The sequence below is a fragment of the Onychostruthus taczanowskii genome, unplaced genomic scaffold (assembly GCF_017590055.1).
Source record: "Onychostruthus taczanowskii isolate IOZ18803 unplaced genomic scaffold, ASM1759005v1 scaffold31, whole genome shotgun sequence".
Classification (NCBI taxonomy): domain Eukaryota; kingdom Metazoa; phylum Chordata; class Aves; order Passeriformes; family Passeridae; genus Onychostruthus; species Onychostruthus taczanowskii.
The window spans coordinates 1,263,107-1,370,651 of NW_024500461.1; the positions used below are offsets into that span (position 1 = coordinate 1,263,107).

The window sequence follows — 107,545 nt, forward strand, 5'->3', positions numbered from 1 at the left end:
ACCTGGAATCACTCCTGTCACCTCATGGGCAACGTGGGAAAGTTCACACTGACAGGCTAAGCCGAGGGGCACTATCTGTGGGTGCCTCATCATCGCAGCGCAGCTCTGCCTTGGCAACCTTCCCCATGTGTGAAGAGGGGCAGCGAGCTTGGCTCCTAACCTTGGGCTGGCCCGGGTGGCTTGGGTCACAGGAATGGCATGCTGCAAGGAGAAGGTGGCGGGGGGGGGTGTGGAAATAGCAGGGGCTTCTACTGAAAATATTAACCCGTCTATTCTGAAAGTGATGGCTGCCTTTGAAATCTCTCCTTATACATGTAACCTAGCCCCGGGCAGGGAGCGAGCGCCGGAGGTGTGAGGGGTGGGCTGGGGAAGGGCTCCCTGCGCGGCCCCGAGCCTTTGTCCTGCAGCCGGGCCCCCGAGGGCTGGGCAGCGGGGCCGGGGCCGCCCGCCGCGCCGGGACACTGCTCCCGAGCCGCGCCCCGAGCTCACGGCTCTTCGGGGGACGGTGCAAAGTTGGGCGTTTTCCGCTTGTTTTTGGGATTTTTGGGTTTGTTTTGGTTTAGTTTTTGCTTGTTTGTTTAATGTTTTTTTTTTCTAATTTGTCTCCCACCTCTCGTGTCCCCCCTCCCCCATCTAAACAGGAGATGTTCTCAGGACAGCACCCGGGAGACTGACTGGAATCAGTTTTGGAGGGTGATACACCGCGACAGCTAAAAGTTGGATAGGGTTTCAGCAGCTCCTATATAAAGCAGGGGGGACTTATGTCACTGCACTAATTAAATTCCATCTGGGTTGTTCCTCGGGGTGTTTTTGAGATTGCCACCCAACTCAAGCAGGCAGAGAGGCCCAGGGACAGCATGATGGACCTTTTTGAAACTGGCTCCTATTTCTTTTATTTGGACGGGGAGAATGGAGCCCTGCAGCAGCTGGAGATGGCTGAGGGATCCCCGCTGTACCCAGGCAGCGATGGCACCTTGTCTCCATGTCAGGACCAAATGCAGCCAGAGGCCGGCAGTGACAGCAGCGGAGAGGAGCATGTGCTGGCACCCCCGGGACTACAACCCCCTCACTTCCCCGGCCAGTGTTTGATCTGGGCTTGTAAAACTTGCAAGAGAAAGTCGGCCCCCACGGACAGACGGAAAGCAGCCACCCTGCGGGAGAGGAGAAGGCTGAAGAAGATCAACGAAGCCTTCGAGGCTCTGAAAAGGCGGACTGTGGCGAACCCCAACCAGAGGCTGCCCAAGGTGGAGATACTGAGGAGCGCCATCAGCTACATCGAGAGGCTGCAGGACCTCTTGCACAGGCTGGATCAGCAGGAGAAAATGCAGGAGATCGGGGGGGACCCCTTCAGCTTCAGCCCCAAGCAGGGAAATGTAAGCACTGCCGCTTGGCCCCTCCGCCGCCACGGCAGCGCCGCCGCGCCCGTCCCCTCCCTCCTCCTCCTCCTCCTGTTCGGCAGGGCCGCTGCGGGGGCCGGGAGGGCTGGGGGCGCGGAGGGCGCCCCTCGGGGAGCCTGCCAGCCCTCGGGCCTCCGGAGCTCCGCCGGCCCGGGGAGCGGCGCAGCCCCACTAACACCCGTCCTCTCCCCGTGTCTCCCCGCTCCCGCCTGTGTGCCGCAGATCCCCAGTTCGGATTTCCTGAGCACCTGCAGCTCCGACTGGCAAAGCGTTTCTGACCATTCCCGAGCCCTAGGAGTCAGCCCCAAAGAAGGTAACTCGCCCCGCGGGCCCCGCTCGCCGCCCTGACGGCCCTGCTCGCCCTTCGCCCCTTCCCGAGCCCCCTTCCCGAGCCCTCTTCCCTAGCCCCCTTCCCTCGTCCCGCCGGCCGCGGTCCCAGCGGCCCGGCCCTCACTCTCCCTCCTTTGCCCGGGCCCTCCGGCAGCCGGGAGCCCCCGGAAGAGGAGCAGTCTGCTCTTTAATGCCTCTTCTCTCGTTGAGCAGGAGTCTCCGCTGTCGAGTCGTCGGCCTCCAGCAGCCTCCGCTGCCTCTCTTCCATAGTGGACAGTATTTCTTCCGACGATCCCAAGCTGCCCAGCGCGGACGAAGCGGTGGAGAAATAAACCCGTTTTTGTGGTAGTATATTTAACGGAGATGAAGCCTCCACTCTCTCTCCTCTAAACTAAGTAACGAAGCCAATTCACACAGTAGAAAGCCCAAGTAGGGCCCTTTTTAAGATCGAATCAAGGTACACCTACCCCAAAGAAAATGGCTCCCACTGACTCGAGACAGACTTCTCCCTTACCATTTTTTTCCCCCGAGTTTTGTTTTCTTTAAATTGTGTTTCATAAACCACCCTCTTTAGACTTCTCCCTTGCCATTTTTTCCCCAGAGTTTTGTTTTCTTTAAATTGTGTTTCATAAACCACCCTCTCTTTTTTAAAATTTTTTTTTAAATTTTAAGATACTTACCTGTGTACCGGTGATCTGCTTTGTCTGAGACTCACCGGAAAGTTCATTCCTGTCTGAGTGAAGCTCTTGGTTGCATTGCGTGTGAGTCATATTTAACGAGTCCCCGCCTCATTTCGTTCCTGTAAATAATTTCAGTACTGTCTTTTCTTTTGTAAACATAGCATATATATATTTAAATGATGGAATGTGATATTGTATATAAGAACAGATGGATTTCTTGGATTGTAAAATAAAGCTCTTTGTGTTACAGTGTTTTCCTCCCATCCTCTTAATTTCATAAAATAACCCGATCCCGGAGTTCAAACCTGCCACTGACTTCAGTGAATGAAGGCCTGAAGAGTCAGACCCATGTGGCAGAAGCACGACCCGTGTGACTGGAGGCAGGACACGGGACAGATTTTTCTTTCATTTACTCCTCCAAGGTGTCCCCTTTAGGGCCGCAGCTGCTGTGTGAATCACCCGTGTCTCCGTGGGCTCTCGGGGAAGCCGGGCGGGCACGGCTGGGTGTGCAGACAGGACCCGCCGCCTCTCCGGCCGCCCGCAGCGCTCCGGGGCCCCCTTCCTCTCCGTGCTTGCGGAACGCACTTCCCCCTGGAAAGCGATATTGCTCCCCTAAAATGTCCAACAGTGCCGCTCGAGTACCTTGCCAGGCAAAGATGCTTCGCTGGCCTTGCCCTGCACGTGAAAAGTGAGGTTTGAAAAGAGGCATGAAAGAGGATAACCCCGCCCGTCGTCCTCCCCACACATCCCCCCGACCTCCTGCCCCGGTCTCTGAGCTGGGAGAGGCTCAGTGCGTCTCACCTTCTCCTCCCGGCACCGAGGACTTGAACGCAGGGTTTGTCTGCGGCAAAATTGACGGGCCTGCTGCACTAATGGGACAGCAACTGGCTGTGAAAGGAGCCCGCTCCCTCTGGGGCTGGAGGGAGCTGTAGTTTCTTCCCAGGAAAGGTAACTCCCCTTGACTTCCTTGAGCCTGATGGAGAGGGGAACGGGGTCCTTCAGGGAGGAAAGAGTTAAGCTGCCGAAAGAAGTGTTTGGCAGTGGGGGGGTAAGAGCATATGAAGCCTTTCACTCAGTGATGTAAAAAAACACAGCCTCTCTGAGGATGGTGAAACGGAGTTGCTCACAGTAAGAGCGTTACGGTTTGTAATAGATTGTACCCCCGGGAAGGGGCGACCACCAGGATCAGCGCATTCTGCCCCTGGCACACACACAGGGCTCGCCGGACAAGCCTGCACAAGTAAACAGAGGACACTTCAACTCTACCCGCGTGCCGTCTCCTCGCCAACTTTAGCCCTTGATTTATTCTTTGTTTCTGTTTTTTGAAAGGTCACAGTCGCGTTTCGGGAAGGTCTCCCCTTCCTGGCGATCTGGGGCACGGGTACACCCGTCTGAAGTGGAAGCTCTGGGTAGAGCCTGCCCAGAGAGCTGGCTCTCCAATCGGCCATGCCTTCCTACCACCCACCCTCTCTGCGCCGCCGTGGCCAGCCGGGTTTTTAAACCGGTCATGTACTACCTCTAAGTGCTCTCTAACGAGATACTCCCTTGCAAGGACTAATTGCGGCGGGACAGTGTGGTGGGCACAGTGATGCAACAGTTTCCCCATCTTTTTTCCTCCTTTCAAATTAAATTCCGTTTCCTCAGGGAACCCTCGGACGCTTCAGAAAGCGGCGAGTCGGGGAGCGCGGGGCCCTGCGTGCCACCTCTGCGACCTGGCACAGGACAGGAGACGGTGCAGCTCGCTTCTATGGCGAAGGCACTTGCCCAGTAAGAGAGTATTTGAGATCAGGCTAGCAGCTCGTCGACTTGCTCCTCATTTGTTTCAAACCTCGCTGAGTCCTCGGGAAGAGCTACACTCAGTTCACACGGCGATCCGAGCCCCGCGGGACCGCTGCCCGCACCAGGCAGCAGCCGTGCTGAGCCGCCCCTCAAAGCCACAGTGTCGCGCCCGCACCGGGGCAGCCGACTGTCAGGTTTGCCCGCAGCAGGGCAATCACCCCAACAAGCCGCCCTGCAGCACCCCCACGGCACCGTCTCCTCCAGCAGCAGGGTAACTTGAGCGGTTGTTTGGAGTAAGTTTGCCTAAAGGAGAGTTTTTTCATTAAATAAAGAAAATACCTCCCGAAGAGACTCTCCGTGACCCCCGTGGCTGCAGCCGATGTGTCGGGCTTCCCAGTGAAGGTCGTCAGTGTGTTTGCAATTAAAATGTTTGTGTTAGATATTAATAACGATAATCTTTACTTAAGTCCCCAGCCAAAGCAAACAGGGCCCTGGAATCACAAAATCAAAGGGCAATAACTGGGTAAAGACAAGAGGTTTGTGATTTAATGAAGTCTTTTTCCGGAGGGACCACGCACAAAGTCATCGAAGTTTTTGCGCAAATGCAAGTGCCCCTGCCGCTCCCTCCTCCCCTCTGCGGGCTGGAAATCCCATGCTCGACGCAGTCTCTCGCCTCTCCCTCCTCCGCTCCCCTGGGAACCAACCACCTGCCCGCTCCCTCAGTAGCGGAGGGACGCGGGGCTCCGCCGGCCCGCGGTGCGGGGTGCCCGGCCCGGAGTGGCACAGCTCCGCCGCCCGCCCGAGATGCCTGCGGGGCCGGGAACGATGGGAGGAAGGCGGGGGAAGGGGGGAGTGGGGTGCCTGTCTGCAGTGCTGCCGAGTTGACACCGCTTTCCTCTGAAGTGACGCGACCGAGGGTTTAAAGCCTTGGTTTTAGTTTGAGATTTTGGTTTTGTATTTTTGTTGGGGTTTTTTTCCCTTTTGTTTTGTTGGGGTTTTTTGATTGGTTGGTTTTGGCTTTTATATTGTGCATCTTTATTTTTCTCGGTGAAACCGTCCCCAGTCCAGGGAGGGAAGCGGGCAGCCAGCAGCAGGCTTAGTTCATTCTCTGATCTCGGTGTCAAGGCGGTAAAGAGGCGACACAGCAACTATTTCCACGGGAAAATTCCTGCGTGGACCACTGCTACTTCGTGGACCCCGCACGACTTTTCCACAGTTTCCGTCTTTCTGTGGAGAATGAGCTAGGGATGGGTGTAGGGGGCAGGGAGGGAGGAGGCTGAATAATTGAGCCATGTGCTCGCTAGGACGCCCGTCAGATAGCAGGAACTAGCAACTTTTCCCAGTCTCAAGGCTGCTAAAACCCCCTCGTGTCCCTTTGATCTCTCCTGGGAGTCCCGGGGAGCCATCAGAGGCCAATGCCTTCTTCAGCTGTCCTCTATACAATTCCCTCTGGCAGGTACTAATGTGTTTACTTAGGTGCGCACGGTTCCCAGCGCTGGGGGGAACCAAACGTTTCTCACACGGCTGGAAGCACCCGGCCCCACCAGCCCGACTGGGAAGTAATTTTGTTGTCGGGGCATCACGGAGGAGCACTCGCTGCCGCTGCCAGCCCGCGGCCGGCGGGAGCCGGGCGGAGCGGAGCAGCATCACCAAGTTGCGTGTGCGCTCCGGGGAGCCGGCCGGGCACAGCGCAAAGGCGCTCCGGATGGCCGGGGCTGGGGGTGCGCTCGGGGAGACCGCAAACACCTCTCACCCCCTCAGTCCGGTGATTTATGGTTTCGGTAGGATTTTCTTCTCTTAAAGGCGTGGGACTTGGGAAAAGATGGCATGCTCTGCAGAAGGTGCCCACATTGGATGGAATCCCTCCAGAAATAGGTGCGGCACGGCGATTCCTGAGGAGTGGGGAGGGCTGGGGTGAGGAACACCATTTAAAGGGATCCTGACACTTTCACCACTTTCTCTCTACCAGTCCACAGGAGCAGTGTCTGATGCTAAGGCTGTTCCCGCTTTCCAGACTTGAGCCTCCTGAAATGCAGCACCATCCTCCCCCTCCCCCCACCCCGCCCTTCGCCAGCAGCCTCATTAGCCAGCGCTGTAGTTCGTGTTTTCTCCCCCCTCTCTTTAGTTCCACTCGCCTACTGCATTTTTGCAAATTTGTTTTGAGATCACTTTACCAGAGGAGCCGGGGACTCTTTAAGGGATAGTAATTACTGATTTTTTTTTCCTTCCTGAGTGACAGGCCCTTCCATTATTTCTTCCATTTCCCCAAAAATATTCAAGGAAAAAGGAATGATTTTTTTTTTTCCCAGCTCTTCAAATACTTTTGGGGAAAAGCACGTTTCTTAACAGCCCCAGCTCCTCTGAGTTAAGAGTCAAATCTGAGAGCTGAAGCTGTGCATGCCAGGAGAGCGGGATTGAGGGGCTTGGCGTTGTGCACCAGGAGATCTACAGTGCATGCTTGGAGGGAACCCAAGCATGCACCAATCCAGAAAGGTGATCGTAACTGCAACCGGCACTTTAAAGATCAAGTTTATTTGTGCACGAATCATAAATATGTAAACAGGTCTATTTTAGCAGCACAAACGCAGTAAATGAAATTGTGTGTGTGTGTGTTTGTGTATGCCTGTGTGTGTGCACGCCACAGCCCAGTGAAGAGTTCAAGTTACTGCTGAGCAGAATCCCTCCTGACTGATGCTGTCTTAGGAAAACAGTGGGGAACTGTCCTGTTTCAGATGTGGCCCAACAAAACAGCAACCTGCACCTCAGAGCACCAGAAGCCTGAAATTTTGAGCTTTCCCACTCTGTAACTTTACTCCGTTATCAACTCCCTGCTTTTCATACAGTATTCATTTCAAAGGGGCTCCCCGTGTTTATGGCCCCAAATAAACCAAAGCAGTGCAGATGTAGCCTTCCCCAGCTTTTAGATGATTTTGCAGCCTTTCATAGGAAGAAGGGTGTGTGCATGGTTGCTTTTCAGGAAAAGTTTTAGCCTAAGAGTGGAAATCTGCCTTTGGGGGCTCGGGGGTGGTGGTAGCGGGGAAACAAGGATGGGTTCCCTCCAGCCCCAGCACAGGCCGAGCTGCTTGCCTTTCTCCGCCTTGCCCGTGCGGATCGGAGTACTTCCCGGCGGTGTGCGCTGCCACAGGGCATCTCTGCCGGGAGATACTTCCCTACCGGCCTTGCTCACTTGATCAGCGTCTCCTCCAGACAAGCGGCTCGCCGTGCCACCACATCAACCCTTCCTGAAGAGAGGCTAACTGAAGGCGCCTTTTTCCTGGACACAAAAACCGCCTCCGTAGAGTCTGAACCTCTGCTGGGTCATTTGCTCTGCGTTTGAGTTAGCCTAGGTCACATAATTTTATTCCCAGGTAGGGAAGGTTTCCTTTGCCTTCTCATAATATTTTCCTCAGCTACAAAAGCCACCTGGATGAAACCAAAGGATTCCTGCGCGTTAGCAAATGCCTGTTAAATGCCTTCATTACCACTCTAATGACCCTTGCACCGCTCCGCTCGGCTACTGCTGCGGCTGGGGCTCTGCAAGGCTTTTGTCCCCTTGTGTAAAGTTACTTAGGGATTGCGGGGTTAGAAATTTTACACTTCCAGGAGGGGTTTGTTGCGCTGGCAGCTGGGACGCATCTGTAACGGTACAAGTTTGCCTGAAAGCAGAAAATTAGCAAGCCCAAGGCACTGCTTGACTGTTGTGTCCCTAGCAGCTCCAGATCACAAGAGAAGGAGAAAGAATGAGAATGGGATTTGTCTCGGAGCAAACACATACACTTTTCTTTTGTGAGTACCTTTCCTTGTGATCCGATCCAGCAGCACTAAAATCTGGTTTCCCTCCTCCTCGTCTCTCCTGGCCACAAGTAGCTGTGCATTGCTGTCCGCCAATTTGTAAATTTGAGCGGTTGGTGGCACAACTTTAATTACTGGACAAAGCGCTCCTCGAGATAAATAAACACATCTTAGGTCTAAGAAGAAGGTTATAATTTTTCAGGTTAGACCTGGATCAGGGGATGTGGGAAATAAAGATGTGCGAGTAGACACTATAACTGTCCTTCCAGAGGAAACGTGTGATGGGAAACAGGAGACGTGAACACCGAGACGAGGAAGGGCTCTGTAGGAGCCACTGACAAGTGGTTCGTATGCGTCCACTGCCCCTCTTCCTCTTTCCATACCAAACTGCAAATTCACAGACTTGGTTGGAAATTCGGAGATGTCGCAATCAGTGCTTGGGAGGTCGTTCGTTAGAAAAGTGCCCATCTCTCGGCGCTCCAAAAGAGCGGTGCGGAGCAAATTGTCTCCTGGGGACTGGAAGGGGCTTGCCCAGACAGCTCCCGGCAGGGGCTGTGGTGGGATATGCTAATAAAGACTGGCCTCTGCGGACCAGCCTCCCTTTCCATGTATATATAAGGGCCCCCCGCATCAGCCGAAGGACACTTGGTCTCGGGTCCCTAATTACGGAGGAAATTGCCCCAGCGCACTGCGGAGCGCCTTGCCGAGGGCCGGTGGCCGCCGTTCCGTACTGACGCCTCCTCAGCAGGGATGGAGGTGATGGACAGCTGCAAGTTCTCCCCGTCCGAGCTCTTCTATGACAGCTCCTGCCTCTCCTCCCCGGAGGGCGAGTTCCCAGAGGATTTTGAGCCCAGGGATCTGCCACCTTTCAGCGCCCACGAGCCCCCCGAGCCTGCCTGCTCCGAGGAAGAGGAGCATGTCCGAGCTCCCACTGGCCACCACCAAGCTGGTCACTGCCTCATGTGGGCTTGCAAAGCCTGCAAAAGAAAATCCACCACAATGGACCGGCGGAAGGCAGCCACCATGAGGGAGAGGAGGAGGCTGAAGAAAGTGAACCAGGCTTTTGAGACTCTGAAGAGATGCACCACTGCCAACCCCAACCAAAGACTCCCCAAAGTAGAGATCCTGAGAAACGCCATCAGATACATCGAGAGCCTCCAGGAGCTCTTGCGGGAACAGGTAGAAAACTACTATCACCTGCCGGGACAGAGTTGCTCCGAACCGACCAGCCCCACTTCCAGCTGCTCCGATGGGATGGTAAGACAGAGGCAGGAGCCACAGGGCTGTGGGGACCCCAGGACGGCCCGCGGGCAGGTTACCCTCGGCCCAACGCCATGGGACTCGTGCCACGGGTGTGGGACGGGCCGAACGCATCCGGACATCAGGAAAAGGCGGGCGGTTCGCCCTAGAACAGGCCCCTTCCCAGGTTTTCCGCTGACCACGCGCGTGGGCTCTCCGGGGATGCATGGGGGGCGGCAGCGCTGCCCGAGGGCACCCTGCAGGCGCTCCGGCCCCCGGCGTCCTCTATGCTGTGCCCTTAGCGCGGCCTTAGAGGGGTAAGGCTGGGGGAGAGGGGTAAGGCGCTGCCCAGGGCCAGCCGCCTGGCTGGGGGCTGGGGGAGAGGGGGAAGGCTCTGCCCAGGGCCAGCAGCCTGGCTGGGGCCGGCTGCTTCCCTCCCTCCCCGCCGGCCTTTATGGCCCTTTCCCTGCTCGGGGAGCATCCCGCTGGCCCCTGGCCGGGGGCGGCAGGGCCGGCACTCGCCCCTCGCTATCTTGCAGCCCGACTGTGGCAGCCCCGTTTGGTCGGCGAGAGGCAGCAGCTTCGACGCCGTCTACTGCGCCGAGATGGCCCACGGTAAGCGCGACTCGACCCGGCGCGGCCGGCGGGCAGAGGCGGGCCCGGGCACCCCCGCTCTCTGAGGCACTGGGGGAAGGCAGCGCGGCGCCCCGCGGTAACGCGCTGCCCTGTCCCCGTCCCTCCCCTCGGCGCAGGGTACGCCGCCGATCAGAGCAGCGCCCTGTCCAGCCTGGACTGCCTCTCCAGCATCGTGGACCGTCTCTCCCCGGCCGAGGAACCAGGGCTGTCCCTGCGCCACGCCGACTCCCTCTCGCCCAGCGCCAGCATCGACTCGGGCCCGGAGACGCCCGGGACGCCGCTGCCCCGACGGACCTACCAGGCGCTATGAGAGGCCGGAGGGCCGGCACGCCGCGCCTCCCCCGCCCGGCCGCCTCCTGCAAACGCTTCTCGGGCGAGAGGGGCAGCCCCGGAGCCCCTTGGGCCGCCGCTTCCCTCTGGGGCCGCAGGCAAAGCGCCGCGCCGGCCCCTGGCCAGGGATTTCCCGCAGCCCGGCAGGGCGGGCAGACCCCGCGGCTCGGGACACAGGCGCTGCCCTGGAATCCCCGCTGCAAATAAAACGTGCTGTGAGAGAGCTGTCTGGCCGGCTGGTTCTTTAAGTGCATTCCCTGGCATGGGGGAGGGCAGCGAGACTCTGCTGCGGGGCGCCCGCCAGCATCCCTGTTGAGACCCACCCAACCCCGGGCGGCCCTGGGCTCCTGCCTGCGGGGCACCCCTGCCCGCCCCCATCACGGCGGTCCCCAGCCGCCATGTGGAGTGTCTCGCCGGGCTGGGGCCTGGGAGCTTGTCTCTCCTTCCACCAGTGCGTGAAAGTTGCCCCACTCATGGAGCAACAAAAACGTGGACCTTTAAATTCTCACACTGTATGTCCTGTTACGAGCAGAGTTTCCTTTATTTTCTGCAAAATTTTTCTATCCTTTCCTCCCTGCCTTCTCTTCCCGTCCACCCCTGCAAAGCTCAAGCTTCTTTCACTGGGTATGAAGAGGGACTGTGTATTCCAGAATTTGACCCTGAAATTGCGTGATGACTCTGCTCTTAAAACAACAGTATGATCTAGCTCTGATGCTGTGCTGAGGAATTTTACTTGTTGCTCTGGCAGAGACAAATTTAGAAAAGTTAGTAAGAACAAACCACATGTATCTCTTTCATAAGCCATGAGGTATATTTCACAATATTCAGAAAAAAATATAGATTTATTTGCCCCTAATTACTTTGGTCTTTTGGTCCAGGATGCAAGTTCATTACTCTACATCACTCTAGAAATAACCAGGTCAAATCTTCACGTGTTTTCAGATTTAACAGGTATTCCAGGCACTGAATTACGTCTATCTACTGTGAAAAATTTCCATTGTTTTGCACTCTTCTACATGTAATCCAAAACTTTCTTAGCCAACCCTCCTCACACCTCCCTCCCCCCCCAAAAAAAAGGAAAAAAAAAAGAGATGAGATGGAGAGGTGGGCTCTTTCAGTTCATCCAGAAATGTTTCATATGATAAATACCCTGAGTGCGAAGGGGTATATACACCTCACTATTGTGGGATAAGGATGGATTTGCCATTTGTGTTTGTGGTGCTAGCACTCGGCGGCCAAGGGGCCTGGCAGTGGTATTTCACCTCTGATAAATCTTTCACTTGAACCCAGCCCAGCTGAGTCATGTCACCAAAAGTTATCATCTGACTGGCCTTTGGCAGCATCTCTGAACCAAAGATAAAAGAAGCCTTTGCTTAGGGATGGCTCTGTCCCTGTAGCACACTGAGGGTCTCTGTCCCCCCACAAGGGGCCACAGAGAAAGTGAGGTGGCAGCTGCCTTCCTGAGCCTGCAGCAGGGCAGTAGCAGGTGTGTGTCTGACACAGGGCAAGGCCAGCCCGCCCTTTGTGCAAAGCCTCCTTCAAAATTACTTTCTGCCCTTGCCCATAGCCTTGAGGTAAGTGTTCTTTTCTTGCGGAGTATTTCAGGAGGGGCCTTGACCAGAATGGGCTTTCTGTGTATACAGATATGTCTGAACTAATCATGGAGTAGAAGTGGTTTTAAACCCCTGAGTTGCAGTCATGCAGAGGTACAAACAAGGTATTCTCACACTCATGTCATTGCAGATGCTTCAGCAGTATGCAAGTGCCTTAACACAGACGTAGTCTTGGTTCTGGGGATCACTTCCCAAGCCTTCTGTTCACAGGAATCCTTATGCAAGACCGTGAACATCACTGGTTTTATTTCCTGGCTTCTCACACTCTGCTGCAGTGTTGCAGTGTTTGCTCCTCTCAATCAAAATACCATCGCAAGGATACTTATTATGCTCAGGATTTAATAGAGTGCAGATGATTTTAAATGGTATTTTAAAGTGAGCTAAGCTAGAGAACTTTCAGCATTTCGTTCTGCGCAGTGCTGACCTTGGCAAGTGATCTCAGATGAAGTATGCAGAGTAACACTAGCAAATCACATGCTGGTAATGTACACCTCTCTTTGACTGGCAGACATTTTAGGAGTCGCAAAAAGGTCAATACTTCTGAGAAGTAGCTTTTCAGAGTGTGAGGAGAAGCATTCCGTCTGTGGGATGTTTGTCCGTAGGCTCCTATGTCCTACTACAGTAGTTTACAACCTCTAGGTTTTGCTGTACACGTTTGGGAAACGAAATCTTAATTCCAGGCCACATATGAAAAAAGCTCCCATGAGGTGAAAAGCACAATAGGAATGGAAGGAATGGAAGTGGATGTTGTAAGGAATGGAAGTGAGCGCCATGAAACTGCCTTTAGTCTGTGGATTGGGAAGAACAAAAAGGCTGTTGAGAAATTCACTGTTCTAGTCAGATTTTACATATTTCATAATAATATTAATAAGTGCAACTGAAAAGAAAGATTTGTATTCTATATGAAACGTTCATTTAAGGAAGGCTGTGCCCAGAAATAAATAAGAAAGTGATGATCTAGAAAATTTGAGCTCCACCTATCCCAACTCCTACTATGTGTAGATTGCTCAAGGTTCTGGGGCAGTGTGTAGTGGCCTCACAGGCAGGCGGGCAGGTGCAGGGATGCTTCACAATGTCAGAATAATGAATATAACACAGAAGGTGTGTTACAGCAAGTTTTCTGACTACCACTTGCTGCAAGAAAGGGTATAATTCTATAAAATTTTTAGAATACAAAAATGTTGTATTTTACCTCTGAAAACCATGCTTATTTTGCTTAAATTATGACCAGGGGAGGCAGCTGAGCTTTGGTTTTTCTTGTGTGTGAAGTCTCTTTATCTTTTGTTAATAAACCAAACAGAGATCTTTAGTGAAATACATATTTTAAATTCAGATCAAAAGAGACATTTGTACATTGCAAAACTAACATAGAAACCTGGAAAAGATCTCTTAAATATAACATCAAGACAAAAATCCTGCTTTCTTAATGTTCAGATTTCTTGAGTTGCTTGTGTGGGAAACCACTCCTTTTGCCTGTAGCAAAAGACCAAGCTCTTTCTTTCCTGTGGTAAGGCTTAAAAGTGATACATTTTAGTATCACTTTAGTATTACATTTAGTAATTAGTTCTTGGAGGATGAAGGGATCTTTATTTGTAGTGCTTGTCTAAATATACCTAGGAACACCTCAAATTCACAGCTACACTTCAGTGGAAATTCAGCATCTCTTCTTCCCAGTTCACCCTGCTTATCAGGAGCAGTCAGACTTCACCACAGCAGGTAGCTCACCTCTCCCCACCCTAAAACTTCTCCCTCACTCCCTTCTTCCCTCCTTTCCTCCTTCTTCTCCACCTTCTCCTCTGCAGAACCCTTGACTCGCTCATCACTTCTCCCTGCTCCTCTCAGCTGGGCCTTGGCGTGCTGGAGGACTCACAGCTGGCCAGCTGACTTCTGACCTTTGGCAGCTTCTGCATGGGGTATCAGCCTTACAGCTGGCCACAACTGCCCTCCTGGCAACTAAAAGCATAATGAGCTTGGCCAGCTGGAGAATGGGCTAGAATCCTACTGGCTGATTTGACCCTGTGTGAAGGATTGAGGGGTTCACCCCCAAATGTGGAGGGAGTGAGCAGTGCATTTGTCTATGTGCTGCTGCCCCAGGGCATTAGAGCCAGGCTCCTCCTACAGCCAATTGGATTATTGGCATGACTAAAAAAAGAGATAGCAGAGCTGCTTTTTCTCATGTTTTTTTTTTTTTTTTAGAGTTTGCTTTTGATTATCAGGCTTCATTAGTGGCTATTACCCTCACTGCATCTCATGGTGTTCACTCCACAGAGTCCAAGAGATACACCCATCTGCCAGACCAGGAGTGGGCTGAGGGAGTTATTCCCCTTCCCAAACACAGTGGGATATATTGTCTCTTTATTTAGCAGGTAGATAGATAGACTTTCTTATCTCCAGGAGGTTATGCATCTTGGGCACTTACAGATATCATGCAAAACATTGTACTGCTACTTTCTCAAAAGTCTCCTGCTTTCCACTCCCCTGACCAGCTGAAAGGCATCATTGATCCATGGAGTCTGTTTACTTCTTGAGCATTAGTAACCTTTATGAGCTGCCTGGCAATCTGCTGAAAAATGTTGCTGGCTATGACGCCAAAGGCACTGCTCATCTGTGCTTGAAAAAGGTGATACCATGATATATGAGGGTAAGCAGGTCCAGAGAGAGATCAGAAAGGTGTTTCAGTATCTGCATTAAATCAGGTGAATTTGGGTCTGATACTCTCTGAGAGGCCTTCAGACCTGGAGTAGCAGCAGAGAAAAAAAAAGTGCATTTTTTCTCATTATTTCTCTAATCTTCTGTGAATAAATGCTTTTGAATAAATGCTTTTGAACTGATACTATTTTCTGTTTTAAAAATCTATATAACATGACTTGAGAAAGTAACTTTAAAAGCATTAAAACTCCTTACAGCTGGCTGGAGTAGAGTGAGTCAGTCATCTGGAGGTGGCTGCCTCTGCTCTGGTCCTCACTGTCGTGGTTCTGTCTCCTTTGGATAGTATCAAGCTGATATTGGGAGCAGACACCACACTCTTCTCCTCTGGGTCTATGCCTATGAAGACCTGTCATTCTGAGCCTAGGACTCCTATATTTAATTAAAATTGTGTCTTGAGCAGCTGGGAGTCCTTCTGGCCTTTATTTCTCAGGTTGTATATAATGCTGTGAATTCCCAAATGGGAATAGTTTGGCTGTAAAACTTCAAATGGATGGGCATCATCCTCTTGGATGCCTGCAGTAGTGAAGACTTACGCAACACCCGAATAGTAAGATTTGAGCTCATAATCTCTGGGTAATTAAATGGGGATTTTTCTGGGCCTCATCCTGAGTTTAAGCATTCACCCTCCTCTTCCTTGCAAACTCTGTGCAACTGTTTTCCTGGTCACAGATAGTGTGTGACCTCCCGTGAGGAGTTTGTTCCTATTGTGCAACTGGCCAAGGAAGACACATCCCATGAAGGTGCTTCATGCAGTGGGAAAACAGGCACCCCACTAATCTGAAGCTGTTTGATTGCTGGAAATATGGGTGAAATAACACCCAGTGTGGGTGAAAGTGCCTGTCTCATATTGGGAATTCCCTTTGGAAGACACCTGGTGACAGAAAACATGGGGTTCCTGCTGAAGCCAGGAAGGTCAGCATGGAAAAGGAGGGCAGTGGTCACACGGCTGTATATGCAGCTACTCAATATGGAGTAAAGGGATGGTGAATCTAGGCTACTGGGAAAAAGTTTAATAACTCTAATATCCCTTATGCTGAGCATGAAGTAGAGGAGAAACCAAGTAAACAAGGGCTGAGGCAGCTGTATCCTACCAGTGCCTGAAACACACATTTCTCACAGGGTTTCATAAATTTTTCACATGTTTATTTCCTGGGTGAAATACAAAAATGACTGAACTTTGAAACATGAAACTTGTTATTTCTAAACTTCCTAGTAAATGGGATAGTGAAACTCTTTTTAGAAAAGTACTTATGAAATTGGACTTCTCAAGCAGAAGTGGTCTGCTCTGAGGAGCATCCTGACCATGTCTGCCTCCCACAACCCACATCCCCATCGCTCTCTTTTCTGTGGAAGATAAGGGCTATGAGAAAAAAAGAAAGATGTATTTTGGTGTATAGTCTTGCTTTAATACATTCTTTCAACAGTACCATTATTACTTACATTCCTTTTAATAAAGTGAATAGTCCTATTTTTTACTGCTTTTTTGTCCATTTTTTTCCATCTATATAGAGTTTTATTGTTGATAAGCAATGCGCTTGTTTGCATGAATAAGTTTGAGTCCCATTTGGGTTGAATATGTACAGAATCATCTCTTTATCTTCATGTAAACTCTCCTTTAATCAGAAATAATGTATTATAAGGTACAGCTAGACAGCTAGGTTTATTCTTCCTCCAACTCCACTGAAGCCCCTGGAGTTTCACCAGGAACAGATCTGGGCCAGAAGGCCTAGAGTATAGTTACAATATATTCGTTTTCTCATCCTTCAAAAATGGACTGTTTATGCGCCAAGCTGTAAAGTGATATTCGTGATGACTGAAGCCTGAGCAACATTAAAATATCCAGATCCTCTGCTCCAAATCCTCTGGTATCCGAAACTGTTCCTTTGCTTTCAAAAGGAGGGGTTTATTGCTGCTGAGGGTAAACAAGGGCAGGGGCACAGCTTTGGTGCTCAAGCTGAAATAAGGACTAGCCTAGCTGATATTGCAGCTTAACTGCAGCCAGCCTATGTCTCAGAAGCTGCCCCAGCCCCCAGGTGTGCCCAGGGCCCTCTGCACCAGCACAGCCTTCCTGCTCCTGTGGCAGAAGGTTTCTGTTGATCCCTTCAGCTCAGAAACCCTTGTGAGACTTGCTGCCCCATTCCCAGAGGAGCCCCCTTTTCAGAGGATTTTTTCTTTAAATGAAAAGTACTGTGGAAAATTGCTTTTTATTGCGATTATAATGGATACAGTGGTTCACATAACTTGCAGTGTGCTTGAGAGCCAGAGACCACACTCTGTTCACACACTGGCATATCAAGTCCAATCATGTTTTCTGTTTAACTTGGCCATGATATCTAGAAGTAGGAGCTTCAAATTGTGCTCACAATAACTGCAGTGTTGTTTTGATGGTCTTGAATGCCAATCAGCTCTTACTAAATAGGTAAGATAAGGTAGGTACCTCCTTACTTAGCACAGTAGTTATTGATAGATAGTAAGTGCAAGGAGCTCTTGAAGAACTCTTCCTCTGGAGCCTAATTATTTTTAAAAAAGCTTTGCCCAGCTGTTTAGTTAGAAAGAAATCTAGAGAGAAAACATTGCTGAACACATGATAAAACCCTCCACTTTTTAAAAACAAATTTCAGATCTGTTAAAAAAAAATCAGTATGTCTAAAATGTTACAGAAAGATGCAACAAAATTTATTTTCACATCCTTTTGAACCAGTAGAAATACCTGTGCGCAGACATACTTTATATATGCAGGTTTTAGCAAGTTCAAAGCCTAAAAAGGGAGCCTATCTGGGGGAAGGAAGAAAACCAATAGAGTAGTACTACCAGATTCTCTACTTAAAATGATATAGGAGTAGTTTTGGGGGAATTGGTCATGTGATGCTTGACTGAGTGTTCGGTCCCCATATAATTTCTTATATGTAATCCTGGTATGTTATATGTAGATGTCTGTAGTGTCTCAGGCAAAGCCTTTGCCCACAGCTTTACCGTCATACTGCTACAGGCGATTCTTTCAGAAAGCTCAGGGCCTTTAGAGATGTTAGAGGATCCTGGCAAGCAACAGTTCTGCAAGGGGGAGATTCTGCATCTTTTAGCTACCTGAATAGCTCTGTTTGATTCTAATCTTGGAGGTAACTTGGTTGAAAGTTGTGAGCAACACCTACAACTGTTCTTCCTCTAATTACTGGAAGAAATGTGCCTGGCAAATATTTGGTGGTTTATGAACAATTTTATGTTCCTGTTTCCTGTTTCCTTTTGAAAAGGAGAAAAGCAGTGTATAATCTAGTTGAAATTGTGGTTTATCTGAGAACTGCCTGTGCTGTAAGAATTAGAGCATTGCCCCAATATTAAACAATCCTCAAAATTTCCTGATGACATGCATGCTCAGGCAGGATTTGGCAAGTCAGAGCCAACATTGGTGCTGTTCAGCATGGCAGACACACAGACCTGGGCTCTAACTTAGAGCTGAAAGCAGGCAGAAGAGCTTCTGGATTAATTTTGATGCTGTAATTCTCCCACTGCAATTAAATGAAATGAAGCACCTGGTAAGAGAAGGGGAAAAAAGCCCTGAATCCATATTGAAAGCATATGCTGTGCATCTGAGCCAAATGTGACTTGAATAGCCGTAGCCTGAAAATTGGAATTTATAAGCATAACCCCAATCCAGCAGAACGTGTAACACACAAATACTTATAAAATTAAAAATAATTCAGCAGCACCCAAAGATAAGAACATCATAATATATATTCTTCTGTTCTTAATAGAAGTGCCTGCCTTCAAGTGACACCCTGCACTTCTGCGAGCTTTTACTCCCTCTGGCTTCTCCAGAGAAGGCTGCTGCAGCTGAGGCCCTTTTGGGTGCAGGAATTCAAAGCTGAAGAATCCTTTTTCCAGTGGGATTATTCTTTTTATAAAGCTCTGTGTGTGTGCTGGAAAAGTAATTTATTTTGTCACTAATGTGGGATAAAGCATCATTATGCTTCTCAGCTGTCACTGGGGAGTATTTGAAAGTGGTAAATCTATTTTGGGCCCAGTAGTAGCTCTAATCATTCCAGTCTGAATAAAAAAAGTAGGAAGTACAGAACACAGTCTGAACTCTGCTTCTCCATCCTCACCACCACCCCCACCTTCCCCCCCAAAAAAACCCAAATTCTGAAACTTAAGGGACAGAATTTCTGTAGAATGTAGGATTTTTTAAAAATAACATTTCTCTAAAAATGGCATTCTTCTTCTGTACTTCTGTTGAAGCACAGATTTTTAAATATGACTAAAAAAAATCAAGTATACTATTTAAAATATTGAAATATACAGGAGTTAGGCACTTTACAAAATCCTATGGCAGACGAAGGCTCAAATTCTCTGGGGGATTAGGTGTTTAAATATAGCTGAGAATCAGAGACTCAGGTCCACAAGCTGGGTTAGAGATGCCCAGTGCCAAGGGCCTTATCCTTGTAAAGCTGTACAGAACACTGGGAATATGGGAAATTCTCAACACATGGGGTGAGGCACCTGGGCCCCAGTGTAATGTGTGAAGCAGGGATCTGTCTAAATACCAAGAATTTGATGAAGAACATGTCTTACTTAAATGTCTTAATCTGGATTGGAATATAGTGTCTTTCCCCAGTCAAGATCAATCTGACCATCTTTCCTTCTGTCTGTCTGCCTTTTCACCCTGTGCCCAAGCCCTGTGTTTCATGGTCTAAGCAGGGAGAAGTACTTCATTTACAAAGTACGAGGGGGTGTGCAATTGTTCCACTTTTATTAACTGGGTTGTCACTTACAGCACTCACTGATGATGTGGGAAGATGAGTTCATGCCCTTTTCTGCCTATGTCAAAGGGACTGTTTTGATTAGGAGAGAAGAGGGTGTTTCAGGGCCTGGTGTCTCCAGTGCATATTTGAATTGCATTGCTACATGGACTAAACTAGATGGTCTTTCCTTCAGCTTGCATGATGACTTTGGCTTCTCAGACATTAAATTTGCCCCTAAATCATATTTCTGCTTCCTTTTTTCCCAGGTTTTGGGATGGATGAGTTGTGTGGCATATCATCCTCTCTTTCTAAAGGGCTCTGTGATCTTTTTGGTCATGTGTCTGGAAGCACAGTTACTACATGGATAAACTGTTGATGTTTCACATCCTGCAAGGACAGCACATTCAGTCCTGTGACAAGACCTCTCGTGTGTGCTCAGACATGATGGGAGCAGTCTTCTCATCCTCATTTTCATGTGCGTCCCTTGCAACATGTATTTGGATCATGAAGGAGGCATACTCCTTGTTAAGCACAAATAGGCAGGGTCAGGACCTATAGCCCATGCCTTTTCAAACTGAGTGGATATCCTGGAGCAAGAGCCTTGTAACCACTGGGCTGCTGAAGAAGGTGGATCTTTGTGGGCTGTGAACTGGAGACCCTGTGACAGGAAATTCCATCAGCTCTCCTGTGGTCTGGGTGGAGTGTGAGCAGTGGGAACAGTGAGGTCCTAATCCGCCACAACTGTTTGCTGAATGACTTTGGTATTTCTTTGGGTATTTCTAGACTTCTTTGCCTTCTAGAGGAGGTCTCCTTGCCAAACCTTATCCTCTTGGGACAAGCTGGATCTTTAGGACAATTGCAACAAGGTTTCTGATAAACATCAAGTATACCTACTGGAATAGCAATGTATAATAACTTATTCTCTGCCTTCATCAAATATTGGAGGAAGTTTCTTTCCAGTGGTCACCACACTTTGAATAGTTACGTCCAAGAAGGATGAACAGGTTTGCAATATTTGCAATATTACTTGTAGCAACTGAGAGCTACTTGAGTAGCTGAGAGTCACTTGAGTGACTGAGAGTCACTTGAGTGAAAAACAAAGAGAAACCTGTGCTACCTGCAGGTATTTGTAACCTCTGTTGTTGAATTGAATTCTGACTCTGTGGGGAAGAAGGTTAATGAATTGAGGATGAAATGGCAGTAACCTCAGGCACACATCTGGAGCATGTTGTTGTGTTATGTCTCTTATATTTCTGAGAAAATTCACTTCAAAGTGCAGCCTTGTGCTATCTTAAGGACTGGTGAGTGTCCTGGGATCTTGCAGCAGATAATAGAATGTGGGCATCTTTTTTCCAATGCTCAATTCCTGGCTTAAATACCCTCAAAACGAATGTGTGTGTCAACAGTAACTCATGAATAATGCTGAAGGATATAGCAATGTCCAGGCAGAATTTTTTTGTCCTTTTGCCACACCACAGCAAAAGCTGGTATAATGTAGCATGATTCCTTACGTGCTTGTGCTGTTCTGTGACCAGCATTTGTCAGTTGGTTGCTTTTTTTTTTTTTTTTTTTTTTTTTTTACCTCTGTTCCCTGAAATCCTGTGACTTAGAGTGACTTAAAGTGGTGGCAGACACCCATGTCAGATTCCTGTGATTTTGCACATTTAAGGATGCTAAAGCAGCAAGGTCCATCTCACAGTACCTAGGAAGCATCTAACTACTTATCCTGCTTGAACCTGCTTATCTCCCCTGAAAAGAAAAACTGATCAAAATGTGTACTCTGCCTGAATAAATCCATCTGCTATTACTATGCACAACAAAGAGCCAGGCTGCTCTTTATACCTCTCAGAAGCTGTTATGATGTGGAGCGGCATCAAAATGCACAAAACCATTTTCCATCTGGGTCCCTGGGGAAGTGTGGATGCTGTCCTTACGCATTTATACTGAGCCTTTTTTCTGCTGCTTCCCAAGCTTCTCAGTTATAAATAATGCTGATCCTGCTCCTCTACTCAGCCCTAGCAAGGCCACATCTGGAGTGCTGTGCCGAGTTCTGAGCTTCTCAGCACAAGAAAGTCATAGAGCTCCTGGAGCAGGTCAAGCAGAGGGCAACAAGGATGATTAAGGGACTGGAGCACCTCTCTTGTGATGATGGGCTGGGGGGGCTGGGCCTGTTCAGTTAAGTTGTTGATTCAGCATCGTCTGCCTGCTATGGATGTGCACAGACACCATTCTGTGTCTCACTTACTGCCTACCACTTCATACAGCCAGAGTTTTCTTGCCTTCTGTGCACTGATCTCTGGCAGTTACTGTCCTGTGGTAAAACTTTTTGTGTTCATCAGCTAAAATGTTGCAGTTTGCAGCATCTAAAATTTAGGCTTCTTAAGTAATACATTCTTGTAAGTTCCCTCTGTAGTGCATGAAGGAAAAGATGCATTTACCATTATTAATATGAGATGCAAGAGATATAACTACCCAATATATTTTCTTCAGTGACAAGTTGGGAATAGGAGACAAATAGACAAACCAAGAAGCCACAGTACTTTCAATGGGGAAAGTGAGACACTGGTTTTAGGCTGCTACACTGGCTGAAGGAAAAACCTGCTAAAGCTCAGGTGGGAATTAGGACTAGCAAGGGAGAAGGATGGAGGAGAATGATTAGAAAATTCTTCTTCTGTCTTCACTGGAAAAAAAAAAAAGGTATTATATTGTGTCAGTAACGATAACACAGATGAGGTGAATCACCTATTGGAGATAATTATTCCCTCAGCTAAAGAGAGATGGTAGCTGCAATTAATTGCACGTTCACTGACACTGGTCTCTGAAAATAATGTCAGGTGTTTTGTCTGACTTCTAAGTCACTTCTGCTGCTTCAACAGTGAGTTTCACAGTCAAAGAAACATGCCAAATCTTCATTTGATTTGACACTTGGAACTATTCTTTTTTTACCTCCTATTTTTTTTTCCACATTTGAAGATTGTCATTCTTTGACTCGGCTTACAGAGCAAATTTGCTTTAAGATTGCATTCATCTCCTCAGTAAGCGAGATCACCTGCGTAGCTGAGCTGAATAATTTAATAAAGGCAAGATGACTGCATCTAAAACATGCTTTGGTGGTGTACATGTTGTAATGCAGACAGCTGCTGAGGATTCATTAGTTCAGCAAAGACTCTGGTTCTGGAGACTTCTGGAGGCTCATTTGTATTGCAGTGAAATCATTTGCACTTTGTTGGAATCAATGACATTTCTCACATCCTTGCTCCATGCAGATCTAAATAATCATCCTACAATTAGCCAGGGATACAGGGAAGAAACCAGCCTCAGCCAGCCACACCAGCTTCAGTGGAAGACTTGTTTACAGCTGTCAGGAGATTATTATTTAAGCAATTGGCATGCATTTTGACAAAATATATTTTTGGCCTTACCTTGCCTTAAAGTGTAAATTTGGCAAACAGGTAGTCACACCAGACAATTCCAGGATGAGCATAGGTTTCCTGTTACCCTTCCTTGCTTAGGATTGTAATCTTTGTAAGAACCAGGGGGTTTCTAATGGAACTGGAGAACTTGGGCTGCTGTTAAGCACCATAGTCAGAGCATGAAAACTGAACAGGACATCTGGTCCTTAACAAACAGCGAAGGCTGTCAGAGCCTGGGTTTTAGCTCTGGAGCTGGCTGAAGGTAGGACTATTTTATCATTTTGACTTCTTTCCTCTATCCATTTAACTAAACAGTGGTGACAGTTTTCTGAGGACTCCTGTATTTGTCAAGCTGGTGCTTCTTGGGGTATTGCCTTCTCTCAGCCTTTCAGAGAGGAATCTGCCTGAGAATGTAAGATGTGGTATACAAAATGGAGCTCCTAGTTTGTTTTCCCTGCTGAAAAAAGAACTTTTAGATGTCTGCATACTTAAGCTAAATATCAAAGCCTTGATTAAAGTTGTGGTGGAGGAAGAGGAAGACATTACAGGAGTGTGTAGAAGGTGAGAAATAAAAATGCCTCTAGAGCTAATCCATAGATACACGTGGATCTAATGATTCAGGATTCTATTTGGGTGTCCCCTCTGAGGAAGGTAGTGCCAGGCAGTGGTACATACAGACTGTTACCATCTTTGAGACAATCACAGCTAAAATGGAAACCCAATTTGATGGCTATCTTTGGCAAGTCCCCTGCTAAAAGCAGAGCAGCTGCTGCAGTAGGAGATTCATGGCTTGCACTGATTTGTTACTGCACCTAGTTTACATGGCTCCCTCCAGCAAGGCATGGAGACCTGCTTCATCTATCATTTACTTCAATGTAGATGATACACTTGCCTAGCGTTTGGGACATTTTTTTCATCATCATCAGCAACAGCAGGTGAAATGTAATCAGACCCTGTGTGCAGTCCAATACCCTGTTAATATTTACATTAACCCTAGAATTATTACCCAGGTAAGAGTATTGCCTTTATTGCCATAATCTACTGCTTTAACAGAGGGAGTATTCACTCTTGTGGTGTTATTCTACATGTATATCGAGTTCAGTTCTGAACTGTCCACTCACTGTAAAATGCGTGGCAATGTACGGAAGGAGTACATCTGTGTGTGCAGCTTTTTAACGCCAGGAGGAAAGAAGCCCGCAGCAGTGACAGTGAATGGCAGCTCTGGGTGCCATGAGCATCGCTTTACACTAGGCGTCTCCCTTGGAGTATTTATACAGCCGAGCTCCGCCTGCCATGCCTCCTGAACGGAGGCAGCCGGAGCTGGGGACACATAGATTCGTACAACGGGGCTGTAAACCTGCTGTAGTGCCGTACACATAGTGGAGACAAATATTGCTCAAAAGACCCAGTCAGCACTTATACTTTAGTCTGAGTTAATTGATGCCTAAAGCCCCTTCACATGTCCAAGTCTTTGTCTTCCTTCAGGGGTATTACGACCCAATTGCGACCCAATTTCTTTCTGTCAACTCTACAGACAAAATAAGGACAACACGCACGAAATGGATGCTTGAAAGGTGGTGCTGGTGTAAGTTTTGCACTTGAAGCATGGTGTTAGGAATGAAATTAGTATTGTGTTACATGTTTGACCCCTGGGAGTTTAAGAAAGGCTCTTGCTTTCTCATTGCTTACTGGTAGAAACTTACCTTGAAATAGAATTTCAAAACAAATGAAACATTGGTTCCTGGATGTCTTATTATAACGCACTTTCAGACTGGATGGCTGAAGGCATTGACTCAGTGTTAGGATGCTGCTACCAGGAGTTGGTTCCACATTTTTACCAGTGAAATTCCAGACAAACATGGGTCTACATACCAGATGTGATGGATTTTCTTCACCGATAAACCTCACTTGTGTGTGCACAGTGACTCTGACCTACTGCATGTGTGTGAATTCATGGTGTAATGTCTCAAGCAGGTCTCAAATGTCCATTGGTTCCAGACAAGGAGCTGTTTTTTAAACCAGAGGAGGGTGTGTGGTTGTTCCACAGTCACTGTCATGGCATAGAGTGCTTTGTCAGCAGGGAACTAAATGAAAGTGAAAATTGTCACCTGCTGAAAAAGGGGTGACTCAGGAAAAAGGTGACTTTCTCGGCATGTCTATATTTTTTTCAAGGTGTATCTACCACTTTTCGTGTAAGACTGATTATGGTGGCCGTGAGAGGGCAGCTAATGGATGTGGAGTGTAAGTGAAGAGCAGAGCACTCCAGAAGGTGGACATGGCAAAGCCTAAATACCATACTTAGCTGAAGAGATTGTATATGATCAAAAAGTGCGAGGGAGTGAGGAGTGGCTCAGCCAACAGAAAACCCACATGGAAAGAAGGGTAGGGAAATACTGCAGTGGGAGAGTTGGAGTAACTTTGTGGTGACCTTTGGACTCTTATCAAACGGAATCTATGAAGACAAAAGGTGGAGTGATAGGAGAGAGATCAGTGAAATAAGTCTGAGTTGCTCTCATCTGAGTTGGGGCCACTTGCCCACCAAACTGTTCATGGCTACCTTAACATATCCATGCTGCTTTTTTTAAAGTATTTTGTGTTTTTCTTTCAAAAAACTGCTATAAGAGACATGGTTTATCCTTTCAATATAAAAAAGTAACTTGTTCAGATGAAAATAATATTCTACATTTCTGGAGAAGTCTTCGTGGATATGGGAAAAAAATTAATTATCTTCCCTTGTCTGTAGTGCACTGGCTACTCTGCACTTCAGAGGTTGTACTTTATGTTTCTTTAATTTCAACGGAAATGGTACGGAAGCATCTCCTGGGATCCAGTTTTTAATTGGGCCAGTTTACAAGATAATCCCAGGCTTCCAACTGGTTACAAGTGCAATTTATGTTGGTCTGTTTTGGGATGTCAAAAAAGGTTGGGCAAGATTTACAACTTCAAGCTTAAGATAGTTTTCCTTGAAATGAACATGAATTTGTGTGTCTATGTGTCTAACCCATTTTGAGAAAACATGCTTAGAGTTCTCTCAAGCGGAGAATTGCTGGTGGGGAGAAACTGTAACAGGACTAATGAAGAAAGTCTCTGTAGGACTGGGATATGTTTGGCTATCACCTTTTTGCAGCACAATCCAGCTTCACACATCTCAGAGAGAGGAAGGAAGAGAAGAGGGACTACTCTACCCTATCAGCTCTATGACTTTGACAAAAGGAATTGCAATTGCTGAATCATATGCTTTTCTTGTGGTCCATGAATTGACAAGAATATGTGAAAATAACTGTAAGAAAGTAAATAGAAAGCTGATCAGAGGTTAAACTCCTATGTGACTTTTTTTCCTCTTGGATCTTGGTTGTTCCTTTTAGACATATGCTTTTGTAATCTTTTTACTTAATCCTAGATAGCTGCAGGTTTTAGATTTCAGAAGTGGGCAAGTTTTGCTATGACTTTTGTTATCCCAAATCCCTACAATGGAAGTCTAATGGCTGTCATTTTTGTGCACCTCCGTTTGTAACCAGAAATCAAAAGCAATAGTTCATCTTTTTGGTTGCAGGCATTGTAAAATGCACACACGCTAGCCCAGTGCTGGGGTGGCAGTACAGACTTCTGCTATTAGCATTCACAGGCTGAAGCTTGTTGCAATCTGCTCCTGTATGCACCACAACCAAAGCATTTTGCTAGCAGTATCTGTGCTGAGCTCTTAAATTTCTTAGAATGGTTCAGAACATACATCTGTAGTGACAGGAACCTCCATACAAACCAGAACATGTGCAGAGCCTCTTGGTTGTCTGAGCTATGCATGTAGAGGCTTAAGATTAGGGAATTCAGACACTGGGAACTTTTTATTTATTATTTCAAAGCTGTGATAAGTGTAGCAGCAACACCCTCTCAAGAGCCACTATTTGTTCCAAGCTAGTAGTTTAAGTTGTTTAGTAATGGCTCTGCTTATGATCTTTTTAACAGAATGCCTTATTACAGTATGTCAGAGACAGGTGGAATGAATCACATTTAATGGATACCTCTAACTCTTGACTTTGGAAACAGTGTAAGCTCCACAGCTTGATTTTGGACAGCTGAAGGTAGAGACAATGAATTCAGCAAACATGTATCTAAATCTTTCTGCTCATTCAGACTGCATTCACTTCATGGACAAGCAGGGTTAACATGGGTCTGCTTGCAAGACTGTTTGAGCATATCCTTAATTCAACCTGATCTTCTCATGGCTAAGCACAATGAGCTGTATGTCTCATCAGATGTGTACTGCAGCAGGCAGCACATTCTTGCAAACTGGCCCAGAATACTCTCAGGTTTAGAAATCTGTTTTGTTTTATTGGATGCTGGATATGGAAATGGTCTCACTAATACTTATGGAGGGACAGTACTGCCTCTAGCTAATAATCCACTGCATACACATGGAATGGTCCTTAATGCTTCCAGACACTTTTCTGCACAGTTCTGAAATTCAAGCTGATGAGCTTTTTGCTTTATCAAAGACTATGGAATTCTTCAATGTCTTATAAAGTGCCAGTCACATGAAATGTCACAAACAGAAAACCTATGGCTAGCATAGCAGAGCCATCAAGTTCACTAAGTAAATACCACCAACCCTAAATCTCTATTATTATTAGATCCTGCATCTGGATCTTTGGTGTAAGTGAACATCATGCAAGAGTGTGTAAATGCTCCTTTGGCTACTGTAATAAAGAGACAAAAAAGGCACCTTGGATCTCCGACCTCAGCTTGCTGCCACTGCAGAGAAACATGAGGGAGCCCCAAAGGTAAATATAGGCAATAAAACTCACTAAGTTGACTGAAAGAATATCAGTTTAGTGTAGTGTAACAGCAAATGCCAGGAGACCAATCAGTTAAAAGGCAATGCACAAATACCTGCAGACCTGCATGTGGAAAGGGTTGTCTTCCCTGCACTTCTTCTGGATACTAATTCAGCTCATGTGCACATGTGGAAGTACCCTGTTAAATCAGGACTAAATACATTTAAATCACAAATGAAAATACTGGCTACAAACAAAACCATATCACAGGTTTAAGGACAGTGGTTATTTTGTGATTAAGTAGCTGTTTTATTGATCAGTAAGGGCCATGAAAAGCAACAGAAAGTTATTTCTTCCTGTTTCCACTTCAAAGTCATTGCAGGTTCTTACTGTTAAATGTTGGTGAAGACTAGAATGTTAATTTTAATGTGTATAAATAATTTATTGAATAATAATATATGAAAATGAATTTTATATGCTTCTCTATATGAATGACAGTCTATTATTGAAATTTATTAATCAGCACATTCCACTCAAATTTTTTGAGGAAAAGGAGGGAAGGAGGTTGAGAGGCAGTTTGGAAAAATGCAGTACAATGGGCTGACTAAATCTGAATACTTGGTCTCTGAAAATGCAGCTATCAGTGTAATCCAAATCATACTGATGAGATACATGACAATTATATGCAGTCATAATAACAACTTAAATACTTTCAATATTAATAGCAATGCCTGTTTGAGAACAGTTTTAAAATAGGTACGTACAATTTTATTAAGTATAAAAAAACACCGTGCAGAGCACAATACAATATATTTCATCTTCAGTTCTGGCAGTTCTCAAGCTCCACTCTCTTAATTGATATTGTCACCAATGATCACTGAATATAATTACTTCTCTGTATAAAATGAGGCTTCTCTAGATGAATTCATGCTGTTTGGTTTTAAACATACAGTAATTTCCTTTCAATGGCTACTTACACTGATCAAATGCTGTCAAGACTGTTGGCTAGCCTGCATTTGGTTTCTAACATATGCTATGATACTACCAGCTTACCCTGTTTTACTTTGTCTCTCTCTGGTTAAGAATAGACCCTCCAATATGTTAATTGTTTCTGACTTTGTTCCAAGTTCACAACCAGAACACAGTTTCTGACCATTTGTACATTCCATTCCTCACATTACCAAACTTTCACTGACATCAGCAGGAGTTTCCAACATGCAATGACTGTATGGTTTTCCCCTAATCTCCCCCAACTTTTTTCTAATGAAGCATAGAAGGCATGTAAAAATGATCATTTTTTTTTAGGATTTGAGGGTCTATTTTCTTATTTTCTTGAAAGCAGACATTTACAGCCTTCCAGCTTTGACTATCTTCTTTGGAAAAGCAGACATGTAAACTTAAGAACTTACAGATTTTGCTTGCACATTCCAATTCAGTTTAATTAAAAAAAAAAAGTCAGAACTGTAATTTCAAATTGATTTAAATGATAATGTGTGAGTCTTAAAAGAAACAACTTACACTTCCTCCTCTCTAAAATATATTAACATTAGACTGGAAAATAAATTAAACAATACAGAAGTGCAGAGATTATGCTATCACAGTAATATCTGCCAAACAAAGCTTGGTCTTTTGCTAACATTAGCTTACTACATTTGCAATACATGCCAAGCAAAGACCCTACTTCTCTAACAGGTACATTCAGACAATATATATTTTATTGAATAAATATATAATATATCCAGTTATAGATTTCTGAATAGTAACTATAATAGATACAAGCAATACCTACGTTTAAAAATACAGTTCTAGGCTTCCCTAACTTTACTACTAATAAAATTAAAGTTGACCTAAAACTTTCTCACTCTGTTGATGCATAATAAAATATATGGAAACACCAAGAGTAAAAAGCCAATTGCTTCTACAAATGGAATACTTTATAAATATAGTAATTGATATTTCCAGAGGGAAATCTGAAAATTATAAACAGGAAGTTAGGTTAAAACAGCTCTACCAGATATAGTACAAAGTGGTTATGAAGCGTGATGTACAAGTTTGATGTCTGTGGCAAAATTTTGACTGATGTTTTTCATTTTTGGAGATAACTGTAGAGAAAGATCCTGCTCTCAAAAGCAGCCAATCTTAACCTCCTAAAACAAAACTTTCAGTGTCTAGAGAAAGCCAACTAGAAATTTGTCAGAGTAAGGAGTGCAAGATGAGATCAAACAGAATTATTTGGAAGCCCTGGACTTTGCTGTTTCATAGGGTTTACCAATCATGCTGTTCTTGTTAGGAACAGTCACAGAAGTGAAAGGTATCTGTGACTGCTGTGTGCTGAAAAGCCTTATCATGATAGTGCCCTCCCTACAACTCACTTTAGTCTGGTACTGTACATTCTCCAGATGAATTCTGTTTCATGTTCCTGTAGTTGTTTTCTTTTGCTGGAATGCTAGAGCACAGCTCTGGTTGCCTGATTACTGAACTCTTGATTGAGGCTTCTTCTTTCTCGAGAACAACCTAGAATTAAAGAAACACATTGCTCAGAGAAAGCAGAAAGAACCGAAGAACTAAGCTGGTCGCTGTCTCTGCCTGCCACTTTTCCCTTTCAATTTAAAATCAGCAAAAAATCTTTACTTGTAAAGGAAATAAATTAGGCAACTGAAAACAATTAAAAACTTCACCTGTATGTCAATCTCCAGCAAAGGCCTTGGTTTACATAGAAACCCAAACTTACTTCATGAAATACTACTGTTTATACCCCTTGTCTGAGCTGAGGCCCTGAGGTGGGATTCAAAACCTCCTCTGTGCCCTTGTATGCCTCAACAAATCTGGAATACTGGTGGTCACAGGACAGGGTGTTTACAAGGTGGATGTATTCCTCTGAATACCAACAGAGGTCAGTGTCAACACTGATAAGGATGAAACCATCACTGGGAGCTTCAGATTTTGACCATCTGGGAACTTTCTGAGTCATTTATTGACTCTTTCAGTACATGTATACTGTTTTGAGAACAAACAGCTATCAGATGAGGGTTGGGATTTAAGTCACTGGGACATGCTTCCTACCTGATTTTATTTAGGCAAATGGAGCATATCTGTAAACGTATTCATAGCACAAACTCTCACTGATTTCAGAGAAACTGCACATACAGAGAACCTCTGAACCTCACACACCACTGGGAGACTTGGAAGGCCCTTGGAGGTTATTGTGATATTGAATGTCAGTTAAGAGTGAACGAAATACTTGGTACCAAACTATATCCAAAAGCAAGCATTTAGAGGTGCCCTGCAGAGTGACCAGAATGAAGTCTGGGTTCCCTGTTGCAAGGAAGAGGCTTGGAAGACTTTCTTCACCTATCACCAGCAAATCTTGAGGTTTCATTGTAAAGTGGTAACAGATTAGTTGAAAATGCTTTAAACTGTCTAAATCTGGTGTCATATTCTTATTTGTCATAAATGCTCTGGTTATTAATATAAAAAAAAACATTTCCATGACTTCTTTCACTTACAGATAAACCAGAAGTGCATAGTGGCTTTTGATCTCAGGGCTGTTAGTTGGAAACTGGCTCCAGAATTTGCTAGTGCCTTTAACCTGTTTTCTAAATGCATCTTTACTGGGAAAAACCATGTGGAAATGTACCAAAGAATAAGCTCTGCTCATCCTGACTGCAGTATATGCTGGCTGGGTCCCCAAGGGTACCTCCAGGACCCTGACTGCCCACCTTGGGGCTCCCTCCATCTTGTCCACAGCCCAGGGTTTCATGTCAGCCACTAGCGCTGTCATCTCCTGCCCCAGCAATGCCCCAGCAGAGCCAGTCTCCAGCTCCCCATAGTCCTGCCCTGCCCAGCCATGGAGTCCCACTAAACTGGGCCCACTGTGGGCTCATGTGCCAGCCTGTCTCTATCCCCAGGCAGGTGCCCAGGCCTGGGGCTGCCCTGCTCCTGTCTGGATCTGAGATGGGCTCCGGCAGCAGACGCTGCCATGACAGACCCCTGGCAGTGGCTGGCTCAGGTGGGGTGCTGCCAGTGGACTTTAGGGAAGAACAATGAATCCTCTCACCTACGACATATGGTTTTGCTGTGTAGTTTGCTGCTGTTGCTGCTGCTGAATGAGCAGTTGCTGCTGTTGCCGGCGCCGGGCTGTTCTCAGCTTTTCGAAGCGAGCCTCCATCTCCTCCAGCACCTTGGGAGTGTAGCGCACCACCAGCTTCACGCTGTCCTTGGCCGCCTTCAGCAGCTCCACCGCCTTCTCGTGGTGCTCTCCTTCCACACTCTGGGAGCAGGGAGAACAAATTTAATAGTGAAAATGGTACTTTGATCTAGAGCTGTGTCTTTTTCATGTGGGAAGTGTGTCAGAGTTTTTACGTAGTTTCCACACCTTATATTTTTGAAGGGATCACTAAAAAGAAAGCATTAAGTAAGACTTATGTACTGCTGGGCATGTATTAATTTTCAAGTCCTGATTTCTATGCTAATGTTGCTTGGAACAGTAAATTTCCAAAACAGGGAGGTGACTCAGATGTTAAATACAGTATTCAATTTCTACCATTAAGTGGACTGACTGGAGTCATATGCCTTTTAGGCATGTGCATTGTTACACACCTTAAGAAAAGGGAAAAATTTTCTAATGGTGCATGACTGTCCTCATGTTGTAGCACATATTCCAAAAAAACAAAAGTAAAAAAACTCAACAGCCTGAACCCCTTCACACGGGTTTTAGATTATCTAAAAATAAGTCTTTTTCTTCCCATTTAAAATAAATCAAAGCTTTACTACCTGCTGTGTTTTAAAACTCTTATGTACACCATGCTTTTGGAAATATAAGTCTTAAGAGAAAGTGTACAAAATTTGGCATTGTTTTATATTTCCTTTTTTGCTTGTAAATCATGGTCAGAATGGCATGGCATGGACATTCAGAGGAAATGAGAGGATATTCAGTAGTGTCATTTTAGTTTTGCTGTGCAACAGCATGAACTTAGAACAGTCTGTGAATAAACACTGTAACCTCCCAAGCCACATGCAGTAGAAACATTTGTTTGCTTTCAAAATGCTGGATGGTTCTTATTGACACCAATAAGAATTGTGATTGTTTGTAGGGGAATAATAAGGCAGTGTGTTTTAATATTTCATTCAATAACCTAGCATACTGCATTTAATTCATGATTGTTTGTTTTCCTCTCCTGGTTGTCCCCAGCCTTTTTCTTCCAGTTTAGATAGTATTTTCTAATTAGAAATGAAGGGTTTGACTTTGTTGCTATCCAGGTCAATGGAAAACTCCCATTGATCTGAATAGTAACGATGCAGAATTAAGCCTAATGCTCTGAGCTATAAGCAAAGAGGGGAAAAAACAATGGCAAACATAGCCCTGCTAAATACAAATCCTGCTCTCTGAACACACCTCACCCAGATGTTGATAACTACAGTTTTCAGCTCTTATTAATATGATGGTTAAACTTGCTATTAATGTCTTTATTGTTGCTTGCACTCCAGTTTTCAAGGAATTACAAAAACTCTACCTGCTTAACAACAGCTGCAGAAATGAAATAGCAGAGCCCCTTGGAGCAGGGAAAAGGAAAGGGCCAAGAGAGTTGTTTTGCTGTTGGAATTCTTCTGCCTCTGCAAACCTTTAAGGCTGTGCTGGCAAAGGACTCCTGCTGGTATTGGTCATTCCTATACAGGGTACTTTGCTGACTGCATTATGCTGGTGGGGACATTGCAAGGATCTGACACACTCATGTTACTTTAGAACAGCCCACCTAATGGGTAAAATTGTTTTTAAAAGTATATATTTACTTAACACATAATTTTTATTACATGTACTTTTATACACTTATTCTTTTTTTCCATTATTGCAATGGCAAATTGCATCAAACAGAAGGATGAAAAACATTACAGAGACAAAAACAGCTGAAAGAACTGCAGATATTGTGTGGGCAAATACCAAGCATTTCTCTATCCTGGTTCACAGAATTACCATAAATCTAGAAGAAAAAAATTCACTTTTCTTAAGACAATAAAGAAAATCTGTTAGCCCACAAGCTGGGAGACTGAGAAGAGTATTTCTATTAGGTATCCCTACACAAATACTCAGTTGACAAATTAGTCATTATAAATCTATTTTGCATTCTTTCTGTATCTGACTCACACAAGGTATCTGACAAATGCAGAATCTTTGCCAGATATCAACAGGCACCAGCAAGTGTTTTTGTCGAGCCATCTGTAGGGCTTGCTGCTTTCAATTTCCTTTATTTTTAGGGGGTGTGGGACAAAAGTATGTAACAAAATCCCCAGCATAATGAGAAAACACTGTTTTTTAACGTGCAGCAAAACAGCTCAAGGAACACTCTTCCCAGTCATGCTGGGAAAACAAATCTGGATTCTGAACACATAGCTCTAATTTTATATTGCTAATTATGAAGTTGGATAACCATCAGTGATTGAGCACAAACAAGTTACAGATATTTCATTTCATGTCCCACCACTGAACTGTCTGTTCTATTGTACATACTGTACATTTTTACTTTTCTCCAGCTAAATTAAGAGAACCACAGAGTGAATTAATCTCAGTAAACAATGCTAAATTTAGATTTTTTTTTGGTCCCGTCTCAATCTTGTTTGCAACAAATAATCACTTCTATAATTTTTGCCTTTTTACAAATTATATTGTGCGGGATTATTTAGCCCCAGACTGGTTTATGAACAGTTGCTCACTACTGTGAAGGTGGTGAGGAACAGGTTGCCAGAGAACTTGTATATGGCTGGTCCCTGGAAGTTCAAAGTCAGGTTGGACAGGGTTCTGAGCAAACTGCTCTAGTGGAAGGTGCTCCTACCCCTGGTAGTGGGCTTGGAACGAGACAATTTTTAAAGTCCCTTTCAACCCAAACCATGCTATGATTCTGTGACTACTTCAAGTATGCAACTTGAATTCAAAATTTGAATTCTGATGTTTACACTCTGAATACAAAAATATTTCTCTTGCATCTCTAAATCAACTTTCCTATGCGTCTACATGCAATTGGGAATTTTGTACTGTGTTTTTTGCTGCATTACCTAAATGGATATTCTAGAGCACACGCATCAAGTTTTTGGCTGCAGAATCATAAAACAGAGGTGACAAGAGAGTAAAATTCAATATATCTTGACATCTGAATGTTCACCACTTTCCTCTCTGGTCATTGTCTAGATACTGTTGACAGTAAAAGGATTTTTCAAGAACCATGCATCAATTAGTAAATTGAAACTATTTTCACCATTTTAATTGCTTGTTGAAAGAAACAACCACAAAATTCTCCGAATAACTTTAAATCAGTGTGAAGTTCAGGCAACCAACTTCCTTAAGTATTCCATGTAGTTCTTTTTCTTGGAGAGTAAATAATCTTTTCAGTGGTTTTTTCTTACCTTTCTTATTGCTATTTGGTACAAGCAAGTTTTCAGAACTAGTATTTCTCTTTTGAGACCATGATAATTTATAGAAGTGGTAAAAAGTCTGTCTGAAGTATTACCCTAATATTTTGTTACAAGAGAAAGGGAATAGCTAGTGTTGAGAGAAATAGATGAAAACATAGAAACATTTTTATTGTTTTCCGCCCTGCAACAAAGAAGAAATTTGAGTTTTAAAGTCTTAGATTTCTGACTGGACTCAGAAACTGCTCCTCTGTGCCTCTGATGCATTTAGATACAAGGTCAGATGGAGGTTTGCATAGAAAAAGACTACATGTTCACAAAGGGAAGGGTAAGGTTATGAGAATGTTTATCCTAATCTTTTCAATACTTTCATCTTGTTTTGTGTGCTCTTTTACAAAGGAATGTAAAGGCAGAATTTAACCTGTATCATGGAGTCAAACTCTTATGTGTCCTCTAGTCCAACAGCTCTTTTTTTTTTTACCTCCATATTGACATTCAAAGTGCAATTACTACAAAATACTCCACACTGATTTACATGAAAAATGACCATGAAAAAAATGTACCTTTTTACCAAGCATACATGCTCCCTGTATGGGAGCATTTGTACTGCTGATTTCTCTGACAATGATATCACAGCTGGATGAATATCACTAAAAGAAATCTAGAATGTACCCTCCACTGCAAATCAGCACCAAATGTGCTTACCAAATTTCTTTCAATTTTATGTGTTCAAAGCCTTTGAAAGTCACAAGACTACAGAAGTGCCACTGTGTCATCACTGTGCTTGGAAAGGGCTGTGTGCCTTGAGGGCTACAAAATGAAAGAATGACACTGTGTTATTAAGATTTTACTGCAAGAGGAATTTACAGAGTTATCAATTATCATTAAGGACATAGGTTCCTTGTAAATTAGGCAGGTGGTGTGGATTTGAAATGAAGCTCTTCAAGCACTCTCCATTACAACAGAAATTATAATGGCACAAAATTGTTGGTGGAGCTCTGCCTCACTGCACCACAAATGCACACTGAAGGTCTCTCACAGAACTAATTATTTTTGTTTCGTGTGGCTGCATTTTAAATCATGATGCTAGAACAGCTGTGAAACATGAAAATCCAGATGAATACAAAAGCTCTATAAAATTTCCACATACCACTCCATTAACTGAAAGCAGCTGGTCCCCACGTTTGAGCCCACCATGCCTTTCTGCCACTCCTCCAGGAATGATGCGAGAAATATAAATAGGTGAATTTTGTTCCTTTCCTCCCATGACATTAAAGCCCAGGCCTTCCTCAGTCTTTGGCAGCTCCACCACTCGCGGGTGTGAATGGCCTTCACTTGCAGCAAAAGCAGCAACTGTTGCCTGGAAGAAAAAAAATGATTGATTTGGCTATTTAAGGGTAACAGTGATACACACTTTGTTGTTCATTTGCAGGAAGAATTCCTTCCTGTGAAAACATTTCAGTATCTTAATCTGACATTTTCTGATTAAAATATTTTAAAAACTAAGTTCTATGCCAATGTTTTTGAAATAAAGGAATAAACAGAGGAACAAAGAGTTAGGTGACTTGTCAAGGATAATACAGAAAGTTATCAGCAGAGCCAGAAGCAGGCACCAGGAAGCCTTACTCTGTGGTGGTGCAGCCTTATGATCATTAGTGCATTTCTTCTTTGCCTTTTCACAGGGAGAAAATTTATTCCTGTGGGATAAGATAATGGGATCTCTAATGTTCCTAGTTGAAATTAAGTGCATGAAGTGAATTTTTGACTCTGCTTTGCTTTCAGAGTTATGGAATTATTTATTTTAAATCCTCAAATTATATTCTAAAATTAAAAGTTTAATTTATAATCTTTGTGAAGTCTTGCAAACTAAGTAACTTCCAAAGCAGGAATAGAAGGTTTTCTTATATAATTCCATCAAAACTTTTATGGAAAAATTAAATCTTAAGACAAAAACAGATACATAAATCAATTAGAAAAATCTAAACTGTTTAATTTATTCCAGGGGGGAAAAAAAAGAAGTAACATACTGTAAATCTTGCACCTTGGAAAATATTACATTTATACTTGATTTCTCATTACAAGCATTTTCTTACTTATTTGTCTTAATAAAGCATTACATAAACATTAAGAAAACATTTTATAGTTTTTAAAATGTGTTTGTACTTTAAACCTCTTGAACAATGTGGCATCACACTAATATTTTTGAGCATCCTATAATGCTTATGCTTAATTGAAGCTAGTGGATGATGAGACATAATGGATCATTCCCAATTACATGTTTTTGCACATGCAGAACTTGTCATCATGCATACATATTATGTTAGACATGAATGCACTAGGAGAATGAAATGCAGACAGCCCAGAAATAACCAGGAAATATTGCGATATTGAAACATTGCTCTGTAACCTGCTGTTCTATATGAGTAAGAAATGAGAATGGGAAACACTATTTGGACTTCTCCCCATTTACTAAATAACATAGCAACAATTTCTGTGTTTATGTGCAGTGGAAACAAATTAGGATTTCATATACACATTTCTCCATATAGAACGAAAGATCTTACAAATTTACATTGACCATTAACTTTCAATTAGAAGGTTAAAATAAGAAAAACGGCCTACAGAAAAGAAAGTCCTATTTAATATGGAAAATATGCTGCAATTTAGAGTATATTAGGTTATTTGCTGCTATTATACAGCTTACTTTCCTAAATTACTCTTAAATAATTTTGTAACACACTCCCAACCTTCCTCTTCTGATACAGCTTTAAATTAAAATCTCCGAACATAAATACTTAATGATAAGAGATCTTAGTTCCACTAGGACTTCAGGGAGTTTATCTTCATAGGAATGGGACCATAAAGAACTATCTCTAAAAAAGATTTATGGGTTTTGCAATATATTGTGCATAGAATCTGCTATACCACATAAAAGACAGTGTTTTGTGCAAAATGAAAATGGGAAAAAGAAAGCCATGGTGGACCCCCTTGTTTGGAAGCATCTATTTTTTGTGCATATTATGAAAATACAGAGCATATTTCATACTGGCACATAGAATGGGTTCTTTCATGGTTGTGTGAACTCCCTTATCATTTCAGCAGCAGCAGTAACATAGCTGTCATTGTCTTAGGATATAAGAAAGGCAGGTCCACATGGACAAAGAGACTATATTTTATTAAAATAGGCACTGTATCAGAAAAAAAAAAACAGGCTTACATTTAGCTGTGGAGTCAATAACATGTTGGTCAGGCCATTTCTGTCACCGTTCACCCTTACCATTTGCTCAGTACCTACAGTTCCCATTAGTTAAAAGGGGATTTTGATTGTTTAGTTTCTACCTCCCAAATAACTGTGTCCTCTCTGGATGAGATGTACGGGAAAACAGTCCATTAAAATATTGGTTGTTGCAGGCAGACTGCTACAGAAGAACCAGTAGATTTGCTTTTGCAAAGCAACTTTTCAAAAAGCATCATATTCCATAAAATCATTCTCTTTTCTTAAGCTACAGAAGCAGCATAAAGGTTGAAATTTTCCATTATGATTGTTACCTGGGAAGTAGCACTGGTTCTAGACTCTGGGCTGCCACTGATGTCTAAATTTTCTTACAGTGTACACACGAATACCTGAAACACACACGCGCACAGTCAATTACTAGATCACTTTGGTAACACATATTTCAACAGCTGCACGTATCCTACCTTTGCAGTGGCCCTGGCTCGGAATTCGGGGCAGCCATTAACAGTTATGGTTTCATGCATGTATTGATACACCTAAAATGTTCATGAAAACAAAATGAAATTAATTATAGGAGCAAAACAAGGACTTTATATTAACCCAGACAGGAAAGTCCCTTTCCCTCAAAGAACTAACTTTCATTAATGCTGTATTCATGCAATCACATAGTCAAGTGTCTGCTAAGCTTGAGCAGGCTGAGGTTAATAGAGAACATCAATCTGTTTCTCATGATAATATCCAAACTTTACATCTTCCAACACAACTCCCCTCCATTCTCTAGCAAGTAATTTCCTAAAACCAGCTAAATTCTATGTTTTCAAGAATTCGTGTTTCCAGGCAACTGACTTGAATGCAAATGATCTGAACTGACCTGAGTGGTGTCTCAGCCTCCAACAATGACTTCTTTGGTCTCTGAACTTTCTTATGAACTAAAAGACTTAGGAAACTGATGTTAAAAAATATGCAAGCTGCTCAGCATACAGAAGAAGAAAAATGCTGCTCAGCTGAAGAATGGAAGTAAAAATAGCTCTGGACAGAGGTGATAGTGCTACCTTCCATCAGCCATAACTTGGAATGTGAAAAGGGTTGACAGTCTGGTAAGTCAGGTCAGACATGGTCAATGAGTAAGATTATAATTTAAAAAGAAACTGTACATACACATAAATTACATAAAATCAACACTGCCAATATAGGTAATTTTCTGTCATTTTTTTTCTGGTATATGCTTTTGGCTCACTTTCCCAGGTCCTTAACTCTCCATTTTAAACCTCTCCAGTAAAGAGGAAGGAAAAGGCTTTGTCTTACATTGCCTTTGTTCTCTAGATTTGTCACACTGTCAGAGTAAAACTAACAACCAAAGCCTTGATACTACCCAGTTATTTTGAAAGCAAACTTAAAAAATAAAAATATTTATATATAACATACAGAAAGTTTTTGGAAGACAAAGGTGAATGCAAACAAACCAAACCTTTTCTTTAACTTTCTTATAAAACCAACAAACTTTAAAAAAAGTTGTTATATGCTACTGATTTACTGTGGGCATTTTCTTGACCTAATTAATCAGAAATTTTGTTGTTTCATATGCTCTATGTTTCAGGCTGCACTTCTCATTACTTTGCTAGTAAAGTATGTTAGTTTTTACAGCAATCTCCTTAGGTTCCTTGAGGAGTGCAGATTCAAATGTAGTTCAAAAATAAATTTATCTTTCACTCATTTGCTGATGCTTTAGCAGAAGTGCCAAAACTTTCCTCTTTGGTAATGTAAATGTTACTTTGGTGGAGAAGTACTTAACTGACCTACAAACTTTTCCCATGGATAGACAAAAATTCCCCATTCCTCTGTCCTGATGACTTGTTACTCAGTACCATAACGAAGCATCTCTCCCCACTGAGCCTGTTAATATGAAACTTAACACACTGACAAGCATATGCTGCAAACACCTAAACAGAATTAAGATTTGTGTCTCATTTCTGATTTCAGTGGACAGATACTGTTAATCAAGCATTCTTAAGTAGCAAAATGTCTGCGGATGACTTATCCCCAGACCTTTTTTCTTGGGGTATCATACATAAGGAAAAGGCGAGAAATGAAAGGAGATAAATGCAATACATTTCAGAGATCTAAAACATGACGAACACTTCCACAATACAGCAAAAGATTCTTTGTCTTGACTACTGTCAGCACATATGCCATTCTAGAACTGGATTCAAAAAAGCCTGGGCCGATGAAGAAAACTGAGACAAGGGGATCATGCTGAAAATCCTCCTGCTTTCTCCATTTGAAATGAAATCTTGCTTCCATTGGGAACATGGACACTGACCACAGCAGAAACCAGGATTTTGCCCTTATTTGTAAACATTTGGGAAAAGAAAGCTCTTTTATAGTCTCTAAAGGATTTCTGGTTTCTTATGTTTTAGTACTGGATGATACCATCATAAAAATGGGTCGAGCCTACATATTCAGCATTATTCTACACAGATCAGTTCAGTGTTTGTTGTGTTATGCTGTAGGACTTATTATTACATAACAAGAATTACTATATTATATAAGAAGAACAATTGTGTGTAATTGCAGTAATGAGTCATTACATACTTTTTTCTTCAAAACCCATCGTGTACTGAACCACTAATAATGCTGTATTTTCTTCAGGTTCCACTTCATCTTAGAACATGACAGCAGATTCTACATATTGTTTTTGTTTGCACAGCTTTAAATGCTACGGCTCGCTAAAATGTTTAAAGGCATATATTTGAATATTGAACTATTATGACATTAACTTGCTTCAAAAACAGGTCACAGTATTTCATATAAAGGAACAGTTACTAAAAAGTTCTTTAAAATATTCATGACTAAGCTCAGTAATCACAAAGGTGAGCTGATAATAACAACATTCATTTCATTGTTAGGTTTGAAGTCATATAACTTCCTGTTGACTGCATCCTACCAGTATCTAGCTGGTAGATCTTTAAAATCCAGTATTCTGGTAACTGTTTTGTATACTGATGAAAGAAAAGACTCACGAGCGTGTGATTAAACAGTACGATAAAAAATAATCCAGCACCTCAACAACTTCTGGAAAAATATGATCAATATTGTCATATAATCCTTGGGTAATCTGTAAATTCTCAATGCTAACAGATTTAAAATGTTGTTCTGCAAAGAGTGATCGTGGTATCCATACCACAGTTCTTACAGAAAAAGAGTCCGGCATGTCAGATCTCACTGTCTACAAGCAACAGATGCAACCAGTCTTGAATATTTGCTTGAGGCATTTGTAAATCTAATTATCCTATTTGACTGTTAAATAATCCTGAATGTAATTTGAGTTTAAGAATGATAAAACATATACACCCACATAACTTTCTTATTACTGAGTCAGTTTGACAACCAAACACAGACTAATCGTACCTGTTCCACCAAGCTCCTTAAACTCTTTGTAGGGTTCAGATTTAACCAGGGCTCATTCTTGCAGTGCACTGAAGTCCATAAACAAATGTTGCTTGTTTTCCTGTAGCCACACTAAGCCCTTTATTTATGCTGTTCTCAGCACCACCTTGGCCATGGTTTTAGCACAACAAATCCATTCTGCTCCCTCTTCTGTGTACACAGAACACATAAACTGAAAATCTCTTTGTTCTCAGACTAAGATGGTATTTAAATCCTCCTGGTATGAAATATAGCTTCTTGTTGAATCCAATGCACGTGACAAGTAACTGAAATGGATTTAAAAAATCTTTTCTTTCAATTCTTACTATCATCTGTACATCTGATTATATTTTTAACATATAAAAATTCTCCTGAATCCAATGATGTCATCCTTAAGATGCTTGTATAAGATCTGCTGTAGCTTTCTTTACTTAAAGAAAATACCAGTCAGTATAGAAAAAGACCAAGGCATAGATTTTAATTTAAAGCATTTGGAAATCTCCCCTGTAGGATATTTACTAAAGAAGTATTTTAAAACTGTGACCATTGTCAACTCCGATAGATTAATCATTTTGAAAGACATCATTGGATAGTATGATTGAGCTGCAGAAAAAAAATTAACATATCACAGAATCACGGACTGGTTGAGAATGGAAGTGACTCTAGAGGTCATCTCATTCAACTGCCTTGCTCAAGCAGGGCCACCTAGAGCCAGTTGCCCAGTACAGTAACTAGATGATTCCTATATATTACTAACTTGAAAAAGAGCATTTTTGTATGTACAGCTATATATTTTTTGAGTGTCTGCAAGACTACACGGGTGTTTAGTAGTATTATTTACTGACAGACTCCATAAAAGCCTGATGGTCTAGTGCCTAGGGAAAAGAGCTTCCACAATTAATTAGTAATATAAATTAAATTACAGATGAAATGTCAATGATTCAAGACACAAACCTGCAGCTGGAAGGTAAATGGTTTCAAATCATTTCTCCCCCCAGTGATTTCTACCAAAACTGTGAGTGTCTGTGTGCTGAATGTTCATTGGGTAAAGGCGTGCTGCAGGCAGGGGTTTGTTCGCACAGATCTCATTTGTGCTGTGGAGCAAGACGTACTCGGCTTTGTTTTCTCTTTCCTGTGGAGCACAGAATACAACGCTCCTACCAAGCAATACTCCTGAAAGCACGAATACAGACCTCAGACTTTTTTCAGCTTCTGCAGGTAGTCTCCTCAGACATAACCTGAAGTTATTCTCCCACAATACTCAAAGATTACAGAAAGAGTGCAGGAGGTAAATTACAGCAAGAAAATTTGAACTTGGAAGTGAATCCTCCTTGTACTCTGTCAGCTCTTGCAGGCAAAGAGAAATGCACATTTTATTACCTTTCCCAGCAGGAGCTGTAGTGAGTCAGATGCAGCAGGTATTATTGTTATGATGATGGGCCTCACCCCCACACATTCAGCTGGGAGGCAAAGCAGCTGGTTTAAGATTACTGGAGTGCAGGAAGGGGAACAGCCTTACAGGTACTTTAGGAGCTAGCTTCTTACCAAAAATGACTCCATATAGACTCATAACAAAGCAGCAGGTTATTTAGGGCTTGGCTATTTAAGTCAATGCAAAGCCATAGAAGGTCCAGGAAACACAGTGCACTTAGCTGCCTGTTTTGTAAGAGTGTCTAGAAGTAGTATTTCTGTTTACAACCTGAATGATGCAGCATCTTTTCTGATGACTTCTCTAAGACAGAATTTAATTAAACAATTTTATTCCATTAACTTCCATAAGAGGTATTTAGTGATTCATCCCCGGATGAAATATGTAATTCTAAGTACAACTGTACCTACAATAATGATGCTCAACTTTAGGACAAGCTGATCTGAACACCAGAAGGGCAGAGGTACGAGGCAGAAGTAATTTTACAGCAATGAACAGGTGCTCAGAAACCCCCCATAAACACAGACTACATTGCAATTCAGACCTGCGATGTAGCAAGCCCAGATACAGTTCTCTGAAATTTCTAAGTGGGGAAGTGACCTTTTTTGAAAATGTAAGGGGTTTCTTAGCAAGAGATCATACATGTAAGTAGTAATAATCAGCTATTTCCACAGTGCCTGCAGTATGATAACAATAAAAAGACATAAAATGCCTCCTTCAAGAAGTCACAACCTAAGTAAGTGACTTAGGTAAATCACAGGTAAGCAGGTAAAGGGGTGAAATGAAGAAAAAATCTGCAAAAAGACTGAAAAATTATGTTTAAAATATATATTGGCATCATCTGGGTTTAGCTCCTCTGCCGTATTTTTTGTGGCTTCAAGTGTAGAAAAGAATTGTATCCCTATTTTTGGAAGAAGACCTTCAAGGAAGGGAAGACAAGAGCCTGACAGACAGTACAGAGGGGAGAGTTAGCATGAGAATAACCACAGCAAGGAGGACATAATTGGTTTCACTGCACTTCTGTAGTCATGTCAGTGGAACAGTGTACATGTGTGCATCCTTGCAGAACTGATGCTAAGCTATAAAAGAGAGATGGTTACTTATTTACACCTCAGTACTATATATCTGCCGTCAACCAGCTGAATCCCTGTCTTCCTAATTGCCTTCTTATGTTGGAGTGGATGATAAATATATTTTTCCCTTCTAAGATGTCAAGCAAAAAGAAGCATCTCAGTCAGTTGTTTACCACAGAAGGGTAGAATATACTTTATTCAGCATAGTTGCTGGCCTCTCCTGTCCAGATTTGGAGCTCACACCCAGAACTTCAGTCTCCTTCCACTCTGAGACCCACATTTCATTTCACTTGACGCATGAACCAGTCCTTGGGGCAGGCCAGGAGACTGCCTAGTCTTGTGACTGGGAGAAGTTACAGAGCAAAGGTGCACTGGAGAGCTGCAGACCTCTCCATGGTGGTGCCTGTGAATCCCTTGTTTCTGAGAGCAAAGGCCACCTGCAGCACAAATTGGTAGTGTCTCTCCCACTCCACTGTCTTTCTTTTCTCTTTCACATTCTGTTTGGCATTTTTTCCTTACCCATAACCTCTTGCTTATATTTTCCATTCTTAATCCAACACACTTATGTCTGTGGAAAGGAATGCTTTGGTTTGTATGCCTGGACAGACTCCCCTAGAGCTGTGCTTCAGCACCCAATTCAGAACAAGCTTGTCCACATCAGTGAGCAAGGCTTAAATGCTACAAAGGTTAGAAGAGACTCTGGTGACCTCTTGTACAACACAAAGCATGGACTCTTACCTGGTAATATTTTACACCAATCACCACTTTTCCTTGAACTACAGACTTTCAGAGCTCAAGAGTTTTCAAAATCTCTGCCCCTTGTGGTAGGTTTTCTGAAATTTCAAACAGTATTTGCCTTTCTACAAAATTATTCACAAACAAATCTAATTATCCATCTAAAATGACAACTAAACAGATGATGACATAAAAAAAAAGAAAATGCCAAAAACAACTGAAAGTGTGTATATTAGCAGTAAGGAGGTATGCAGCTAACCCAACCACATTTCCTCTTTCATAATTCCTCTTTCGTAATGACTTTTTACATCTGAAATCTTACTCAAGCTCAAAACCAAAGCAGTGGAGCCATTCAGCCATAAACCTGTGGTAGCTCAATGAAAGTGGAAAATATCTAGTGACAGTGTGTTAAGTTTTGTATCTCTTGAATATCAGATGGAATTTCTGCTTTTGCGCCTGTGTTCTGCTTCTTAAAAAATCATCTCATGTGATAAGTATGCTTGGGAAAGCACATTTACATCTTTAAGAGCATGTTTTCTCCAGAACTATATATATACAGAGCTATAGCCACTTGCTAAGATACTGTACTAAACACTGTCATACACCATAGTCTAGAAGACAGTAGTTCCATTCACTAGTTGGAAGCAGGCTGATTTTCTCTGCTATCAATCTAGTTGACTCAAAAAATATTAACATTGTGTTAATAGCTACTTTGGTAGTTAATTTAAAAAAGTGGGGAAGAGATTATTCTGAATGACTAGAAAGAAAGAGAATTTGGTAACTGTATACATAGCAGTGCTTGTGAGGGACAGACCCCCACAAAAGCACTGGTGGTGGAAGAACGGCACGGAGGTGATATATACACACCACAATTTCAAGTCTACAATAAACTTAGTTTCTTCTTAAACAAGATTGTTTGAACAAATGAATCACAAAAGCCCATTTTGTTACAAGACTATGATGTTTAACTAATCCAAATAGAAGCAGAATTAGGCAATCTAACACCTAAGCTCACAGTGTATATTCTGTAAATAATCTTCAGTCTGCCCCTGAGTGCAAGCTGATGAAAGTTCTTTCATCAATGTCAACAGGACAAGTCAATAGTTACCTGTGAGTACAGAGAGGTTGAAATGGCTGAAAAGTTCCTTTGAGAGAAAGGCACGTGATAGGTTATTGTTCTTACTGGAAGCACCAACATGTCTGTATTATGTAAGTTGTTGCTTGCAGCTACTGAATTTCAACAACTGAATTTGAAAAAGCTGCTTTGTGACAACTAGTCTGTATTAATGAGCTATTTATATCAGACAGAATGTGGTCATTCAAGGTTGCTGGCATTCTGAATATTTTTACATGATAAGCTCTCATTAGCCTTCGAGCAGTTACATGTTTACATTGGAAAAACCACTGGTGTCTATTGTCAAAACCAAACTTTGCATCATTTTCACAATCGTTGCAGCAATCCCTTTCTATGAAGTAACATAGCATGGATATTGCCACATGATGCCATAGGGATGTTAACCCATTAAAAAGCACGAACCTGTAAGTGAAATTCAGTCTTGTTTAACAACTTGAGGAGATGAGATAGTTTTAATTTCAGACCACGTGTAAGAAATATTATGAATGTTTGCTTCAGCATTTTCATTGAGGATAATTTATATAAATGTTTCCTTCTTTAGGGGATGGGGGTTATGGAGGAAACTAGGTCAGTTCTACCAAAGCGAAAAAACTGATCTGAATACTGATGCATTATTAAGCTGTCCTTAGGCAGTAGGAAAAAACCAGCATGGGCCTGAGACATTGTTAAAAATAAATTAAGGATAATTGCTGCAAAGGTATAATATTTTAATTTAGGGTGAACTCCTTAATGAGTAATACTTCATGAGCTCAAGTTAAGTGGATTTTTTTCTTTTTTTTTTGTGTGGAAAATGGTGGTGTGCACTCTGCTCTGACAGTATCTGTGGCGGTGTCAGAAGGCTGACCCAAGTTTTGGTCCCTGAGCTCTTGCCATATGATGCTGTGTCTGTCCAAGAAACAACCCAACAGGGGTTACGGGCTGGGGCCAAAATCTCTTTCCTCCCTTATGTGTGAGCAGAAGTACGTAGCAGATGTACCCGAAAACGCATGCTGTCACATCCTCTACACATATTGGGTGAGTCAATTGAAACACGCCTGGTGTTGCTGTTAGGATACACAAGACCTCTGTGTGCCCCTCTTCCTTCCAATGTCAATTCTGTCTGGAGTCATTGCTGACACTCTGAAGTCAGTAGGAAATTGCTTAATACCCTTTTAGGAATAAGGAAAAATAGACTTTTATTTGCAAGTAAAAACTACTTATATGAGGAACAAGAAAAATATAATTGGATCATTTAGTTTATTTCCTATCTCTTGCACACTATATTCTATATTCTGCTCAAAGTCAATGGGAACTACGATCTGGCATATTTAAAATAGTGTTACAAGTGTTGCAGAAACTGTATCCTTTGCAATCACTAAACCTTAGCAAAATACAGTTCTAAAAGTCTCTTCGGCTGTTTCTACTGCAATATACTGGCATAAAAAGAAATACCAACGTGTGTGATTAGTCAATTCCCATAAGACCACTTGGATCTCACAGCCTACAATTTACACTCTCTTAGACCTCGCTGCCAGTTACTTTTGAGTTCAAAAACACACCACACATTAATAAACACTAATACCCTTGACTTCATCACTAAGTCTGTATATGCTGTTGAGGCTGACATATGCAACAGCCATATTCCAAACTTTAACAGATTTGTCAAAACCTTGCCAAAATGAGCACCTGGATGAAACATGACATCATCATGCAGGCTCATCTCAAATGTTCCTATCAAGCTGAGAAGGCAGGGGGAAGGAAGGAAACTACTGATGCTTCTTGTTTTAATGGACAACAAAAATATAGATAAGAGTTTTACAATTTTTCTTAAAAAAATGGTGATTGAGCAGCATTTCTCAGGAGTCTCATCAGTGACACCAGTTAAGTGGCAGCAGAGGGATACTGAGGCTCCACCAAGACAAAAAAATGGTGCAGTGGCTTCTCACAATCTTTCACTTATTAATATTACTCGGTAGTTAACCTTGCTGCTGATTCCTCTCAAGAGGAAGAAGCAGGCTTGAGATGAACTGCAACAGAGGCTATTCTGTTTATTCTGAAGAGTTTTATGTAATCAAATAGGATAATGCAACAACAAACTAAAATGATAATGTGAGCAAACAAAAAAGATGCTGAGATGCACCACACATGTTCCACTGGAGTCACCTTCCACAGCACACGCAGCTGCAGCTGTGTGTCAAAATGAGAACATCACCTGAGTACCACTCAGTTTTGGTAAATATGATACAGCCACCCAGATAAACTGTACAAGTCATGTGATTGTTTTGAATCTTGTAGGACTCTTGAAGCACTAAAGTATTTATTTATCTTGTAAAAGGCACAGTTACACAAGCAGAGCGTAAGTATAATTAGATATACAGCCACCAGCCAACTCTAAAAAATGATCTTTTATCAAAACCAGTAGGAGAAAGCATCCATTAAAGAACCATGATACAGTCTGGTCCCAGATTCTAGAGTACTCTGTGTGACAAATCTATGTATTTAGCTCTAGGCAGCTAAAAATCAGGTGACAACAGCAGCTGTTTTAAATCTCCTGCAGTGAAGTCATGAAAGTGGTGGGAACTTAGTAATTGCACAGAGACTAAATAATGCTTTCTCTCAAACAATGCCTGGGCAGCTTGGTAAATTCATATAATTGCCATTAATGAAGGCCATCTGCTGAGTTACAAGGTAATAATTTCCAGAAGTTCTCATTCATGCCATCCAGGGCTTGTGAGCAACAGAGTAATGCTTCAATCAGTTATAGTAAAGTGGCAAATGAAACTTGTTTTTCAAAATTGGAGTAATTTCTGACTACATCCACCCTAAAAAATAGCATATATTTTAACACAGTAGGGTAATTAAAAAAAAAAAAAAGTTCTGCTAACTTATGCTTTTCTGCTGAACTTCCTCAATGCCTAATCCAGCATGGTGGCAAGACAAAGAGCAGACAGCTCATCTTTAGAAATCTGATTTTTTTATTAGCTAATAAAAATACATTAAAAATCCTTCTTTCAACTCATCATTATGAGTACAGTACCTGCAACCAGGAGGCAGAAGGCAAAATTCATGAAACATGAATACATTACATCACTAGTGTGACATACCATCATATTTGAGTCAAGGCTAAGTAATGCCCTTCCCTCTCAGTGATGGAGGTACTAATTTAAATTTTATGTAGCTTTTCATTGCTGAGACAGTGGAAATGAGAAAGAGATGGAAAGGTACAGTAGAAAATTCTTGCAAATGCTACACAGCCCCAGAATTCAGGTAAATTGAACTGGTTTGGCTGACATTATAATCTACTCCAATATCTAAAAAAAAGATAAAATAACAAAATTTTACAAATAACATCCAGGAATGCAAATTTTATTGAAAAGTTACAAATAAATCAGTGCATAAGCATGCAAAAATCTGAATTAAATTGGTGAATTTGCACAATTCCATATTTGCTACAGCATGAGTCCTACTACTAAACAAATGGCGCAGTGATTCTGAATAAGCTATCAGGAACATTAGAACAAGTTATAACAAAGTATCAGATTAGCCTAAGGAGAACTCTGCTTCCCAGCCAGTCTAACGAGGCATCATGCTAATAAAACTGCAGTGTTTTTGTGACCTGAGGTAGAACACTGAGCTGATAAATCTCCGTCACTTTACTCCTATGCGTTGTCCTATTGCCCTTTTGTTTACTAATTGCCTTATTAGTAAGTCCAGCATATCACTTCTGCTCAATCTGACCAACAGTTCGGTTTGCACAGGCAAATGCAACAGCAGGGGCTCTTTAGATGCCAGGCTCCCTACTGAGCTTTAATCACAGTTCTGTGCTGTGAATTATAGCAAGATGTCTTCTCAATACATTTATTTTTCAAGCTTGCATCTTATAATTTAAAAACTTCAAACGCTGGGCTTGCCCTGTGGAGATGACAGACTGACCAGAACTGTATTTCTACTTCCATAACAAATATGCAGCTTCCAGCAAAAATAAAGCATTAAGACAGGGCAGAATTGGGACTCGGGGGCTTACCTTGGTGCCAACTGAGACAATTTGGCCTGCTGCACCTCTATTTTTATAAGGACTCATGAGGCAGAAAACAATGACATTCTGCTTCAGAGACTAGGTCTGGGATATGGAGTAACAGCATTATATTGCAAACTGAACAAATTTTAAGATTATTGAAACACAATGAAAACAGGTATTTAAATGACTCCTACATTAAAATCTTAAATTAATAATTGAATAAAAGACTAAATGAGGATTTTTGCCTGAGTCCAGCTAATACCCAGATTGTTATATTCAGTACAGCCCTGTAAAAATGGAGTACACCACCACACTAGGACATGTGAAGTGAATGAACATCTAAGGGCTCCAGCCAGCCTTCTGCTCTCACACATGGCATCACAGTATAGTGATAAGCACAGTACCACCAGATTCAGTTGTCACCACCCAGTGGCCTTCTTTTGGTCCCTTAATATTTGCAAAGCCATACATCAGGGTTAATAAAGGAAAGTGTGGGTGGGCAGCTCAAGGAAATGACCAGATAAAAAAACATTGCACATCAGCAGCACTGGGATTCTGGGCGTTCAGATCACTAAGGCATGGAAATGAAACTAGTAATTAAAGGAAATCATTCCATTAGGCTTATTAAAGTATCCTACCTAATATATAATGACACTACGATTTTAATACTATACAACATGAGTAAGAATCACTAAAGTAACTAGGAAGCATGAGGAGCTCATGAAAAATATGGGTCAGTGTTCTGCCATTGCCATTTTTATGCCTGTAAGTCAACAGGGGTCTTTAAATGTCCAGGATGCTCTGTTTACATTTTATAGCAAGCTTAAAAAAGTTTTAAACTACTGAGGTAGGAACTGAACTATTTTCAAAGACAACGTGCTTTCCCAATGACTAATTTCATACAAGATGGACAAGATTAGAGTACTTTGTGTTGATTGCACCTCTTTTGTCAGTGACTGAATGCTACAGAATTGCTTTTCTGTGATGACGTGATATTTTGGTGAGAGTCATAACAACATAAAATAATGGTTACTTTTGTGTGTCTGGTTGCCAGACCACATTTTTATCTGATTCATTTTGGCATCACCATAGGTATTTCCTAGTCAGATCTTATTTCAAACAACATCCACACAGAAAAACTTTAGATTTAACCTTGAAGAGAAAAATTGAGTAGCAGAGGCAAGCTGGGAGAAAAACTAAATACACCTGAATATTACATATTTAACACATAGAAATGGAAGTCAGGGAATCAACATGAAAGAAAACTTTGCTCACCAGGAGATGCAAGTATTTATTAAACTGTACTGTTATTCTCCTGGTTCTTGACCACCAATTATCAGATGTTAGCAGTAAATGAAATTCACATAAGCTGCTAAGGCATGTCACATTTTCTTGATGATGATCTAAGGTGTTTTGCTTAGCTTTTTATTCTATCATCTCTGCCCACAGATCTTTAGGGTTTCTTACCAGACCAGAAATTTACCTTATCTTACAGCTCTTACAACTTCCTTTTGCTGACTTATAACAATTAAAGTAACTTTATCAATTAGGCTGTCTAGTTTTATGTTGCATATGAATGTAACTTCTCGGTAGCTAAATTATGCATTCACTTTCAAAGCATTTCATTTATTCCAATAACCCCTTGGAAATCAGATGACAATAACATAGCAACAGCTTCAAATAAACAGCAAAAACATTTAGAAGGGTAAAGAACTTAATGGTATAATGGAAAATATTTGTGCAAGTTTTATCAGATGACAAAGCTATAGAAGCCTAATTAATCTTCATGTAGCTAGGGAGCTTTTAAAAGAAGTAAAAATTAATTTTTTTCCCAAACTGACTTTCGATGTGATCAGACTTTGGTTAACTTGTTTTCTGGTCTAGGGCTATTCAGGTGAAAAGGAAATACTGAGGCCATTATACACTTCAATTATTTCCATTATTTTCAGAGCTCATCCATATTCCTGCCTAGTGCCAGACAGAATATTTCAGTTGGTGGCACTTATATTTAGCTAAGTGAGAACCATTAATCACCATTTCCTAACATAGCATCCTTGAAAAATGCTAAAGTACTTCTATTTAAATTTCATTCACTTTTTAAAACAATTTATTTCCATGGAATATTAGTGTAGGGATTTGAAATTTGATTTACTAAATAAATTCCCATAAATACAATTAATTACAGCCATTAGATAGATTCCTACACATTAGATTGGAATGTACACCATCTATTATCATATCTCATACTTTTAAAGGCTAATGGGTCATGAAAGTAACCTCCTACTTCTGTAGTTAAAGAATTCCTACTTGTAGAATGGACAAGACACATTTAGTTAGTCTAGTGCATACTGCATTTCATCTTTGATCCTTTCACCTACCCTCAGCCCAATAAAAATAAGTCTCTGGGACTTATTTTAACAACCAAACTCACTGGACAGTTAAGTTTCCATAATTTCTTGGACTGGAAAATGAAATTTTTTATTTTACAAAGTTCCTCCATTATGGTGTTTATAGGACTACAAAAGTCAGCCTCAATCTCTTTTACTAGATTTTCTTATGAAAGAAAATAAGGCTCAGATCTTGCATTATAGAATGAACACAGCACACTGCAGATCTGACTATCTGCATATATATAAAAAGCAGCCTCTTTCAGAATTTGCATACTAACACAAAGCCTATCTCTTCATCCCATTTTGATTACTCCTACCTACAGCTCACACCCGGTCTGCTTCACTCCCACTTTTCTCATTATTTCCAACTGGCTGTCGTGCATTCTTCTGTAATGTCAACAACTTTTCTCCTCTAGTCTGTGTAGGCGCTAATAAAGAAAATTAAAATCTAGTCACCACACTCTCACATTCTGCTCTAAGGTAAGAAAAGATAAACAGTGGGAGAGAGCATTTGTAGAAAAATTTCTGTCTTGCCTTAGTTGTCTCAAACTCAAAGACACAGAAAAATCTGTGCCATTCAATAAATTCCAGTGTACATGAAGGACATACAAGAAGGGCATCCCTGATTAATGACACGACAGCTCAGATATCCTCCCAGTCCCTCTTGCAGTGCTTGGAGATGGCTAACAATGTAATGTGACCAAAATATTCCATGCTTTTATAATCTTTTTTTTATATAGAAGCAATTATTTTCTAAGTTTTTCAACAGTTCTTCAACTGGTAGGAAAAAAGAGAGTTACAGTCTAAATATCTGCCAAGGACTTAATGTAGCTGAAAAGAGCAACCACATGTAGAACAGCCTTAAGTACTCACAATATACATATGTCAATCCTCCCACTCTCCCTAAATGAAAAGATTTATTATTGGGCCTTTTATATGTGATTTTTTTTTTCTAAAAGAAGATTTACACATGTATCAGAGAATGGTACAAATTTTTGGGGTGTAGAAATTTTGTTCTCTGCTAGTGATATGTTAGAAAGACAGGTTATATATAAACTTAATAAGAAATACATTTTTTTGTTTATGAAGTTGGCAGAACTGTTTATTCATCATCACTCAATTCTTGTGTAACAACTAGCTCAGTCACATGCAGGTTGTCTTTACACCATACTCTGTAAAGTCCTTTTGTGCCACTGAGATGATTTTCTCAAGATCTACTTTCAGTTCATTGAACTGAGAAAACATTTTCCTATGCCAACTTCCTTGTTCTTAAATTTTGCTTCTGCTAAAACTGTTTTCTTGAGACTAATATAAATTTGTTTAAGATTTCACTGACGATGCTACAAAGACTCAAAGCTGCCTTTATCAACTGGAGTACCAGGCTCTGCTATCTAAAGAAAACCCCAAACAATCCCACAACTTTTCTATGTTCTGTAGTTACTTAAAGAAGCATTTAGTTTGCTAAAATGAAATGACTAGTCAGAATATCAGCTTTTGAGGGTACACAGTGCCATCAATTATTGTCCAGGAACACTGTTCCCTTTAAAAAAAGTCTTGAAAACTGCAATTTAATTAGGTGGAAGCCTCTCTCTGATTCTCACACTGAAGAATATATTCCATAAAACAAAGAGTGTGTTCCATTTTGCTTATTAAACTAATGTCTGCTCATCTCTTTTTTCCTTTCAGCCACTCAGCAGTCCACTCAATCAATCTGGTCCTGTTGCCTAGTTATCACGAGCATTGAGGGAACATGAGATTTCCCATTGATTTCATCAATGAAGGATTAGTTCCAGGCAGTAGACAGACAAACTGAAACAGACGTTCTTACAAGTTTTCTACTAAAAAGATGTTGCCTTCATCGTGGCATTTAGAGCTGCTTCTGTTCAGCAGGCTAAGAGTCTCCTTGGTTTAGTAGGTAAAATATCTGATACAATGTTGTATTAAACCACGTTTTCTTTCTAACAAACTTCCAACAGAAGTGTTTGTTGTTTAACTGCTTTAAAGATACTGCTTGTATGCATGTAGAACTCTGGTGCATCTTCTGTAGCTTGACTTGGAGAAAACAATTACTATTCCTCTACTGTTGGGCAGAGCTTAGGAAGGCCCTGACCACAGCTGGTAGTGGAATGGTCACAGTTCTTAGCAGTATGACAAGGATTTCTGACATGAGGAGCAAAGCCCACTGGGACCCAACCAATGACTTCCAAGGTAAGATTCCTGTCAGCTCAGTTAACTTCAGCCTTGCCCCTTTCAGCTGTCACTGCATTCTGATTTTATCAGCACCTCCCTATCACACGCCTGAGCTCAAAGGAGAGGCATTCAAGCTTGCACTGGCCCAAACTGGCATGGTCCCATATCCCAGCACAGTGCTGTATAGGCTACCACAGACCCTCAAACAACGTGAGCAGAATACTTAAGTATTCTGAATAGTATACTAATTCAGTATATGAAATTAATCACCCTTTCTCCTCAGCAAGGCTGATTGCCTCAGCCTGATGTCTTGCTGACACAACTGTTCTGTGTCTGCTTTTCAGTAACTTCGATGTTCTGCACAGTAGCAGGCAGCTACAGACACATCTCACATCCATCATCCTTTATACAACATAGCACTGAAAGGCAAATACGCTTTTCTTTACTGAGGAATGTTAGTCTGAGAAATAACTATAAATCTCAAATTCATACCTCTCTGATAGCTGTACAAAACTCACTCTGCAACACCTTCTTTAGAGACTGTAGCTTGTGTACTGGTACTTCTCCAGACTCCTGCAGTTTCTCCAGTAACTCAATTGCTCTTGCAACATCTGAGTAGGGAAAACAAAAGGGATATGGGTCAGTATAAATATTGACTTATAAATGAATAAAAAGGGCACACTAACTATCATTTTAAATTTAAAATCAGCTTTACCTACACAAACTGTATTAGTCTTGTGTCATACCAGACTTTGCTGGGCAACAACACTGCTGTTGAGGGATCCAAATCCCAAAGTACGGACAAACCATGCACGTCCACGTACAACAGACAAAGAGAGGTTCAGTCTTAGCAGGAAACAATCTTTGGAACAAAGGTACAAGTTCAGAGTGGCTAGTCTGTATTAGAACTAAAATATTTCTTACTTTCTGCACAAGAGAAAATGGCACAGGAAAAACACAGGGCTTGCTTTCAGAAAATCTGAAAAGTGTCTTTATGTAAGCACCCTCTGGATAACAATGCCCAAGAAAAAATATTTGATCTTTTCTTCTTATAAATCTAAATATCAACTAATAAAGTTTTCTGGAGGCAGATAAAGTCTGCTCTGGAAGAATGGGAAGTCTATCAGAGAAGAGTAAATGTAACGTTCTTCTCTAGGTCTCCAAAGACCTGATCTACTACACAAAACCCGTATGACCCATAGAAATACATGAAGAAATACATGAAACAGTATTTTTGGTGACCTGACTTCTCTTTAAGCACCTCTGTATTGTCAAGGGAAAGATCAAAGTGTCTCTGAAAAGCAGTCTAGAGGGTTTAAGCCATATTGAATGGTGAGTGGGATTCTGGTCCAGCTGAACAGCACCAGTACCTTCACTCAGATTTTTTCTCTTTAACACTAGTTCCTAATTTACACAGCTATTACCAAAATACATCAAAAAAAGCCCAGACCAACCCAAAAGATGCCGAACAATCCTTTATGGCTGGGGACACAGAGGCATAAGAAATAGTGGCTGGTGTTATGGAGAGTAGCCTAGTCAAGCAAGGAACATACTGTCTCGCATTAGGAGTGAACTGAGCAAAACACATCTTGGTGAGTCTTCTGGACTGACAGAGCTTTAGCAGAGGGGATTTTCTCCTCTGCCACTTCATGGCTGCCTTCCAGCTTTTCCTTTAAGTTTGCCAGTAGAGCTAAACCTGGCAATGCTGCCATCTTGACTATGTGGCCATTGTCACATCTTCTTGTGTCTTTTGCATAGGCATCAGAGCCACCACTGGCCAGTTACACCACTCTGCTAAACACAGGTCTGTATTCCCGTGAAGAAATGAACACATAGTATTTAGTGATAAAATCGTATTTGAGGCATTTTAATTCTGTGTTTTAAGTACAGAAAAAAACCCAACCAACCTACTTCTCCCTTCAACCACACAATTCCAGAATTACTACAATGTCTAGAAGGAACCTTATATAATTCTCCTTTCTGATGACAAAGATTGTACTGTTTGTGACTGGGAGATTATGCTAATTGAAACAGTTCTTACAATCCTTGGCTTGTAACTGAGCTATACTGACTAGATGTCTGATGCAACAAAGACTTGAGAAATCTTCTGGAAAGAGTAAAAATACATGACAGTGGATGAGATGCAATAGGAAAAATCATAATAATAAATTTGTGTTTCTAAGAAAAACCTTATTATCCACTGCTTCAATTTCTCTTTTCCACTGGAAAAGAGTAGAGAGCATCTCAAAAAATTTACAGTTTAATTAAAAGAGGCAGGCAGCTAGTCAGCATGGTAGCTGCTGCCTTAGTACATTAACAAACACCTAAATAATTCTTAAGGTTTTTTAGAGGTCTCTGCCAAAAGACAGTTCAAATCATAACAGGAAGCATGGCAGAAAGCACAGTATTTCTTTCAGGAGGATGATCACTTAGTGTGCTGTAGCTTGCATGGCAGAGCAGTCTTGGAGCTCATAAACTTTCAGATGAAACTAATCTGACCCTTTGCATTCAACAATTGCAACTAAGCTTTTGCTCCAAGCAGCGCTTCAGCTGCTACTGGGCACCCAGTCCATGTTACCAGATCACAGCTGTATCAAGCAAGGTACCGCTAAAACACTTCCTGAAGTAATGACCAGAAAGCTAAAAGGAGATCTGGGATAATAAGGACACATAAATCAAGAAAAAACTAGATTCTAGAGAGAAGAATATGACTGATAAGAGCTAATACATCAAAGAAGATGGTTTTAGATTTAAGTAGCAGTAAACACATTTGTAGCAAGAACCATTTCAACAGAGTGCAAGAAATGACAAACCATTAAGTACCATGGAATCACAGAATCATTTAGGCTGGAAACCTAATATGAAAACCTAACAAAATTTTTGATGTTCTCAGTAATAACAATGTTGTTACAATGATTTTTAACAAAGCTATTGAATGACTTGCCTTGGAATTTTTCTTCATCTACCACACAAGACCTGTAGCTAGTTAAGTACTAAGCCACACTCCCCAGTTATTACTACTAGTTGGAGTAAACTGATGTATCAGACAGCACAAACTAATTGTATGATTTATTCTGAAGAAGCTTCAACAGCTTACCATAATAGATCAGATAAAGCCTGTGTAATTCATGTTATACATGATAGCTATTGACATAACCTAAATCAAACTGGGGTTTTATCCAGTCCAGTTCAGGTAAGTTTTGAACTGTCTTTGCCTCTCACCAGGTATAGCTGTAAAAGACAATGCCAGAGATGGCAGATTGGTTGCTATTTTGCAGTTGTTTTGAAGTGTCATCACCACACCTGAAAGTTCTGGGAAACAGCCCACATTTCTACAGTTCTGAAATAAACTATATTAAATGAGAAATTTGTAATGATTGGAAGGAAACATAAAAAGCTTTAGGTACATTAATCAATCTAAGAGTTAAGTACAGGTCTAAACATTTCCCTAGGGCATAGATCAGACTCTAGAGGATAATGAATCACTTTTAAAGTGATGAGTGTTACAATATAAATGATAAATTCATCTTCTGATTGAATAGTCTAGCATGGGTGTTTACTATGTAGCCTCATAGGCAAAACTGGGCACTAAGTTGTCATTTGCCAATACTAGATTACTTAATGTTCTGACTCAGAAGTGACTGGAGGTAAATAAAAGCAGAATATTTCCAAAGCATTCTGATTTTTCGCACCTCTAAATTCATCCAGCACACTGAAATACATGAATGCTGATGCCCAAGTTCTTGCTTTGATTTATTATTCACCTATCCATTAACATAAGCAGTCTTCTTTCTCTTGTCAACAATAGGCTCATAGCTTGCTCAATTTGGCAATGACTTGTGGGATATTGCTCACAGAAGAGAGAACGGTATATAAATTACAGAAAGAAAATGAGGTATATATTCAGGGCCAAAGCTGTTGGTTATCAGCTGATGCTTTGTCAAGAAAAAAATATAACACTTTGCACAAAACAGAAGACTTTGAGCCAGCTAAAAATGTAAAAACGTGAGCGTATAAAATATGACCTCATGAAATAGGCTGTATTTCCTTCCATTAATAACTTTGAAGGGGAAACTTTAGGACAGGTTAAAAAGTGAAATTTAGCAATGCACAAGAGCATAAGTGATGCACAGGCTTCCTCCTGATGGTTCTCTCAAGGTGAGCTCCAGCTAAAACTGGAATAAGTGCTTGCTCAAAGAAGTGATATGACTGGCAATGAGTAACACTTTAAAGTTATGTTAAATAAAGCATATAGCAGGGAATCTGCCCCTGTTGAAGTCAGTTAGAGAGCACTGTCACATGTTTGACAAATACTGCTAGGATAATCTTCTTGTCTCAATCTTTTCTTATAAATCTAACTAATTTTGCTTGTAAATCTATAACCAATGATTTGTTCTTAAATACCATTTTCTTACATAGTTGTGAAAAGGGCAAATGGACGAAGAGAGTGTGTATGCACTTACATAGATATATGTCTAAAAATTATTGGAATTATGTTAAAACTAGTTAAGTTCTAGTTGAATGAAATATCCTTATTTCTTATCTCTGTTCTTTTCCTTTGTCCTCTCTTGAGCAAAGATACTTATTTTTGAAAAGGACTGTTTTGCGTACTCTCACACATTTTCCAAAACATGAACGCCATTATACTAACATGAAACTTGTGCAGATGTGGTTATTGTCATTTCCCCCATTCATATCTCACAAATTGGTAGGAATTGACTGATGATGCAGTAGAATTATTCCTTTGTATTCTATGATCTTAAAAGGAATATGCACTTACTTCGCCCACTTACTAAATCCAACTCTCAGCACACTTTAAATTTTTTTGTTTTCTCATACATATGCGCAATTCCTCTCTCTCCCATTCTGCTTAACATTCATTCCTCTTTTTTCTTCTCATCATCATGCTTGCCTACAGCCTTTCAGGAAATAATACTCTTTCAGTGTGGTGGGTCACGTTATCAGTGAAACACAGAGAAGGCAGGGGGCTGTGGGTGGATGGAATGTATTTTATCAAGTGCACTCATCAGAAGAAAAGCATGACTCTCAGAAAAAAAAAAAAAATCTTCATTTCAAGTGTTCTTTCTGAATTTTCATTTGAATGATGTTCCACTTGCACTGCTAGCAGGACACAAGCAGAAGATTACTATACTACTATACAAACCCTTGGAGAAACCACTAGAACCTGGAAGTAGCAGGATACCATACTGCAGTACAAGTGGAACATGGATCATGTATGTGTATATATATATACACACAGCTGAGTGCAATTGAAAAAAAGAGGTCAAGAGGTCATTTGACTTAGTTATCTCTTTGTTTTGTTATACATGGTTTACACTTGCTGGTTTTTGTTCACTTGAACTGTAGACTGATGTATTTTATTTGCTAGACATTTAAAAAGCAAATGCTTTTTCTAATACAGCTTTTACAACTTGAAAGCAAATTATGAATCCACAGAATGAATCCTGGCTGGTCTGAAGTTGGTGCTCTTTTACACTACCACTAAAATTGAGTAGACCAGGCTTCAGCATTTTCTGAAAGTTGTCAAGGCTGAGGTTTTACTCTGGTAGATTTTGTGCAGGGTTTATATTTGTTTCAGTTTAGTCAGGTTGAAAATTATTGAGAAAAATATAGCAAATTATTTTAGCATGCTAAATTGTGTCCCATTTAATACCTGAGTGATTCCTGGAAAATAAGGTATGTACATGTCTTATACTGAAAAATAATCTACCAAGATAAGTGTCTATCTAACCTTCCTTTTTTTGCTAGTCTATGAGAGAATTGGTCTGCAATCTTTAAAATAAATATATTATCCTCTGACTTAAGAGAATATTAGGCAGTTAAACAGCAGCTGCAATGCCATGTAATATCAATTTGGGTCAAAACAGTAATCATACAGAAACACAGCATTTCTTTACTCTGGTAAGTACTCTAGAATTAAGTTGTTGGGCCGTTCCCAAAGCCAAAATATGGTGACCACTTGTACTACCAAAGTATTAGAGAACATGTTTCTCATCTTCTTGAGGTCTTTCTATGCCTCATTCCTTTTAATTCTGGGGACTGTCACTGCATTAGTATGCTGGTTACTAGGAAAAGTAAATGTGCTGCATAAACGCCAGCCTTTGATTCCTCATCGAGGTAAAACATCACTGCAAATTGATAGCAAGGATACTCAGTAAGTCTGTAAAATATTCACTAGCTTCACCATGGCATTACAGAATAATAATCCTGGAAATTTGCAAGCTCTGTTCTGTTGTGCCTGAAGACCTTTAATCAGGCTGAAGGTGAATAATTTGCATAACATAAAAGGTCCTTATAATTGTCAGTAGTTTTTCATTCCTCTAATACTTGCATTCAGGTTCTGTTATTCCTTCAATCTCATGAGAATACATTCCAGAATTCTTAATGTTATTCTGTCAACTTTTTATCATAATTCCACAGGCCTACACAGAATGCTTTATTATATTTAGCAATCTTCTGCAAACACTATCAAGTGACAGCAGGTAATCAATGGCTGGAAAATCAAAAGTCAGTGGTGATTAGCAAAGTTCATTCATAATTCATAGCCAACAGTCCTAGTACATTGTATCAAAGTATTTATGTGACTTCATGGTTAAAGCACCAGCTTTGGAAAAATTTCAGTGTCTATCTCTGGAAAATGTTCTGTATTACTAGAGTTCTGCTATCAGCCACTGCTTTATACAACACAGCAAATCTTACACTTATGATACCAGACTGTCCAATATGCTTCCATTCACCTCTTTGGTACCTTGCTATCAGCACAGTGCTCTCCTAAATTCAGAGGTCCTTCCATTAACTTAATATATTTATGCAGTCTAATCTGTAGAGTTCGGAAATGTTGAGGGAAAGAGCAGCCTTTTTTCTCATTTAAATTGATATGTTTGTCTTGCTGCAAATTTCATGCTAATCAGTAAGCGTAAAGATGTACTTCACCATGGTAAATTACACCCGATGTACAGGGAGCAATGAGCTAAACTGTTAGAAAACAGCAATATCATTTAACACTTCATAGTATGCATTTGTAAGGTATATTCAAATTAATAAGAATAAGTAGGATCAAACAAGAATAATACTACCAATGCTTTCACACTCTGGTTTAGATGATATGGGTAGCAGTTACAGGTTTAGTGCATTGTTACTTTACAGTCCTGCAGTTAAACATTACTATGAATACATAAATAAAAATAACAAAGAACAACCATACAGAGCTCTCATGACTCATCTTCTGCTGCGGGTTTCAGTGCTGCACTTTTGACGTAGACATGGACAGCTCAGCGACTCACCCTCCACTGTTACAGTCAATGAGGAAGAACAGACACTATGAGGCTGCAATTCATCTGACCTACTTTACATGAAATGAATCATACTCTGGAGTGCCTTGTCCCTTTGTTGACTCAAAGGAAGACTAGATGATTACCTCAGATGTAAATGCCTGCATCCTACATATCAGACATCTACATCAGTATGATGAACCCACTCTTACTGTCCACATCATAGAGAAAGACTCATGCAAATTTATCTCCCTGTGGTCCAGGAGACATCATACCTCAGAAGAGTTACATTTGACAAGAGAAGTGTCATTACAAAGCAGGCCAATGTAGTTTTGATTTAAAGCTTTTTAAAATGCCTTAACTGATTATTTTATGGGTTTTTTTTTCCTTCTTAATGTATGAGAAAAAATCAGGAAGTCATGAGCTATGATTGAGTATATGTCTGTCTGTCTGTCTGTCTTTCTCATTATGCCTGATGTGAGATGACTGCCCTCAAAAACATTAATGGTATATCCCCATGAGTTTCTACATGCATTCCCCCAATGCTGGGGCATTGGTGCCTCACTATCATCATGTCACCATACCATCAATGTCATCATTTTCTCTGGCTACTCATCAGACCTTGTTTTAGTCTGTATGTCTGAGCTATGCTCAGATTCTGTTTGGCTCTAGCTTCTCAGGCATACCACAGGCATCCAGGCTCTCTGCTTCAGTCCATTTCTCAGACACACAGCCTCTGATGCAACTGTTGCACAACCCAGGGCAGTGTTATATACCACGAGTTTTCCCAGCAGCTTTGGCAGCAACACCTGAATAAGACAGGCTGGTCTGAGACATCTGAGATGTTTTGCAAAACAGCTTCTAGAAAGGACACAGTTTATTTGCAGGGAAAGCAGTACCATCTGTGATCACAGACAGCTTCAGATCACAAACTGGCCTGAGACTCCCCAATCCAGCATCCTCAACACCATGAAAGCTGTTCAGTGCTATCTTCAGATATTTCAGTCACTTTGGCTGGTTTGGGCAAACACTGACACGCTGACATTTCAGGCAAACTGCTCCTGAATACTCTGCTTAGCTCATTCAAATACAACATTCAAAAGGTTCCCTTAAATGAAAAAATATGCGCTCTGTGTTCTCTGAACCTTACAATGTCTACAACGTCTTAAGTAATCTTGCCCACTTCTTACTCTACTAATTTTTGACTAGTGACTTCTGTTCGTGTCCTCAGCTAGGGATTTTTGTAGCCTTAACCAAGCATGAAGGCCAATTGTGAGAACTGTATTTGCTTTACTTTGGTCAATATTCTTAGCATATTCATTACTGTACATAGATAGAACTAGTCCAATTTTTTCCTTGAAGCCTTCACATGACTAAGGTAAGTCACAGGAGCATCTTTGTCAGCAATTTCAGATTTGATTTGCTTGTGCATGTGTCAGATTGACCTGTAGAGTACCTAGAACTATTAAGAGGTGAACAGTTACTTAGAGACTCTAAGTGTCATGGTATGGTCACATTTTCAGTGCTGATTTTTAAAGAAATAATAGTGAATCATAGAACAGTAAAGCAAAAATTAACAGATAATCCAGGGTCATTTCAATAAGATGAGTTTCACTGCCTTAATTCATGGCCTGAAGAGCAATAATGCAATTAGAATTTTCAAAGATGAGCATTTAAAATGAACCTTAAAGCCTAATAACTATTAAACACTGATATAATTTTTCTTCTTCCAAATTATTAGCTTCATTGCAATTTCTAAAGCAATCAGGATGAGGAGGTGCATAAATATGAGTTTGAAAATTTTCACCAGAAGATTTTGCCATCTGTGAGAAAGATGAAATTACAGCTACAACAACCCTTTACATTTGACAACACCCACTGCTTTGTATAGAAGACATTGAACATAGCATCAGTGTAAAAACAAGATACCAAATTATCCTTTAAGAGAAAAGATCAAAACATAAAGCTGAATATGGAAAGAACAGAAGAGCATTGAAAACGATGGTATTTTCTAATGCAGTACTTATAACAAAATCTTGTGATTTTTTCCCCTAAATTACCTGCAGAGAAGAGGGAAAGGAAGATACGAGTACTTTTTTTAAAAGGTAAAATTTATTCCCTTCTTATGTAGTTTTGATTTCATAGTGTTTCACCATACCTGCTCTTTGTGATTAGAACTATGATTTATAGTTAGCCACTCACTAATGAATGGAACAGTCGAGACATGATTTTGATCCTTTCTTTTTGACTAGGTACAGTTGGCTACAAATATGTTACAAAAAGACAACAGTTTTTCTTAAAGTTTATTTTGTATTCAAGTAAGTATATATTATTTATATAAGGAATATACAAGCATTTGTTGTTTAACACCTGTTTCTTGCAGGAAACAGGGTATTCTGTAGTTTCCAACTTTGTGTTATTTAAATTCTCAATCCTTCTGTAAGCATTTATTTAAAAAATTGAGATCAGAGGTGTTTAAAGTAGTTATTTACCTACACAGGACATGTTACATTATGTTCTGTCCAACTTCTTGAAACTGTGAAATAACAAAAAAAAAAAATTCTTTGAAGGAAAGCTGTAACTTGCTGAGAAAGTCAGCATGGTGAATACACCCGGCCTTAATTCATTAAGTTCATACAAGCTGAACTATGTGAAAACAAAGAAACTGCCTGCTGCCTTTTGTAGCAACAAACATCAGGTAAAGTGATGCCTTGATAATTTCACCAGCCTCTCTTCTTCTTTTGATCACATCACTTGATCTTGTAGGATCAGTTCTGCATCAGCAGACACCGCTCACAATGCTGGCATGAAGCTCTTTTAAACATTAAAAAAAAGCACTCTGGACACTTGGCTGGAACAGCAAATGTAAACATTTTAGAGGTTCTGATCCCAGATTAGAAGAAAATAAAGGATTGATACATTAACATAACCTGAGGACTTGAACTTAATATTTACTTTTGTGTTTTAAACCTCAAGTATATAGAGGAAAAAAATTCAAATCAGTGAAGGAATTGGAAATTTGACTAAGCTAGAAGCAGAAAACAGAAATTATTACAATGAATAAGCTAGCCTGAACAAAGAAAAACAGAAGGAAAAAGCAACACACTTTCCTCTTAGCTAAAATCCATTCTCTTGGTCCCCCGCCTAAGCAAAATAAAGTATTTATACAAACTATGTGAGCATCACAAAACAAAACTATTGGCATATGGGCACCTCATGCCTTTCCCACATTGCTACTTCCAGTGTGTGCTTTTAGTCTGCATCACAGAGATTTCTGTTGGCAAGGAAGAAGACAGGAAGAGAGGAAAAAAAAGGACCCAACAGGTGTCTCACAAAGGGAGGTAGGGTTAACCTAGGGATGCTAATTCTCCTTCACAACAGGCACTGTGTTTGAGCCAAAGCAGAACTCTCACTTTTTCCCTGCTCGTATGTCATTACTAGTCTCCCGCTGCCTCCCCTCAGTTCTTCTCTCTCCAGCTAATCTTAGCCTTAAATCTCTTAATGTGATTACCAGAAAGATGAGAAAGATGGCTGTGGGCTACTGGCAAGTGTACACAGTGACAACACAAATTGTCACTTGAAGTCTAGAATCAGAATTTTATCTTCTGTTTTTCTACATGGTATGAGAGTCTAATGGGACAACAGTGAAAATAAATAATTTGTGCAAAACAATGGATGCAACACAATAATTACATACATGTCAAGCCTTTATTTGTAGGTTTAGGTAATGAGAAGAGAGTTAATATTCTGTCTTAAATTTTAGTGGATTTAATGATACTGCTTTTTGCAGATTGAATCTCTCTGGTACTTGGTTAACATCGTAGTCTTTTCTCAGGAAAGGAAAAAAAACCCTGTTCTTTCTAAGTGTGTAGGTGAAACCTGATAACAGCAAGAAAAAAAATTATATAAATAAAATCCTTTGTTAATAAATCTCTGCAAAACGAGGCAGTACAGATTCACTGCTGGCAGATTTCAACAACTAATCACTGTTAGCTTTCAACTTTGAAACAAATATGATCTTCGAAGAAAGCTGTGACTGTTGAATTCCTGCAATTTACGAACAAAACCTTGAAACAGAAAACCCATGTGAAACAGAGAGCTCACTGTCACCTTTGCAGTTCTGTTGCTTGCTGTCCTACATGTTGAATGATTCCAAGAATTGGAACATGAGTACTAGAACTCCTCTCAGGTTGCAGCTTGATTTTCCAAGGTATCTACTTAAGATATGAGGGGCACATGCTTTCACGTAATTCTACAGTAGGATGCAAAAGGCGTTATCTAGGAACTCCATAGCTATTACTATCACGTTACAAAGCTGTCAGACTACAGAGGAGATCAGACATACAACCACCTATTTTTCCAATGACTGCTTCATAGATTTGAAAGCCACCACGCCCTCTCAAGTTTCTCTGGTCTGTCTCTGTATAACAAAGAACAGCTACATTATCTTTTTGCTACTGTGCTTATTCAGTAAGTACTGTTTCACAAAAACACAGCTGCCAAGTCTGTTGATAAGTGAAGTGATGATGATATATCCATTTCTCAGGGCTAGGATTGCTGCTGATGGCCACAGTTATCCACCTAATCTGTTTCAAGTACATTCTTCCCCAATGCTTAACTGATTGTAGAGGAATTGATTCCTTAAGGTCTAGGAGATTTACTTTTTCAGAAGACATGCTTGAAATAGAAAATTAAAGAGTTAGTGGATGTGAAGGATTAGTGATTAAACAGGGGCCTTTATCGAAAAGAACTAGTAAAATGTAACTTCGGGTCAGGAGAAATAAATTAAGAGCCTATTTTCAGCAAAACTCTTTCTTCTACAATTATTCCCATTTACACAGAAACAAAATCAATGCTCTGATGCTCTGTGTATTCATGGATATTCCATGAATACACATGGATATTCCATTGTTCCATCTTTTAAAAAATAAAGAACAATCATCCTCTGATCTCTTCTTGATATATGTTATTTTAATGAAGATTTTTTAAATGTCTTTTTTCTAATCAAGATTTTTAATCTCTTTTTGCTTATAATTATTAGTAAAGTAGCAGTAGGGTAACAACACATTATGAGAAGCTGTGTGTATTTCTTGGTAGCTTAGCTAAGCTGCATTTGAGAAATTTGAGGTTTATTTAACCAGTCCCTTTTGGACCCTGGTAAAACAAGTTCTCAAATGTATACATACATCTCCCTCTTTCTTTAACATCTCGAAGATCCAAGCTTGTGGTTTATACACTCAGGAAAACATTTTTATTATATGTAAATGTGTGTATATGTAAAAATTATCAATCAAATCTTCTCATTTGAATAGAGAATTAACAGTTCAACATTTCTCATTCAGAGGCTGACTCTTCAGCAAATGTCATAAAAGAAGATTAAGCTGACTGAGATTAAATTTGAAAATGCCTGGATTAGCACATACATATGTAAGTCATATTTTTATGATTTATTTTTATTTTTATGTAATTCATAGCACATTAGTAAATATTACTTTAAAAATGTCAAAACGCATAATGTAAAACAAATATTTTGTTTGTCTGCCTTCTATGTGATGGAAGGCAGACTCACAAATTTAGAGTTATGTGCTTCAAAACACTGTTTGACTTAGCTTGGTCTCCTCTTAAATCCTTCCTTCTCATTATTTGCACTTCTAACGAGTAACCAGAATTAATAATTTTACTTAATTTCAAATTCTATTGCATTACATTCAAGAACAGTATTTTGTATCCAAATAGCACAGGTCAGACAAAAACTTGTAGTTATATATTTTGCACGTGCATGAGGGTCATCTGTGTTAAAGAGAAATGGGGACGTACATGTCCTGAAACAGCCAACTCAAAGGACAAATAATCCTCTGCAAAAAGTGGATGACTTCACTTGTTACATTATTCAAAAGCTTTCTTTCTGGTAACATCATCAGAGAAGTCCAACTCAAGCAAGAGAATGGAATTAAGAAAATTGTTTATTTACAATTACATCGAAAGATTAATACATTTTTCTGAAGTTACAAAAATGTCTCTCAGACAGATTGTGAAATTGAAATATGTACAACCTAGCACAGGGATGTTATCTAGAAAATAAATTCTCTTTTTCAACATTATCTGTAAATAGAGAGTATACATTTATAACATAGAAAATAGAATCCCTCATGCCTTCTAATCACTAATACTCTTGCAGCCTGTTTCAAATGAATTCCGTTACCGTGCAGGTTCTTGTCCTGTAGGTGCTCTTAGAGGGGTCAACAGCAGGATACACACAAGGCCACTGTACCATTTTTCTCTATGGAGGATAAATTCAGATGACTAAAATTATTCATTCATTGCTATCATGTCTAAAGAACATTTTCATCTTGGGAGAGCAGGAAGAATTCAAGGCCCCTGCAGTGCCATCGGTTTTGAAGGCCTCACAAACCTTTCCTGACAGCGCATCCATCTTCTGCAGATTCTGCCTTCTTCTTTCTGAAGGAAACATGACTGAGAATTTAGGGTTTTCCCCCGCTCTACACTTCAGAAAGGTGACAATATTAAAAGCTGCCATGAATTCTGTTCCCATCTGTCTGCATACAGGTGCAGCTCCCAATTTCCATGTCACCGTGCATCGCTCTGGGCTGAAGGACTTCCTACAAAGGGAAGTCCAACCTAAAAGATGTGCTCCTATGGGTGCCCAGCTGCCTCAGGCATATCCCATCTTGCAAAGAGCTCCTAGCACCTCTTCAGGCGAGGACTCTACAGAGACATTTAAGCTGGACATGTGCATTAAATTTTAAACCCATGTATTTTTATACCACTCGTGAACATCAGAGGTGGCATGTTATTTGTTTCCATGACATGACAGGGCATTTGCTTCCACTCCAGCTCTAGAGTTCCAGGTGGCACAGCTGAACTACACATCTAACTAATCAATGCTTTAATTGTACAGATTCTCATAAAGTGTCCCAGTCAACACCCACAAACCACTGTCTCAATCCACTAACCTTAATCCATCCTTTCAGAAAAATGCATTTAAAAAAATGAAATAAATGGTAACGTTGATGTAAAAAACACTAAGCATTTTCGCCTGAAACTTGAACTGTCACCTTTTTTCCTGTTCCTACAAACAATAGATTTTTTATTTCTTGGAAGAATGAATTTGGTTATTTATATGTCCTCAGTTGGCATATCAAGAGGAGAAATGTTAGACTTGAAGTGCGTGGCACTTGCAGAAGGATTTTTCAATTTTAGCATGCTAGGTTGAAAAACAAGAGAAGACATCCCCATGACAGACAGGCAGCCAGGCAGGGAACAGCACATCACTTAGCACTGCTCCACAGGGCTTTACCCTGTGTAAAAGAGATCTGGCTTTATGCTGCTCCCCTGTCAAGGACTGTATTTCACACTTGATAAATCTGCTTTTCTCTTCCTGATGAGTATGTTTTATCTTTTTTCCAAGATAATATATATTAAAATAATATATGCACAGCCTGATGCAACTTATGTTTGATACAAACTCTGTTGTATATGGGCACAGATGGGGAAGAAATCCCCAATTATGTAGGCTATGAGGATGTAGTGAGAAGAAAATGACAAGAAGAGAGGAAGAAAAAGGAAAGAGGAGTACTCTAGCAAGTTTCTATGTACATTAATGGTCAGGCACCATCTACGATCACACCTGAAGTTTGTCTAACAGCTGATGACAATTCCAAACTCATTCATATTCTTATTTCTTGTCGCTGAACATGGTGCTTTATAATGGATTTTCAGGAAGTTTTGGGACACCCCCTCCACTGGAAAAGTATTTTCTTGAATTTGTAAAAAAAAACCCAGAACTCAGTTATGCATTACAGCCAAACAACAAGAAATCTTTCCATTTCCAAGGATGTATTTGAAATCAAGAGAAATTTGCTAATCATAGCCAATAGCTATGACCTTGTTATAAAACTTTGCAGGGATTAAAGTACTAGCACTGTATATTCAGTCTATTCAAATTTCTTCTTTTACCCTCAGTCACATTAAAAAGTAAAATCATCAGTTACATGAATAGTAACTATATAGGGAAAAACATTAGTAGGACATGGATTATTAACAAAAGGAAGTTGAAAGTCCCCTTCATATGAAAAGGTATTTCCTTGTTCTTGATCAGGAGGTGGTCTTTGCATAGGCTAGTTGTGTATTTATCAGCTTTAAAAGGGTGCATTCTTGTTTTACAAGAATGCACCCTTTTAAAGCTGCCATTTTCATGATCCTATTCAGAGGAACTGGGACTGAGATTTTGCAGCAGTTTGAGAAAATACATGGTCAGTTTTCTTCTGAAGCAATTTTCATCTTGTAAGGAAAAACACTAGCAAAATTTTAATTAAGGTTTATGAAAAATATGTCAGACATTTAGTCAAATAAAAAAGTTCAGATAGAGGGGAACATCTATAATGCATAGCTAGAAAGATGCCTCATTCAATTTGCAGGCTTCCTTATGACCACTCCTTAAATGTGTGTCAAGGGAAGCACAGAAAACTATTCCCTTCTATATTTCCAGGAGGGTAATGGTACTTCTAGAAAATGCTTTCATCAGGCTGTGCTATAACAGTCTAAGTGATCCCACCCACAACAAGCTTGCTTTAAATTCTCATTGCTTAGAAGGTGTACCTGCAGCATGCAGGAACTCATAGGAGGTCTTCCTATAACCATGAGGAGGCTAAACTGGCTGGGGGAGATGATACTTGGAGAAAAGCAGAACATTGTTGCTGGATCTGGATGCAGCATTTGAGACAATGTCAGGATGGTGAGGTGCGAGAGTCACTGGACAGCAGAAGAGCCCAGGATTAGAGCAGGAAATTGGGTTGTTGAACAGTGAAAATGGATAAAGATTAAGGGCAACACACAGAGCAATGGAGTTAACGGCACCAGGGCTTTGAGAAGAGCAAGGCAACAAAAGGCATCATGCAAGGGAGACCTGGGACTCTGGATAATAAAGGGAAAGGCAGCTACTGTTGGTCACGGGGTAGGGTGAAGCAATGGCTCTCTGGAAGACAAAGAACACTGAGAGGAGAGGTAAAGGCAGTAGAAAGTGATGAGAGGTATGCCAAGACAAATAAACACTGCTGAAAAATGCCAACTAACTGCAACCAGAGCTGTCTGTAACCAGTGTCAACACTGAAGACATAACTGTGGAAGAAGTGAAAAGTAACTGTATAGATGTTTTTAAACATTTCTCTTTTGGACTGAAGTGACCATTTTGGGTTTTTTAACCGAGGTAAATTAAGCTGGGATTGTACTCAAAAATCCATAACCTTGAACATAAAAGAAAAAGAAAAAAAAATCCCAAGTTTGCTTTCTTTTACTTGTAATTTTATTGAAGACATTACTGTAACTTTGTCTCAACCTGAAACAAGGTATAGGTCCCTACACCATGAAGGTTTAAGCTTTGAATCTGCCTGGAAGATTCCACCAGTTAGCTCTCATGGACACTGGAGATTACTGATGGGGTGCTATTGATTCAGGGTGTAAGACATTTGCAATAAAGGTAGGCAGGAGTATTTTCTCCAAGAGACGACTCACTTGGCTGTTGAAAGACACCCAGCAGGCACTTTCCTCTCCCAAAGCTCCCAAATGCTAGAGTCACCTCCCCCTAAGTGGCACCACTCCTCACTACAATGCCTAAGGTTTCCTTCCTGAAACACTTGCTGCTTTCTTCCCCTCCTCCCAACAGAGCATCACGCAAAGGTCAGGCAAAAGCCTTAGAGATTAAATTGTAAGTGATTAAAATTTCCATTGTTTTGTGAACTTGTTCTACATATTAAAGAGCCCTAATGGAACTTGCACACATTTGTGCAGGTAGAAAGGCACATGATGACAGGAATTAAGGAAATTAATTCCTGTGCTTGGACTGAAGTAATCTTCCAGAATATAATTGGCTTTCAATCATTCACACACACCATGCCCTTCACCTTTAAATGGTAATTCATTTTAACACACAGGTTTCGAATGCCATTTACATCAGGCTTTAAGAAAGCTCCCATCCATGTATTAGAATACAGTCAATATATTTTGTCCAGGAGGAGACCACATCAGAGTGTAATTCAGATTTCTAATGTATATATCCTTATGATGTTTTACCAGCGTCAGTGACCCATCACAAGGGGGAATGCAGAACACTTCCTGGACAGAGATCAAGCAGCAATTCCCTCAGAAGCACAAGACTAACAATACCACCTCTCCTGAAACGCTCCCTATTTTCCTGCTGTGCTGAGTTCCCTGTGGGACATGGTGAAATGGATATGAGGGTACAAGACTTTTAAGGGCTATGCATAGATGAGAGCAGAGAAGTGCAAGGCATAGTGACAGTAAACATGGCTCATGTGCTTTAACCAAAGTAACAGGAATCTAGAAAATCTCACTATGTAGAACTTCCCCTCTCCCGTGACTGTGAAAGAAAGTCAGAGGAAATATTTGGAAGCACTGGTGTGGTGTAGTTGCCTCTGGAGCTGCTTCAGCCCATCCTCTACAGCTGATGCAGCAGCATGTTACAAGTGATGAAGTGAATCCCTCTGACGAAATGGCCTTCTGCAGGCCAGGTGCACTATTTAAATCTATTTCCTCTTGCCTGTGTTTCTGTTTTGCACATCACATCCTATCATTCTGTGATGTTTTATCTCACTCATACTAACACCAGCCATGGCTGACAACCAGGAAGACTGTAACACTGGCACGCCTGCCAAATGGTTAGGCATATCCTGGACACAGACAACAGATGCTTATATTTAAATTAGAACTAATTTGCATTTTTGTGTATTGTGGAATTTTTACAGCATAGTTTTGCAAGAAGGGATGCATAATTCTGAAATAGTAATATTTCCTTCGAAAAGTCAGGTTTGCTAATGGATTGCCATCTGTTCAACCCTTTGCCAGAAAGTAGATTTGTCCTGCTTACTGAAAACAGTATTAGGGTGAAACTGTAGATTACACAGTGGATTTCTGAGCAGTTTAATTTAAAGTGCAGGCTAACACTTTGCTATTTCAGTAAAAATAACTTTAGCTTCTCCCTTTATACTAATGCTGGAATCTGTGCCCAGCAAACTGTATTTGGAGTACTTTGTGGGCTGTTTTGCTCTCACCTGGGTTCTAGGAAAGGTACCTACCTCTCCTTTACAATTTTGAGACTGAGTTTGTGTTTCATTTGCATAGGATTCACAAAAAAAAAAAAAATCTCCATCTTACTTCAACAATCCATTTTAATCCTTTGGAAAAAAGCCCGAAACATTTAAAACAGCAAGGCACTGGCCTCAATTATTCTTTCATGAATACAAGATTTATAGGGACTGGGAGTCTCTTGGAGCCTCTGGATGCAAGTGAGGAAGGGGGACACCTCGGCAACTCAGAATGCCGTACTGGGAGCAGTAGGAGCAAAGTTGCTCTCCCTTGTAACCCACAGAAATCGAATGAGGTTTCTGGTGAATCGTGTTACGGGAACAACTGCACTGCAAGGAAAGAGGTTCCATTTTTACAGCCTGAAGGCAAAACTTTAATTGTAAACTTCAGGATTTCAGCACCCTCTTACGCTACCTGTAAAAGGTTACTACTGACACAGCCTCACGGCTGCCCAAACACCACGCTCTCCCTACCCAGACCGAGCAGCTGTCTACGGGAATACGCAGAACCGCTCTTCTGCATGCGAACGGACAAGTTGCAGTCACGGATCCCTTCCCCGCATAGCCCCGCTCAAGCCCCCAAAAGCCGCCTTTTGCCGGCAAACGATGCTCTCCTCGAGAGGTTCGGGATCCCGACCCGCAGCCGGAGCGGCGCTGCCCCGCCACCGAGCATCCCCCTCCGAGCCACCTGCGGGGGTGGCGACGCGGGGCCTCGGCACGGAGCCACGGCGAGGGGCGCCCACGGGGGAGCCCCGCAGGGCGGGGACGGCGGAGCGGCACGGAGGAGCGCCTCCGGACCGGAGCGCTGACCGCCGAGCCGCGTCCTGCGCTTGCGGCACCGCCGCGCTGCCGGCGGCGGGATACCCGCCCCATCCCGGCCCCTGTCCGCACAAAGTTTATCTCCTCCGTTTCAGACCTTCTCCCGCCGCCCACCTGAGCCCCGCAGGGAGGCGCGTCCCCGCTGCCCGCCGCCACCGCCGGCCCCGGGCACTGCGGGGCCGGAGCGCTGCCGCGGCAGCACCCGCCGCTCTGGAGCTGCGGGGGCAGAGGCGGCGCTCGCCGCGGCGGCCCCCGGGCAGGGCGGCCGGGGAGGCGCGGCCGGGGAGCGGCGGCAGCGGTGCTTACCTCTGTCCAGCGTGAGCGGCTGGACCGCTGTCAGTGTCGCCATGTCTGCGGCGGGGCTGGAGCCCGAGTGACGCGCGGCTCCAGCACCGGCGTGGAGTGCGGGGAAGGGCGGGGAGGAGGCTGGCAGGGAGAGGGGGCGGAGGAGGAGGGTGGCTCCGTGGGAGGAGGAGGCGAGCGGGGCGGAGAAGGTGCCCAAGGGTGGGCGGCTCATCGCACACGGGCCGCCGCGATGCTGCGGGCGCAGAGCGGCCCGGCGCGGCCCAGCGCGGGCTGCCGGCATCGCTGCGCTGCAGGAGCTGGGCCCGGCGAGCGGCCCCCGCCTCACCGCGCTCGCCTCGGGCAAAGACCGGGCACCGCGGAGATCGCAGCAGCCCGGGCCGCGCGCGGGGGGCGGTTCGCTGCCGGTCCCGCCGCCCCGGGGATGCCGCAGCTGCCGGCTGAGGAAGAGAGAGGGGCGAGGGCGGGAGCTCCGCAGCGCCGCGGGGCGGGGAGGACCGGCGGGGCTGGATGCGGCGGCCCGGCCTCGCCTGGGCCGGGGGCGGTGGGCCGGGCCGGGCCGGGCAGCGGCGCGGGGAGCGGTGTGCCGCGTGAGGCCCTGATCCCAGGGCTGCCTGCGGGGGAGGAAGATCCGCGCGCGGAGCCGGGAGAGGCGGTTCCTGCCATTGTGCCTGGCCTTGGATTAAGGGACATATCATGTAGCCACCCTTTTGGATGGAGCAGGGCGTCGGCCTCATCACTCCAGCCATCAGCTCTTTTCTACGTGCTGTGTGCGGCCGGCCGTCCTTCACCTTCAGAAACCCCGCACACACACCGCGAGGGGCTGGTCACAGACGCGTGGCGGCCACCTCTTGTGGGTCAGCTGCAGCTCGTGTGAACGAGCCCCTGTTAAAAGCCATCCACGGAGGTGGAATTTCACTGGAGTTCTGCGAGGTTTATCGGCCGCCTTCTGGTTTTCCTACCCTCGTCGTCCATAAGAAGAGAAAGGAATGTGGTCATCTGCCGTCGAAGAAACGTGTGACAGGGTGGATGAGTTCTACTCAGTTTCTGCTGCCTTCTCTTTGGTGGATGATGATGTAGAGAAATAAATGACTGAGTGAAGAATGGTGTCCTTTTTAACTATTTCCCAGTGTAGCACCTGTGCACCTTAGACTTGTTTGGAATGCTGGGATAAAGGGCAAGGTAGCATTCTTCTCTTCACCCACTATTTTTTCACGTACCACAGAGAACTTGAAAGTACAGCGGTTCAAGGCTGCACATGAATAAAAGCTTTCAGCTGCAAGGGTATTTAAGCACTAGTATAGAGAATTAGGGAAGATGTGGAAAAATTGCCACTTAAAAGTTTTCAGAGCAGATTAAAAATACATTTTGCTGTTTTAAAATTAGAGTTTAATGTATATATATACCACCCACTTCTAATAAACTGGATTTAGCACAAATTTATCTAATTTACAATAAACATTAGTATAATTGGTTATCTGGCAAAAAAATGTATCAATTAAAATATCAGAAGTTGAGAAATATTTCCTGGCAAACAGTTTTTAAAATCAAAATTAACATCATGATTGTTAATATGCAAATTTTATGTACTTACATAGCAGCTGGGTTGACATAAAGTGTAATAGCTCCTCTTAAGTAGTCACATTACTGTATATTAGATTCATAGTCCCAAATGGAGAAGAAATAAACATTTGGAGCTATAACAACCTAATATGACAGCATTCAAACAGTTATGACATGTAAAAAACTTTATTAAAGGTATAGAAGTGTGTTCAAATAAAATTAAGAGCAAGATGGCAAGTAAATTAGCCAAGGAAATATGGAAACCAAGTTGCTTTCCATATAGGACTTCATGACCCTCTGATTTGCTTTCTTAGAGTGCTATCTTGCAAACAGACATTTTGAAGCAAAATGCTATCATAACAATAACTTCTCTGCCAATAAATATGTAGCATTAATGCCAAGAGCAGGGTGCCTGTGGAAAGCAAGGGTTCTTCTAGGTTTATCTTTCATCTACTGCTGGTCAGATTTTGTGTGCTTCAAGGGCTCACTGGCACTTAGATAAGAGGCTTGAATAGAAGTATTACTGCACTCAAGGAAGATGTAAAGCAGCATTTGCTGAAATTAAACATTTTCTAATCAGCATAGCTGTATAGTTAGTTCCCAAGAATGTTAAAGACCTAGATGAGGAATACTTTAAGCAGCTGAACTTTTGCAGAAAATTAGAGAAGTTGCACAGCTGAAATTAGCAACTGGAGAAGGGAGGTGAATGAGGCAGTAGCTCTTGCTTTGCTAACTCCCAGAAGCAATGGAGGGCACTAAAAGCTAAAGTTAGCAGCCAAAAAAAAGTACCAGCCAGTTTGCCATCTTAGAAGGTAAATCTTTTTTGACAGAAATAACTCATCTGACTCTCAGTCTTCTTGTTGTTTCCTTGGGCTGTATTGGAGCTTTTAATTCAATATCCCATGCTGTTTACTGAACCAATGAAATTAGACTGCATGATTTTATATCTGCTGCATGGACTATAAACTGACACTTCCATAACAGATAGTCAGTGGTCAGGTGCCATTGAACAAGGCTGTTGCTAATTAGGTGCCTGTATACTTTTTGTGGCTAAGTTTTTAATCAAAGTTTAGCTCTTTTTTTCAAATACCTAAAATGTGGTCATAAAGTCTTCCATGGCTATGCTTTTAGATAATACATATTTTATTACATTAAAAAAAAAAATTGCCTGGAAGTGGGTAAACCATGAAAGATTGTGTCCAGAGAGGCTGAGAAAGGACCTGGGCAACCCATTCTTACTGTGACACTAGCCCAGCTTTAAGCAAGAGATTAGACTGGATATTTTTCAGATCCTTTTCAACATCAATGATTTGATGGTCTGTAGTAAACTGTCTAAATTACTAGTAAGAATTATCTGAATCGCTGGATCCAATTGCTAGATTTTAAAAAGCATTGTGTTTTAATGCTGCTGCAAGCAAGCAATGAAGAACACAATGGTTACTTCAGGACTGGAGATTGTTTTTGGTAGGCATGTTCTTATGTAGCTCATTCAGTGTAAGTTCTTTTTGGGATGTCACCAAAAGGACAATGCAATCCTTGAATATATAAATGAAGAATGGCAACACAAATCGGGAAATTATCTTTCTTCTGTGTGTAGAATCCAGTGAGCAACTGACTGTAATACTGTGTCCAGATGTGATGTTTGCCTTTTAAGGTAGAAAATCAGTTTTGACATGAGGTTGAAGGACTTTAAACAAAGTTTATCAAAGAATAGGGATAACAAGAGAATGAATCACTGTATGTAGGAAGAGGCATAACACTGGAGGGATTTAAAGTCTTTGAATTTATAGTCTTAGGACATAAGGTGATCCCATGACTGGAAGTTTAACAAACACAACCTTGAGTAAGCTGTGCTGTTCTAGCTGTTAGAGTAATATAGGGATCAATCACTTGTGATTGTCTGAAATCTTAACAAAAATCGGAGGTCTTTATAAATGGCTTGCTTTGATCTAAGGTCTAAATAAAACACAATGGTGGCAGTATTAAGGAGGTTAGATGAGATAACGAGTATGATCTGTTACTCTCATGACTTTTATGACTCTTTGTCTTCACTGAAGAACTCAGAATTATTTCTATGCACCACAGTGCAATGCAATATGGAAAGACCCAGCATCACTCTGAATGCACACAGTGGCTGCCAGAGTAGCACATCTATGTTTTGCATGGGATAATTCATAGAATCATGCAATGATTTTGTGTTGTAAAGAACCTTAAAAATTATCTAGTTCCACTTCCCTGCCATGGTGAGGTTCATCTTGAGGTTCACCCATGTTTCTGGGAAACTTATTTCAGAATCTGACTATTGTCAGTGAAGAAATTTTTTCTAATATCTAATTTAAACCTTCCCTCTTTCAGTTTGTGCCTTGCACTTCAGCTCAACTAAAAGCAGAGATTGCAAGAGTGTTGTAATATCTTGTGAATTCTCAGAAGACTGAAGATTTTTGTCATCATCCAGATTTGCTTTTTGAGTAGCATTTTGTATCTAAAGGGGAAATAAACCTTCCATTAAAAAAAAAAAAATCCATAGGTTATTTTCCATGCAGTTTCCATGGCAGAACTTGCTATTTGGGGAATTTGATGGTTTAACAGCAGCTTGTTTATTGGGCAAAGAGCTGCATTGGTTACTCATAAGAAATGTGATTTAGTGCTTTCTGAGAACCATATGTGTTTCTCACAAGTACAGTTCATTTTGTCCCAGGAGAGCCATGTCATCTCAAATAATATTTCAGGTGAGCTGGATGCACAGCTACCATGGATGCACAGCTGTGTATAGTTCAGTATTTTTCCACTGTACTACCCCCTACCACAGAACTACACTTCATTACAGGATTCATTTTGCATTCCAATATTGTGTAATGGATTACTTTTTGTAGATTATGCAATTACTGCTTTTTTCCCAAACAGTGAAATCAATTTGGCCTTTTTTTTTTTCACCAGTTTTGCTAAAGATTTAATTGAAGTTGACAGCAGGGAGAACAGGGTCAAGCTTTGCCAAATTTTGCCTTGGCCTACATTGAAATTAAGGTGGAGGGTCTGCTCTGTCCATTTCTTAGAATCCTCTAAGTGGATGTAGCCTCTTAAAAATAATTACTGCAAAAACTAAGAAAAGCAAACCTGTTTCTGGTAGGCTTGTGTTTGCTGTTGGGGAAAGTGGGTTGTGCCTTGGTGGGCATGGTCCCCCCTTTTCTTTTAGGCAGGGAAGCAGTTTAAAAGCAGTTATAAATCAGACTTTCAATCTATTATTACCTTTGGATACAAATGAAATCTGAAACCCAAATCCCTTTTTTACTCTGACTTTACTTATTTTGTCTGTTTTAAGAATGAGATTTTTACTTTGTCAGTACTGAGGACCTTTGAGAAAAGTGCAAGTTACTCTCTGTGTGACCACAGACATCTTCAGTTAGTCAGTTTAATGCCAGTAAAAGCTTCACGTGCAAGCAGTGAACTTGTAGTGAAAACATGCCCATAATGAATGAATTCACACAGGGTTTTTAGTTATTTGAACAACAGAACAAAAGTATTGATTTGCTCTCCTCAGAGAACAGCATAATGAATTACCGACCTATGCTCTTTGTCCAGTCTATTAATATACATTTTGGATAGAATTTTTTGATCAATGTGATTTCTTAACAATAAGCTTTTGATTGGGAAAATCCCCAACCCAAGAAATAAGTAGACTTGTCCAAAGAAATATGTTTACTGTTTATGCTTCGGTGGGTTTCTCAGTGTTTCCCTCGAAATCTCTCTATACATGGAATGACAGAGAAAGAATATGTGATTGTGAAATAGATACTTACCTTTAAAAATGTAAAACTGCAGAACATTAAATTTTAAAAAGTTTTAGAATTATCAATTGTGAACTAACAGTGATAGGTACCAGAAGGTGCATAGTTAACTATGGAGGCGTAAGAAAAAAAAAAGGAAGTGCAAGGACAAACCACACTTGCCTATAATTGCCACAGCTAATTAATTTGGGAGCATGATCAGTGCAACAGATAAAATTATGTATCGTAGATATTATCTATCATATATCATATCTGTCTTGTATTTCCTGAAACTTAGTCCTGTGTTAATTTTCATGGGAGATCAGTAACATTATGATATGCATATGAAAATGGGTGGGACCTTGATTGCAAGGAGTTACTGTAATTAACACTGATTTTAGTGTACTCTGTAAGTACCTTTTTGAAGTCATAAAAATTAAAATATGATTAAGAAGCTCTTTTGGGATCTAGAGTGCATTTTCACATTTTAATTGCCAAGTGTGTAGAAAAGCAAGCTGCTTCTAAAGATGATGTGTGTACAGCTATATGAGTCAGGAGAGGTTTAGGTTGGATATCAGGAAAAAGATTTTGGTGGTTGGGTGCTGGAACAGGCTCCCCAGGGCAGTGGTCACAACATCAAGGCTGACAGAGTTCAAGAAGTGTTTGGACAACACTCTGGGGTACATGTGTGGCTCTTGGGGTGTCCGGTGCAGGGCCAGGAGTTGGACTCGATGATCCTGAGAGGTCCCTTCCAACTCAGCACATTCTATGATTCTGTGATTCTACTTAAATACATCTGGGGACCAGAATGTCAGGGTGACTGATTATTCTGGTTGAAAACATAACTTTTTCTTCAGGAGGAAAGAGAAACAAGGGGAGATATGGTTAAGTTGCCTTGGTCTGAAAAGTAATTTGATGGACATCTCCGCACATCCAACCAGCATCACTTTAGAGCTGATCTGTGTGACCTTGTGAACTCCTTGCTCACTGCAATGCAGTTGTGTTCATCTGCCAAGTTACTCTGTTTCTTTCATCTGTGTCCCAGAGGCAAAAACAGCTTCAGGACCTCTGTGGGTTTTAGATGCATACAGATGCTGATATGACTCTGTGTAGTCCAATAAACTTGTTTGTCTAGAGGCAGTTTGAAATCTTAGTTCCTGAGCTGGAGAGTCTGCAAGACTAGTCTGGCAAACATCTGGGTGTACTCTATCTTTAGATAAGTTTAGAGTAGATATAAGGAAGAATTTCTTTACTGTGAAGGTTGTGAGCCACTGGCACTGGCTGCCCAGAAAAGCTGTGGCTGCCCCATCCCTGGAAGTGTTCAAGGCCAGGCTGGATGGGGCTTTGAGCAACCTGATCTAGTGGGGGTGTGCCTGCCCATGCCTGGGAGGTGTGTGGGGTGGAACGAGGTGAGATAAAGGTCCCTTCCAACCCATACCATTCCAAAATTCTATGATTCTATACTAACTAACAATATTGATCAACACATTCTCTTGTTCATCTGCTCTTAACCCTCAGATGACACCATTCTGGTAAATTTGCTTTTCATTCATACTCAAAGCCATCAGCTTTGCTTTCAAATTGGTCCATGTTCTTTTCCAGGCCAGAGACCAAATTCTCAGTTTTTTGAACTGTAATGACTGCAGCACTGTCAAACGTTTACTGTTGAGATTAACAACAGGTCATAGGTGTCTTCTGCCCTGGTCTCTCCACAGCCACTGTGGAGAACAAGGTTCACTGATGATGAACAAGGCTCATCTTAGCAGCACTGTCATCAAACAATGAGCCTTCAGTTTTTCTCCAGGTCTGTTTTAGTGCCTGCCCTGAAGGTCTAGACTATCTCACCTAGGCAGTGCTGCAATGAGCCTGTAAGTACTTCATACTGAAGCTCTGTTTGATGGCCCCATCTCTCTGCACTGGCACAAGAAAACACCTTTTGTTGCGGGGCTTTGCCTAGCTGAGCAAATTCCCTTCAAGGACATATAGTTAATCCTGCTTGACAGGCAGCCCTTGGAGGCAGTGGCTCTGAGCATAGTGACTGCTGGGTAGTTGCCAGCTTGCTCCTGACAATTGATGTGAGAGTGTGGACAGAGCCACCAGCTCAGGTTTTTACCTTGTGATCTGGTCCCTGCAGAGGCACAGCAGTGTAATAGTATCCCCAGCCAAAGGCCTTCTGCTTTACCAGAGGTGGTAGGGTGAGGGGCAGAAATCATCAGAGAAAAACCATGTCTTGGCTTGATTCTGCTCAGTTTAGTTCTTCTGAGTCCAGCTTTGTCCTTTGATTTCAGTTATATTTTTTGTTTGTTTTTTATACAATGCCCACCTGTACCCTGGCCAGTATATGCACTTCACGTACCGAATTGCCCTAGGTACATTGAGGATCTGCACTAAGGGGTTGATTGCATATTATATTATGCAAAGGTAACTGAGTCTACTTCTGCAGGTCCAGCCATGAAGGTAATAAATTAGCTAAAAAATCACTGAAGATACAGCATGATTTTATGGTAGGGGAATGGGTCCTCACAATCCTCAAAAGGATTCATCTGAGGAAAGGCAGAAGTACTGCTGATCTTTATTGTCACCTTTCTTTACAGGGAAAATTTCATACAGTGAGAGCAAGCCTTCCAAATCCTGCTCCTGTCCAGCACCTTTCCTGCAGTTACACCTGAATTTCACTCAGCTTCACCAGGGTAATACATTTAGTTTTCCTATCCAGGATCCACTCCACTAAATGTACCTGCTGAATTTTCTGGTAACTGCTAGTGAGTACTGGAGGTGCACTGTTGAAATCATGTCAGGATTAGGTCCCATATACAATGACATGCAGCTACAAGAATCGTGGACCAGCCTAATACTATTATTAATAGTATTAATGCTAAGGCATTAATGCTATCACTACAGTTCTTCCTATTGTATTGCTAGCTGCTACTTTTATCACTTGAGGATATCTTATATGCTAGGAGAAATAGAAGGACTTGATAAGTCTCAGTGATCAGAATAAGTTTAGGTCCAACAACTTTACTTCCTGTTTCCAGATCCAGTCTGGCCATGGCAGTTTGCCCCTGATTTTCCCCACTGCTCTGAGTTACTAACCAGAATGGAGCATGAGACCTGTACAATGTCTGCTGTTAGAAATACTGAACTAAATTAGCTTTGCTGAAGCCAAGAGGACTCCATAAGTTTGAAAATTTCTGTGTCACATTCTCCAGTGCTGTGTGTGCAACCTTGTGGGCAGTCAGGCTTTGGCCTGATTATGCATCATTAAGACAATGTCAATAGATTTCAGATGGGGAGAACTGGGTATTGGAACACTGAACTGCTCAGAAACTCAGCAAGGACAATTGCAAGAGAAGGGCACTGATACCAGCAGACTGTGGGATAGGAATTTGCTTGACTTGTCATTTTTTCTTTTGCTCTCTCCCTGCAAAAGGTCTCAATTTTGCGGTTAACTAATTTTTTTTCCTTCTGAAGTGAAACTAAACATACTATTTTGAACTTGAGTTCTCTGGCAGTAGGGAGGGAAACTCTTTATCTCATAGATGGGCCACTGAAGTCTTTAAAATCCATTTTCTGTTTCCCCCCTCCAGAGTTACCTGTGGATTCTTAGTATCCATGCAAAAGAAAATCTGGATGTGTTTTCCTAGGCTGTGAAGGATTTCAAAACTGTCTTTATGTAAAACTACTGAACTTGCCTGTACTCCAGGATATTTCCAAGAGAACAGGACTATTATTATTTAAGAGAATGACTATGATTATTTAATAAGTGCAGGGGATTTCAGGATCTTGATTCACATTGTTCTTCTGGTGCAGGATTAGAAATATAAGGTGTGGAACAGAAAATATCTTCCCTGCTATATCCAGACCTTGCAACACCATCCCCCATCAATTGTGTGCTTTACACTTTCACTCTGTGTAGATGTTGGAGGAGAAGCTTTTCCCCAAACACACTGTTCATCTTCCAGGCCAACATTCTAAAAGCAGGGCTGGCTTTAAGCTCAGCCAATTTAGGCAACAAAATAAAGAAAGGAGAGCGTAGCATATGTGTATGGCTGAACTCCACGGTCATGCTGAAGGTGAATGTTCCTGCTTGCGGGGCACATTGCCATGCAATGAGAGGCAGCAGTCCTGACAGTGCTCTGACTCCTTCTCTCTGTGCTGTATGGCAAAATGCTGGCAGGGTAGATCCTTCAGGATTTGCTTTGCTGGAAAGCTAACTGGAACTTTGTTGGGTACAGGGTTTGGATTAGTGCCATTTCTTCTATTTATATGTGAGCAACCTCGTCAGGTGAAGACCAGGCAATTTTTCAGGAGAAGACAGTGTGTTCTTGTTTCCTGATGGAGCAATTTCATGTGTCTGTGCTGATTTGACAGACGGAACAAGTTAAGTCAGGAGAGAATGATAAAGCTGGTCAAGACCCCAGGATCCAGATGGCTCAGCCAACAAAGTCCCATATAAACACTATCCAGATTTATGGTTGGACTCAATAATCTTAAAGGTCTTTTTCAACCTGAATGACTCTTGACCCTCTCTGATGATCTCTCTAGAGACCAATGTGAAAGTTTGATTCCCTCTCTCTAGTTTCTTTCATGGTCGTGCTAATAGTCCTTGATTCCCGCACTTCAGTTCAAATACCATGTTTGATGCATCTAGAGGACTGAATGCTACAGTCCTTAATACCTATGTTGGTATTTCTCATAAAAGCTAAAGGCTGTTGGCATCTATAAATCCACTACCACATATTCAATTGAGTATTTAAGTGAATTTTGTGCTGTGAGACTGGCCTGCTAAGAGACTTTCTTAATATGAAGTGCAGAAAATGCTTTTACACTGTGTTTCTGTGGAATTCAACCCCTGAAAAATTAAGTCTAAAACTACTTTCAGTGTTACATGCCAGAAGTGAATCTTCATGTACAACAAATGAATAGCAGTGAGCCATGAAGAATATTTTAGGATCCAGTGCTGTCAGCTATTGAGCTGTGCTAATTCTCTGGAAAGTTGAGTTGGAGAATGCCTCTGTGGAGGACTCCTGGGCTTTTGAACTTGCATTATTCAAAGCTACTTCTCCTGTTCCCACATAAAAATACAAATTGCATGGAGTGCAGCAAAAGAAAATACAACGGGCATTATTTTCCAGGCTTGCTAAACAAAACAGCATTGTGGACAAGTGAAGAGGAACAGTTAGCCTTTATGCTGAGCATAGCAAGAACTATTTGAGACATAATTTATCAATTGCATTAATTAGTTTTCAGGGTTAATGTTATTATTCATGAATTAGATTTTCATCCACAAGGACAGAAGAACTGAAGAAATCCAAGAGACTAGGCAAAGCAAAGACATGTTTTGTCTGTCAGTGGGTTGATAAATATTTCAATACAGAAATAGTCAATACTCTAGAGCAAAGCAAAACTGCAAGTGTTGAGAATTTCCTGAATAACACTTCCATCACCAGTTGTTAGGCATTTTAAAGGCATTACTTAATTTTCCACTAACCACAAAACAAATTGTGGCTGGCACAGGAAGGCATTCTAGCTTTGCATCACTGAGATTTCAAAAAAGAGAAAAATGATTGTTTTCTTCAGACCAAAATGAATGTTGTGGAGTGTTTTTAAGACCAGCTTCAATTATCAAAAAACTGGGATTTAAATATTTCTACCAGTGCAATATCAAGAAACTTCAGGCATAAATGGCATTCATTAGGGGTTTGGTTTCATTCATATTAAACAATATAAACATAGATGGGCACATTCCAGATTTTAGATATAGAAATTTAAAAGAGAAAGTGTTCCCACCCCCCTTTTTATGAAGACAACTTTCCCAATATAGTGTTGTAATTTCAGGGAGTAGGATTATAAATCATCTAGAAAACTGGCCTTGTTTCTTAGATTTGGGCAGAATATAATTATTGTAAAGCTTTAGAGAACAGATGGCCAGAGATTTCAGAATTGATAAACACCAGCTTTCTGCTTTGGACTGGTCGGTGTTAAGCCCAGAGGTCACATTCAGGCTGCTCTGAGTTTTCCTGCAATATCTGAACGTAGCAGGACTATTCAGCCTCTCAGGGCTTCCTATAAGGATCTAGCCTTGGACTCAGCAGTCCAGTGAGGTACCCTGGAAAGCACTACTGCACAGGGCTCCAGCACGTGGCTAGCAAAGGAATGAGACAGCTGTACCAAGATGAATTTTGTTTACTTTGGGCTTTTGTTTCTATTGGTTATCTTGACTGGCAGCATCACTGTGTCAATGATAGATCATGCTTGATTACAACCTTCTGATTACTCTTTTTTATTTTTCCCTGAAAAATATTTAAGGATCAAGAAACACTGAATGACTCCAAAAGGTTTTTTTTTTTAAATTTTGGGTGCAGACTGACTTAAAATATGGCAGAAGAGATCAATAGTGGAGGACGTTTCAAAGGAAGCAAACTCTTCAGAACTATTTACTTTCCTTTTAGTCCTTTCCCGACACATGGAGCTTCAGCTTAGCCAACTGCTGCAACATTTCAGGCTGTCAGACTTTGGGATATATCAAAAACCATGAATTATACTGCTGTCTTCACATAGCTTATGGGAAACAAAGAATGTCTATGTGAACTGCTGTGTGTTTCATCCTGTCAGCACTCTGACAAAGTTCTGCAAATGTGGGATTGCTTGGGGAAAAGTTGAGCAAAGACTTAAAAATCTTTGGAAGTAAAGGGATCACTCAGGGTTTATTCTGAAAACATGTGAGTAATTTCTGATGTCTCCCAGAGTAAAAAAGAGAAGTAACTTACGACCTGTTACAGCAAAAGTTGCAAGGAAATGTTTGTGGGTCTTTCTTTAATTATCTTGGGAGTGCCTGTTAGCAATACGGGTATTCACAATCTTGGGCAATAGCAGACTGACATGCACCCTTAAAGCATATTTGGTGTCGCCCTGATTTTGTAAGACTTTGTTAAGCCTTCTGATGTTTACATTCTTTCAACAAACTTTCTCACACACAGTTCTGTAAATAACCTATGTTTTGCATTCTTTCATGGAGGTGGAGAGAATTGATGGACCCTTGGTCTGTCCAGTGGCATTGGAGAGGTGGCACTGTCACCCTCCAATCCACTGTCACCTTTGGTAAAACTATAAATGTTAGAGTCAGAAAATACAGTTCCTCTTCTTCTTTTTTGTTCCCCTCGAGAGCAGCAGTGTCTGTGTCATCATTTCGTGCCTTATCACAACAATTTGGTGTTTGTATCCTTTTAGCACTGGATGATGTCTTCTAACATGCAGCTTGTGATAGCAGCTATCTGAATGGGTGTGTTTGCTCTCATTCTATAATGGTTTTTTCCACAGGCAAGAGAGATTAATCAAAATCAGAAATTTAAGTCACTGCTCCCTTTAACCACTTACAGGATTAGAAAATACAGCAACAAAGACATCAATTATTAAACCATAATTTACCTTATTGTGTCCAGAATAACAAACTTCAAAGAAAACACCATTTATTTTTCAGTAGCACACAACATAATTTATACATTGCATTGGAAGTATGTGAACTTCAGTGATGAGTTAACATAAATATTCAGCATTTGAGTCAGGAATCCCAGCAAAGGAACAAACTCTTTGTCCTTATCTTTCACTGTCTGTAATAATTTCTTCTTGCTAGGTGACTGTTGCTATTCTTGGTGATTGGCAGAGAAGTCTGTGAGGGTGACTGTCAGCAAAATGACACGAATTATTTTATCACCTCTCCCTTTCTTAGAGACTGCTTCATCATTTGTATCTTAGTTTTGAACGTTGTTATTAGGCCTGATGTTCTGTTCTCTAAATCTTGAAGAAAAGGGTATTTTTTACTTTGACACACTATATAACAACGTCTTCTCCCTTAATATAGGGAGATTGTAAAAATTATTTGAAATATATTTATATAAGCAATAAAACTGATTTCTTGAAGAAGTTATTACTTTTCTTCCTTTTAACATGTGATGGTGCATTGCTGCAATTTTTCTTTCTTCCAGTCATTCACCCCTTAACAACCTAAACTGTCTGAATCTGATCCCAATTCATTGCATCTGATGTACTGAATAGGTGCTCAAAGTCCCACCAAATTATTATGCTACTGATCTTTTTATGGAAAAAAAAGGGAGGACCTGATAGGTGAAGTCAAGAAGAACTTGGCTGTTCATATAATTGAAGTCTTAACAGTTTTATCAGCAAGGTATCAGCATCCCAGGACTTTTAATAGAGTGACCATGATACTGATGTTAATGGCTTTTTTCTCACTCCAGGGCTCATTTTCATGTGTTGGCTACACCTTGCTTTTTCTTAATTAATCTGCAATGTGGCATCACATCTGGGTTTGCAATATATGTAGTGGTCTACATATGCTGGATATACCTGAGTTTTGTGAAGTTTAATGCATGTTTTGTACAGCTCCCCAGGTCAATTCAATTCACTTTAATTCAATAACCATAGGTGACTGCTGGAGAGTTTTTATAGCCCTGGGGCCACCAGCATCATCCTCTGCCCAAACTCTCAATGTCCCTGCTGTCACCTCATGCTTGTACTCCTACACTACATTATTTTAATATAGAAAGTAGTTCATTCCCTACAGCAACTATTTGGTGCTATCATCTATTAGTTACAGAAATATATGGAAAATATATGAGAATATTTTATTTAATTTATTAAAACTAATACTGTATTTAATTTTTACTGCTTGATAACTTTTCCTTAGCTTTAAATATGACTTACAAAGTTACTGCTTTTCCTTTTTTTAGTCAGTGCTGGAAGTTTGGTAGCTATACCTTTTCTGTATTCATTGTGCTTAGGTCCTTCTAAGTCCTGACTGGCAATTCAGTTCTTGTTATGAAGGAGCAAAACATCGTCTCCTCATTGGTCCTATTCCCATTATTTCCTCATAACAAGTAGCTGTATTAATTATTCTGGGGGGTTTAATGTATTGTATTTCAAATGGATGCTTCATTGCACTATTTCATTACCCAAGTTTTTAATTTTTAAAAGTAAAGGAGGTAATAATATAAAAGCCTCTGTATGCTGCCTCTATTTAACATTCAGATCCTGCCTGATATTTCCTGGCAGAATTTATTATAATAGTAAAAATAAGTGGCTTTTTTTGAAGTTATTTTATTAATAGAATCAAAGCAAAGTAACAAACATCTGAACAGAAGCGTTCTGATAACAGGAATTTTCTGATAAGAGGATGAATGCTATGTATACTTGCAAGGCCCTGAATAAATTGCTAGTAAGATTGTCTTCTCTTGAATACATCCAGAGTTTGTGTTCCATCAGACATGTATCACTTACAAAACTAATGTAATAAAGAACATAGTTCACCACTGAGAAGTTGAAGCAGTATGTATTTAAAAAGAAAATATTAACAGCTGTATTCTGAAATATATAAAAATCCAGTTTTACCCATTCCTATATTTACTGACACATTGCCCATGACATTTTATCTTATTGATCTAAATGTGATAAGAACCAGTAAAGCATTTTTGAGGGTCCTGAAGGTACCTCTCAGCTTAGATGTTTGCAGATGGCAGGAAGATCTTGAAACCCTGACTCATCATTTGAGGATGGTTACATTCAAGTACATATGACTATTTTCTTGGGCATTTATTAAATGACAAAGATGTCTTACAACAGTCCTCAAAGAAAAAAAGCCCCACTGTTGGTTTTTTTTTTTCCAGTCACTTTCTTCCTGAGAATTGCATAAAGCTGACAGGTTTTGTAGTTGTTTGTGGGTAGTGTTAAGCTTTCCTTTTACACAAAATATATATTATTTCACTCATTTTTTTACATGTTCATGTTCTTATCCTTTTAAAATTGTGTCCAAGAATTACTAAGAGTAATGGAAATGAAAAAGAAACTATATTTAAACTCAAATCAGTACACGATTTTACTGATCAGCAAAAGAAACTCAAACCTTGTAGGTCTCTTGAAGACCATTTCTTGAAGTTCAAGAAGCGTGGTTAAATAGAAACAGGTGCTGGAGAATGGATGTATCTGCAGATGATTTAAGTAGTTACTGGCATAAATCTTCTCTGAAATTAGGAAATCCAAGAGGTACATGTCAGGGAGAATGTCTTTAGAGAAGAAGAGAGGAGACAAGGGAAATTATATGCATGGTTGGCATGGACCACTGGGTAAGAAAATAAAATTACTTCTCCAGATAGGAAGAGATTTACAAGGACCATAGCTGCCAGTCAGATGAGAACCTAACAGCATAAATGAAAGTTCAAACAGTGAAAAGTACAGCGTTGAATTATTTAACAAAAACTGTGGTAACACAGAGCAAGCTGAGACTCTGCGTGAAACAATACTAAAGGTAACATAAGTGGGGCATTCTGAATATCTCTTTCCATCAGGAAACAAAGATGTGTACATAGATGTGTACATACACACAGTTGCATGGAATAGCTGAATATACAGACTTTTATTAAATTAATTGCTGTTACTATATTTAATACAGTAATTGAAAAAGAAACTTGGAAATGCTGGTCCTGAGATGTGGAAGTAACAAAACACTTTCAGAAAATGATGCTATATGTTTGATGTGGGCACGTTTCTCCTCTACTCAGCAATGGTGAGGACACAGCTTGAAGTGTTGTGTCCAGTTCTGGGCTTCCCAGTAGGAAAGAGATATGGATATACTAGAGAGAGTCCACTGAAGGGTCACTACAATTAAAGGACTGGAGCATCTCTCTTACAAGGGAAAGGCTGAAGCTGTTCAGCCAGAAGAAAAGGCAGTTCAAGGGAAACTGTTCACAATGGAAGGATGTAAAGAGGTGAAACCAGTTTTTTTCTTTGATTTTTGGTGACAAGATCAGAGGCAAGCTGAAACACAGGAGGCTCCCTCTGAACATCAGGGAGCAGTCCTTTACTGTGAGGATGACTGAGCACTGGCACAGGCTGCTCAGAGGGGTTGTGTAGTCTCCATCCTTGGGGATATTCAAAAGCCATCTGGAGATGGCCCTGGGCAACCATCCCTAGGTGGCCCTGATTGAGCAGGGTGCTGGATCAAATGCTTCCCACATGTCCCTTCCAACTTCAGTCAGCCTGTGATTCTACCAGTTAAGCATAGGTATAGGTGCACATCTGTTTTGCATATATTCCCCTGTAGGCTGTGTCATTAGAATTGCTAGTGCCAATTTGACTAGTTTTTCACTGCTGAGGACACAAAGGGCACTCTAGGGAAGACATCATAACTGGTAGTCATGAATTATGACAGGATGAAGTGTAATTTAATACATACACTAGGAGTGTTTTGAAGGACATTTATATGTGATTACATGAGAGAGCAAGACAAAAGATGTGTGATATTTTTAACTTTCTAAACGAGGCAAATAAAATTATATTAGACAATAATAAAGTAATTGTGTTAGAAGACATCTGTTTGGAAAAAAATATTCTTCATGCAGCCAACTGTCTCACAGATTTGTCATCTAACCTTTAAATAACTAGAATATGGTATTTTCAGCATTAGGCTTCTGAAATCCGTAAGGTCCTCCGAAACCATGGTAATTTTCCTGAACTCTGAAAGAGACACACCTACATGTCTGTCTTATTAACAGGCATTTTCATTCTAATTTGTTTTGCAAATCCAGACATTTCACTCTGCTGGAGTGGCAAAGGGTCAAACCTAACTGTATTTTGGAAGAAAGGTTTTAAAGTTGGTCTGGCAACTCAATTAAATTCCCTCAGCTTCTGAGAAATAGGCTCAGCCTGATCCCAAAAGTTCCATTTCAATCTTTTGATTAGCAGAGCTTGAGAGCACCTCTTGCCTGGCAAATTAAGACACCATAGAGCAAACTTTGCATTCTGACTCATAAAGTGTTTTTGCAAGTATCACTAGCAAGCTTTGGAATAAATCCTTCCTTCAGTTTTTTTAACATGTTTTTCATCCCAATAAGGATTTAGCATAGCAAGACATTTTGTACACAGAATCCATTGTTTGATGGAGATGGTTTCTTATAGGACACAACTATTTTGTTATATCTAGTCAGCACTAGAAAGGTTAGTTTTCAATGTCTGGTTTTTTTCCATTTGTGGTGCAGGACAACTTCAAATCTCCTGACCTGATTAGTGCTGGGAGACCTGAATACTGCACAGCAGACTTGTGCCATGGGCAACACTATTTATGGCACATAGTGTTTAGAAACGTAACAGCATTAAGCACAATAAAATAATACAATGAACACAATTAAAGGTGAATGCTGTATGACTGAAAGATTGGCATGTGTAATTAAATACAGGCAGATTCCTGCCTGCTTTATTACTTTCTATGCAACTTTTAAATCATATGGAAAAATGCATTTCTGCTTAAAAACTCTCCTCTTCATTGCAAATCCAAGGACAACTGCAAGTTCTGAGTAACAGAGAATGAAACAGTTCTATAGATAAACAGCATAATTAATATTTATTTAGTGGAGGAAGAGTAAATTAGTAAATGAAAAAAAAGCTACTCTTGAAAATAAAGCACTAGTTTTGTGCTGGGAGTTATGAATTTAATTAATTTCCTATCAGGATTTTTTTTTTGTAGTAGCCATTTTTACTCATGAGTGGGTGGCTCTTAAGATGAATAGCTAAAACAATTCAACTGAGAACCTTAGAGCTGTGGAAATTTGAATTGTACACTGTAGAAGAATTTGATAGCGAGCAAGAGTTCAATAAATGTGCTGTTTTGGCACACAATGCCTTTAAATTCAGGATAGTCAAGTTTTCTTATGTAGTGAATGACACGTTCTAAAGCAAAAACTAGATAAAATCACATGGAGGAGGCAGTCCATTACAGGTTACCTGCTTTTGAGGGTATAATTCTTCATGCAAATTGTCTTTGCTGACCTGTGTGGTCAGGAAGATGGGGCTGTGGTCTGTCATGAGTTGTGATGTGAGCCATCATGGTATGTATTCATGTTGGGTGACTGCAATAGGAAAATAGCAGTCCTGGCTGGTAGCCAAGGGAGAAGAAAAAATGCAACACACAGGCAAGAATGACATATACTCCCACCTGGAGCACCTTAATTTTCCTGTTTGAGAGGCTGGAATGACCTTTTAATGGTAGATGTGTCGGGTAGACAGGTGCTAATAATAAGACCCTAGACCACCCCAGTCATACTGGACATACTTTTGTGCTGCCAAACTCAATAAAGAGGAGCAGGAAAGCAGCCTTGTCTTCTAGTCCTCCAGGAGAGACAGAGGAGTTTCCCACAACTTGCTCAGAGTTTCTTCTAGTCTTCATTTCCCATATTGCTTGTGTTCATCCTTTCTTTTTATGGGTTCCTACTTCACAATCACAATATTTTTAATATATTTTTAATATAGCTCACAATTTAAAAATGCTCATCACAGAAAAAAATCCAGACTAAATAATTTTACTTTTTATTTTTAATTCAGATTCAACATCCATAATCTATTTCTTGTCTCTTCTTTTTTTTTCAGACTATACCTTATGCTTTTGCTTTATATTTTCTCAAGCCTGTTTATTGTTCACTGCTTTCAAGATCTAACTGTGTTCATACTGGCATTGAACAGGTAAGAATGGCAGAATTTATTATATGATCGTTCATGCTGTTTCCTTAATCCTTTCTCTCTGTCCTTTACATTCTCAGTTAATTGGAGAGCAAAGGCTTCTGTTCCTTTACTAGAAGTGCATCCTGGTGATGCTTAGACATAGCAGTAGCCCATGTAGTAGTCAGACATAGCACTACTATCCCATTTGTAATAAATTTGTAAGAGTTGCTTTACCAGATACTGTGGTGACCTTTCTTGGTTCACAGAAACTTGTCAGAAAGCCCCAGAGAGGACTGGTGGTGAGTATGATGCTGAGAGCAGGCAAAGTTGGCCTTTTGTGACAGGCAGTGTCCTCTTCATATGCCATGCCTAGAATAGAGTTCAAATCCTTAAAACTGTGAAAGTGAAGGGAATATCTCATCTCAGTGAAGATCTGGTTCTGAGGTAAAGAAGATGTTTTCATCATTTGCTATTCTGCAGTAGCCATTTTGGTGCTGGTGCTTCTTGAATATAAATGTAACAACCCTGGCTTGGGTTTCTTAATGAATAGAGATGGTCCCCTTGTAAGATGTGTGATCACTCATATAGTACTGCCTACATCATCTGAAACTGCTGTAGACATGTTGCACTCAAGACCTTAGGTTATGAGACTCAAAACAGAACTCAGTTAAATGGAAAAGCACAAAAATAGAAAGCAAAAGGGATTAGAGATTTTACTAAGAGATGACCAATGGGTCTGATTTGTGACAATGCAAACTGGGGAAATCTGTGAAACAAAATTCTTTTTGAAGTTTAATCTAAGATCTAAAACCACAGAAGAAATCCTTTATCAGAGAAATCTTTGTTTTCACTAAAGGAATGCAGCAATTTTGTGCTTACTGGACGTCTCTGCAACAGAATTCATGAAATAGTTTGGAAGACTGATAGGTTGATATGGAGATAACTTTTCAATGAGACAGAATTTTCAAATGAGCTCCATATTTGCAGATGTAGAAATAAAGTGAAAACCATTAAATCTGGTCATCAGAAGTAGTCAAAAATAAAATGGAAGATATTTTCTGATAATAATTTGGGCCCTTTTGAACTCGCAGTGCTACTAGTAGAAACTGAATTAAAGTGGTAAGTGCTGTGCTTGAAAATGATCCAAAACAGTCAGATATTTGAAGCACAAGAGAAAGATATAGTCACTATGTGAGGCAAATTCTGGCATATGACACCCCCTTTGAGCCCTTTAATCTCTATGATTAAAGATGCTTATAATTTGAAATAAAGTAATAAAAGTTATTGCAGTGGAACAAGAAATTTCATGCAAAAAATTTAAATTTCCTCCATTTATATATATATATACTTAGCCTTATATGGAGTTAATGATCCATGGTCCTTTCTTAGGAACTGCCAGACCCAGAGTAAGGAAATACTATTTCTGAACAAAGCAACTTTTATTATTTCAGGAATCTGTGTAACATTATCATTCTTTTGGAGTTTTTGACTCTGAAACAATCTTCAGAAGTCCTTGATATTAAATAACTTGATGGTTCCAGATCATTAAAAGGACTTCTGGTTGGGATAGAAGCACTCAACCATTTGGGAGCTGAAAAAATGTGCCTGTATCATTGTAGATTTGTCTAGAAAAATGGGTGAATAAAAATTTATTGCGAGGTAGTGGGTTATCTAACAGCAGCAGTGCAGCTTCTCCCTTTAGTACATTAACAAGGAATATTATGTTTTGCTCCTCATGGTTGTACTTCCTATCTAGACCTTATATTGAAAATATTCCCTGAACAACTGAACAAAGGGAGGTTTGCTGCCCTGAGTGGGCACTGCTTGAACTGTTTCTCTTCCACATGCAGGCTGAAGAGCAGGTACTATTGACTTTAATGAGTCTTTCTATGAGTATACTATGCAAGCTGAAAAGAAATGTTTAAGGGAAATTTAAGGAACTAGTAGGCACTTTGCTGATGGCCTTCTTGAACTTCTCATCTCTGTATCCTACAGAGTTTCATTTTTCTTTCTTCTTTCAATGAGAGAACAGAAGGGTCTTGAGTTATAAAAACTTGCAGCTCTACATCTGTGTGGCAGGGCTTAAGGGCTTCAAAAGATAATGTTAGCTTGAAGTGCTTGAAGTAGAAATACAAATTGTTTCATTTTCTTTTAACTTCAAAATAAATGAATGTCATTTAGTCAGTTCCCTTTCAACACACCTTATATCATTCCTACATCATATAATCTTCTGTGAAAAGACTGAGACTCTTTTTGATTTTTATTGTCATGTTTGAAATTCTTTCTTTCAGGCAGGGAATGATTCTTATTTGTTTGTTTTGCAGAAACTTGCTTTCCTGATAATCTTCTATCATGATGCCAGAGATCACCAAAGGGTTATCTTAGCAGTGGAACTATACTCTGTTGTTTGAGTATTGGTAAAACAAGCTAACAGAATATAGAAACAGCAGAGTAAAGTAACTCAACCTACTGTGTTTTTGAGTGAGAGATACTATTCTGGCCTTGAATATTATTATTAAAAATACCCCATGTGTATGAGTCTGCCACGTTTGAATAAATCCCAAAGAATGGTGATAACAATAAATGCATTAGACTTGCATTTCAGCTTCCACCCCACATTAGCTGCCAAAATTCTTTTTTGAGTTTGTGCTACTGCTTCTGTCTAAACATTCACTCTGTACTTGATACCTTCATGCTGAAACAAACTAAAGCTGTTCATGGAAAGCCTCCACAATGAAACATGAATAAATTTTGAAGGAGAAAATCTGTTACAGCTCCATTTTCTCTTTTTCCAGCTGAGAAAATCTACAAGCAATGCTTGTTGGTGCTATTATGGATGTGTAGGTTCAAAACAGCCTATCTTGCTTTTCCTGCTTTTCTGCCTTATAATTTTGTTTTTACTAACTTGTATTCCTGCATGGGCAACAGTGATACTGAGGATGCAAAATGTTTTCTGCTTTGAAGCCTCATTTCATGTAATGATTTTGTGACTCATTAGCTCTTGAGTTGTAATTTTCTATTTCTGGTTTCTAAGCAAATAAGAATCTTGTCAGTCTGGCTGAAGAAGCCCAATTATTTTTGAGTGAAGACCATGTATAATAAAACACTCTCCCAAAATATAAAAGTGCTTCAGCAGATGTAGCTGGGGGGAAACTAATGTCCTATGTGTGAGTATGATAACTGTATAAGTCTGTTTAAAATACAGACATAAGCTTTCTTTTGGGGTTCTTTAACAGAACTGGACATACCCACCGAAGGAGCATTACAGTTGAGAGGTATGTGAAGCAAGATGAACAATGAAATATCTGGTTCCCCAGCTAACTACAATTTCATCATGCTGCTCTACAGAGCTGGATGAAAACATTCCTTGTGTTGTTACTATTGCATGTAACAGAAAGAGGTTTCAGATCACAAGCAGTAGGCAGCCCTTTTATTGCTAAATTTTTCATTAGTCATGGAGCTAATGGTGATGTGTAGGTGTGTGGATGGGCAGAACTGAAATGAAGTATCAAAAAGCTGGCTATGAAAGAGCACTTGAAATATCATAGGACTTTTTCTGTCCTGGAAAAAAAATTATTCTTATAAAGGGGAGCAAATAAAATGTATCCTTATTAGGTTATATGTTTTCTTTAATTTTCACACTTGTCGTGTATCTTTATGCCCTGAGAGTGTATGTGGAAGCACCTAAGTAACTGACTTACACTACCCATTCTCTTCTACAGTTCTAACAACTTTCTTTCTTTCCTTCTCTTTGAATTATACAATCCACATCTTTTTAATAGTTCTTTATATGGCACTCTGCATTAATTCCTAATATCTTTCAATGCCGTTGATATTGCAGGTGAAGGTGTATGATTTAACTCAATACTGTTTCATTTCTAGGGGTTTCTAAAATTATTTTCTGTATGTTTTTATACATGTGCATACAATACATGCTGGCCTTTTTTCTTGATTCTACTAGTACTGAAGATATGCTGTAGGACCCTTACCACCAGACTCAAGCAACTAAATAAACAAACAACTATTCCATTCCTTATTTCACATTGCAATGGATTATAGAAATGTACATGCTACTTTTCCATTTTGTATTTGTTTTTGACATCTTTTTCAGCAGCAGAAGTTCAATGGCTAATATACACATTTACACCCAATAAGAACAAACTTTAAACCTGTTTCGGTACTGTTTATTCTCTCAGCAGAACTACAGAATTTGCTGTACAAATCCACATTTCCTCTGTTTAACATAAAGATTTGCCTTGTATTTTGCAAAATTAGAGAGATGTCATTTCTTATGAATTTATTTATTGCAGTACCTAACAGTCTCTGAGTGCTAAACAGAGAACCTGTATTCTGAACCTGAAAAACAAGAATAACATTTGCAATTCTGCAATATCTGTCTGCAATTCTGTAACCAGGACTGATTGCTTTTATGTGCATCTGTATCCATTCTTAGACTCCTGAAAAGACGGAAAGTTAATGAAGCTTGAGATGTTAAGAAAGCAAGTGAATTCTTTCTTAGCCCAGCTGAATACTTATTTTGATTTTTTTTTTTGTCACTACAAAGAAAAAATTAAAAATAAACACGGTTCTGAATCCATTACCCTATCGCAATAAAAACATGGGGAAAAAGTGATAAACAAAAAATGTGATTTCTGATTTTTCTCTACAGACAGGGAAGACCATCCTATATATGTGTCTATTGATCTAAAGGCACTGTAGGTAAAGGTGATGTCTCTCCTAGACGATGCTTACTTACCTAGGTTTATGAAGGAGAGCATTATGAATAGAAGGCCATGACAGGTTTTGAATAGTTGGCTTGGGTGCTCTCATGGAGTATTATTTTGCTAAAACTGGGGAAGAAGTCTGAAATAAACAGTACAAAACTCACTGTCTTTCATTATATGTGGAGTCTTGCAGAAGACCTTGTATTTGAGGAGTTAGATCTCAGCCAGGCCATGTTTGCTGTGTTAAGCATGAGCAGCTGCTGTAAGGAAATCTGCTGGAGTGTCCCATATGGGTCTGTTCTGCATGCTGGGGATGTTATGGCAGAGAAAACAGTCCAGCCTGACAGGAGAGGATGCATGGCTTTTCTTGTTACACAAAATGTAAGGCATTACAGCATAGAAGGGAGAAGGAACATATCCACAGATGGGATCTGCAGAGTGTGCTGGGGGACAATCCATCTGTGCTCCGTTTGATGCCTTATGAAACTGTGCTTCCCAGTATCTGATGGGATGCAAGATTTACTTGCTATCTATATTAATCTTTGGATTCTATCTTATTAAACCAGCTATGTTAGTATGATATTTTAGGGCCTTTCTTACTGAGATTCACCAAAAAACCCTTCACTCTCTCTCTGCCTTCCCCACTTGTGGTGCAGAACATTCACACTTGTAAAGTACGAATTCTCTAAAATGAAATTCTGCTTTAAAATGGGGAATGGAAAATAATTGACCAAGTACTGCACAATCAGGCTATGAATTACTGTATGATACTGATTCAGAGAAGGGAAAAAAAAGACACTGACGATAAATATTTAGTGCTGTTTAATACAAGGAAGAATCTATTAATAGAAAGACCATCAAATGTTTTGTGAAAAAAATGCAACCAAACCAAAGTAGAATAAACTCCAACTCCCTTCTTCCCCTGCCAAAACCCACTACCACCCCCACCACCTATATTTCAGTGCAGTGGAATTGTTAGGAAACTTGAAAATGAGACTAACAAAAATCAAGAGAGTCAATTCTTGCCTATGAGTGTTTAGAAGTAATGAGTGACTCAGAAGAAATGAACCACTACAGCTCTGTTCCAGATAAATTTTTAGAAGATATTGTTTGAACCTGAAAAATATTTATGCTATGCTTTTCTCATAAAATAAGGCAAAAAGCATAAATAACTAGAAAATGAGAAACTCAGATAGGGCATCTTGCTATTTTTTTTCTGAGTACCTTAAATAAAACTTCTCCAACACACATTTCTACAAGAAAGAACAGGGACAGAGTTATAAACAGGAGTTTATAACTGGAACAAATAAATCACCACTAGAACATAATACATAAGAATTAGGAAAAAAAAAGAAGAATTATTTATACAAGTGAATAGAAATGAAGTACAGTATTATGAAGTCAGTTTGCATTGCTTTTTCTTTTTTAAAATTATTTGAGAAAATATTCTCATATAATTTCAATATTACTTTTCTTCTAAGTCATTCTGGATAAAGGAGTATGTTTTAGAAATAAGTCAAGGCTATTTTTAAAATTTTGACCTGGTTTCTTCTTTAATGGTGCATTATATTAAAAATATACACTGAATTACATTACAATGACAATATTTTTTAAAAAAGTAATTATACTGTTAACTTTAGAGAAAAATAATTACATTTTTAAGGCTTGAATTTTGATAATTCAAGCAATATCAAAACAGCCAACCACTCCATTGTTAGGAACATTTCAAGAATTCCAAATGAGAAAAACTCAAAGATGTGTAGTTCATTGACACATCTTATTTCAAGGTTAGGGTTTATGGCATCTAAATGAAAACCTTTGTTTCAAAGTTTTTATTATTTTTAAATTCAAATAAATTAAAATATACTCAAAGATGTGTAGTTCATTGACAAATCTTATTTCAAGGTTAGGGTTTATGGCATCTAAATGAAAACCTTAAATAATGCCTGGTCTTAGCAATAACTTCATTTTTTAATAAGGAAATGCTAATTACACTTGTATTGATTTGGTATATATAATGCTAGCATAAAGTATGTGAAAGTTTGAAATTGGAATGGAATGGTGCACTGTTTATATAATTAAAATGTTGTCAACTAATTTTCATTGAAGCTTGCATATGACAATTAAAAAAAAAATTATCTACATCTGCAAAACATTTACTTTTAAAAGGAGCTGCTCCAGATCCCTCCCCATATCCTGATTACCCTGCATAAGGGCTGTTAGGATTTAAAGGGCTTCTGCCAGGAAGGATGTTTTAGAGTTTCCATTCTCCTCTGTCTACCGACCATATATCCTATTCTTATGCTTAGCCAAATCTAACATATTTATTTCACAGAAAATAAACTCCATGGATCATTACTGGTGTAGGATGATCCTATACGTCTTTTGTAGGAAGACTCTCCTTGACACCAATAAGCAAGACCAAAATTACAGGTGACCCACCTGTGTGTCCTCTATGCATCTGCAAGTAGATCAAGGGCAGCTCCTGTAATTGGCAGTGGCACTGTAGCAACTGGGAAGCTGCTGAATACTTTGAACTCCCAGGTGAGCATCCAATAGCTGATATTGGTTGCCCTAAGACCCCACTGCTCAGTTCTGTCCAGCCCTTGGTAGAGTGATGAATTCTGTGGTACTCATTCATGTGCAATTAAGCTCTCCTCAGATCTCCAACACATGAAATATGCATTTAAAGACGAATTGACCACAATTTCTTTGGTTTGTGGTTCAGAAAAGGTCAAACATTCATTAGAAATGCTCGCATTGAAATCACTGTGGGAATTGGTAATTTTTAACAGAGACAATGCAGTGTATTGCTCTGAAATGATGCAGGATGCTCAAAAGAGAAAACAAGAGATCTAATTTGGTGAGAAACTCACAGTAATAATTCACTTCCACACTGGCAGAACTCTATGAAGCAGTATTCTTTATACTGACAGTGCTTTGGCCTTAAAAGTGATCCAGCGGGAATGCATTAACAGTTTCCACCATTAGTAATGAGAGATAGAAAGTTGAGCTCTCATAGTTAGCACAGTGTACCCTTAGAATTGTTAGGGAAGTGATTTAGTGCTTTAAAAAGTACTCAGCCTCTGACTTAGGTCTGAGATCAAAAGATTATGACCTCTGGCTCCTCATGATATGGAAAAAAATTTTTGCAGGCTCCACAGAAGTTCTGTGTTTATTACTAGGATTCACCTTATATTTATGTATCATGTCCAAAGTAGAAAAAGATATTACTTTTTGTAGAGGGGTTTTGCATTTCTTCTGCTTGGATTAAATGAAATCTTGCAGATACTAGCCAAAAGCAAGCTTGATTACAAAAATATTCTCCTGGCTGTATCACCTCATCAGGGCTTTTTTTAGGAATAATAACTGTTTCAAAGACAGCCTACAAAAATGTCATGTGGAAAAAACCCCAGCAGCAGAAGATTTAATGTTAGTGGAATTATTGCCATGATTGGCTATAAAACTATCTTAATATAACATTCAATTTTGCAGTTAAGCATTTTCTTCACAAATAGAAATAAAATTGCACAACTTAGATACTAAAATCAGAGATTGTAACCAATTTTTTTTTTCTACAATAGAGCTTTTTGAAGTTTTCTTTCTATTTCAAAATGTGTTTCAGTAAAAAGATATTTCTGATTGTGGTAATTTTCATTGTGGTTGGACAAATTTTTGTCATACATGCTGAAGAATGACTGAATTTCTTCTGTGTTCTCTGCACATAGGAAGGAGGGTCAGATGCACTGCCTCTGCCTTTTGTTCATTTCTGCACAGGATTCACTGGGTTTCTCTTCTGTACCAGTCCAACTTGAAATATTCAATTATCTGTTCTTTTAATTATTGACTTCTTTAGCTTTAGCTGCCTGATTTTTCCAGAAAAAAAATCAGTTTCTCACTTCTTTGACACTTTCTTTTGTTCTTCCATCAGAACTAGAAGGTATCAACATACCTGGCTGTTACATCATTATGAACACTAGGGCAGATATCAAATGCTCTGATACTGGAAAGAGCACTGGTTGATATAAAAACAGACTAGCATTAGTAAGCAAGAGGAATGTAATGTAGGTAAAAAATTAAAATTGCAGGAAGAAACTGCCTTTTATTATAAAAATTCTTTTAAAGAACTTCACTGAAATATGACTTTTATTTACCAGTGCTGTGACTCATGTTAAAAAAAAAAAAAAAAAAAAAAAACCCAAAAAAACCCAAAACCAAACCCAGGAGAAAATGTGCACTTTAAAATGAATAGGTGGATTTTATTTTGTTTGTCAACCAGAAAGGTATTTCTTAAGCAATCAGAAAACAACTCAGTACACTGTGTCCTCTTATGTTGTGCATTTGAGCAGTGACTGAGCACCAGTTGGCCAGGGATGCATTTAGCTGTGGTCCATGGCCTTGGGCAGCACTTCTGTTGTGTTGGAGGGAGAAGGGAGGCTGGTACCACAGAACCTGACTTTACAGACTTTATTCTATCATTGTATACAGAGCCACTCTATGAAGTTCAAAACTTCTGTAACCTGTTCACAACGAAATTGAGCATGGCGTGTTCTGTAATTTCTGGAATTTCACATGACAGAGCAGACATTGGGCCCACAGCTGGAATTCTATTCAGATCATGATAAAGAAGAAGAAATGCTCTGAGATGCAGTCAATGCACTTAAGATGCTACCAAAGCAATGGGATCAGATTAAAAAGAACCCAAAATTATTTCTTTTTTTCTTAACAAAAGAAAGTGTATTTTAGCCATTAGAGGTCTCAGCACCAACTTTTTCATTCTATATATCCATTCCCATTGTGCCCCATGATTTAACAGTTTAAATATATTCTCTATTGCTCAAGACAGGTTGTCCTAGAAACTATTGCAATAATGCATTTCTCTTTTGAATATCTACATGTATAGCCCTGCACACATCTTATGGCTGGTTTTCCCTGTAATTAAAACACTTAGGAATGTAGGTTATGTTTATAATTTACTATGCAACATATAAATAACCATTCCTCATCTGTTAAAACTCCCTGATTCCCAGATGACAAATAGGAAAGAATTTTGGAGTTAAGCTTTGAAGTGAAGGAGAAGGCTGTGACACCCACCATATTCTGGTTTTTACCTTGCTGTTAATACAGCTGTTTCTGAGGAAAGCAATTTGCCATGTAGCTTGTGACTGAATCTTCTTACTCAGATTTTTTTGTGGAATGCATCAAATGTATGTAGAAGCCAAAACAAGTTAAAATGACAACTGAGAAGTCATTTTTCATTACAGTTATTTCCAAGTCTGCCTGCATTGTTGTGAGTAGTGTGGAAAGAGGAAAATTGTATATCAGAAAGCACAAACATAGAAGGCAAAGCTGCCAGGGGTGTTTTTTCTTTTAGCAGATTTTTTTTTTTTATAAACAGTCTTGATGTCAGTGGCCCATGGTGACTAATGGAATTGGCAAAGAAACTCAGGATGTTGAAACCTGAACATACAGGGCACATTGATTCCCATGCTGCTGCACAGAAGCAACAGTTAATAGCTCAGATTTTACCAATTGATCTGAAAACAATTCCAGGGGAGATAATTGTCAAGACTGCATTTTATAGAGGAAGAGGCTAAAGCACAGAGTTTAAATTTCTTGCTAGAAGGTCAACAGCAAACCTTGGTCTCTTGAGGCCCATCAATTGTCTGTTCATTATATTGCTGATATTGCCATGTCTCTTCTAGAGTTCTCCAGAGGCTTAGTATAGTGTAGGAATCTATGATAAAGTCATTAGGTATAAGCCTGGTAATGAAAAACCCTTTTCAGGTGTTCATCTCACACAGTTCTTTTCATAAGCACTTTCAACGATGCTAAGGGACCCTGGGGATCAAACTTTTTTCTGCCTACAGAGGGGAAGTATCAGAAACTCAAAAGTCAGGTGGATGCATGACATTCCTCTGTCAATGGTTATTGGCTTGAGAGCAACGTCATGAGACTATTTCATCTTGTGGATTCTCTGGCCCTGGGCTAATTTTGTGTGGCCATATAAAGCAATCCTGCAGTGGCATTACATGGAAGTAGCACCCCACACTGTCAGTTTTCCTTCTAGAAAATTGGCATTCTCTTCTGAAAGCATCTCTTCAAAGAGGTACTAAGCTTTTTCAGAGGACCTGTATGGATCACTGTAAAAAGAGTTCAGGCTGCAAATTACACAAAACCCTGACAAGATCTCCAGCACATGGGGTAGAGAATAAAACCCTCAACGTTGGGCTTTTCTTTTGCTGAACTTTGGCCTTGGCATATCTGGACTAACATGAGCTGTTCCAGATTTACTTAAAATGGAAGGTGAAGGATTATAGAAGACATATGTCATTATTTAAACTGATTATATTCATAAATGTAAGTTATTTTTGTTGGATCAGTATAATGATGATGTGGAGTAAAGGCCTTTCTCTGCAGCCTCTAGACATATAAATACACAAAGGCTTAAATGTGAAAAGTAGCACACTATATCTTGTATCAGACTTAAGTAACAGCCAAAACTCCAATTTTTATTTCCAGGCATTTCATAGCATTGTTTTTTGAGATGCACAATGCCAGACTATGTGTGCAAGGGAGGAAGAAGTATTTGGTAACCAGAGCAAGGGATAGGGTAGCCTCAATCTCAATGTGTTTTACCACAGGATTAGACAATTAAAAAGAGCCTTTGGAAATAAGAAGAGTCAGGCGATGATATCTACAGATGGTGGATGAGACTACTGTATATGTGATTTCATTCTGTTCATTTTAGTTTGTTTGCAAAATTTTGAGTCAAAAGGAAATAGGAGAAGGGAATTTAAGAATAGGTGAATGTACAGCATACACTCTGAAGCTTTTTGTTTAGCAGTCAGTGGAGACAAATTTTACATTTCAAAGACAGCAGGATGAGAGGCCTGATTAATGGAGCAGGAAGTGAAAAAATATTTTTGAGACTTCAGTAAAGCAGGATCAAAGGATTTGCTGTGATAACATATTTAATGTAGTTTAGAAGCCAATTGCAGGATATTGTATGTGGCACTACTGAGAGCAGAGAAGACTTCAGGAATACTACAGGTCAGAAACAGAAAACAGAAAAAATGCCAAGAAATTTCAAAATCCTTGCAGGTGAGAGAGAGAGAAGGAATTAAATAGGAAATATAAAACATGTACGTAAATAAGTAGATTTCAGTTTTGTGGCAAATTGGACATTCTGATTTCACATTTTTTTAGCAAAAAAAAAGTCATTGAGCTCTGTGGCAACACAATTAGATAAAATTTTGTGAAGATTAATTATAAAGTTAGCACGGGTAGGAACAATAATGTTTTTTACCAAAAAGACACAACTAAGTGAAATCTGTGTTTTCTAGAATAAAAGCAATTGAAGCAAATTATAGGACTATGCATCCAATTCAAACATAAATATGGCAAGATTGAATTTCATTGTGGCAGTTGTCCATTGTCACCAGGACAAAACAGCTGAATTTTCTGAAAGCCAGAATGTGAAATAGAAGAGCCTGCTAATGTGCAGTTGCTACATATAAAAGATTCAGTTTAGAGTGTGCTTTGTTGAAATGCTTAGCTACAGTGTTGGTTCATTTAGAAAGACATCAGGTAAGGAGATACGCTAGAATTAGGAGTAAATGTATCCTATTAAAAAATGAGGCACATCATGGGAAGACTGTCATGACAGGTTTGGTTAATGTGCTTTAGCTGGAGGCTTACATTAGTATGCAGGCACTTGTTTTATATTTTCCCTGTTTTTACAGTGCTATCCTCTTGAAGCTCATTAAATCTTTTTCTGCAGTAAGGGCACTCAGGCATGAATAATCTAAGGAGTAAACAGAATACTATTATAGATACACAAGTGTCCATTACAAGAAGTAGTAAATTTAAAGATGATTAAAAAGCAACAGCAAAGCACAAACACCCTCTTATGTACATACAGCTCTAACATAAGCAGTATGTGTTTTTCTTGTGATGGATTCATTACAACACAAGTTTTAGAAATGAGTGAAATAAATAACTCAGCCTGATTAATGAGCTACCACAAATCATTTCTAGATCACAAGTTCAAAAACGAAAAAGAGGATTTGTTATTGCTTTGTGCCTTATTTAATTATGAGGCTCAAAATGCACGAGACCATGCAAAACAAGTGTAAAAATGCTGTGCTCTGTATAAATGAGGACAAATTCTAACAGGTGTTTTTCACCCTTTTACAAGGTATTTGAGAGTTCCATTTCAACAGAATACCTAAACATACATCCCTCTATTCAAAAGTCCTCAAGCTTAACTGACTGAAGTGCTATAGGGCACCTAACCTAAGGGATATATGGGTTTAAAAATATTTAAAATTGTCTTAATCAATTTTTAGGTAGATGAGGCACTTAACTTTAAGCCTGCATTCTGAACTTCGTCTTTTTAAAGGCTGGAGGAACACTGCAGGTGGTGTAATTCACAAAGTGAGCAAAGTACCTCCAGGACTGTGTCTCACACATGTGAATGTGTTTCTTGTAAGCAAATCAGTAGGTGAAGAATGGCTTTTCCCCTTTTCACTTTTGTGAATTTCCCATTAAGCAAAATCAAAAACCTCATGTCTCAAGGTCAAAAGAGTTCTCTCCCAAAGATATCAAGACACACAAATATACCGTAAGTCCCATGTGGATGAACAAAGCCAAACTCAAAAAACAAAAAGGAAGCATAGAGAAGGTAGAAGGAAGGACAGGTAACATGGGGGGAATACAGAAACATTGTCCAAGCTTCCAAGGGATGAAGTTTGGAAAGCTAAAGCCCAATGTAATTGAATCTGGCTAGGGATATCAAAAACAACAAAAAGGGCTTCAAGAAAATAATGAATAGGGGAAGTGTGGATCCATTGGTCAAAGAGACAGGGAACTGGTTACACAGGGCATGGAAAGGCAAAGGTACTAACTGTCCTGTTTGTCAGTCTTTACTAGCAAGACTATCCATCAGCAATCCCAGGTTTCAGACACCATTGAAAAAGTCTTGTGCAAGGAAGATGCACCCTTAGTGGAAGAGGATCAGGTCAGAGAATCCTTAAACAAAGTGGACATACATAAATCCATGGGACCTGATGGGATGTGCCCAAAAGTGCTGAGGGAGATTGCTAATGTCATCATGAGGCCACTCCTTATAATCTTTGATCAGTCACAGCAATTGGGAGAAACGGCCAAGGACTGCCAGAAAGCATATGTCACTTATATCTTCAAAAAGTGTAAGTTCATGACAAAGAATGATTATTTGAGTTAGGATAGCTTGAAGTTATACTAGAGTTTGCTTTTCTTTTTTTTCGGTTTTTTTTTTTTTTTTTGATGTTACACTGCCTGATTTGTGTGATATAAAGGTACAAAAAGAAACCAAAATTAGATTGAAAATATTTGTGGAGACATGTCATAATGAAGGAATTCTTCCTTTGCTAAGATGCAAACAATTTACTAAGAAAATTAGTACTTGTGATTTTGCCACTTGTTTTTACTCTCTATATTACAACGCCTTTCTTTTCCTTATTGAAACATCCATTTGCAAAATGCTTATAGTTCTAGAGGTAACCTTGAAAAAATTCTAAAAGCCTTAACAGTGTATGCAGAAAATATTCAACATATGAAGATTAAATTGAAATTACAATGGAATTACATCATTGAAATCACAATGGAATTATCATTAGCCTTTTTACTGAGTACTAAGGCTGAGGATAATGACTGTTATTCATCTATTTGATCTAGACAGTCCTGTTGCTTGCACTAGCACTACAGGTATTGAGACAGAAATCAAAGGGAATTGGTCTTGATCCTAACACATCCTCATCAGACAGCTGGAAATAAATCTACTGGTTGATATTGAGACATTTTGTTCTTATGTTTGGAGGTCCCAAGAAAATAAGACTGTTAATGCCAGAAGTATCAGAAAAACTTTTTGGAGAAGTGTTAGTTTCTCTAATTAATTTATTTAAATTAATTTGGTTCTTTAAATTTATCCATATCTTTTACTATTCTTTGTGTTTAGTCAGGCAGTTGCTTTGCTAG

The 107,545-nt window shown here is 40.5% G+C and overlaps 3 protein-coding genes across 3 annotated transcripts; 2 read left to right on the forward strand and 1 right to left on the reverse strand.

Moving 5' to 3' along the window:
- Window positions 1-238: 238 nt before the first annotated feature.
- Window positions 239-2,289, forward strand: MYF6 (myogenic factor 6). Its single transcript, XM_041409865.1, has 3 exons — window positions 239-1,373; window positions 1,620-1,710; window positions 1,941-2,289. The coding sequence occupies exons 1-3, from the start codon at window positions 858-860 to the stop codon at window positions 2,057-2,059; spliced, it is 726 nt and encodes a 241-aa protein (XP_041265799.1). The 5' UTR covers window positions 239-857; the 3' UTR covers window positions 2,060-2,289.
- Window positions 2,290-7,817: 5,528 nt separating this feature from the next.
- On the forward strand, window positions 7,818-10,401 carry MYF5 (myogenic factor 5). Its single transcript, XM_041409866.1, has 3 exons — window positions 7,818-9,235; window positions 9,757-9,832; window positions 9,970-10,401. The coding sequence occupies exons 1-3, from the start codon at window positions 8,729-8,731 to the stop codon at window positions 10,161-10,163; spliced, it is 777 nt and encodes a 258-aa protein (XP_041265800.1). The 5' UTR covers window positions 7,818-8,728; the 3' UTR covers window positions 10,164-10,401.
- Window positions 10,402-27,878: 17,477 nt separating this feature from the next.
- LIN7A (lin-7 homolog A, crumbs cell polarity complex component) lies at window positions 27,879-74,740 on the reverse strand. The gene is made up of 6 exons (XM_041409806.1): window positions 73,975-74,740; window positions 54,930-55,048; window positions 38,527-38,598; window positions 35,978-36,187; window positions 31,488-31,696; window positions 27,879-29,940 (listed from the first exon to the last, which is right to left on the reverse strand). The coding sequence occupies exons 1-6, from the start codon at window positions 74,252-74,254 to the stop codon at window positions 29,898-29,900; spliced, it is 933 nt and encodes a 310-aa protein (XP_041265740.1). The 5' UTR covers window positions 74,255-74,740; the 3' UTR covers window positions 27,879-29,897.
- Window positions 74,741-107,545: the final 32,805 nt, after the last annotated feature.

Coding starts and splice junctions, on each gene's coding strand:
- MYF6 (XM_041409865.1), top strand. CDS start 858: ATGATGGACCTTTTTGAAACTGGCTCCTATTTCTTTTATTTGGACGGG. Junction 1,374..1,619: donor TCAGCCCCAAGCAGGGAAAT/GTAAGCACTGCC, acceptor TGTGTGCCGCAG/ATCCCCAGTTCGGATTTCCT. Junction 1,711..1,940: donor AGGAGTCAGCCCCAAAGAAG/GTAACTCGCCCC, acceptor CTCGTTGAGCAG/GAGTCTCCGCTGTCGAGTCG.
- MYF5 (XM_041409866.1), top strand. CDS start 8,729: ATGGAGGTGATGGACAGCTGCAAGTTCTCCCCGTCCGAGCTCTTCTAT. Junction 9,236..9,756: donor CCAGCTGCTCCGATGGGATG/GTAAGACAGAGG, acceptor GCTATCTTGCAG/CCCGACTGTGGCAGCCCCGT. Junction 9,833..9,969: donor CTGCGCCGAGATGGCCCACG/GTAAGCGCGACT, acceptor CCCTCGGCGCAG/GGTACGCCGCCGATCAGAGC.
- LIN7A (XM_041409806.1), bottom strand. CDS start 74,254: ATGCCGGCAGCCCGCGCTGGGCCGCGCCGGGCCGCTCTGCGCCCGCAG. Junction 38,599..54,929: donor TTTGTACAGCTATCAGAGAG/GTATGAATTTGA, acceptor TGAACATTTTAG/GTGTATCAATACATGCATGA. Junction 31,697..35,977: donor TGCTTTCAGTTAATGGAGTG/GTATGTGGAAAT, acceptor CCCTGCTCCCAG/AGTGTGGAAGGAGAGCACCA.